Here is a 144,179-nt window from a genome sequence, read left to right as displayed (position 1 = left end):
TCTCTTAAGCTCAAGTAAGACGGAACTTACTGTCTCCTTATATTTCTTACTTTGGGTTCGATTTATTTAAGACCATTCATGACAGCCAGATGGTCCACACTAGTTTCAGACAATTTATCACAGAGCTCGGCTGTTGCATTAAATCTATTTCTTAAAGGGGAAAAGGCATTCATAATTTTAGCTAGAAAAGAAAGGGGATCCAGACCCACACCATTGTCTAGATGCCAGCTCACAGATCTCTAAGGCGGTACAGTCTTTGTAATGAGCATGAGTTACTCAAATACCACTTGGAATTCTGCATTACGGGCAAGATGAAGTAGGTTGGGTAGAGATGCACCCTCTTGATGCCACCTTGTGCTGAGATTGTCACCTTCCCAGGCATAAACCCTATGTTCTGCATCACATCAATCCAAAATTGAAGCTAAGCTCTCTCTCAGCTCCCATGAAAAAACTCATTCAGGTTGCTGATGACTAGAAGAAGATTCTACTGTGAGGGTAAATAGTCTCAAACCTAGTCTGGTAGCCTTGGTCTTGTGCTCTGTTCCACTCCTCATTGCTCACTTCACCTGTTATTCTTCAGCTTTGTCTTTGCACTACTGTGTCTCTCTTGCTGCTTCTTCTTCTTCTTCTTCTTCTTCTTCTTCTTCTTCTTCTCTCTCTCTCTCTCTCTCTCTCTCTCTCTCTCCTCTCAATTGCTGCCTTATTTTCAACTTAGATCAATATACATATGTCACCTGTTGCTCAGGTTGACATAGACCTAACAAGGGATTGATGAGATAGTTCCCTAAATAATGGGATTCTTTACTTTAAGTGTGGCTGTAACACTAACTATAAGACAATAAAATTTTAATCCTGCTGAAAAACTAAGTACTGGGAGAAGGGAACACAAAGGAAAGAGGTCAAGCTTGCTAACCTCAGGAACAGTCGTAGGCACCTTTTAGGGGGGTGACTTCTACCAGGCTCCTATCCGTGGTGGGTTCATATGTTCCAGGATAGGAGTGTGAAGGTTAGAATTATTAGGCTACAGGAACATAGGTATAGGAGAAATAACAGACAAAAACATAGGATAGTATGGAGAGGGAGTTCCAGGGAATACTGAAAATCACCCACATTTAATTTTCATTTGCTTAAATACCCTAGCCCCAAAAGATAGGACTAAAAAAAAAGAAAGATTACAGGCTACATTCTTAGTTAAACATTCTGTTGCCAGAACAAGACAAGTAACATTCACACCCTACACCAAAACATTCTATAGGCAAACCACTCCCTGTGTGGAATCCATAGTTATCTCCAGAAGGGAATAGGAACGTAGTTGGATTTTTACAGTTTTGTTTGAGGTATAAACAGATCTACTTCTTAAAACCTGAAATACCAGGTCTGGATATTAGCCAACCTGTTATTTGAACTGTTGACAATAATCTTGAAGGAACAGAAGTAAATTCCAACTCACTGACTGACCTTTAGTCAAGATGGAATGGACCCATACCTATGTGTCCTACCAAGAAACTTAGCCATTTAGTACAGAGATATGTCCACCTCTGGGGTACAGAACTCAGCTGTGATTATGGACTCCCTCACTCTTAGTCCAAAGCTCTTTCCGCAATGAGTCAGTTCTTTATCCTCTAACACAGTGGAGTGCCATAGTTAGGATCTTAAATGTCCCCCAAAGGCCAGTTTATATCCAAGCGTCTCCTGAAGTGATCATCAGCCTTCTAGGATTTGGTGGAGTCTTTAGGAGGCAAGGCTTAGTGAGAAGAACTGAGGTAATTATGGGTATACCCTTGAAGCGATATGATGGGCCTCCAGTCTTTTGTTCTCTCTGTTTTCTGACTGCCATGATGGGAACATACCTCCTTCCCCACATACTCTGTCATGGTTCACTATGCCCCCATAGGTCCAAAGTGCAGAGCCAAGCAGTCTTAGACCCAAACCTCAGAGGTCCAGAGTCCAAAGAATCCTTTCCTCCTTCCAAGTTGTTTGCCTTAATAACTGGCTCAGTGGCAGAAGACTGATTGTCACATTGAATAAGAACACAGCAGCCTACTGTCCACCACATCCACTTCCCTCTGCCATGTTCCCTTCATGCCCACTTTTCTTCTTGCCTGCTTCTATCTGCTCAATTTAAAATCTGACAAATACAGAGCAGTGGTGACTCACGCCTTTACTCACATTCCCCGGGAAGCACAGTCAGGCAGATCTCTGTGAGTGAGGACAACCTGGTCTCCCCACGGAGTTCCAGGATAGCCAGAGCTACACAGAGTAACTCTATTCCCCAAAAAAGAAAAACCTGATGGCTTCATCTATCCACCTAAAAATGGGATTCTGATGTCCTAGTGAATTAGGACTGTAACACCAGCTACTGGGCGGCTCCCATGTTAGTATACTTTTTCATGTTAAACACTCATTATATGTTTGAACACCTAGATATAAACTTCTAAAGAGCATTTTACTACATACAGGCATTGTTTATAAATTTTCACACTATATTTGTCACTATAATTCACACTTCCAGAGACAGGGGAAGAAAGCAAGCCTTCTCTTATAGTCATTGGTCATTTAAATTCACTGACAATAAAATGCCCTTGCTAACACTGAAGTGAAAAGTTGAGACCCTGAGAAAGAAAAAGCTAAGATAAAATAGCAATGGATATATTGTTTGGTAAACCTATTTAATTAGAATTAGACATTTCCTGAGCAGCATTTGTAGACATCCTGAGATCTCCAACATTACATGCAGTCATAAGATTGCATGTAATACGGACAATATCTCAATGTTCCTCTAAACTACACATTTTAATCTTAAAGCTGGTTATTTCAAATTGTGTTAATACTTATAGCAATACATCTATGTGTCTCCTTTAAAAGTTCATAAACACACACTCCAGATGTGCTGGCTTCATCTTCAGGCACCTGGTTCTGTCAGATAGCTGAATGTGTGGCCTCATGTAGGAGGAACATCTGGGCATCTGACTGCATTTTTTTCCTATTCATCCAAAAGTTTTGGCAGCTAGCTGCAGACAGCTTGAAAATCTTCTCTTGAAACAGGAAAGGGAAGTCTCTGTCAGATGAATAGTGACAGGAAACATGGTGGTTTTTTTTTTAAGTCGCAGCTAAGCTACCACCAGAACATCATTTTCCAGACGCTAAGTCCTCATCTTTTATAATTCAAGATAAAGTATATTCAGAATGAAACATCAAAAATGCATTTAGTAAAATTTTAAATCCTGGCAGAGGTTTTCAATTACAGATAAAGTTACAGAATGGCACACAGAGAAATAAACATGAGAATATTGACTATTTGATGTCTGAAATTATCCCTCATGACTGGTTTGCACTTCAGGCTTACAGAAAGAATTAGGGTCAACTATTACCTTTGAAATGTACAAGGACTCAATCTCACATGTGTCAACTTATTCTAAATAATAATTTAATAAGTGCAATACGATTGTATAATAAAATTGGAATTCCCCTGTAGTCTCAATAAAATAATATATAAACTAAATATTTTCATGGCCAGGGATGGTGGCAGGAGCCTATAAGCTTAGAACACAATAATGAAGGCAAGATAATTATTTTGGAGACAGCTTGAGCCATACAGCGAGTCCAAATGCAGTTTAAACTACATTACAAGAACAAGTCTCAAAGAAAAAAGGGTGGGAATACAGCTAAGTGACAAACGGCTTGACCAGCATGCATGAGATCCTGGGTTAAATTCTCATAGTCATGAAGAGTTCTACAATAAATAACAATAGCAACCCAAAGTAAGTTATCTAGGACATGCTTACATGAGACTTGAAAATTATGTTATTACCTTCCTTAATCACAACCACATTAATAAACAAAACAAAACAAACAAACAAAACTTGTTTATAGCACCAGAGATCAAATTTGTGGTGAGAGAGGTGGATCTGACAAAGGACACCAGGGAGAAAGTTCTAACAAACAAAAGGATAGCAAAGACACCAGCCTTGCCATAGGCCTAAGAAGTGAAATACGTCATTGTTTACTCCCTGTACCACACAGCCTCCAAATTTCTGCTTTCACTCATATTAGTACGGCAGTGCCAAGTCCACCTACCATGCACTGCAATCCCCGATCTTCTCCTGCCTTAAAAGTGGGTCCTTCAGTTTCTAGTCTTCTTTCATCTCCTCACTCCTTTCTGATTTCCTTCTAAAACATGGTCAAAGCCCACCACGTACTTCATATTTCATCAGTTAATGGAGCTGCAGTGTGCATGTAATGGAGGTGGGTCTTGTATTAATCTGTTGCTTTCAATGGTTAATTAATAAAGAAAACTGCTTGGTCCTGATAGGACAGAAAATTAGATAGGCGGAGTAAACAGAACAGAATGCTGGGAGAAAGAAGCCGAGTCAGGAGTCGCCATGATTCTCCCACTCCAGACAGACGCAGGTTAAGATCTTTCCTGGTAAGCCAGCTCATGGTGCTACACAAAATATTAGAAATGGGTTAGATCAATATGTAAGAGCTAGCCAATAAGAGGCTAAAACTAATGGGCTAGACAGTGTTCAAAAGAATACAGTTTCCGTGTAATTATTTTGGGGCATAAGCCATGCGGGCGGCCGGGTGCCGGGGATGCAGCCCCGCCGCTCATATTACTACATGCATGCATAGAGCTTATCTCAAATACCCTATAAATATAATTAAACAAAAAAAGATTGCACACTCAGTTGTAACAAACCTTTAAAACTCTAGATAAGAAAAATAGGGACAAAAATTCTAAAACAAATATAAAAAGATTAGTTATCAGTTATTCTTTAGCCCCAACATGTATCTTTTGATGGACATATGGCTGTCTTGTCCTTACATAACATGCATGCCTAGTGTTCACTGAAGTCAGAAGAGGGTACTACCGGATCCCTTAAAACTGAAGTTACAGACAGCTGTGAACTGCCATGCTGAGAACAGACTCTGGGGCCTCTGAAAGAGCAGCCAGTGTTCTTTATAGCCCAGCCACCTCTCCAGTCCCCCAATGTGTAGTCTCCTAAGTTAAACAGCTCAAGTTTATGCAAAAGCTTTCCTTGATTAAAACAATCTTCTATTTGCAAAAATCCAACTCATACTAATATTGCACACAGGGAAGCAACTCCACTGTTTATGTCACCAAATATCTGCTACCCAACATCATTTATATATCACATGCCATATTAATAAATGGCTGTGCAAAATACATGCCAGAGAAGTCAGGCATTTCTTTAAAAGTAATTGAAATATTTTATAAAATGTTTTTTCAGAGTGTAGGTTGAAAGGCTTTTAGTTTTTGCATTTTCCACCATATATATATGCTAAAAACAAAAATGTATGGCTCCCAAAAACAAATATACAAGGTGTTCTTTTGGAGAGTTCTTAGATCTTTAGGGCCTGATGGTGGCAGCAATCACACTAATAACGTTAATGACAGGAATAATGTTGAAGGCAGCATGTCCAAGCTGGCGAGATGGAAAACTCTCATTTTTGAAATGGCCCTTTTCAGATTGTCATTTCTTCTTCTTTTTTTCATTTTTTCCATTGGTTATAATAGGTGGAGAATCACAAATAATTTCCAACTGCATTATGCTCCTTGACATGAAAGACAGGGACTGAATTTCAAATCACCAGCTCTCCTCCAAGATGTCATGACACCCTCATTTTTTCCTTACAGCTGGGGAGTACTTCAAGATTGGACTTAGTGTGCAATGCAATTAGATACTAGTAGAAAAAGACCTAAAATGTGATTTTTTTTTATTTTTTTGTTTTTTCGAGACAGGGTTTTTCTGTGGTTTTGGAGCCTGTCCTGGAACTAGCTCTTGTAGACCAGGCTGGTCTCGAACTCACAGAGATCCGCCTGCCTCTGCCTCCCGAGTGCTGGGATTAAAGGCATGCGCCACCACCGCCCGGCCTAAAATGTGATTTTTAGAAAACAGTATTCCTGGACTGGAAAGATGGCTCAGTGGTTAAGAACATTGCCTGCTCTTCCAAAGGTCCTGAGTTCAGTTTCCAGCAACCACACGTTGGCTCACAACCATCTGGAATGAGGTCTGGTGCCCTCTTCTGGCCAGTAGGCATACACACAGACAGAATATTGTACACATAATGAATAAATAAATTAAAAAAAAATAAAAAAAACAGTATTCCTGAGGTTCTACAACAATCTGTAAAACTTTCATTCATTTGCTTGCAAATTATCATCTCCCAAGAGTGGAAAAAGTGAAGGTACAACTGGTATATTAAAAATTGTAAAGAATGTTTTTCTGTCTGTCCACACCATGGTCTCAAGATGACAAACTCTCATGTGTCCTTACTTCAAATGCTCTGCCATCTCAGAAACAAAGAACTTGCACCAAAGTCTGTCAGAACCTAAATGAGGCAACACACTTCTCAATGGCACAATGGACACAAAGTCTTTTGTCAAACTTGCATTTTAAAGATTTGTTTGCAAAATACAGTCACCATAGAATCCTGTTAAAACTGTGTGGTTTAAATTGTCATATACAAGAAACAAGATCAGAGAACCGTCATATAGACACTTATTGTATAAATCTGATATAAGTCAAGAGCATGAAAACTCAATTAAAAATTCTCCTTCATTATAGTAACATATTTAAGTGTACTTTCAACATTTTCTCTCCCCAAATTCTTTCTATTGTAACCATAGCTGGAGGGAACAAAAACTGCAAAGGGCATCCAAGCATTCAAGACTATAAAAGAATGAAAAGGCATTTGGTTGTACTAGTACCTGCAAAAGATTGGCAGTCACTTGCAGCACACATAATAGAGAATCGCCATTTTCAATTCACACAGGGAAGAGAATGGGCAAAAGTATAGGAAAAAAAAGGAATGTCAAATTCACACAAACGGCAAAAAATATAAAGTTAAAGTGAGGAAAATGTGATTGGAAAGAAAGGCGATAAAGAAGCTGTGGGTGTCAGACAAGACGGAAAGACCAGAGAGGCTGGCTTGGGTGTTTCACCTTAAAGGGGTCCAGGAAGTGAAAGCCACAGCCAAAGCTCAATTCTCGGGTGCAACCAGTTCAAGCACAAAGAGTCAAGCTGCGGTCGCTGTAAGGCATTGCCATGGATCCGTAATGAACTCACCTAGCAGAGAGAGTGTGGAATTCTTCCAGTACACAGAATCTCTTGTACACATCCCTGCAAGCCCTCCTTATTGACTGATGGGCTTGTCTGAATCACCTGTTTGCTTTACGATTCGGTAACAAACACAGTTATGCCTGAGCTAATTCAAGATTCCAACTTTTCGTTTTTAGTGTTGCTTAGTTAACACCTAAATCCTTTCGCGGAGCTCATGACAAAAAGGTTGCTCTTTCTTCTTTTGTTCCAGTGGATTTTTTTCAGGGTGCCCCCCCACAACCGGAAGTCATTTTCTCTAGAAATTTCTCCCACCTTCCATTAGCGGAACAGTCTAATTACTGCATATCAAAGAGAGAGGCACACACAGCTGTCTGGCTTCACCACTTCCACATAATGGTGCAAAAATGCAGCTCAACAGTCCAGTGAACTGTCAGCTACAAAAGTAATTGGAACTCAGGGGTCCGCCCCCAGTCCTGGTGGTGGGAGCCATTCTTGTGTTTTGTTAATGCGGAAATAGTCCTGGGGAGATGGGAGTTTAGAGTTTGGAAAGATTCTTTATAATTTTTTTTTTAAAGAGGCAGCCATACTCTTACTCCCTCCTAAGACATTTTTTTTCAATTACACATTAAATGGCTTGGCATTTGAGGTAATGTTATCTAGTGTTAATTCACCTGTTAGGAAATTGCCTCTCTCCAGAACCTGGGGTTAATAGAGTGCAGAAGACCATTGTTATCAAGGGGTGGGAGAAAGGCGATTAATTTACACTATAAATTAAAACATAGAAAATGGAAAGAAAATAGACTGAGTACTGGCCTTGCTCTGGAAAAGCTATTATGTTTTGTTGGATTTTTTTCTGTTTTTAATTTGTTATTTTTATCCACGTTAGCAGACCTCTAATCACTTTGGGCATAACACACAGCGTGGATGAAACTACACATGAAAGAATATGCTTCAGGAAGCAAAATTAATTGACATTGGAGGGAATGTAGTCATAGGGTCCATGAAGTTAGAGCTGTGTGATTTCCAGTCACATCATAAGAGAATCATTTTTTTCTGGTTAATATTTGCAAAGGCAAATTTGGAAAAGAAAACTATACAGTGTTAGGTGGCCATGTTGATAAGAACTAGTCCTCTTGGTCATACCTTACCTTTAATAAAAACTGTGAATCGAATCACAATAAATTTTTATTGATCAGAATCCCTTGCAAGGCAATGTAGGTCAGAGACAAGCTTACAGCATGCAGACATTAGGGTGCTGGTTTACGCGCTACTACTGGCTCTTTAATGTCACCAAGGAAATAAATGACAGTATGACTGAAGTGAGTAGCTAAAGATAGGTCTCAGGGTATTCATGCAGTGTGCATTTCCTGAGCCAGCCCTCTGGTGTCTACTCTGCCAATCTAGAATAACTAAAGCTAATAAATGTCTTGTTACAGGCAATTTTTTTTTTTTTTTTGGTTTTTCGAGACAGGGTTTCTCTGTGGCTTTGGAGCCTGTCCTGGAACCAGCTCTGTAGACCAGGCTGGTCTCAAACTCACAGAGATCCGCCTGTCTCTGCCTTCCAAGTGCTGGGACTAAAGGCGTGTGCCACCATTGCCCGGCGTTACAGGCAAATTTTTAGGCTTACTCTTTGCTCCCTCAACTCTTGATCTCCAACATCTATAATGTTGGGTTAGGCATCTTCCTAGAAGCCTAATGTTTCCCAGAGCATCAGATTCAGATGGTCAAGTCAGACCTCTTTTCCCTCATCTATCCTGGTGGCACCTCCTTTTTCCTCTTTTTTTTCTTTCTTTTAAGACTCTAACAAAGGTATCCCAGCACATTAATTTAGCCTAACTAGCAACTGCTTACTGTGTAATTGATCAAGTGCTCAGCACTCACAAATTTTGTAGCCTTGAGCCTATTGTCTAATTTCTTAAACTCCAGTTTCCTCATTTGTAAAACTGGGCCAGTTGCTGTCTCAGAGGCTGGATAAGATGTACCACTAACTCATTAAGTATTAGATGCCACATAATTACCCCAGGGCCAAGCAAAATACCTGCCACATGATGGGGGTTAAATGCATGATTGTTGAATAGGCTAGATAAAGAAAGACAAATTATCCCAGATTGCTATCACTACCTAAAGTGCCAGAACAAGCCACCAATCAAGTAGCAATTATTTTATGCATAAAATATCCCGTAAGCGACAACACCGTTTCTAGAACAGTATGGCAGTTTAGACTAGTTGAGATTCCTTCTCAACATGCAGAGACTTCACAAATGGAAACTCCGAATGCTTTCAGGAAGCCTTCAGATGTAGTCACTGACACAGACCCACTCTCCTGACTTAGTTGACCTAATTCACTCTTCAAGATACAATTTCAAATTATAGACTAAACAACTCATCACTGAGAATAATGAACAGCTATAAAACAAAACTCCAAGAGCATGGTTAAGAAACCCCAATTATGTTAAAGTACTTAAAAATGGAAAACTTGAAATATCCCCGATATAAATTTGAAAAGTTGCGGAGTCAGTGAGAGCAGCACAATAAGTGTGGAGAAAATAAGAAGAGAGAGAACTTAGACAAAGGTCTTGGGGAAAGTGATCTTAACAAATGAGCATTGAAAAATAACTACTTTTATTTTTCAGAAGAATGTAACCGTAGGAACATCAACCTCTTTCAATCTTGGTTTTCCTATCTTTAAATTGAAAGTTATCTGTCCAAGCCTGGTGATGCAAATCTATTGTATGAGAAGCTGAGGCAGGAGGACCTCAGGATTCAAGGCCTGCATGGGCTACAGAGCAAAATCCAAGTCTGCCTGGAAGTTTTGTCAGATCTTCTCTCAAAATATAAGGGAAAAGAAAAAAAAGAGTTGAGGGTCTAACTCCATGTAGGGGTTCTTCCTAGGATGCACAAGACCAGTCTGAGTTCATGCCTCACTATCACAAATTCATTAATTATAAAAAGGAACTTGGGGTTTGGTTGTCCTGTTAGCACTTGTTGTGCCAACATCAATAACTGAGTTCAGAATCCCAGTACTCGTGTACAAAGTCATGGCTATAAGACCCTGTAATCCCAGAATTGAGGAGGTAGAAACAGAAGAATGCCTGGAGCTATCGGGCTATCTAGTCTAGCTGAATTAGCGAGCCCTAAATTCAGTAAGGAAGCCTGTCTCACAAGATGGAGATCGGATTGAGGAACATATCCAATGATGATTCCACATGTATGCATGGACCTTGTAAACATACCAATGCTACATGAACATGTACAAACATGTATACCACACACAAAATAAATAACTGTTAAATATAATATTTACTGAACATCCTTCACCCAAAACTCTGAAGTCCAAACATCAAAAACTTTCTGAGCATCAACATGATGCCACACGTGATAGTTCTACCCTTGACTTCAGTGAACAGTCACAGTTAGAATGAAAACACACTACAAATACAAGGCATCACCTGAAGCCTATGTATAGAGGTGGGTTCTGTACTCAAGCGTAGATACCATGCCCAAGTATGTGCACAAATACTCCACAATTAAAGAGAAAACTGAAAGCTCAAACACCTCTACTCCCAAACTCCATGTCTCTGAAAGTTTCTCGTGAGAATTAGAATAACAGGTACAGAGTAACTGCTTGTTGCAGCCATAGTGAAGGTGGCCATGGGGGCAGCAGAAGCTACAGTGGCAACAGCAGAAAGAGATGGCCTTTAGAGAGTCATATTTAACCTCATGCTAAATAAGAGTTAGCAATTTTGTGCTGTAAGGAAAACCCCACACTACTCGGCAATGTATCGTTTTAAACATGTGGTAGCATGGAGGGAAACAAACGTTCACTTTTAAAAGTCTGGCTGGTGATCAGGCAATGGGAATTGAATAAAAAGGTTATGTTACGTAGCTACCGGAATGGTGGAAATGAAGAAGTCAACAAAAGCAATGTTAGCGTGGTTGTTAGAAACAAGGGTCCTGTGAAGATCTTTGGAGAGCAGTGTTCAATATCTAGTGAAAGAGGACGGTGCCACAGTTGCTTCCCAGATACATGTCGTCAGCAGAAACACTGCCACCTGTTAACATGAGGACACACATACAACATTGTTTATAAAAGGAAACATCTTAAATCCCTCTCTAAAGAATAAATGCATGAAAGAGTGTGTTCACATGGATTATAATAGAACAGCCAAATGATCCAGACAAAATTACATGAATCTAATTGAGTAAATCTTAAAACAATAATATTGAAATGAGAAAGTGTAGTGCTTTGTTGTAGTGGTTCTGAGAAAACTCAAAAACACAGAATAACACATATTAAAATTGAGATGATAGTTTTCTCAGGAGCAGAATCAGGCAGAAGTACACAGTTCCTAATATCTGATCCCCTTCGAACAAAGTTGAGGCAATTATGGCAGAGAGACACACAGGCAGGGTCTCTTAAGCCCACAGCTTCAGACACAGGAAACCCCAAGAAACACATCTAGTAGATAAGACTCTGGAGTTTAGAGTCACCATCTGCTAAAAGGTTTGCCTGAGGCGCCAAACCACCAAGCTCCCTTCAACACAGTGATTCTTAAACACTATTTGGCAAATCTATAATGCTGGCACGTGCCAAGTAACTAGTCTCCCTGATATAGGAAGAAATCATCGCAAGGAAGAAATATTACAAAGTGGCCAGCACCAAGACAGTGTGGTACATCAGTGTGGTACATCAGTGTGGTACTGGCATTAGAGTGACCACGCATGTCAAAGTAATAGGTCTGGGATTCTAAAAATCCATGTTGGTTCTTATGGTTACCTGATTTCCAACCAAGGTGCCAGCACATTCTGAGAAGAGTAATATTTTCAAAGAATGATACTGGGACACCTTGATATTATCAGGCAAAGGAACGATGTTGAATTGATATCTCACACAAAGGAAAGTGTAACTCAAAATAGACCGCAAACCAGAGTCGGAGCTAGAAACGAATCTCCTAGAGAATGAATTTATTCTGAGAGTAAAATTTTTGTGGCCTTGAACCAGGCAACATTTTCTTAGACACGCCACTAGTGTCAGAGAAAAGGGAGAAATAAAATAAATTTCATCAAAATTTAAAACCTGTATTCTAACAGACACCATCAAGAAAGGGAAATGGCAACACTTGGAATCAGAGAAAACATTTGCAAATCATGTCTTTTGATTCAAGAATACATCAATGGTGGTTAAACTCTGCATTTAAAAACTATTTTGAAAATCAGGGAAATGAGTAGACATTTCTTTATATAAAAATATAGTGTGGTTCATATACAAGTAACAAAAAACATATAAAAGAACTCTCAATTTTATTAGTCTCCATAGAAATGAAAAACTAATGGCACAGCTACTACTATATCTACAAAGAAAACACCAAACTGTTTCAGATGGGGCAGTCTGGAACCTCATATGGGGTCCAGAAACACGAAGCAGTACAGCTTTTTTTTTTTTTTGAAATATCAGTAAGTGGTTCTTAAAAAGTGAAGCGTCCTTCACCATGTGTTCTAGTCTCCTCCCTACTGCTGTGAGAAACACTCTGATGACAACAAAAAGTCACCTAAGAAAGGGAAGGTTAAGAAGTAGGGAGGGAGAGGCAGGTGAATGTCTGTGAGTTCAAGGCCAACCTGGTCTACAAGAGCTAGTTCCAGGACAGGCTCTAAAGCTACAGAAAAACCCTGTCTCAAAAAAACAAAAAAGAAAAAAAGAAAAAAAAGGGAATTAGCTGGACAATGATGGCACATCCCCCTAGTCCCAGTACTCAAGTGGATCTCTGTGAGTTCAAGCCCACAGAGTACCAAGACAGGCTCTAAAGTTACATAGTTAAACCCTGTCTCAAAAAAAGAGAAAGAAGAAAGAAAGAAAAAAAGAAAGAAAGAAAGAAAAAAAGAAAGAAAGAGGGAGGGAGGGAGGGAAGGAGGGAGGAGAGACAGAAAAGTAGAAGAAAGGAAAGAAAGAAAGAGAGAGAGAGAAAGAGAGAGAGAGAGAGAGGAAGGGAAGAGAGAGAGACAGAAAGTAGAAGAAAGAAAGAAAGACAGAAAGAAAGAAAGGAAAGAAAGAAAGAAAGAAAGAAAGAAAGAAAGAAAGAAAGAAAGAAAGAGAAAGATAAAAAGAAAGAGGGAGGGAAGGAGGGAGGAGAGAGACAGAAAAATAGAAGAAAGAAAAGAAAGAGAAAGAAAGAAAGAAAGAAAGAAAGAAAGAAAGAAAGAAAGAAAGAAAGAAGGCAGAGACAGACAGACAGAAAGAAAGGGGGAAGAGAGAGAGAGAGAGAGAGAGAGAGAGAGAGAGAGAGAGAGAGAGAGAGAGAGAGAGAGAGGTTATTTGGATTACAGTTCCAAGTTCCAGTCCATTACAGAGGGGAAAATCAAGGCATGAACTCAAGAAGCTAATCACATCACATCCACAGTCAGGAGCAAAGAGAAAAAAAATACAGGGATCCTTGCTTGTTTGTCAGCTCTCTTAGTGCTCAGTGAGCTTTCCTTACTCTAACACAATCAAAAACTCAAATAATAAAGTGGTGTCCTGCTCTCGGTTTTCCTGCATCAATCAACAATCAAGATAATAATCCCTTACAGACATATTTGCTAAACAATTCCTCCACTGAGATTCTCTTCTCAGATTGTGGCAAATTGCGAATTAAAAAACTAATTGTCACCTGAGGGCTGTGTAAAGGCCTGTAGTGCACGTTGGTATCTGAGGGCTGCACTGCCTAGGGGGCTGTGAGGATCTGAGTGACCCACACAATCACCTGGGTCCACAATGGCAGACAGGCAGATTGCTGCTGAGGATCATATATGAATCCGGTGTCTTAGCACCCCCAACATTCACCTCATTTATGAATTGTTGGAGCCCAAACAGGACAACAGGATATCAAGAGGAGCCCCAGCGAGAGCCCGTTATTGGTGACGTAACAGAGACAGAGGTCTCGAGCCAGACCAGTGGCTCATGGCAATGCACACTTGCAAGTTAAAGATGAATGGACTAAAGGGTAAACTGTGTGACTCGATGGGCCACACTGCAGCTTCTATGACAAATTCTCCTTGTTTTTATTTGTTTGGTTTATCTTGGTTTGATTTGGATTGGTTTTGGTTTTCCTTTTAAGTTTTGTTTCGGGAGATGGTCACAAAAGGACAGAGGGCAAATATGAGGGGATCAGGAGAGGAGTGGGATCAGAATGTATGATGTGTAATCCACAAAGAATCAACAAAAGTTAAAAAGAATTTTTAAAAAATCTAATCAGGTGATGAAAGAAGACAGAGACAGAGACCAACATTGGAGCACTGGACTGAAGTCTCACGATCCAAAGGAGGAGCAGAAGGAGAGTGAGCACGAGCAAGGAACTCAGGACTGCGAGGGGTGCACCCACACACTGAGGCAATGGGGATGTTCCATCGGGAACTCACCAAGGCCAGCTGGCCGGGGACTGAAAAAGCATGGGACAAAACCAGTCTCGCTGAACATAATGGACAATGAGGACTACTGAGAACTGAAGAACAATGGCAATGGGTTCTTGATCCTATTGCACGTAATGACTTTGTGGGAGCCCAGGTAGTTTGGATGCTCACCTTAATAGACCTGGATGGAGGTGGGTGGTCCTTGGACCTCCCACAGGGCAGAGAAACCTGCTTGCTCTTTGGGCTGAGGAGGAAGGAAGACTTGATTGGGGGAGGGGGAGGGAATGGGAGGTGGTGGTGGGGAAGAGGCAGAAATCTTTAATAATTAAATAAATTAATTAATAAAAAAAAGAAAAAAAAAGAAAAAAAAATCTAATCATCACATGGAATGTAAATGGTATAGTCATTTGGGAAAACAGGTACACAGTTCCCAAAAAGTTAAGTATACATTTACCATATTGCTCAGCCATTCCAGTCCTGGGAATATTCCCCAAAGAACTAGAACCACACATGCGCACTAAGTCTTGCATGCCATTGATCGTAGCAGCCTGCTTACAATAGCCAGAGATCAGGCAACTAAAATGTCAACTGTGTTGCGTGAGTAAACAAATGTAATAGGCTCAAGTCAGTATATCATTTCATCACCAAAAGCAGTTGAATACTGATACATATGGCTTTAATCAAACTGAAAATACTATATTTATCATAAGAAGTTTGACATGAAGAATTGTTTTGAATTCGAATTCCCTTCCCACCTGAGTTGGTTAGTTTTGTCAATCTAACACTAACTAAAACTGTCTAGGAGGAAGAAACCACACCTAATTAACTCCTCCATCAGACTGTGCTGTCCCCAAGTCTATAGGGGCATTTTCTTGATTGGTGATTGACGTGGGAGGGGCCACCCTAGGCTGGTGGTCCTGGGTGCTATAGAAACTAGGCTGAGCAAGACATGGGAAGCAAGTTAGTAAGTGGCACCCCTCCATAGCCTCTGCTCCTGGTTTCCTATCCTGAGTTCTCATGATGATAGACTGTAATCTGCAACCCAACCCTTTGCTCTCTAATTTCAGTCATAGTGTTGTTTATCACAGCAATAGGAAGCAAGTTAGAACACCATCCAACTTTATCACTTGAAATCCTACCCCACAGTGTGATAGGTTTCAGTGGCAAGGTCCCTGCAAGGTGACTGGTTGGTGCTCATGAGTGAGATTAGTGCCCTTCAAAAGAGAAGACCTCAAGACTTCTGTCCTTTTCACCCTGTAGAGCCATGGCATCAAACCTTGCCATTTGGTTACTTTTGTTGTTGTTGTTTTGCTTTGTTTTTTGATTTTTTGTTTTGTTTTGTTTTGTTTTTGAGACAGGGTTTCTCTGTAGGTTTGGAGTCTGTCCTGGAACTAGCTCACGTAGACCAAACTGGCCTTGAACTCACAGAGATCCACCTGCCTCTGTCTCCCAAGTGCTGGAATTAAAGGCATGCGACACTACCACCCAACAAACCTTGCCATTTGATACAGAGGAGGCTCAGGGACCAAATCATCTAGTGCCATTACCTTGATCTTGGACTTCTCAGCCTCTAGAGCAATGAGACAGTGACTTATTTATAAGGTACATACACTGTTTACATTCTGTAGCAGCCCATATGAACTAAGTTAGTCCATATCACCTGATTCAAAAAGTATTAAAAATCCACAATAGATAAATCTATTTTTAAGTAGATTTATGATTTTCAGAGAATGAGGGAACAGATGAGTAACTGATACTGGGTACAGGTTTCTTCTTGAAGTAATCGAAATGCAATAAAGTTAAATGCTATGACTCACAATAGCCATGGCCTTCATACCTCCATACTGACATTTAAAGATTTAAGGAAAAAAATTTGGGTGGCCATGTTTAAATTTTACAAAAAATAACTTAAATGCCATCATTGCTAGGACCAGTAGACTTTTCCTGGAAAACTTCAAGGAAAACACAGGCTGTTGTTTCGGGAAGTCTTTAGAGGAGGATATGTTGCAGGCAGCCTTGATGGCTTTCGACATTTTTCATCAGAAGGCTCACAATCCAGTGATGTAGTTTTATGACATTTCTCCCAGTTTTATTTAATAATGAACCCAAGAGTTTTATTACCAAATATTGATTTTTTTTCTTCCATTCCCCTCCTAGGTTTTATGTCTAAATACAAAATATATACTCTTTCTCATGTGATTTGAGGAAAATCCTTCATGTAAATCAAAATGTGGTGATGTTATGGCCTGTCATTATAATGGAAGGAGTGAGATGCTACGAACAACTGGGAACTATTTATAGCTAAGCCTAACCTGCCTTTTTCTCAGCCTTGCTTGTTAGAAACAACTTCAAAATGCACTCTTCCATGACTTTTGAGGCAAAAAAATAAATGTGTGTATAATCACCTTCCCTTCTGAACTGGAGTTATCGTGAGGAAGAGCCACTAGCTGCCTTGGGCTGCTAAGCCCTGTCCAAGACTGGCCTGGGTTTGCATGGCATCTGCTCACACAAGCTTGGCCGTCCTAGGTGATAGCCTTGCAGGTGTTCCACGAGAGCCTTTCCATTCTCTTTAGGCCTTCCTCGCGCATTAAAGCATTTTATGTCACTTTCCTCTAAAGGAGAAAAGAAAGGGTTTTTTGGAGAAATAAAACGAAAATAAAAAGCCAGTGCTCTGTATTGCCATAACTCCCTCCATACAAGGGAGATGAAAGGTTCTTGAGTTCAGTTCTTCTTCCTCTTCTAATGGCTCCCGGGTGAAGTATGGAAAACATTCCATTCATTTCTATCCAAAGGAGTGACAGAGGAGTAGAACTGAGTACTGGCGACCATGGGCATGTGACAAAGTTCCAGCATTTCAACACTGCAGACCACACTTCTCCAGCACCCTTTTATTTTCATTTTTAATGATTCTCAATATCGATGCCTTTCCCTTTGGGAAACTTTTTGTGGGATTTGGTAAAGGATAAAAATGTGTACAATGTTAGCCTCTCGAAACAAAATTATTCTTTGGGAAAAAATCCCCATGGCCCCTGGAACCAGGAATTCCGTTGTGCCTGCCTAATTATACCAAGGTCAGGAATTTAAGAGATTTACTAGACACACCTGATCCCCAGAGGAAATGACTACAATCCAGATCTAAAGCCTGAGGCCATGAAAGGCAATAGTTCAGTTAATAAATACAGAGAAATCAGAATGATACAGTACAATGGGAAGAGAGTAAGAGATATCAGGGCCTTCCCTTTCAGGGAGAATTACGAGGGGAACAGGCCCAGACTAAGAAACTGTAGTATTCCCAAGGTCAGGCATTTGGATAAGAGTCATTTCCCTAGGGCGCTTGAGGAAAGTTCCTGCTTGATAAAGCAACCATTCTTTTTATCTCTAGTAAAAGGAACTAGTGCCTATTGTCAAGGTCAGTGCTAGCTACCTCAACAACTGGTCTCAAGTCAAACCCCAGATCACAAGTCCCTCGTCTCCTGTTTAATCCTACTGTATTAAAGGTGTAATCTTTTCTCAATTAAAAGCACCTGGTAGCCATCCTGATTTACCCTTGGATAGTGTGGTTCCTTCCCCCTCCCCACTGACTCACGTATCCTCTTTGGGACCTCAACTCCCTGCTGCTGAAGCAGGTCCCCAGCAGGGTACCAAGATTTAATATAGAGGTGCAGTTCCTCATGACATAGGTATGTAGCTCTCACAACAGCCCTCTGACACGAGCCAAGCACCTTCTCCCATCCACTCCCATCTCTCCCATGTGTTTTTACTAAGGATGACAAGGGTAGCAAAGGAGATGTTAACAGGTGTTGAGGTGCCCAGGAGCTAGAAAGAGAGTCCTTATCTCACTCAGTCTCAGCAGTAGGAGATAAAAGAGTGGGTTACTAGTTTCTCAAGATTTCTTAGAAATACAATTTAAATAATTTGTTACCTTCTTCTGAATGTATCATTTGACAAACAGGATGATTCTTTTGTTCATGTCATACTTTCCGTCTTTGAACTGAGGGTGTTGGGAAGGGCTTGACTTCTATCTTCTCTTCTAAATAAAGGAAATATTAACCCACTGAGACAAACTTCCCCCAGTCTGGCTGTAATTCCTTGGTTTTCTTTGTTTATCTTCCCAACATTTCAATGTTGAAGCATATCAAATAGTATTTTAATATTGTCTGCATCAGCGATCCACAGCCAAGAACGAAGCCAAGTTCCAGGAATCCAATTGGACAGGGGGGAGGAAGGAATATATGAACAAGGGAGGCCAAGATCATGATGGAGAAATCTACAACAAACTTGTGGAAACTCATGAACTCTAGACCAACAGCTGTGGAGCCTCCATCAGACCGAATTAGGCCCTCTGTATGTGGAAGACAGTGGTAAAACTTGGACTACCTGAGTGGCCCCTGGCCAATAGGACCAGGATCTATCCTTGGCGCATGAGCTAGCTTATTGGAGCCCATTCCCTATGGTGGGATGCCATGCTTAACCTTAACAAAGTGGGGAGGGGCTTGGGCCTGCCCCAACTTAATGGACCAGACTTTTTTGCCTCCACATGGGAGCCCTTATCCATTGGGAGGAGTGGATGGGGGAACAGAGTTTGCAGGGAAAACTATGGATGGAATGTAAAATATTAAATAAATTTTAAAAAAGAAAAATAAGTACTCAAAAGCAAGTATTAACTGTTTACTTTTCATTTTAATTCAATAAAAAACAAACAAATCAAAAATGACTACACATCCAGACACAATACTAGTCTATAGAGTCATTCAGACACAAGATAGACAAAATGTGTGTATTGGTAGGGAGACCAATGATTATATTGAAATTAAAATGTATGAACCTTGAAACACATAAAATTGGTCAGCTAGTGGTTTGGTTTGTTTGGTTTTGGTTTTGGTTTTCCCAAGAACAAGAGAAAAGCAAAATAAAACAAATGAACAACAAATTATTCCACTAATGACAAAATGACCCTTCTGGAAGATAAAGAAGAAATCTGGGGCCATCCTCAAAGCACAAAGATAGGGGGGCTGGAGAGATGGCTCAGCAGTTAAGAGCATTGTGTGCTCTTCCAAAGGACCCTAGTTCGATTCCCAGCAACCACATGGTGGCTCACAACCATCTGTAATGGGGTCTGGTGCCCTCTTCTAGCCTGCAGGCATATATGCAAAAAGAATATTGTATCCATAATAAATAAATAAATATTTTTTAAAAAGCAAAAAAAAAATGCACAAAGATAGATCTGGTGACCCCCATAGAAAATATCTCTTCTGACTTCATAAACTATCATTTTATACAACTCATTGAGAAAGATTTTTATGCATCTAACAGTTTTTCCCTGATATATATAATTAAAAGAGAATTTTAAAATTTCAAAAAAAGTATTTTCTGCATCTACATGGCAAGAATTAATCAGATGATAGAGTGCTGTTTGGCTCATATTTGGGGATATTCAGAACTGCCATTGTTCCTTAGAGCTAGTCCCAGAGTGATTATGGGAATCCCTGAAGACCCCAGTGAAACAAGAAGTAGATTCCTTAAATGACTGATGTGTGTTGCTATGACACAGCCTGTTAATTTTGATTCATGTGAGCCCAAATTATGGCACTTTATGAAAAGGGTGTTCCATTTGAACAGTGTCAAGAGTGGCTATTGCTTAGGAGGAAAACAGGGGAAACATTCAAGCTAGAATATGAAAATTGAGCAAAAGGAGAAACGTATATCCTTATGAGTGAAATAAGAGAATAAAGAATGTGCTAAAGCAAAGAAGAATGTGTTTAGCCATGCAGCACAAAGGTTCAGACCACAGCCATTGGAACAGGATGCCTTGTGCAAGATTCATTAATGACAAGAATGAGGTAACTGCTTGTGCTAACTCAAGGCAACAAGGGGAGATGTTTAAAACAGAATGGAAGAAGTGGAGGTGCTTTAATACTCAAGATTGCTGAGGCTCAGAAAACACTGTGACCCAGAACTGGGGAAGTAAGTGGAGGTACAGCAACTTCTTTTGACACACGTGTTTCATTCCACAGAAAGGCATTCTCATTTATTTACTTTTTTTTTTCAGTTCCAGCCACAGATTGGTCAATTTAAATTCCAGCCCTTCATCCCAAAGAGATAGCTTCTGTTCTGGTCAGGCTTCTCCAACGCAATTAACCACAGTCCAGGAAGGTGGCTCACATGGTACACACACATCTAAAGGGAGAGCACTCGGGAAAGCACAGGTCTCTTAGAATGTAGATTGCCTGCTAGGGTTCCCAGCAGTTGTGCATTCGTAGATTGTAGATGAGGTCGACTATGATGCATTACACAAAAAGGAAAAGGTAAATACAATGACACACACCTCTGTAGTAAAATTTATCTTGACAATACTGAGCTCAACAGGTCAGGGTCAACATAAGACAGAGACAGATGACGTCAACAGATAGCCGGCAGTGAATGAGTATCCTAGTAAAAATGTCATGAAAAACTAAAGGAAACAGGAAGCAGGAAGGAAAATTCAGTTGCATCAATGGACAGTAATGTTTTCTTCCTTTTGTTGTTGCTGTTATTGCTACTATTTTCAGACTAAAAATCGTGTGGGGGTGCTTATATTTTAACCAATACTATCCTTGAGCTCAGATTTCTCCTGCTTCAGCTTCCCAAGCGCTAGGGCTACAACACACACAACCCTAATAGACTGCTCAGCTCTGTAAAATGGGCATTCAACCAACTTTCCATTTGGTTACAGTCAGGTGGAATGTTCAAATAGACTATTTTTATGGTGCTGATGAAATCAGTTTCTCACATGCTAAGAATAAATACAGGTCAGCTTCATAAAATTCATGAATAAATTATTGAGACATATTGGGTAATGAATGGAAAGTTTCCTTATCTTTAAAATTTTACAGAAGATTTTGCTGTTTCAACTTTCAAGTTATGAATAATGTATTCTCTCACTCTTTAAAGTCGAAATTTACATTTGTTTGGTTGGAAGCATCACCTCAGCCCCTAACATCCTTATACCCAAAGAGTCTGGAATGTTTGGGTTAAGGCTTCACCCCAGTTCCTGGCATCCATATACCCAAAGAGTCTGGAATGTTTGGATGGAAAGTTCCATCCCAGGCCCCTCCCCTGGGAGTTGCCTCAGTCCAGACTCCACCTTCAAGAAAGCCCAGCAAATGATGACCCCTCTCCAGAGATGCTCAAGACCACTCCCACAGGCTATTCAAACTGCCGCCCAAGAGAACAAACTCATGGTTTTCTGGTCTCCCTTCTCCATCTCCATCCCTGGGGAGCTGGAAGGCCACCCGGGAGCACTGGCATCCATTAAACCTGGACTTTTCAAAATTCGGTTTGATTTGATCTGATTTGGATTATTAAGTCAGCAGAGACATTTATTGGAATGTACAAACTGTTCACCATTCACCTTGAATTTCGTTCTGCAGAGACTGAGAGTTTAACGAGGTCTCTAGCCTGGGGAGTGAGAAGACTGTTCGACTCTCTCTAAGTTCTTCTGCGAAGAGCCAGGCCAACTAACTCACACTAATGCTGGCTTATAAAATTTATTTCATAAACAGGGTTTCAGGTAACACAGGAAAGCACACCTTAGTGTGCTCTGCAACCCAGAAGCTAGTCGCCCTTTTAGCTCTAGTCATAAGAGGAGGCATGCAGGAGGTAATGCTGCAGACCTACTTATGTGAGATAGGTTCGGATTTTTAATCTACATTACTTACACCTTTCGCCTACTTTAAGGAAATACCAGTCCCTATTTCTCTGAACAACTCTTTACTCTCTTCTCTTTAGGAAATTCTAAAGCTTTAGAAATTATCCCAGATCTCTGATACTCAAATCTTTTCAGTACATTTCTCTTTGGTCAAGTAAGGCATACTCTGTTGACCTGCCCTCAGATACAGATTCTTTTTGCTGCTTCTGAATCCATGTATTAAGCTTTCGTGCCTGTTATCATGTCTTTTATTTCTAATATTTTGTTCCATTGATTTCTTTTCAATGTTTCCTTCTTTGCTGGGGTTTTACATGTTTTTATTTATTTCAAGAGAACTTATAATTGAAACATTCAATGGCAGCTGCATTAAACTCTTTGTCAGGCTTTTAAACATACCATTCGTGGCAATGTTCTTATCTGTTTTCTTTCCTCATTTAGGTTGTAGTTTTCCTAGTTCTTGATGTGAAAAGTTATGCTTAATGTGTCTTTGGTTCTGAAGACAGAGGGTGCAACATCCTTGACCCTCAGTCTTTTCTAACAAGGATCCAGGTTTATGTGTAATGGAGAAACGGGGGGGTTGTGTATGTATGTCCCACCTGCTGGGCTCCTTCCCCTATCTCCCTACTTCTTTTTTTTCTTTTAAGCTTTTACTTTATTTGTTCTCTAGGAAATTGTCTGCATGATATGGCACATAAAGTCACCACAGATCTACTCCTTTGGCTTTTCGCCAACACCAATGTTGGCTAGCCTTTGAGGGCCCCCTGACCTTCTTCATTCTGTTCTTGTGTTCCTTTCACTGTTTTCAAGGAGTCTTTTTCTACTCATAAAGGCCACGTTTTGCCAGTCTATGTTTGAGCTCATTCTGCATAATCTAGAGACTCATAGGTCATGCCAAAGCCAGTTGTTTTGCCACCACCAACGTGGGTTCTGAATCCGAATACGAAGATAATATCTGCTGTGGTTTTGTATATTTTGGCTAGCTTTTCCCGAATATCTGTCTTTGGTGCTGTTGCCTTCCCAGGGTGACAGACATCAAGGACCATCTATTTCCTTTGAAGAAGACAATTAGTCATGAACTTTCTGGTCATGAACTACTGTGTCATTCTTGATGGCTACTGTGCAAAGGAGGAAAAGAGCCTATCTTCCTACTTCTTTTCTTAGGTTAGAGCTCTTGTCCTTTGTCTTTATTTCAAAAGATTGCTTCCAAACATATTCACACTAGTATTTTTGTCTGTTTGGTAAAGGTGGAAAAATAGGCAGCTTTCACATCCTGAACTTTTCAGCACACTGTGAAAACATGTAAGTACATGTGTTTTTACATTGAAAGTAGGGACTCCATGTTCCTAGCTATATTTGCACCCTTAATCTCACATTCTATGTCTCACGGCTCTGTAGAGACCATGCTTTAGCTTTAAGAGCATCCACAGTTACTCCACTTAGTGATGAATGTTTCTCGACTGATATGTCTGATTTTCCCATTGAAACGTAAATATGCAATTTTAATCTGAAATAGTAATGATACCTTAAAAACAGTGGTTCTCAACCTGTGGGTCATGACCCCTTTGGTGTCGCATATCAGATATTTACATTATGATTCATAAGGACAGCAATGAGATAATTTTATGATTGAGGGTCTCCACAACAGGAGGAACTATATCAAAGAGTCACAGCATTAGGAAGGTTGAGAACCACTGCTTTAAAATGTATTCTCGAATATGTAGTTGTTTGGGGATGGATGGTCTTGTTGGTAACACTGTATTTTTATAGTACCATGAGAAAATACATACCACATAGATTCTTTAATGTTCTATGGGAAAACATTGTTGGACACAGTTTGATAAGAACACTATTAGGGAACATGCAAATCAGTGAACCTTTTAAGTATATTTTGTGTGTTAGAACTGTATGATTTTTAAAAGACAAAATTGTTTACATTCTAAGACATATTAACTATGCACCAATAAAAAGGGGTGCATGAAACACCACAGGAATGAAATTCATTGTTTACACATAAATGATTCGAAAATTAGAAGAAACTTGATATACATAAGCCTTTATTTCCAAATTCCAGAGTAGAAAATATTTGAATAATAGAGTCTAAATATTAAATTGCCTTTTTTTCCTTTTAGAAAACAATATAACTATGACTGTAACAGCAACTCCCTTCTGTAACCGAAATGATCTGGGCAGAGCCTGGGGTGGTTTTGAGTTTGAGTTGAGAGGATTGTATTACCACATTCCAAGTTTCCTTTCTTAACTTATGACTCTGGGGCTGAAATAATGATCTATTTTTCTTCCCTTTAAAATAAATCTTTTCCCGCTTCTAACTACCAGGGGAATATTACGAAAACATTCAGAACTAACTTCACAGAACTAACACAGCCTAAAAAACAACACATCAGCATTGTGAAAAAGGCTGTATTCCCAAAGAGGTAAAAACTCCAAACTCTGTCAGCAACACAGAACTCTTTACTGTTGATTCCAAGAAGCATTAAGTTTGGAGTTCTTGCTGCTCATTTAGCAAGAATAAACTTACAAGAAAGAGGCAGGATGAACAGAAAAGGAATATAAACAGGAAAAACTCCCCTGTGCCCTGTGTTATTGTTTATCGAGCAGCCTGCCTGATTCTTTTTTTTTTTTTTTTTTGGTTTTTCGAGACAGGGTTTCTCTGTGGCTTTGGAGCCTGTCCTGGAACTAGCTCTGTAGACCAGGCTGGTCTCGAACTCACAGAGATCCGCCTGCCTCTGCCTCCCGAGTGCTGGGATTAAAGGCGTGCGCCACCACCGCCCGGCTGCCTGCCTGATTCTAAAAAGTTTGAGAGATGAAGATAAGATGGGACGGAGGAGGTGGGGAGCAGAATGGGGTCTAGAGTAGAAACTTTAACACTGCGTAATGCCCTTTGTCCTCCACAGTGCCTTGTTCTTCCAGAGACGACCATAAATGACAGACAGCTTTAGAAAACTGATGACCACCCTTTGATGGAGGCGGGTCATCTGTCTATCTGTTGTTTCATTGGTTAATTAATAAAGAAAACTGCTTGGCCTGATAGGTCAGAACATAGGTAGGTGGGGAAGACAAAACATAATGCTGGGAGGAAGAAGGCAATGAGGCAGATGCATAGAACCAGCTGCCAGGTCAGACATGCTAAATCTTCCCGGTAAGCTACCACATCGTGGTGCTACACACATTAATAGAAATGGGTTAAGCAAGATGTGAGAGTTAGCCAGTGAGAGGCTAGAGCTAATGGGCCAATCAGCTTTATAACTTTAGAGATCTCTGTGTGATTTTCTTTAGGGCTAAACAACTGTGGGAACTGGGCGGGACAGAAAAAAACCAAACAAATAAGCCAGCTCTCATGCTATAGCCCTTCACACACATGTCTGATCCACAAACACAAGGCAGAGAAAAAACTAACTAGGAATGGCATTGAGTTTTGAAAGCTCAAAGTTAGCCCTCCTCTCTCCCCCACCAAGTGAAACATTCTCCAGTGAGACCATACCTCTTCATCCTTTCTAAACAATTCCAACTAATGAGTACTAAGCATTAAATATATGAGTCTATCGGGGACATTCTCATTTAAATCAGCACAGGTAAGCCCCACTCTGGAGAATGCTGTCCCTGGAACAGTAGGCGTGAACTATCTAACAGTGACACCTGGGGAAGCAGACAGTGGAAGTTAGTAAGCAGCTGTTGGTAATAAGAGCAAGAGCGGCGGGGCTGCGTTCCCAGCGCCCAGCCGCCCGCATGGTTAGCTTTTACATATTGATCTAACCCATTTTTAATATTTTGTGTAGCACCATGATCTGGTGGCTTACCAGGGAGGATCTTAACCTGTGTCTGTGCTGGGAGCCAATTTGAGTGGCCGCCATTACAAGATGGCACTTGGCCCCGGCCTCGCTTGGTGAACAGCTCCATATTAGGCAATGCAGTGGAACCGTGCCTCTCGCATGTGCAGTGACGATGATGCGCTTAGGGCCAATCCCGTGGCCAGGAGCATCGGCAGGCGTGCATCGGCCAATCCAGGCATGACTTACCCTTACCCCCTATATAAGCAGCCGCCGCTTGGCGCTCGGGGCCCCTCGCTTCCGCTCTCCCTTCAACCAAGAGGCTCCAATAAAGCGTGATTTGGGAAGAATCCTCGTCTGGTGGTCGTCTTTTCCTGCTGGTCAGGGAGTTTGCTGCATGTCTGTGTCCGGTGGGAGAATCATGGCGACTCACTGACTAGGCTTCTTCCTCCCAGCATTTTGTTTTGTTTACTCCGCCTATCTAAATTTTACCCTATCAGAGGCCAAGCAGTTGTTTTTATTAATTAACCAATGAAAGCAACAGATAGAAAGATGACCCTGGCTAGAACTAATGAGCCAGACAATGTTTAAAAGAATACAGTTTCCGTGTAATTATTTCGGGTGTAAAGCTAGCCGGGTGGCCTGGAGCTGGGGTGGCAGGATGTGGCCTGCTGCTCCTCACTACAAGAAGCGTTCTCCCATGGCCTCTGCTTCAGTTCCTTTGTTGGCTTCATTTGATGATGGATGTTAATCTGTAAACTGAAATAAACCCATTACTTCCCAACTTAGCTTTGAATAAAGTGTTATCATGGCACCCAAAAATCAAACTACAACACAACCTAGTATCAGAAAGTGGGTATTGCTGGGATAAGTCAAAGCATATGGCCTTTGGACTATAATGTGTGAACAAACCAGTTCAGCATTCCTCTATGGTTTCCGCTTAAGGCTATGCCTTGAGTTCTTGCCTAGACTTTCCATGAAGACAGTCTGGAACCTGTAAGATGAAGTCAACCCTTGTGGTGGTTTTGGTTGTGGTGTTTACCACAGTAACTAAGACGTAAACTAGAACAATACCAAAATGAATATCACAGTGCCCAACATGTATATTGCCAGTGATGCCAAACAAGACAAGTCTCTGTCTTCTTGCTTCAGATATTATATGCTAAAAAAATGACTTCCCTATAGTCTTTTTTCCCCATCTGTGACTTTTGTTGGATTTTCCCTGTTTTAAATGCCTTCCAAGTGCAGCTCTTCAGTGTTGTATTAGTAAGTGCTTATAAGTATAAGAAAGTTGACATATGCCTACAGAGGAAATGCCTGTGTTAGATGGCCTCCTTTCCGGCAAGAATTATAGTGCTGTTTTCCAATAGTTCAGCACTTCTTAATTGAAAACATGTATCAAACAAGTTACCTTTAAACACAAACATGCAGATAGTGAAATCAGTGTGACCAGCGACTGGTGGAAATCTGACTCTATATAGCCCACCGTAGTAATGCTTCTGTGTTTGATAGCTTGTTATTTATAATATTTTGTAACTCATCACTTCAGCAAATAACCAGACCCATTTGTAAAAAGCTATAATAAGTGTAGGAAGCAATACACTGACTACAGAAGCTCTCCTTTACAGTGCTGACAGGCAGATGAGAAAGGGAAAGAAAGGGTGGATGGATCATAGCTACTAAGGAAGGGTAGACATGACCTAGGTACCTGGAAAACACAACTGCTCTGGGTGGGGGTTGTGTTCTGGACAGAGAAAACAATGTGAATTCCTTGAGAGAAGATGGAATGATGGAATCACAACATAAGGAGGGACAATTAGTCATCTGGGGTAGGTCTAAGAAATACTCCTCATGTAGTGCCTTGAGGTCCAAGATCAAGGCCAACAAGGTTAATTCCATCAGAGAACCAAGATAAAGAATCTATTTTGCATTGATTTGGTTTCTGGTCATTTGCCTACGACCTGTGTGTTTCTTGGCTTATGTGATATCACTTATATGTGATATTCTCTCTGTGGTTGACTGAGTTCAAATTCCCCCTCTTTTCTAAGGACAGCAGTCACGCTGGAATTGGCATTCTGCACTTCCGCATGCTTCTTAACAATGCAAGACTGCTAATACCTTTTGTTCAAATAAGGTTACATTGTGAGATGACTGGGAGCTGAGAGTTTAAAATCAAAATTTTGGAGAAAAACACAAGTCAAACCACACAAAGGAGGAAGGACAATTAATAGTGATTGAAGGATTTGGAGCCGGGGCCTGTGTAATAACTCTGATGAGTGCAGACTTGACTCTAAAGGCAGTGTAAGGGGAAATGTGCTTTAGTGAAGAACTATATTCTGCTTAGATTACATGATATTGGTTTCCTATTGATTTTGACCTATTTAAATGTTTTACAGCTACAATTTCCAATGCCAAATAATTCTTATAAATAGATGCAATTGACTTACCAAGATCATGCTTGAATTTGTATTTATACTGTGCATATAGTTAGGACAGTTGTTGGATTCCAGTACTTTCAATGCTTAACTAGAAGAAGATAACTGACACACATTCATTTCTATATGTAAATAAATGTTACTGTTTTTACCTTTTTCTGGAAAACCATCTTGCAGAGCAATGTGAAGCTTTCTGTGAGTAATAAACCAACAAAGGAAAATGGGTGCGAGTGAAATTATACACTAGATCCATTATTAAGAGAAAAGATGTTCCACACCACAGCACAGGCCGTACATATATGGGTGGCCTGTGATACTACCCAGGGCCAGGGCATCATCCAAGCCTAGGCTGCTGCCGAGGGTCATGTCTGGGTCTGTGACCCTGTTACAGCCAGGGTCCAGATTGACTCACGTGGCTCAGGTTACCCTCAAGGGCCATGAAGAAGCCTGGAGACAAACCAGCCACCTGAATTCAGGTTGGTATTGGAGAAGCAGGATGCGGCCATGTCTGAGTGGTCTGTGCTGCCATTCAGTGACATGACAATGTCTGGGCCAGAGCTACAGCTGAAGGCCATAACAGGGTCTGTGACCCCACTGCATCCAGGGTTTGTACTGATGTCATGCTTCTGTTGCCACCAAAGGCCATACAGACATTAATTATCAAGGACCAAGTTAGTGTCTCAGGGTCGTGCTGCCGATGGGAGCAGTGGTGATGTCTAGCCCCAGCTGCTACAATGGCCATGTTGAGGTCCATGGTTCTACCACAACTGGGGGAATGACATGAGGTCTGGGTCCTGCATTGCTAGTTATGGTCATGTAGAGGTCCAGGGTTGGAATGGCAACCTGAGGCCTTGGTGGTGTCTGGCAACCACACAGCTATCAGAACCATTTCTACTGAGTGGCCATTCTTTCCACTTAGAACCAGGGTGTCATGGGGCCTAAACAGCTTTCTATGTTTCAATCCCTAGTCCAGCTGCAGCTGGGGTCTGTGTTGGTATCTGTGGTCAATGTCATCTCAGGAGGCCAAAAGAATCATGTGAGATGAAATCAGAGGACTATAGTGAGCCAGTCATGCCCTTCAATGCCCTGGGAAAGTTCCAATTTAAAAATTCCCCAACCCTGCCGGGCACTGGTGGCATATGCCTTTAATCCCAGCACTCAGGAGGCAGAGGCAGGTGGATCTCTGCGAGTTCGAGACCAGTCTGGTCTACAGAGCAAGTTCCAGGACAGGCCTCAAAGCTACAGAGAAACCTTATTTCAAAAAACCAAAAAATAAAAAAAATAAAAAATTCCCTCACCCACAGCTGGTCTATTCTTCACTCTGGAACTCTAATATAAAGCAACCCTGCTACAACTCTAGTCTGGAGTGTTCTTGCTATTCAATAATTTGAATAAAATTAATTTCTTTAGTTATTAGGTTCCAAAGTAGATTTCAAGTGCCTTCAGAGAGCTCTGGAAAGATATTGGGTTTAGTCAGCAGATTCAGGGGGCATTCTTTCCTTTACGGCTGTGTTACACTGACTCCTCTATTCTCCCTCCCTTTTCTCGTGAGAGTAATGGATTTAAGAGAGTGTAATTGTCTGTCCCAGTATGGGCTTGACTAGCCTATGCACTGAGGATGAATTAAAACTCACAGAAATACCCCTGCCTCAGTCTCTAGGTGCTGGAATTAGAAGTGTGCACTCTCACATCGGGCAGTTCTCTTTAGATATATGTAGTTTTCTTTTATCTTGTGATTTTTTTTTACCTTGTGATTTTTACAACTGCTGAGTAATTTCTGTTGTGACCCTCTACAAGAGGGTATCTCCCTGCTCAATAGCTCTGTGATAATAACAAAAGCATCTTAGCATGTTTAATTATTTATAATTTAAGCTAAAAGTAGTTACAGCTATATAAATAAACGGAAAGAAAATGTATGGCGGTGACATTAAACCCAGGCTGTTTTGATCTTTGACAGCACTTGGTTGTATAGGTGCTTCATGTGACCTGATTATGTTTTGAATGCATCTCCATATTCATAAAAACAGTTAACTCCAGAATTTCTAGAAATTCTTTTCACTGCACAAATTAAAAGATTTTCCTGTGGAAGGAACCCCTTCTGAAGAATAATCCTTTTCACGTTGAATGAACAGTCAAATCATAACTTGAGAATTTTCCTATGGAGCTGGAAACATGGGAGGTAACTCTTCTCTTATTTGTAGATCTCAGGCTCTAACATACATGGCTATGTGGGCATTAATATAAAGGACAAAGAAACAAGAGAGGGTCTGAAGAGACTGGGTTTGGAAGAAGCAGTAAACATGACAGTGAATCAAAGTACAAAGTGCCAGGGGCCAAAGAGTACAGCAGGGAAACGGGTTCAAAGATGGCAGGAAGAGTCAACAAAAATTAAATGTGAAAATTCCATATGGAAACCTGCACTTTGGCTTTTAGAGATAAAACAAAGAAATACCAGCCTACAATTCAAAATCCCAGAGAACCTAGGCAACAAAGAGGACCCTAAGAGAGACATACATGATTAGAATCTAATCTATAATGGAAGTAGAGAAAGACAGGATCTCCTTAATAAATTGGGAGCATGGGGATCATGGGAGAGGGTAGAAGAGGGGGGGAGAAAAAGGGAGGGGAGTGGAGAAAAATATGTAGCTCAATAAAAACATTTTTAAAAAAGGAAACCCACACTTTGTAAAACAACTAAGAATAGTCTTGACAACTGCACCTGGAGGATTGGTGTTTTTCTCTAAAGACATTTAATAAAATATTGCAGAAAGACCAAAAGAGGTAAAAATAAAATGCTTTTATAAGTGAATTTTTTCTGTTGTTTATAGTTCTTTTTTTATCATCAGACATAATCTCAGCAGAACAAGAAAGAGACCTTCCCCTTTTCCATTTTACTTGAACCAGGGATTTGCATGTTCTACGGATGAGATGATTACAACCATGAAAAGCAAATGTGTATTTCAGGTGAGTATTGTACATAAGTCATAAGCTTTACCTATTCAGCGTCTGTGTGGAACACTTAGAATTCATGAGGTACACTGCTGTGTCTGTTGGTACTTCTTATTTTATTATTTGCTATTGTTACACAAGCATTTGCTTTTCCAGCACATGCCCTTCAGCATAAGATATGAGCCTTGCCTTCTAGTGTTCACTAAATATCCAAGAATAGTGGCAGACATTGACACGCAAAAGAAAAATGATTGATGCTAAATTGCTTATCTTTTGAGTAATGGCTTCTTGGTGGGTGACAGTGAGAATTTAGAAATCCCTGTGTTTATTAATTGTTAATATTTTAAATAGTGGGCTGAATAGTAAACCAAATAACCTCAGGGCATCCCATTGGAGAAAACGGAATTAAAGTCTTGTTTTTTCATAAGAAATACAATAAATTCAACATTTTAAAAACAATACTTTTAATTTCTATTCTTCCTTATATGCGAAGGCTGAAGTGGCCAAAAGACAGCAAGTTTGCAAGTTCAGTAGGTTAAGAGATTGAGCCTATAATTGGAGAAGGGTTTGCAAAGCAGTGAAAGAATGAACACCTACAGAATAATCCTCTGAAACACCAAATTTTATGCAGAAGGAGGCTGGCAGGGCCATTTATGTGATTTGAATCCCAGAGTGAATTCATGAAATCATCCTGTCTTTCTTCCCCTTTCCTCCCAACACCCCATCAATCAGAGGGTGTGTCTGCACAGAGATAGTCTTCAAAGTTGAGAAGTTGAGCTGCTTCTAAGGTGTAAATCTCTATTTCAAAAGAGAAAAACACCATTGAAATAATATAGAGGAAGACGTCATGGATCCAAGAAGAAATTTCATGGGGAAGAGTTGGAGGAGGAAGGAGGGGTGGAAATAATGTATATAGCATACAGCTTACTAGTGAATAAAATTCTCCAAAATAATTTATTAAAAATAATGAAATGGCACATCAAATAGTATGCGATAAACAATGTCTACAGGCTATGGTGTTAGAGGTGTTTGTGTGTGTAAGAGACAGAGAGAAAGAGAGAGCAAGAGACAGAGACAGGCAGGCAAGCAGGGAGGGAGGAAGATAGAGAGAGAGGCAGAGAGATAGAGAGACAGAGAGACCTTCCTGGGGCAAGGTCATTCTCTGACCTTAAGCAATCTTTCTTCCTATAGAGGAGTCTTAGGATGCAGTTCATCTGCCCTAGTATTACTTTTTTGTCCCAGGTTTTGGCACCTTGAAGGATGGCTTTCTCCTGTACTTGGATTGATAATAACTTCTTCATGTAGACTATACATCTTCAATGCCTGCAATCCCATAGAAGAACAAGAAGTATTGTATGCCAATCTTACCCCCAGCCCTTTTCTTATTGTTAATTCTGCATAAGCATGCATGCTTGTGTGTGTGTGTATGTATTTTTCAAAATGATCAACCAACTCCAGATATTACAGTGTAGATTACAAAGAAAACTGAGGCCTAAGTGAATGAGTCCCAAACAAATGGGTCCTGAACAAATAAGAGCAGGTTTCTAGTCCACAGGAGAATAAGTTAGGAAAGGATGTATTGACTCTGGCCATAGGCTTGGAAGGCCATGCATGACTCTGTGGACTGCAGCTTATCACCTACTTTCTTTATACGGAAACACTGAAGAGTGTAGTTGGTGAGTGTGTCATATAAAATAAAAGCCATTCCAGTTGGTTATGGTCACCTTTCTTTTGATTTTAAATTAAGATATTTTCCCAATCCCCACAAAAATGTAAGTGTAACACCATGTTCCTGCTGTAGCAGTGGAGAAGGTGGTGCCAACTTGAATGAGGATGTAGGAGAACAGTTTGAAGGAAGAGTGAAGACCAGAATTATATCTCATCTACCTCTTGGCTTTTCATTGAATTATCAAAAGAAAAGAAACACCAGGCAGTCTGTGAGAAGGTAGTTTCTATCCGGAGACAGACATGCTATGGAAAAGCAAAAATGAGGAGCCACTCAGAAGTGAGGCAGCGCCTCTCCTTCTGATCTCACAGCACAATTTCAGAAGGCTCCCCAAAGGGATGGGAGGGGAAGAGATTAGCAGAGTCAGATCGAGGCCAGTACCAGTACAACCAAGTCCACATGAGAATTCGGGTAATAATGGATATAAGCACTGAATGAAAGAATCTCTAGAATGAAAGAGAGAAAGCACTCCAAAGTCTTCAATTTTAATTATGCATCATCTTGAGAATTCTGAAAGCAAATACTCCTACCAAGAAGAAAGGCATGGAGATGAGATTTGTTCAGAGAAAAAAAGATTCAAATGAGAAATAAAACACCTGGACGTCCATGTTCTTAGAGACATCAACTCAAACCAGGGTACAGCTGTGTAAATTTGTTTCTTTTATCATAAAATGAAACCAAAGTGTTAGTCTTCGTTGGCTGTTCACAGAACCTTGTGAGACAGGGAGCCAGGTCTTACTTACTTTTGAAATTGTTACCATTTTTTTCGAGGTTTGAGGGTGCTATTTCAGAATAATATCCTTTCTCATATATTCGGATCACACCTTTATCTTTTCCCAATAGTGATATATTTGATTTCCCTTTTTGGTAGCTCTATAAAGACAAAGTGCAGAAAATGTGCACATCTGAACTGTTAGTGCCAGGTAGAATCAGGACTATGTTCCTGGAAACCTCTGGCACAATACTCATAATTTGATGAATTTGTTGTCTGCTTACTCATTGTTCTATTGCTGTGAAGAGACACCATGACTAAAGCAACACTTATAAAAGAAGGAATTTAATTGAGGCCTTACTTATTGCTTTAGAGAGCTACTCCATTATCATCATGGTGAGTAACTCAGCAGCACAAAGGCAAACATGGTACTGGAGAAGTAGCTGAGAGCTACATCCTTATCCTCAGGCAGCAGGCACTGAGAGAGAGAAGGAGAGAGAGAGAGAGAGAGAGAGAGAGAGAGAGAGAGAGAGAGAGAGAGAGAGAGAGAGAGAGAGAGAGAGAGGTGGGGGAATCCTGGACTGGGTGTGGGTGTGGTCTTTGGAAACCTCAAAGCCCACATCCAGTGACACACTTCCTCCAAACAAGGCCAAACCTACTCCACACAAAGTCATGTCCTTCTCAAATAGCGCCCTTCCTTGGTGAGAAAGGATTCAAATATATGAGTCAATGGGGGCCACTCTTTTTCAAACCACCACATGAACATTGTCTATGTTTCTGCATAAAACCCCTTAATTAATATGTCCTATTGACTAATGAACACTGAGCTTATGATCACCAGTGCTGTAGCTGCAGTCTAAAGAAAACCAACTCAGGAGTTGCTGTCTAAAGCACACCATAGCTTTGAGTTATTAAGAACCTCATAGGGAATCCATTTTAACTTTGAACCACTAACATAGAGCACAAAATTGCAAATACACAGTGTCAAATAGAAAACAAAAAAGACTCTTGTTTGCAAAATGAAAGCTGAAAAGAGAAGATTCACAGTTTAGCCTCTGCTGAGAATATACAATCCGGCCTTTCCCCCCACTCTACATTAGTGTTTATTGTAGGATTGCAAATACATTAAATTATGTAGACAAATTTGCAGTTGCAGCATCCTTAAATAATGGCAACCAAAAGTATTTTTCCTTTGAAGAGCATTGTTCTACAATAATCAGTGGTTCCTGTTCACGATATATTCCTTCACGTATCTTCTTAATATTCCACCCTTTCCCTAAAACATGTTCCCTTTTCTCATTGTCTTACTTCAAGAATTAAGTCATTCGTGTAGTCCTCCTTGATCTTCAGTAACAACTCTTTCAAACTTCCAGGTATCATTGAAATCCCTGTGCTTATTAATATGAATATATTTGCATTCTCATCTTATGTAAGTGGCTGGGAGCCAAAATTAATTTATCTTTGTATTTTCCACTGCAGAACAGCATGCATATTTATTATTGCACCTGACATCTATTAACAGTTTCAGCAGATATTTATTGGGCATCTGCCACAAGCCAGACATGCTGCTGGAAAGAAAATAAGCTCCGAAATAGAACCTTGCCTTGTCTGAGTGCAATCTCACAGGGAAGGAAACAAAATAACAGCAATAAAAGAGTTACAGTTGCACATCTGTAAGGTGAATATGTTCTTAGAAATCTGGTGCAAGATGGGTTTTGTCATTGTGAAAACATTATAAACCATAGTTACATAGATCTTCAGGGAATAATCTACCACTTGAAACACTTAAATCTGACCATGTATATAGTGTTCACATCCTTTAGAAAGATCTCTCTCTACCTATCTAGCTCTATCTAATCTCTCTACATATACCTGTCTATCTATGGCTATTTATATATCTTCATATATAGACAAAGAGAAATGTTTATGTACTGTTATATAGTGTATTCCATATGTTTTGTGTGTCTATAATATAATTATTGAGACCACAATGAACTCAACAAAGTGAAATTAAATTAAGTTCATAGAAATGATTCTCCATTGTTAGATCTAGAAAACACAAGTTCTATAAGACTGCTCCTGGTACAACATACCATACTTTTTACAATGAAATTTTTTATGAGCATTATTACACTGGAATAATAATAAAAATATAGCATAATAAATATCTAAGCCAATTACAGACTTCTTTTTTTCATTATCAAATACTACATGCCGTGTATGCTATACTCTCATAGGCCACCATGCTTAGCACAGCCATCAAACACATGCTGTGCTACAGTATTAATAAAAACCATAGTTTTGCTGGTGTTAAGACATTATCTACTCTCTTATACTCATCCAAGACCTATCTGTGATCTCTCATTGACTGACATACCTGTATTCAGTGTGACTGGAGCTAGTCTTCATTACTCATTCATTTCTTATTTTGGTAATCTGTCTACTTACTAAAGTATGTGTATAATACCAGTTATAGATATTTGGTTGCCAATTTGGTAAACCCAATAAAGACATCATACTTTTGAAAATCATACTTCTCTAGCTTCCTAAAATTTTAGGTATTCATCAAATAAATCATATATCCAGTATCACAATTACTATTGTTTTGTAAGAATAAAAAGACGAGAACACTAGCTGCTCTTCCAGAGGCCACACTTTTGTTCCCACCACCCACATAGGGTGGATCACAACCACTTGTAACTGGAAACTTCCAAGGATCTTTCATTCCCTTCTAACCATTGCAGCATCTTCCCCCATCCATACAAAGAAATAAAAATAAAATCTTTCTGAAAAGAATTAATTCACTAACTTATTGAAATTATTAATAAACATATAAATGCAGTTGTGTTTCAAGTGCTATCTCACCTCCTCCTTCTTTATCTTCTGATGTGCTCTGAACAAGGAGGCAATAGGGTGTTCTGGTGTCTTAGTTCCAAATTACTGCTAACTGCTGGCTTAACCATCACAGCTATGGATGCTGGAGACAGGATGTCACCTGTTGTAGTAGGAGCAGTGGGCTGCATTCCCACCCAGCTCCTCACGGCTAGCTTTACCAGAAATAATTACACGGAAACTGTATTCTTTTAAACACTGCCTGGCCCATTAGTTCCAGCCTCTTATTGGCTAGCTCTTACATATTGATATAACCCATTTCTAATATTCTGTGTAGCTCCACGAGCTGGCTTACCAGGAAAGATCTTAACCTGCGTCTGTGTCGGATGGGAGAATCATGGCAACTGCGTGACTCGGCTTCTTTCTCCCAGCATTCTGTTCTGTCTACTCCACCCACCTAATGGCTGGCCTATCAAATGGGCCAAGGCAGTTTCTTTATTTAACCAATGAAATCAACACAAAACAGAAGACTCCCACATCAGTCACCAGGGTCAGGGCTAGGGGTGAGTTGTTTTCCAGGTTGAAATCTATCAGTTCTCTTCCTAACAAGAGTACCAAGTTCTTTGGCCTCTTCTGGATTCTTATGTATAAGAATTCTCATCTCCTCCGTGAACATTTTCCTCGCGTGACCCAGTTTACCCACCTTTGCGTCGGTTCTTTCATTCAGCATCAGAATTTTGGAAGCACAGCATTACTTTCACGAAAACTAGCAAACAGAGTTGACACGAAGTCATTTTTAACAGAGTTTAAAGTTTAGGGTTGGGAGGGGTAGTTATCAACCAAATTTTTACAACATCGTGAAAGTTCCGTAGAAAACAAACATGTGGAGGGATTGCTTGTGTTTTGGGATAGGGCTTTGAACTGTGATCTCCTCCTGAGTGCTGGTTTTATAGGGTTGTGCCTCAGATTCAGACAAAGAGGGAGTGTTTGAGTGACACCACTTGCTAGTATTGAGCAACTGATGTAGCACTAAGAGGCTTTGGGTGACTCAGTCTACTCATTTAAAAATTCTCACAGAAGTTTCTTTGATAGGAGATGGGGAGAAGCATGGAAATCATCCCAAGGTTCAGAGTAGTTAAAAGGTCTGGTCTTAATGAAGTTTGGAGATTTTTGCTAAACTGAAACAAGCACCTAAAGATGACGGTCTGTGCCAGGATGTAAAGTATACTTTAATGTTCTATTATGAGTAGTAAGCTCTAATTTATAATAACATAAAAAGTTAAAGTGGCTTAACTTCCAGTATAATTATGATTTAGCTCATAAGAAATTTTGACACCAGAAAGTGTGGTACTATTTGGTGACTCCATTTTGTTGCCAAAGATGCAGGGACCTCATATTCTTCCCTTCTGCCAACTCTAATTTTTACCTTGTATTATCAAATCATATCTGAAAGTCTCCATATGGTCTCCAGACTTTATTTTATTGTGACATCCTTGTATGTGAGAAGGGAGGGTGAGCACGGTTGTTTACAAATTAAATTCAAGCTCTGCTAACAAAGGAAGGGGGTGCTTAAATCTCAGCACGGGGTGAAAACTTACGTTCACATCATGTTGAGAACTTTGGAGTTGGTTCTCATCAGACATAGGAAGTGACAGAACAAATGAAAATGGTCAGACCTTACACAAAAAGCACTGTGACCCACATTCTGCACCAGCCAGTCCAAGAAACAAAACCCCAGTAACTGCCTAATTGAAATGATCATGACTATCAGCTTATCTGGCTCCACCTGCTCCCCAGCTTCCAATTTTAAGACAATCAGAGAAAAACAAGTATGATACCAGCCAATCATAAACCGTGTCTTTTTCCAGCTGGCCCGCAGCTTCTCTTTGCCAGCAACTTTAATTCAGGTCATGCTGAAATATTTTAATTTTCTCAGCCTTAATCCTTTACATTCTCTGATTTCACTTGGTTTTCTACTGAGCAAAAAATGATGGTGGCTAAATTTTTGCTATGTCAAGTGAACAAATTGCCTTTGTAACCTCTAATAGAGGTTAGCCTACCCTTGCTGCCACATCCTAAAGATTTTAAGAGGTCTTAATCAAAGAGGTGATATAAAGAAACTAGAAAAGAGTAGACATGAGCCAAGTAGTTAGGGAGCTTATTAGCTAATGTAACTAAAGATTTTAATAATTTAATCCTGAACCTCACTGTTTAGCAATATGAAATGTATTTCTAATTTATATCACAGTCCATATAGGAGTCTGTTTCCCAAGCATTGATTTAGAGACTGAGAAATTTCCTACACTGTGGCTTGCCCCCTTTCAGAGCTTTACACAAATCTACATGACATCTGTGTCCAACTAGAATTTAAAACAGAGATGGAGAATGACAAATGACACTGAGGTTCGATGACCAAAACTTCAAGAGCTATACTTTTTCCTTTTTCCAGTTTTCACTTCTTAGATTGAGACTATTGGCTATAGTCTTTCCACAAATATGATTGAAAACTGTGGTTTTCCAGATGCCTCAAGGAAAATGATGAAATTCAGCACTTACATGATGTTGCCTTTGCCACAGAAAGCCACTGGGATAATTCAGGAAAGAAACAGTGTTTTCTGCATGAAAATAAAAAGAACTTGACAGGGTCCAATATCTTGAAGTCAAGGTATGATATGTATGGTGATAATGAGTCATATCATAGTATATGATATGATCCTAGACTTCTAGTTTATCATTATGCATTACTATGTGTAATGACAAGGATGAGAAAACATTTATTTAACTGGAAAGGTTTAAGCAAGCTAAAATATTGAAAAGTACCTAGGGATATAGAAAAGACAATGTATGATCACAAATAGGGGATGATAATTTAATAATTAGGAAGTTTAACTATGTGGTAAGCCTGGAAAGGAATAAAACAAGCCAAGGATCAGGACCATGCAAAGAGTCACAAAGCCCTTGAGAAAGTGCAGGAGTTTGTAGAGTGTAATCAGCAGAACTTGGGGATCTAAGAATCTATGCCTATAATTGTCAGCACACTGTGAGTTTTTTCCATGAATTCTGTGATGCTGGAAACCTGATATAGAGAGCTGTGGTCCTACTTCACTTCTCAGAGCTTGGGTTTTATCAGTTCATTCTGTTCAAAGAGGAGAGGTACTATTTTTTTTTATTAATTAATTTATTTAATTATTAAAGATTTCTGCCTCTTCCCCGCCACCACCTCCCATTCCCTCCCCCTCCCCCAATCAAGTCTTCCTTCCTCCTCAGCCCAAAGAGCAAGCAGGTTTCTCTGCCCTGTGGGAGGTCCAAGGACCACCCACCTCCATCCAGGTCTATTAAGGTGAGCATCCAAACTACCTGGGCTCCCACAAAGAGGAGAGGTACTATTAATCATTACTTACAAATATGCAGTGTCCAGGAATGTATATAAAACTGGTTCTGCCTTTCTAAGTTTGGATGTTAGAGCTGTAGTAAGTTAAAAGGTGTGCCAGGCTGGAGCCAGAAATATAAGGCAAACTGTAATCACAGTGAAGCCACGAATCAATGTAGCAGCAAAAGGGTTGTTGGTGATAATATGTTTATAAGAAATGCTTGGTTTAGTGATCAGTGAAAAAAATGCTCCTTATTTGTCAATTAACTAATTCAGTCAAGAGAAAAGTGAAAATTTAATAACTCTACAATATAGAATTGGGCCTGAGAAGATGTCTTAGTGTGTAAAGTGTTTGCTGTGCAAGCATCAGGATCTAAGTACAAGTACCTGGGATTCATGCAAAATTGGGTACATGTCTCTAATCCTAGTTCTGGGAGGGTGGAGGGTGTTGAATCCCAGGGACTCTTCAGCTACTTGAAACAATGAGCTCCAGGTTCTGTGAAAAATCCTGTTTTGCAAAAAAAAAAAAAAAAAAAAAAAGGATTTAAGTATGAGTCAATATTTTCAGAATAACCCATTTTTATCCTTTCTCTTTTATAGCTAATGCAAATTATACTCTTGAGTGGATTCCCCTGGGCCTTGGGGGCTCCTGAAATGTCTGGTGAATATTTATTAAGCCCCTGCTTTTCCACATTGTCACTTGAAAAAAATTGTCAACATCTTGAATTAGGGTAAGACTTCTAGCATTTCTTAGCACAATTGTATGTTCTACTAAGTTATTGAATTTTAAAATACTTAAGGGTATTAGGAAACTTATGAAAGAAATTTTAATTAGAGAAAAAGGATTTGTGAGGCACTCTTAATCTTACAGTATCATAATTTGTTCATGATGGAAGCCCAATAATAGACAGTTGCTTTTAAAGCTCTAATTGCATTTTTCTTAAATTACAAGCTAGAGAGAATAAATTGGATCTTAGAAATGGGAAAAAGCTAAACTGATTATCACTGTGAGTCACGAGCAATTGGAAGAAGAGATCAAAATGAACACATTTCTAAACCATTATTAAAAACTGCTATTAGAATAATTAAACATGAAATTGAAATGAAATGGAAAACAAAAACAAAATAAAAACTGCACCTCCAAAAGGAAAATTAAATGCCAGATCACATAGTCAATGGAATAGGCTATTAAACAAAGAAAGCATCCACAGCTGTAAGCTATCTTTCTACAGACAGGCAATTGTGGCTGCTTTCAGTACAAATTGTGTTGCATTATTATTAGTGTGTGTTATATTCATGAGTGAAAAGGAAAAAAATCATTCTTTTCAGAGTGAAGATGCCTGAGGCTCCCATATTCCCTATGGATGCTTCTTGCCAATTAGATGCTAATACTAAAATCCACCAATAATCTGATTTATGTGTCGTCTAGGAAAGACACTATCAGCTTGAGTTTATGGGACTCTTATCATGCATACACGGATTACCAAGACAATCCCTAATGGTGCCTTTGCTTTTCTTGAATTATTAATACATTTATATTGTGCTTCATGATTTCTTGAGGTTCAATTACTATTATTTTAATTGTTATAAGCTAGTGGCAGGATAGAGTTAGAGTAAAATATAAAGATATTTTGGAGCCAAGTTAAAGTCAAATAATGTCATGATAGTTGAACTACCAAATATGGCATGTTGTTCTAGATAGAAAAGAGAGGATAGAAAAGTGAATTTGCCCTGTTAATACAGTATAGATTTGCTAAATTTCAAAAAGCTAGTTCAGGAAGAAGTTAGTTTTGGATACTGTACAGTTCCAACAAAAAAATTCTAATTTATTAAATTCCTATTCAAAGTGTATATATTTAATTCATACAGTTATTTGGTAATATATATGTTTTATATATATATATAATATGCTTAAATTTATAAGTTAAATTGAATTATTCCCAAATCAATTTACACTCTAGAACCAGACAATTTAATTACTTTCACATGTCAGGATTTCACAGAGAGGTGGTCCAATGGTTAAAAGCATTTGTTGCTCTTTCTAGAGGACCTGAGTTCAGTTCCCAGATGCTCATGGGGTCCTTCATAACATTGTGTAACTCCAGCTACAGGGTCCAGCCTCTATAGGCACCGTATATACATGACAGAACCTCACACAGACACGTGCACACAGTTTCCAAAAAATTACTAATGTTTCGAAAACTTGATTTACATCCAGTTTCACAGTGTCTGCCCAAAGTATGTAAAAAACGGAGTACTTGCCATAATTTGTTTACTGTTGCAGAGCTCTGATGTTTATAAATTCCTTATTTTATTGTTGAAAACATAATTTCTCTATGCTCTATTTGGTGATAGTTATATGTAGACACAACTCAAATTTGTGTTTGTTTGTTTGTTTAAATATTCAATTATATAGAAGGATAGCCATCATGATCTTTGATAATATACATGTGGTCTTTATTTCACCAAAGACTAACTTTTAGAATTTACATTGGGAACAATACCATGCATTTACCATTTTTCCCTCTTCTAATCTGAACAGCCTCATTCCCCTCAAAATTTATTTGGTCTTTTATTATTTGACCACTCAAAATTCTAAATAACTTGTATTTGTGATTACTTTGGTGTTATTGTCTCAAAATGTGGTACCTAGAAATAAATATACATGGCCAGCAAGAAGACTCAGTAGGTAAAGGCACTTACTTTCTTTTTTTTGTCTTTTTTTATTTTATTTTTTTTAATTAAAATTTCTGCCTCCTCCCCGTTTCCCATTTCCCTCCCCCTCCTCCCACACATCGCCCCCCTCCTCCCACTCCTTTCCCCCTCCCCCTCCTCCCACTCCTCTCCCCCTCCCCCCACTCCTCTCCCCCTCCCCCCACTCTATTCCTCCTCCCTCTAGGTACTGAAAAGCAGTCCAAATTCCCTGCCCTGCGGGAAGTCCAAGGTCCTCCCACTTCTATCTAGGTCCAGGAAGGTGAGCATCCAAACAGGCTAAGCTCCCACAAAGCCAGTTCATGTATTAGGATCGAAACCTAGTGCCATTGTCCTTGGCTTCTCATCAGCCTTCATTGTCCGCCATGTTCAGAGAGTCCAGTTTCAACCCATGCTTATTCAGTCCCAGTCCAGCTGGCCTTGGTGGGCTCCCAATAAATCAGTTCCACTGTCACAGTGGGTGGGTACACGCCTCGTGGTCCTGATTTCCTTGCTCATGTTCTCCCTCCTTCTGCTCCTCATTTGGACCTTAAGAGCTCAGTCCGTTGCTCCAAATTGGGTCTCTGTCTCTATCTCGATCCACCGCCAGAAGAAGGTTCTAAGGTGATATGCAAGATATTCATCAGTATGGCTATAGGATGGGGCCATTTCAGGTTCCCTCTCCTCAGTTGCCCAAGGTACTAGCTGGCGACATCTCCCTGGACACCTGCGAGCCCCTCTAGAGTCAAGTCTCTTGCCAAACCTAAGATGGCTCCTTTAATTAGGATATATATTTCTCTGCTTCCGTATCCACCCTTCCTATATCCCAACCATCCTATTCCCCCACGCTCCCCCTATCCTCCCCTTCTCACGTTTCTCACCCCATTTCCTCTTAGCCCCATGCCACTTCACCCACAAGTTCCCAGCTTTTGCCCGGCAATCTTGTCTATTTCCCCTATCCAGGCGGATGGCTATACGTTTTTCTAGGTAAAGGCATTTTCTACTAGGACTGACAACTTGAGCTCTGATCCCCAGAACTCACAAGCAGAAGGAGAAAACCAGCTTCCCAGAGAGTGATCTTCTTGCCTCCACTCCACTTGGTGTGCTTGTACCAGCACTGTTTCTGACACAACAACACATGTGAGTGCCGTGCATGTATTCATGGTGTGTGTGTGTGTGTGTGTGTAAAATTTGAGAGACATCCAGAACAGTAGACTTTTCGATGAACCCTGTAGAAATAAATAGGAATTATTAAAATCAGTAGTATATTATGTTATGCCCAGAACTGCAAAGTTCCCCCAAAACCAAGAAGGAGATCCAGTCTCTTAGGTCAAAGCAAAGAACCTTATTCTACAAAAGTTCGCAAATTTAAACTCTCCATGTGTCCAACATATTGGAATGATCTGAGAGCCCCAAGCTCAGTTAGAGTTGGGTTTTTATAGTAGTAAAGGTGGAGGTCAGGAATTTCTAAGTTTCAGGACCCCAGATTGACTGGCAGGTGAACCTATCTACAAGAGTTGGAATGTTAGGAATTACCTTTGAATGGTCTGTTCCTGGGTGGTGCCTGGGTAATCTCAGTTTGTGGTCTTTCCTGCAACCAGGTATTGCCTAAGGGTAAACTACTGAGACTCAGGCCTCTATTTTAAGCTTATACATATTACACCCAGAGGGTACAGAAAACAGAAGTATCTAGCAAACTATTTCAAAGACTTTTTTTTTGTTGTTGTTTTGTTTTTGTTTTTCAAGACAGGGTTTCTCTGTAGTTTTTTGGAGCCTATCCTGGAATTAGCTCTTGTAGACTAGGCTGGCCTTGAACTCACAGAGATCCTCCTTGCCTCTGCCTCCCAAGTGCTGGAATTAAAGGCATGTGCCACCACCTCTGGGCCCTCAATGAATTTTTAAATATAATTGTTAACGAAGACCAAAGTGTTAGAGTGTATTAAATACTACTAGAATAAGTTACAGGAATGCAGAAGGTTCAGAAACTCGGTTCCAATTATTATTGGCGGTTTCTAGGCTATAGTTGTAGAATTTGGTCCTGAACTGCTAATTAGATCAGAATATATCCAATACAAAGCAATGAAGCACAAATATTGAGACTGTCAAAATGAAACCCAGATGTTTTCAGCCTTTGTCTAGTACTTTTGGTTGTCTTCACCACACACACACACACACACACACACACACACCAAAACAAAAACAACAACAACAAGAAAACTCAACTAAGCAAACAAAACAACCTATGGCTGGAAACAGCCCAATTAATAATTAAATCTTTTTTGTAATAGAAACTGGAATATAAATTAATCAAAATAGTTTTGTGCATCTTCTCTATTTGGTTTGAACCAGGTGAATGTTACTACATTATTTTTGAGCCGAATATCTCTTCTGACTCAAGTAAGAAAAAAAAGTTTCGTCAAAACAGGAAGACTGGTATGTAACCACATAAGCCACGCTTCCTGGCCTCCCACTTGCCCTTAAGCAAGATGACAGGCTCCTCTTGCACATGCGTACTGCAGCCCGCCGCGGGGTTCTTCCGTCGCTTGTATTGCGTTGGGGACAGGGATTGCTAGGTTATTTGCGGAGGGGCGGGACAGGAAGTCTCCGTGTTTTGAGGCACCGGCGGCTTCTTTCTGGAGTCTTTCGCGTCCCTGGCTGTCTCTGTGGCTTCTGCTCTCCGTGCTGGCCATGGGGGAGGCAGAGAAGTTCCACTACATCTACAGCTGTGACCTGGACATCAACGTGCAGCTGAAGATGTGAGAGTCCCGGGGGCGTGAGGGCGGTGAGGGGCGGGCAACAGCCCGGGAGAGGGACTGGTCCTAGGAGGAAACCGGCAGTAACCGGCGCATCCCTAGAGGGGCACGGAGCAGTTTGCTTTTTCAGCTTTTGCCGGAGTACTGCAGTCTAATTTTACGCAGGAAGAAATCAAACCGTAGGAAACAACTCTCCCCATCTAAGAAAGAGGGAGGGAGCAGATGTTTCCTTTAGAGCAGGGCTGAAAGATGGAATGGGGCATTCGGAAATCTTGAAGATGGGATAAATGAGAATATGGGTGCAGTTTTAACTACATGCGAGATGATAGAGACATAGATTGAACCTTTGGACAGTTTGCATTTTTAAAGGTAGAGACGCTGAGAGGGAGTCGAGTCTTTAAATAAAATCTTGGGGCAGCAGTTTTAAAACACAGGTCAAGAGCATGACATCTTGAAATGAGAACCCTGTTGGGAAAGAAGAGTCCCTAGAGAAGGTAACTTCAGCACAGTAGAAACATTTGGATAAGTAGGGAAACTCACCTCTCCGGGAATGAACAGTTTTACTGTGTCGTTTATATATTGTCAGAACTTTGCCCTGTGCCATTTCTTGAGGATAGGTAGAGAAATGTGAGGTCTGTGCCTGGTGAGGGCCTTCTTGAGGGTGAAGACTTCAGATTCCTGCGTGGAGGGAACAAATTGTACATGCTGTTGTTTACCTCTTTTGTTCCTATCTCTTACATGTCAGTTGTTAGGCTTATTGCAGACATCTGTCTAAAAGACAGAGCGGCCATGTCAGTTTCTCTTATGATGGGAAGACGGTTGGCTTTGGACTCTTTGCTCTGGCTCTTATCTCAGCTATTAACTTTGCCATCTTGGGTAATGAGTATGATTTCTGAATTTCTACTTCATTTATAAAATGAGAATGGGTGTGCTTTTAAAAGCACACATCAGTTTCCTAGTGAGATGACAAATGTAATATTGATATCCAAGACATGCGCTTCTGCTTCCTTAATAGTGTCCATGCGTAGCGTATCCAGTATGGCTTACAACACTGAGGGTTTTTTTTTTTTTTTTTTTTTTTTTTTGTTTTTCGAGACAGGGTTTCTCTGTGGTTTTGGAGCCTGTCCTGGAACTAGCTCTTGTAGACCAGGCTGGTCTCGAACTCACAGAGATCTGCCTGCCTCTGCCTCCTGAGTGCTGGGATTAAAGGTGTGCGCCACCACCGCCCGGCTAACACTGAGGTTTTTTTGTATTTTGAAGTGGTGAGATAGTATGAGTACATAGTATGGAAAAGAGAATAAAAATAATGCCCAGGTAAAAGTAAGTTTGAAGACAGATTCTCGCTATGTGTCTCTGACTGACCTAGACCACACTATGTAGATCTGCCTACTTCTGCCTCCTGAGTGCTGGAATTAAAAGTACACGCTAGCATATGTGGGCTTAACAGTTTCTTGCAGTAGTGCATTGTGTATATTTTCTTATGTTTCTAGTATCTCTGCCTATAAATTAAATGTTTGCTTAAAGGTGGGGTAAATAAGTTGTCAATTTGAAATCAGTAAAGTTTTGTTTTGCTTTGCTTGTTTGGTTTTGAGACAGGGTTTCTCTGTGCAGTCCTGGCTGTCCAGGAACTTCCTTTGTAGACCAGGTTGGCTTTGAACTCAGAGATGTCCCTATCTCTGCTTCCAGGTGCTAGAATCAGTGAAATTAATCCTAAAGCCTGGATTAAGATTAGGTGACAACGCCGGGCGGTGGTGGTGCACGCCCTTAATCTCAGCACTCGGGAGGCAGAGGCAGGCGGATCTCTGTGAGTTCGAGGCCAGCCTGGTCTACAAGAGCTAGTTCCAGGACAGGAACCAAAAAAAAAGCTATGGAGAAACCCTGTCTCGAAAATCAAAAATAAATAAATAAATAAATAAATAAATAAATAAAATAAATAAATAAATAAATAATAATAAAAAGATTAGGTGACAAGGTTTAAAATGAAGCCCCAAGAAGAGAAATCTTTTCAGGAAGTTAGAATAAGCCTCGCAATGTTAGGATTTTCAGAGTTCCTTACCATTTATAAAAGTGATGTTACTTTAGAAATAGGAAGTTGTCATTAGATAGTTTATAGTTACTTTAGCAGACATAAACTTCTTATCTTTTTATATACCCCTGTGTACTTTAAACTGCCCATGTGAAACAATCTGTTTCTGCTTCCAGAGGAAGTTTGGAAGGGAAGAGAGAGCAGAAGAGCTACAAAGCTGTCCTCGAAGATCCGATGCTAAAGTTCTCTGGGCTCTACCAAGAGACATGCTCTGACCTGTATGTGACTTGTCAAGTTTTTGCTGAAGGGAAACCTCTGGCCTTACCAGTCAGAACATCCTACAAGGCATTTAGTACAAGATGGAAGTAAGTTGTTCTATTTGCTGCTGCTCTGTTTTTATTTGCCATGTGAAAGATTGTATACTGTTTCCATAGCCTTCATAATGTTCTAAGTGGAGACAGTGTAGCAGGGATTACTAAGGAGTTGCTTACCTGTGTACCTGTGAAACTATAAATATCAGTTAGACTATTGAGAGCATGGAAAGATGGTTGTGTTGGTATGTAATTGCTTGATGTTTGTATTTAGTATGTTGACATTTTGGAAAGTAAGCATTTTACTCTTTTAGACTATTGAGAGCATGGAAAGATGGTTGTGTTGGTATGTAATTGCTTGATGTTTGTATTTAGTATGTTGACATTTTGGAAAGTAAGCATTTTACTCTTTTACAACATGAATCAGAGTACAACCATGTCTGGACTCTCTGCTGTTCCGTGGCCTTTAATACAAATGCTTTAGATAGTTGGAAATGGCCATCTTGTTGTTTAGATCTTTAGAAGTAGATCTTATATCATAGGTTCAGGTAAGATTTATAGTCTTTGTTTTCCAAATGAAACTTTAGTTTTAAGTTTGTAGTTTATTTATGTATTTGCATGTTATACTAGCAGTTCATTGTTGGCACGGAGGGCCAGCATAAGATAACAGAAAACTCTTGTTTTTCTGAATAGTATTGTGGATCTTTAATCTCCTGATGCTTATTATCTCATAGACTTCAAGGGGGCATTTCTAGTGTTCAGTCAGATTTATTCTGCAGTCACGTGGAATGACAGATGCATAGGTACTTGGTACTTTTTTTTAGTGTGTGTGTAAAGGGTTTTGCCTGTATATATGTATTTATACCATGAAAAGAGTGTTCAGTCCCCTGGAACTGTAGTTAAGATAGCTGTGAGCTACCACATGGGTACTGGGAACTGAACCCAGATCATCTGTAAGCACAATGATTATTCTTGACCACAGAGTTGTCTCTCCAGCCCCAAGTGTGTGCCCATAAAAGTTATCTATGCTCAGAGTGCCGTGGACGACATGGCATGGCCACGTGCACAGCCACATGACTCTGTTGCTGTACCGGAACCTGGGAAAGGCTTTCAGAGCGAGGAAGCTTGAACATTGCTGGTCAGACTACATCCTAATCAACTATTTCAGTAGTATAAATTCTCTAGTGTTCATTTTGGTGTCAAATATGTATAAATATTTTTATCCACACAACACACACATACTTAATACATTTTATTCTGGAAGATTTCAACTATATAAATATATAGAAAATAATATGCCCAGGCAAGATGATGCATATCTTTAATCCCAGCACTCAGGGGGCTTTAGCAGATGGATCTCTGTGAATTTGAGGCCAGTCTGACTCAAAAAAAAAACAAAACAAAACACAAGAACAGAAACATTGTTATAGTACCATCATTACATCTAAAACAATGGACCAGAATTCTGCAATTTAAAATATATTTGAATGTAGAATGTCATTTTCTTTGGTTAATACTACTTTTTCCTTTTTGTTATGGAAAAATTTTATTCTCTATTCCTCGCACTGCCCAAAATAACTTAGAGCAAAACCAACTTTGCCTCCTCTCATTTGCTAGCTCTTTCATTCATTGTTTTGCTATTATATGTTTGCAAGGTTGTAAAATTTAAAAAAAAAAAACAAAAAAACATAGATCAGTAAAAGATCTAAAACAACTGTAGAAAATGGACTGAGAAAATATTTTGGGTATGTAATAAGAGAGTTGACATTTAAAAAAAAATAGACTGAAATTGGGGAAAAACAGATTTTATGAAGTCTGCTATTAGTATTTGAATTTTTTGCCCAACCCACCAAAACGGAAATGTGAATAAATATAATGCACGGTTGATTAAAATTCAGCAAGAGGATTTGGATTTAACCTGAAGACAGGATAAGCAAAGCAGCCAGCAGACAAGCAAAGCAGCTCTTATATTGACTTTAATCTGAAATGGTGATCCTGCCTTTAGGAATTTTAGAAACAGACTGTGTCTGAGAGCTGTCTCCTCCTGTTTTAAAATCCCTGTAGGACTGGGATTAAAGGCGTGTACCACTGGGATTAAAGGTGTGTACCACTGCCACCCGGCTTTCTGTTAGATTTTTTTGGGGGGGGGGTTATCATTTTAAAGTGTGGGCTGGACTCAGACAAACTCGTGAATCTCTCTAGATTGGCCTTGAACTAACAGTCCTGCCTCACGCTAAATTCTGAGACAGTAGGCGTATGTCACACTATTCAGCTTGAGTGTCCTGATTAAATGTCTTGATATACAGTGCTCAGTTTGAGTGTTCTGATTAAATGTCTTGATATACTTATTTCAGGAGCTATATTCAAAATTCCTGTGTTTATATTTGAACAAGCAAAATTGAGGTGATTTTAATTATTCACATTATTTTTTTTAGCATATAAACCTAATCTTTTTGGAGCTTTCTTTTCTGAGTGAACCATTTTTTTAATGGGCTAATTTGAAAGAAAGATACATGTTTATTCTGTTGACTTTGTGTCCATAGTTGGAATGAATGGCTAAAACTCCCTGTGAAATACCCTGACCTGCCCAGGAATGCCCAAGTGGCCTTGACTATATGGGACGTGTATGGACCAGGAAAAGCTGTGCCAGTGGGAGGAACAACTGTGTCGCTCTTTGGAAAATATGGGTAAGCGTTCTGCCCACTAGTCCACAAAGGGCCGTTTTTCTTTCCTAGAGAACTTTGATTGTTTACGCAGTCTGGTTTTCTCTGTGAAAACCAGTTAGGTACATAGGCCTTCCAGCCTTCCGAGAGAAGGTCTGAAATGAATGCATTTCCTACGGGATGCGCTGTATTCGTTACTCTTCTCACTGCTTTATCAGGGACACAGTTGCCGACAGAAGCAACCCGAGGGTTCCCAAGTTCGAGGGTCAGTGCATCATGGGTGGAGAAGGCGTGGCTGCAGGAGTGTGAGGCAGCTGGTCCCATTGCATCTGCTGTCAGAAACAGAGATGAAAGCCGAGGATCAGTTTACTTTCCCTCTGTTCATGTAGTCTGGAATACCTGAATTAACCCCATCTAGACACAGCCTCACAAGTATGCCCCCAAATTTGTCTCTTAGGAGGTTCTACACCCTACATATTTGTCAATCAGAAGTAACTATCCCAGCAGCTAAATGAACCAAGACACAATTTGTACTGCTCTACTGTTGTTGAGTGAATGCGAGGACCATTTCTATTAGACTAAAGTCATTGGGAGTGAGAGCTTCGGGTCCAGATCTGAACACTGAAGATGTCGTGCCTTTCAGTGGAAAATGCTAGGGACTTTAAATGTCTGGCTCTTGCCATATGCCTTAGTTTTGGTCCTTAAAGTTTAAAAACATTAATTTAGACATCAATAAATAAGAATTATCTTAAAAGGTTTTGACAATTTTCTGTAAATTAATTTAATGCTATCTTTTGTCCATTTTTAAAATACAGTTGTTCACACAGCAAGACTTCCTTTTTTTGGTCGCGTTGTTGAGACAGGTGCCTCCCATCCAGAGGAAGTGGAACATGTGCCTGAAAGGCAAATTAAATCGTAAAATTCTCTATAAAGTTAGTGGTAATAACTAGGAGTTCAGTTTGTTCACTTACCATGAGTTAAGATTAAGTCTTAAGAAACCTGTTCATGCTGTTTGTCCATGCCCTGTGCCACAGTTGTGCGATTTTAGAGCATCACTGCTTTGGGCCATAGTTTTCTCAGATGTTTCTTTGGCAATAAAATGTCTCCAGTGGCCTCTTTCTCCAAAGGACCCTAGTATGTACTTAGTAAAGTGGCCCTTGAAGCTTCCAATGGAAGGTGGCCCTGTGACTGCCAGCTGGTGCTCTGCCAGCATCTGTTTTGTCTGTGCGAGTCAGTAAAGGGAAATTCTTAGTGAGTGCTAATAAATAATTAAAGACTGATCTTGTGCAGTAGTTCCGCCAAAGCCAACTGCCTCTAACTTGAGCATCTAACTTTAGAGACTTCTGAGTAGCTTCAGAGCAGATTGGTTATTACTTGGATTGGTAGAAGCGCAGGCAAAGTGTAGGCGATGTGCAGGTGTGTGTGAATTCTGCGGTCCCGGCAGTGGCTGCTACAGTGGCCTGGCCCTGCCAGCTCTAGCCGCATTGACAGCTGGTACTGGGCCTCCGATGGAGCCGAAGAAGGGCCTGCTGTGCTGGTCCCCTGTCTTGTTCGTTTGGTTTGATTTCCCAAATGGATGTAAGGCTGTGCGCATCCTCTGCCTCACCACTGGGAGGTTGGGGGGTGGGAACAGTGTAGTTTTAGACAAGTTTCCATTAGTGTCCAAAGAAAGTGGTGTGATCGCTTTGTTACCAACATTTAGCATTCCCCTCAAAAACTCCCCATTTTAAACTCTTTTCTAGATCTGTCCCAAGGTGCCTAAATCATTTAGTAAACCAACTTTCTTCCTGCAAAGTGTGGCTTTTTGTTTCTAGTTAAATTCAGCCAGAGTATTTGCTGAGGAGCGGAGCAGTAGAGAGCAGGAAGGGCTGCCACGTGCTCTTTCTGAAGGTGTACGTGAGGGTCCTCCCTTTAGTAGTGCTTTAGATACGTCACTGCAGCCAGTTCCTCAGGGCCTGCTTCAAGGTTGTGCTGCGTTTTGTTTCATTTCAGACAAGTTCTCATTCTGTCTGTGTTACTCTAGAATCTGTGATCCCCCTGCCTCAACTATCTGATCTGTTTGAGATGAAAAGAGAAATTTAACTGTATAAGAGGCTGTGTTTATGTGTTTTTGTAATAACAAGAAAATCTGTAATATAATATTTTTATTAATGAGAAGATGTATACTAAGGAATGAACATTATTTATTCATGGTCACAGCCATGCATGTCATAGATGGCACAGTTACCAAACCCAGGCAGGCTTACAGAAAAATTATGTCACTTAGTTTCATTTCCATCCTGTAAATGTGATGTTGTTCTATTGGCTGGAAAGTTGGTGTCTGCTCTTTTAAGATGTCTGCTGAAGTGCTTGTTGAGTCCTGGCCTCCATGCATAGCTGACACCATTTTCCTTATAACAACTACGAATCCTTCCAGAGAGGGATCACCGTTGATTGACCATGTTGACTTGCCACTCTTCGTAGGAGGAGGGTGTAGGGAGAGTCACGGGACCCTCACCTGGGGTTCACATTGTCTCCTCACGCATCTTCCAGCCGTTTATTTGTATGCATTTCTGTCCTGACTTATGTGGCCTCATTGTATAAGGGGGTCTAATGTAGACTGTGGAAGGCTAACTGAAGCGGGCTGCATTCGTGTGACCATGCGGAAGTCTGTTCTGGGATGAGACAGACCCATGTCTGGCTGCCTTATGGTCACTTAAGTTCTTGTAAGTAACCGCTCACGTATGCTCTGGATTTTACCTTGGTTTGCCACTGGAGCCATATAAGAAAGGTGCACATTTGCTTAAGTCTGCTCAGGAAGGAGTTCCCTCCACACTGGTAACATATGCATTGGATTTAGACCATTTCTATATACGTCTCCCATTTCTGATTATCTAAGGGAGAAAGAGTAGTTTGAGTAGAGATTTACGGTTTTTAGTAGCTTAGCTCAGTGCTGCACGAACCATGGGGGCCTTGGAGCTGCACAAGCTTGACCATTTCTTTATGACGAGCTGCCTCGGTTTACTTGTTCTCTGAACTCCTTTCCCTACAGCATGTTTCGCCAAGGAATGCATGATTTAAAGGTGTGGCCTAACGTGGAGGCAGATGGCTCTGAACCCACAAGAACTCCCGGCAGAACAAGCAGCACGCTCTCCGAAGATCAGATGAGCCGCCTCGCTAAGGTACCCGGGCTTCTGAGACGAGGCGACTCTGACTGGTGTGGATTCGTGTGCCTTTTTATTGTGGATCCTGTCAGTTGTCGTCTTGGTTTAAAGTAAATGTTAGTAACAGTTTTGAGATATGATTCATGAGCCTTCGCTCTTGAAAGGCATATGCTCCATATCCTTGTGTGATCCTCCTCGCTGTGTGACTTGAGGACATTTTCACCCCTAAAAGCTCCATGTACTCAGCAGTCACCCCCTAGTCCATCCTCCCTTACTTCCTGATGGCTGCTGATTCACTTTCTGTCTGTGGACTTCTGCATGCGTGAAATCACGTACTGTATGGTGGTTTTTCTAGACGTGCATGAGATTTGGAAGTGCAGGTCTCCCGTATTTCCATTATTATGTCTCCTTCCTACATTGCTGTTTGAGGTGAAAAGGCTATCAGAGCTCCCTACTGAGTGCGCCTCCTGGAATAGTCTTCAGCTCCTTTCTTTCTCCAGATGAGTAAAAACGCATTTCAGCTGCTCCTTTCCAGGTCCTCCCGTGTTCTTCCTGGGGGTGTAAGACAGTTCACAAGCCTCTCTATGGTCTGCCGTCTCTAAGAGTTTATCAGCAGCGAACTTGGATTTGGTTACTCTCCATGATTTACACATAGATATTTTATTAGAATCATCATGTATGTACTCTGTGGGCTACTAAAATTTGAAAGATTCGGTTTTTAAGGGTCACAAGAACACAGTTTCAGTCTGGCTACCAAAGGATACTGGGGACTGTGAAATGAAGACCAGCCATTAAGTAGCCCATGAAAAAATGGTATTTACTAAGCAAGCATTGGCAACTCCGACCTGGAATAATGCTTTTATTCTGACTTTTGCTTAACTATGGAGTGAAATTCTAACTATAATATGATTAACTATCTAAGTCTGTTTTATTTTAAACAGTCCTTTTTTTGTAATTTTAATGGAATAAATCTCTATAATGATTTAGACTGTTTTATAAATCTTTCTAGTTTTCCTTTGAGGAAAAATGTATATGAGAAAAAGAAGTAGTCTTGTATAGTGCTCAGGTTAGGTATCATTTGTTTGGTTTTTCAAGACAGGGTTTCTCTGTAGTTTTGGAGCCTGTCCTGGCACTAGCTCTGTAGACCAGGCTGGCCTCCAACTGAGAGAGATCCGCCTGCCTCTGCGTCCCAAGTGCTGGGTTTAAAGGCATGCCCCACCACTGCCTGGCTTCATTTTTTTTTCTTTTTAATAATTTGGATATCCTAGAGTTTTAATAGGGAATAGGAAAAAAATATGTATTAAAATATGCAGCACCCTACATCCTGCTCATTTTCCTCTTTTCCATCTTTAAACTTTTATAGTTAATGCTTGCTTCTGTTTCAGCTGATTTGTGAACATAGTAAGAGATCAGACTTCAAGGCTGTCTGTTGACTTTCACGGTCTGGACCAGCTTCTTGGTAATGATGGGCCAGTGTGTCCACTGTTCCCTTCATCTCTATTTTTCAGCTTGTCATACTCTAAGAATTTTGATAGGAGGCATGTCCTCCAGGGGCTTTAGATGTGACCCCTGGTCTCCCATGTCTGATTTATGTTGAGCCTGTGTCTTTGGACGTGAAAGGTTAGTGCAGAAGCTCGCTTCCCCCTCCCTCATTTAGCAGCACCACGTGATGCCTTTGCGATGTGCTTTCCTCTCTGACAGTTTGATTTAGAGGAGGCAAAGAAAGTACAAGCAGATGAAAACGTTTCATGGTCTGTGCGGGGATATTGGGGGGATGGGGAACTGTTCACGCCAGCAGTGAAGAGGGGAACCATGGACTTCACAGAGCCACATCTGGGTCAGGGTCTGGATCTCAGGCTTACTGCAGCAGGAGCCAGGGGACAACAGAAACAGGACAAACAAGCTACCCTTCTGTATGCTGCCTAGATGGGGTTGCAGATTATGGGGGGGAGTACTCTTTTTCTTAAGTGATGTCTGCAATTAACTGTAGGACTGCACTGCACATCCTGTTCACATCATTTATATGGTAGTTTGTAAAAACTGAATGGAAGGCATTCTGCCTTCGATCAAGCTGCTCAATTATAATCTAAATCATTAAGAGAAAATACAATAGAAGAATGATAGCTCTAAGTGTGAACTGTCTAACAAGTGAAAAGACTTAATGAAGTACAGCTATTTTTTTGAAAGAATACACACATTCTTAAGGAGAGCATAGACACCGAGAAGAACCCATTGTACTTTTAGGGAGTTGGTCCTAACGGGAAAACAGTTGGGACTTGACAGCACGCAGTATTGAGTGCACTGCAGATACTCTCTGCCTTGAAGCAGTGACGCCCCTGTTCACATATTTTGACTGTGGTAGTGGATTTTAATCCCAACGAGCAAGCACAGCTTCTGCTTTTTAAATGTTTATCTTACAGAGAAGGAATTATTGACTAATTAGAGTTCATAGAGAAACTCATTACTCTACAAATGGGAAAAGCACACTCCTGGCCATTACATTTGGGTTGGTGAAAGTGTCTCATCTTGTTTCATTTATCCCTTTAGATGTTTTTAAAGTGACAATAATTTAAAAAATAGAATTATGATAATTAATGTTGTGATTTGAGTAAGAATGGCCCCCATAATCATGTGTTTGAATACTTGGTCCCCAGTTGGTGGAACAGTTTGAGAATGGGTAGGAAGTGTGTGGCCTTGTTGGAGGAAGTGTGTCTGTCATTGGGGCAGGTTTAGAGATTCCAGAAGCCCACACCATTCCTAGTTAGCTCTCTTTAACTCCTTGCAGATCAAAATATAAGCTCTCAGCTATTCTGTAGCCGTGGCTTATGCTCCACCATCATGAGCTCCAGTCCTCTGAAACTGTAAGCCCTCTGTTAAGTGCTTTCTTGTCTAAGTTGCCGTATTCGTTGTGTTTGAGGACAGTGTGGAAAAGTAACTAAGGCAATTGCTGAGATTATTCAAGGCTGTCAGGCTTGTTCAGTGGTGCCAGTAACGTTACAGAAAATATTTTGTATGAAGTTCATAAAGAATGATTTTTGTTGAGCCGGGCAGTGGTGGCGCACGCCTTTAATCCCAGCACTTGGGAGGCAGAGGCAGGTGAATCTCTGTGAGTTCGAGACCAGCCTGGTCTACAAGAGCTAGTTCCAGGACAGGCTCCAAAGCCACAGAGAAACCCTGTCTCGAAAAACCAAAAAAAAAAAAAAAAAAAAAGAATGATTTTTGTTCTAAATAACATACCTTTTATGAACAGCTTGTTTGATTTGATTACTTATCGCCACTGTTTAGTGTTACAGCCAGGGTTTGGGGGATTTTGTCACTTTTTTCCTCATTTTGCTGAGTGGAATCTTTTCCATAATTCATTGGTTTGCTCACAGTTCTCCAATATTGTTAAAGCCTTTGGACTTGTCTTAAAACTAGTGGCCCTGAGTAGACTCTGTTGATGCCAGTGTGATATTGAGCCCTAAAACGTTATTGATTGATGTTCTGAGAAATCAATTCTCTGTCTTTACAGCTATAGTTTCTGCCCGAGAGGAAAATAGTAACGTGCTTTTAAAACTAGATTAATCTGTGAGAAGTTTAACTAAATGGAACTTTTATATGTCAAATACTAGTCTTCCTGATTAATGAGACTTATGGGGAATGTTTAAAAGTAAAATTGAAGAATTGTGGATGAGAGTTCATTATTCAAGAATATAGAAAAACTTAGATGGAACTTCTTTGATAGCTAAGAATTAAATATATATGCCTAGGTGGACTCTGACATGCACGTGTGTTCTCTCATAGTTCCTTCAAGTGTTAGTTGTTCAGACGAAGTTTATATATGGTTGTGGTATGTCTTACTTACAAATTATTTCATAGTTTAAGTTGGATTTTTATATGAGACTCATTTTTGTTTATTTCAGAGATACATCTTTAGATAGCAGAAATCTGTGAAACAGCCTTAGTTTGTCTGATTGTCTGCCTTGTCTGCCACTGACACTTTTCATACGTTAGGGCAAGGAATAAAATTTTTTGTCAGTATTTATTCATATCCATTTATTCCAGGCTTGAGAAAAGTATTAGACCAGGAACAGCAGAACATGACTTTAATACCAGCACTTGGGAGACAGGGAGACAGATCTGTGAGTTCAAGGCCAGCCTGGTCTATATAGTAAGTTCTGGGTTAACCAGAGCTACATGGTGAGACCCTGTTTCAATCAAAGAAATGGACAAAACAAAAAGGAAAAGAAGAAAAAAGAAAGGCACTAGAGCTGAAAGAGTAAAGTAATGACGTCTTAACTTGAGTGTAGAGCACAGTAGCGGAAAATCGCGATCCACCTGGCATGGTCACGCTGAAAAGTCCTATGGTGAACAACAGTGGGGCCTGGCCAGCATGGCTGCGTGGACATAGCTTCTGGGATTTAAAGGGTTCACTGTCTGCTGAAAAAAATTAGCTTTATTCATTACTTAAGGGTCAGAGAAAAGAAGCAAAACAAAACAAATGCCTACTTTTAATTACCTGTGGGGCTATGTGAACAGTTTTTTTTAATTATTTTTTATTGATTTTTATTGCGCTCTACATTTTTCTCTGCTCCTGTCCCTTTCAATCCTCTCCCATGGTCCCAATGCTCCCAATTTACTCAGGAGATCTTGTCTCTTTTTACTTCCCATGTAGATTAGATCTATGCATGTCTCTTAGTGTCCTCATTGATGTCTAGGTTCTCTGGGATTATGATTTGTAGGCTGGTTTCTTTGATTTATGTTTAAAAAGCACTTATGAATGAGTACATACATGGGTCTGTGTTACCTCTCTCAAAATGACGTTTTCTAGCTCCATCCATTTGCCTACAAATTTCAAGATTTTTTTTTTTTTATATATAGTACCCCATTGTGTAAATGTACCATATTTTCCTTATCCGTTCTTCGGTCGAGGGTCATTTAGGTTGTTTCCAGATTTTGGCTATGACAAACAATGCTGCTATGGACGTAGTTGAGCACATGTCCTTGTGGCATGATTGAGCTTCCGTTGGATATATTCCCAAAAGTGGTATTACTGGGTCTTGGGGAAGATTGTTTCTGGGAAATCACCACACTGACATCCAAAGGGGTTGTACCAGCTTGCATTGCCACCAGCAATGCAGAAGTGTTCCCTTTACCCCACAACCTCTCCAGCATAAGTTATCATCAGTGTTTTTTATATTGGTCATTCTTAACAGGTGTAAGATGGAATCTCAGGGTAGTTTTAATTTGCATTTCTCTGACGACTAAGGATGTTGAACATTTTCTTAAGTGTCTTCCAACCATTTTAGATTCCCTGTTGAGCATTCTCTGTTTAGGTCTGTACTCCATTTTTTTTTATTGGATTGTTTGTTCTTTTGATGACCAATTTCTTGAGTTCTTTGCATATTTGGAAATCAGTCCTCTGTCTGATGTGGGGTTAGTAAAGATGGTTTCCTATTCTGTAGACTGTCATTTTGTCTTGTTGACTGTGTCCTTTGCTTTACAGAAGCTTTTCAGTTTCAGGAGGTCCCATTTATTAATTGATTCTCTCAGTGTCTGTGCTACTGAGGTTATATTTAGGAAGTGGTCTCATGTGCCAATGTGTTCAAGTGTACTTTCCACTTTTTCTTCCATGCGTTTCAGTGTGGCTGGGTTTATGTTGAGGTCTTTCATCTATTTGGACTTGAGTTTTGTACGTAGTGATAGATATGAATCTATTTTCGTTCTTCTGCATGTTGATATCCAGTTATGCCCACACCATTTGTTAAATAAACATACATTCTTTTTTCCATTTGATATTTTTGCTTTTTTTTGTCAAAAATTAGGTGTTCTAAAGTGTGTGGATTAATATCTGGGTCTTCGATTCAGTTCCATTGGTTCTCATGTCTGTTCTTATGCCAATACCAGGCTGTTTTCAGTACTGTAGGTGGAGAGGAGCGGCGGGCCGCTTCCCACCGCCCAGCTAGCTTTACCTGAAATAATTACACAGAATCTGTATTCTTTTGAACACTGCCTGGCCCATTAGTTCCAGCCTCTTATTGGGTAGCTCTTACATATCGATCTAACCCATTTCTAATATTCTGTGTAGCACCACAAGCTAGTGGCTTACTTACCAGGGAGGATCTTAACCTGCGTCTGTGTCTGGCGGGAGAATCATGGCGACTCACTGACTCGGCTTCTTTCTCCCAGCATTCTGTTCTGTTTACTCCACCCACCTAAGGGTTGGCCTATCAAATGGGCCTAGGCAGTTTTTTTGTTAATTAACCAATGAAAGCAACAGATTAGAAAGAAATCACTCCCACATCACAGTACTGTAGCTCTGTAGTAGAGTTTGAAGTCAGGGATTGTGATGCCTCCAGAAATTTTTTTATTGTACAGGATTGTTTTGGCTATCCTGGGTTTTTTGTTTTTCCATATGAAGTTGAGTACTGTTCTTTCGAGGTCCATGGGAATTTTACTGGGATTTTGATGGGCATTGCATTGAATTTGGTTGCTTTTGGTAAGATTGCCATTTTTACTATGTTAATTCTGCCTACCCAAGAGCATGGGAGATCTTTCTGGTGTCTTCAAAGATTTAAAGTTCTTGTCATACAAGTTTTTCACTTGTTTGATTAGAGTTACTCTGAGATATCTTATGCTATTTGTGGCTATTGTGAGGGGTGATGTTTCTTTGATTTCTTTTTCAGCCCATTTATCCTCTGTACAGGAAGCTACTGATTTTTTTTTTTGAGTTAATCTTGTATCCTTCTACATTACTGAAAGTGTTTATGAGTTATAGAAGTTGGGGGTCGCTTATATAAACTCTCATTTCATTGCAAATAGTGAGAGTTTGACTTCTTTTCCGATTTGTATCCCCTTGATCTCCTTTTGTTGTCTCATTGCTCTAGTTAGGACCTCAAGAACTATATTGAATAGATATGGAGAGAGTGGATAACCTTGTCTTGTTCTTGATTTCATTGGGATCGCTGTTAGTTTCCATTTAGTTTGATGTTGGCTGTTGTCTTGCTGTATATTGCCTTTATTATGCTTAGATATGTTCCTTGTCTCCCTGCTCTCTCCAAGACCTTTATGATCAAGGAATGTTGTATTCTGTTGAAAGCTTTTTCAGCATCTAATGAGATGATTTTGTGGTTTTTATTTTTCAGTTTTTTATATGGTGGGTTATGTTGACTGATTTTCGTATGTTGAACCATTCCTGATTCTCTTGGATGAAGCCAATTTGATCATGGTGGATGACGGTTCTGATGTGGTTCTTGGATTTTATTTAGTATTTTTGCATCAATGTTCATGAGTGAGATTGGTCTCTAATTCTCTTTTTTAGTAATGTCTGTATGTAGTTTGGGTATCAGGGTAATTATAGCCTCATAAAAAGAGTTTGGCCATGTTCCTTCTGTTTCTATTGTGTGGAACTGATTGAGGAGTATTGGTATTAGTTTTTCTTTGAAAATCTTACAGAATTCTGAACTGAAACCATCTGGTCCTGGGCATTTTTTGGTTGGGAGGCTTTTGATGACTCTTTTTATTTCTTCAGCAGTTATAGGTCTGTTTAATTTGCTTATCTGGTCTTGATTTAATTTTGGAAAGTGATATTTATCCAGAAAGTTGACCATTTCCTTAAAGTTTTCCAACTTTTTGGAGTATAGGGTTTCAAAATATGACCTGATGATTCTCTGTATTTCCTCCATGTCTTTTGTTGTGTCCCCCTTTTCATTTCTGATTTTGTTAATTTGGATATTCTCTCTCTACCTTTTGGTTAGTTTGAATAAAGATTTGTCTATTTTGTTGATTTTTCTCGAAGAACCAACTCTTTGTCTCATTGATTCTTTTTGTTATTTTCTTTGTTTCTATTTTGTTGATTTCAGCTCTCAATTTATTTCATGCATCTAATTCTCTTGGGTGAGTTTGTTTCTTTTCGTTCTAAAGTTTTCAAATGTTCTATTAATTCACTAGTATGGTATTTTTTCCAGCTTCTTTATGTAGTCATTTTGTGCTATGAACTTTCCTCTTAACATTGCTTTCATTGTGCCCCATAAATTTGGATATGTTGTATGGTCATTTTCATTGAATTTTAGGAAGTGTTTAATTTCTCCCTTTCATGGTATCCCATATTTCCTGTATATTTTGGGTTAAGGTTTTGTTAGATTTAATGTTTTCTTTGACTGATGATGAGTCTATTTCTTCTATTGTATCTTCAATGCTTGAGATTTTCCCTTCCATCTCTTGTAGTCTACTGTTTATGCTTGCGTTTGTTGTTCCTGATCATTATTTTTCATGATTTTTGTTTCTACAATTCCCACTGCTTGTGTTTTCTTTATTGTCTCTATTTCAGTTTTTAAGTCTTGAATAGTTTCTTTCATATGTTTGATTGCCTTTTCCTGGTTTTCTTTAAAGGATTTGCAGATGGCTTCCAATTTTTTGTTTCTTTTCCTCCATTTCTTTGAGGGACTTTCTCATTTCCTCTTTCAGAGTTTCAAACATTCTCCTGAAGTTATTTTTTAGGTCATTTTATTCTGATTCATCTGAATTTGATTGTTCAAGTCTTGCTGTTGTAGGATCTTTAGGTTTTACTGGTGTCGTGTTGCTCTTTGTGGTGTTGTGTGTGTTCTTACTTTGTCTACTCATCTTTTCCTCTAATAGATAGGTGTGGTTGGGGCTGTCTGTGACTCTGGTGATCAGTCTTCTAGGTGCCAGTGGATCCAAGGCTCAGGTGGTTGTTCTTCATGGTACAGTCAGTGCCACTGTTCTAGTTACCCCTTTTTTCACTCTGTGTTCCAGGCGGTTGCTCAGCGCTCCGGGGGTTTGCTTTGCTCCCATGGAGTTTGCTGTCTCAGGCCTGCTCTGATCTAGGTTGCCAGCTCAGACCTGTTTTCTGTAAATGTCCCTGGTGTGGATCTGCTCCTGCAGAAGTCCTTGTCTTGGAGTTGGTCCTGTAAAGGTCTGGCTCTGATTTATTCCCTCAGAGGTCCCATATTCCCTTGCGACCAGACCCACAGAGGACCTAGCTCAGGCCTACTCCCTCAAAAGTTCCAGATTTATGCCCTGACCCACAGCAGTCTCTGTCTCTGGCCCACTCACTCAGCAGTTGCTCCCCTGTACCTGCTTCTGTGGAGTTTGCTGTCTCAGGTCTGCTCCAGCCCAGGTCGCTGGCTCAGTCCTGAATCCACATGTGTCCCTGGTCTGGATCTGTGCCTGCTTCCGTGGAGTTCACCCTCCACCGTCCCAGGTCTGCTCTGGCCCAGGTCTCTGGCTCAGTCCTGCTTCCGCAAATGTCCCTGGTCTGGATCTGCGCCTGCTTCTGTGGAGTTCACCGTCCCAGGCCCGCTCTGGCCCAGGTTGCTGGCTCATGTGAACAGTTTTGGATAGGGGATTTGGCAAGCTAGTGAAAAAATTAGCACTTTAGACCAGAATGGAAAGAAAACAGGTTTATATAAGAGAGCAAAGTATAGCAATTATGGTGGTGTCTGAAGTACCATCTAACTGTGGCAGTGGGTTTTGTGGCTTCCATAGTTTCAGGCATGTTATTGTCACTCTGCAAATGAGGGCAGTTCCGGTTGGTACATGTTCTCTGGTGGTTGGTGTGGGCCACGATGCATGAATTTCATTGTCAGGCACTTTCTGTTACATGTTTGAGGGCAGCAGTGTGAACTGGCTAAGGCCAGTTTTGTTTGATCATGCCATTTTGCTGTTCTGTTTGGTTTGTTTTTGTCCTCTAGCTTCCAGTTGAATGTTTCTATTACTTATTTCTATGAATTTTTTTATTATTCCCTTCTTCTACTTCTAAGCTAGAACAGGTCCTGGGCAGGGTCAAAAGTTGACAGATTTTTATTCTCCATCCTGGTTATCATCCTCCTACATAGCTCTTCTCACTCAATGTAAGTGAGCGATAAGTGCTGACTCTGCCGGAGTCATGGCTTTAGCACTTGAGGTGCTCACAGCAGGTCGGGCCAATCAGGGAGCTCATCTATCTCCAAGGGCTGCTGTTTGTTGGGCCCCTACCTGCTGCTCCTGCTCTGGATGCTGTGTGGCAAGCTGGGCTGCTGTATGTAGTCCCTGTCCTTTGTACTTTTATCCACACCCACTAATCTGTGAGATTGTCCTTCATCATGACATCGTCCACAATATCTGATAATATCTGATTAGGAATCCAAGAACTTTCCTGGCCATGTTGCTGTTGGTTCTAGTTGATTCTTTTGCTTAAATGGCCTTGGCAACTCCTGTTTAACTCTGGATGATGTTAGGGCATAATAATTATCCCATTATTTAGAGGACACTGACCTTCTCCAACTCTGTATGGCTCTTGTGAATTCTGTAGAATCCTCTGTACCTGACAAAGAGTGCCACTTGCTGACTCTTCCTAGAATGGATACCTAGCAAGGATGATTTCTTCACAAGCATTTTTAATAGATCGGATTTCTCACCCTGCTGCTTAGCAGGGAACAGATCTTGTTGGAAAGATGTAGGTCACTGACATTTCAGACTCAGAATGAAATGGAAGCTTATCCCAGCAACACATACAAGTTGTCTACACTCACCTATGTTGACAGAAGTCGCCTTTGATCCTCAGCATCAGTAGAAGGGGAGGGAACTGGAAACTGCTGTAGACTGGAGGACTACTCCTGTTTGCTATGTTGTTATCGGCAACAAGAGATGAAATAACGGCTCTGGGGAGCTGCTTTCATTGTGCATAATGATTATAGTTGTGTAAATTCCATACATGTAAATACAAATTAATATTTAATTATTTATAATTATTATTTCATGTGCCTTGAGCTAAAAATAAAAGCCGTGATTGCCTGAAGATGTAAAAGGACCTCGGCAGCTGAAGTGTGTTATTTGTTGTATTGAATTTGGGTGAATTATCTAGAAGAGTTTTCTACCCCGTCCACCATTCCTACCATGGTGCGCAGCCTTCAGAGAATCGTTCTGGATGCCCCAGCTCCAGCGCCTTGTTTCTAAGGAGGATAGCTTCTTCAGGAATGCTGGGAAATAATGAAGTAAATGCTGTGGGCCTCTAGCTGGGTGTGTGGTTTTTTTTTTTTTTTTTTGGGTTTTTCGAGACAGGGTTTCTCTGTGGTTTTGGAGCCTGTCCTGGAACTAGCTCTTGTAGACCAGGCTGGCCTCGAACTCACAGAGATCCGCCTGCTTCGCCTCCCAAGTGCTGGGATTAAAGGCGTGCGCCACCACCGCCCGTGTGTTTTATACTGGTAGGTCAATAGGGCAGATTCCTGGGAGATGTTTTCAGTGGCAGCTGTTCAGTTCTGCAGAACTTCTGTAGCTAATTTAAGTTGAGAAATATCTAGAAGTTCTTTAAATGTCAAGGTGCAATGTAGGAGCTCTTGAACAGCCATCATAACATATGTAAATGATTCCTGATTTTCCATTCATGGTTGAATTCCTCATTATTTTTCTCTGTCGAGGCATACAGACATTACTCACTGTTTCTGATTGCAGCTCTTAGAGTCTGTGTTCCCATCGCTTCCTGAACAGCTCCTACAGTTGAAATCTGTAACATAATTCATGCTTGACCTTTGTGGTAGCTTTGAAAGCAAGGCCTCGCCTGTGTAGGGAGTGACATGTGTTACCAGCGAGATAGACTCAGCCGGTACAGACAGCGACAGAAAGTTCCCGATGTGTCTGGATGTGCTTCATGGAGAAGACGGAAACCTCACTTCATTTTCCCCATCAGGAAACTGCTCACGATTGCCAGTGCTTTCCTCATAGCAAGTCATTGTGGGGAGCAACTGTTAGATCACAAACACAGAACTAATGTCGAGTAAATAACAGAAGCTGGAGGAGCTGAAGTTACATAATTACCATGTACCAACAGAACAAATAGCAAAGACAGGCAGGTGGGGGTGCCTGAGAGTCTCACTTCGTTCCAAACTGGCTTTTACAGTGGAAAATACAGAAGTTATATAAACATTTTTTTTCATATGAACAAAGTAGTAGTAAAAATCTGTAAGAATTTATATGCTATGTAATGGAAAGAAAAAATTACTCCTATCTGCCTTTAGTAGCTATATGGGATGATACTGCTTGCCATGTTTTGCATCTACCTGCGTGTTAACACATAGATGGAAAATAATATTTATTGGCATCAGCTCAAAAGTGACAGATTTTGAAGAGTTTGTCAGTGTAGAACCGACCGCCTCGACGGTTTACTCTGTCTAGGGTTTGTAACCCGCCTGGCTGGTCAGTTATTCCAGGGTCACGGAGAGGCACCACCTGAAAGACATAGACTGATAAGGAGGAAGGAGGCTAGGCAGATTTGTCGAAGCCTCCGTTTATTAGAGTCATTGTTACAGCTTATATAGCCCCTGGATGAGGAGCTTGGGGGGCTGGGGCACGGGATCTTGCCACGTGGTCCATGCCGGTCACGTAGTCCAAGAGGTTACGATCGGTCAGGTCACGATTCCTTGGTCAGGAGTTCACAAGGTGACACACCTAGTTCTCTAGATAGTTTGAAATGTGAGGCAGGTTCCGCTAACAGATAGCTCCCTATTAACAGTTAATTTGGGTGTGGGATAGGCTTTGTCAATAAGACTATTCTACAAAACTCCTCACGGCGGTGCTTCCTGTAAATTTTGGGGGGACATGGCTCCTGACATAGAACCAAGGCTCCGGCTGCAGTGTGACACTCTCTTTGGTCTCTAAGCCACACTGCTTGGTCTCTGGTCCTCGTGATGTTTCTTATTCTCATTAATGTGGATCACACATATGTCTGATGTTCTACCAGAGCCAACAGTGTATCTAGCCCTTGCTGTGTGTAATTATACTATTCACCCGCTGGTGTTCTCCCTTTATTAACTGTTTAAGTTAGCATCAAAATCATGTTACAGTCTGTCATTATGTCATACTTTGTTCTTACTCTTCCCTCTCTTCCACTTCCCACCTCTGATTTACTAATCCCCTTCCTTCTCCCAAATATCCTGTTTGCTTTCATGTCCCACGTAGTCCATTATCCTCCCTTTGTTCTCTTGTCCTTTCCCCCTTTGAAGATCTCCTCCTAGTTTAATCCACTTTTACTTCCACGTTTTACATGCACACATTCTCTCTCTCTCTCTCTCTCTCTCTCTCTCTCTCTCTCTCTCACACACACACACACAAAATTCACATCTAGATTTAATTTATGAGAAAAACGCAGTGTTTATCTGAGTCTGTCATATTTCTTGTAAGATAATGATCTTTGTCCAGTTCCATTGTTTTCTCTTAGGTGTGGTTTCATTCTTTATGGCTAAATAAAATTTCTGTGCATATATGTGTGCCATATTTTTTTTATCCATCTTTGATGGACTTCTAGGCTGGTTCCATTTCTTTATAAACATGTCTATGTCTATTTTCATTTAGAGGTTACTATGGGGGGAAAGGTACTATTTGCTATTTATAAAAAGTTATTATTTCCTAAGTAGTCCTTTCCTATTACAATGGACCTCAAATTTTTAAAACAAAAAGGTTTTGCTATAAATGTGTGACTGTTTTGCATATTTATACATAAGTGCATCACTTGTGGGCCTCCTGCTCACAGAGACCAGGAGAGGCCACCGAAGTCCTTGGAACTGTAGTGACAAGTGCTAGTCAGTATGTGGGTGCTGCGAGCTGAACCCTGGTCTTCAGCAATAGCTGCAAATGTTCTTCACCTCTGAATTATCTCTCTAGCCCCTGTGCTTCAGACCTTTTACATAAGGTTGTCACTTTTTTTTTTTCCTGAAATACTGTGAATTCAGTGATGGTGTCAGGGAAGATGAAGAATACTAGTGGTTCTGGCTTTCAGTTCAGAGTGAGGTAACAGTTAATGGTACGGTTTGATGCTTTATGGAATTACTGCCATGTCTTTGACAGTGAAGAGGAAATTGATGAGCTAAGAGAAGTGGTGATATAAGGTTTTGATGCCCAGCGTTCCTTCATTCTATGAATTTGTTGTTTAAGAGTTTTGATATATAAGTAAAGCTGATGTTTAAAATTTACAGAGTCAATGTCAAAGCCAGTTCTAATCTGAGGACCTTGTTTGTAGCTTCTCTTGACTTCTCTATGAACCTGAAGCCACTGTGATGTAATTTATGAAACTTGGGCAAGACAGTGTGTAAGACCTCAGGACCCTCAAGCGTCAGCTGTGTTAGAATTTTAAATCCTTTGTTGTTGTCTCCTAAAGTAAAGGCACACATGTGTGTATGCATGTAAATCTTACAGTAATGATTTATTGGGCCCCGAGAATTGCCTTTCCGTGTGTATAACTCAGGTTTTCAGAATGTTTGTTACATTACAAATGAGAAGAATAGGGAAAAGGTGTTTTATTCTCCTTTAGAGGATCTTTTATTGTTATTTTATGTATGATAATGAAATATAAGCGCTATAGAACATCTAGATAACATGCAGGAAGGGCTGTGTTCTTCTCTTGCTTACTAACTGTGGTAAGATTGCAGGCTTGGTTTTATTTATTTGTTTGTTTGTTTGTTTGTTTGAGCAGGCTTGATTTTTAAAACTTCTTTTTAATTATTTTTTCCATTTTTAGAAATATGTTTGTCTCTTGCCTAGTTTTTTACATATCTGATATTTTATGTGGCTTTAATACATATATTTGAGTATTATGTATATTTGTTTTAAGAATACCATGTTTGATGTAAGAATTTGTGTCTAGAGAATGGAAGTGCTTTGTATGTGGGAATCTGAGGAGTAGATGTGGAATCTGATGTTCTAATGTGTAGATTTACACACATAGACTCCAATGTGTAGGAGTGTTCATGCATGTATTCTGATGTATGGAACACTTTGTATGTGGAATTGAATATGTAGAAGGGCTTAGGGCAGGCTCAGGATTAGATATTTAGAGCCCAATGTGTTTTGAATTTTGGATCATTTAAAAATTTGAAGTATTTGTACAACTTGATAAGATTATCTTCAGTGTTGATCCCAAATAGAAGGACAGAATTCACTTACTGTAATCTATATTATATTGTCTTAATAGTATAATAATCATTTTTAATACAGTGAACAATCCTATGAGGCTGATATGGAGTTTTCCACTGTGGCCTCCTAAAATGCTTTGGGTTTCATAGTGTTATAGATTCTTGATTTTCAAGTCAGGGTTGAGTGATCAGTTGCTACCCTTCATTTCCTTTTTGTTTGTCTCTGTTGAGATTAACCCCATTTTACTTTCTGCAGCTGACCAAGGCTCATCGGCAAGGACACATGGTCAAGGTGGATTGGTTGGACAGATTAACATTTAGAGAGATAGAAATGATTAATGAGGTGAGTTGTCTTCTTTCCTATGTCAGAAAATATTCTGTAGATTACTAAGTTAATTTTTTTTTTTTTAAGAATTCGTATTTGCTAGATAGCTGGCTAATAAGTCAGCCCTTACTTCCTAGCTGTGAGTTTTTCTTAAAGTAACTTGGCCCATTAGCAGGGACTAGCTGTCATATGTGAAGGCTCAGTGCCTCGTGTGTGTTCTCGTGTTGTTCAATCCTGCCATTGCTTGTGAGTACTGCAGCAGTACTGACTCCTCCCCCAAGTTACCACGTGGCATCCAGCACACACCTGATTCATTAACCACTTACTGGATGTTGGCCCCTCAGTAAGATTCCATTTACATAGTTTATGCTTTCTTGACCTTGTATGTCAGGCCATTGTAAATATCTAATTAAAAGATCACTTCAGTGAGTCTTTTAAAAAGTTATATTCAAAAGAATTCATCCTGGCTGTGGTTGTGCACGCCTTTAATCTCAGCATTCATGAGGCAGAGGTAGGCAGATCTCCGTGAATTTGAGGCTAGCCTGGTCTATAAGAACTAGTTCCTAGTTCCCAGACAGCTAGGACTGTTACACAAAGAACCTCTGTCTCAAAAAATAGAAAAGATAATAAAAAAGTTATATTTGAGTATTATGTGTATTTGTTTTAAGAATACCATGTTTGAGGTAAGAATTTGTATCTAGAAAATGGAAACAACTTTATGAATCACATTCCAAGAGGAGAATATCTGATCATGATAATGACAACTGTGACATGCACATTACATGACTGACCGTGAAGGATTCTCAGCAGTGGAGAAGGAAAGAGAGAAAGATGGATAGAGATCAAGTGTGAAGAACTACTGTTCTTGGTTTTTTTTGTTGTTGTTGTTTTGTTTTTTGCTTTTGTTTTTTGAGACAGGGTTTCACTGTAGCTTTGAAGCCTGTCCTAGAACTAGCTCATGTAGACCAGGCTGGCCTCGAACTCACAGAGATCTGTCTGCCTCTGCCTCCTGAGTGCTGGGATTAAAGGTGTATGCCACCATTGTATGGCACCCACTGTTCTTGTTTTAAATGAATCTTGGAGTTCTTTACATTTATATTGATTGTAACATTGAGATCTTTTAAAATGAATTCGTATGTTCTCAACAGAAACTACTAGAAATTTTTGAACTTTTAATAATAGTTCCATTAAAATAAATAGTTCATTCAAAACATGTATGTTTTCTTCCATGTCGGTTCTTTGTGGAAATGTAGCATTGGGCTGTGTCCCCCTTCTTCCTTTCTGCTTTCTACCAGACAGTAGACTATATTTTATGGAGATGAACAATTTCAGTGACGTTAGCATTGTGCCTGCTTATATCAACGCACCCTGCATGTGTGTAGTAGAGACCAACGGAGAGCATCATCAGCCCATTTACAGGTGCTGGGAATCGAACACTGGTTCTTTGGCAGAGCAGTTGGTTCTCTTAACCCTTGAACCATCATCTCTCCTTTAAATAACCTGTTTATACATTGTCATTTTATCCGCTGGCTCTAGAGACATCAGTGAAAGTATTTTGGAAAGATTAGTCAAATCATTTTAGTTTATGGTTTTGAAAATGCATATATACATATATATGTACATGCACACACATATATACAGAGAGAACGAATCTACTTTTGTTTATGTTAAGAGAAGTAAATATCCCCCAGTACACATACAGTGTTGATAAAAAGTCATTAATGACAAGTTATCTTATGAACATTCAGAAATTGTGAAAATTTTATGAAAATCATTTAAGTTCTCTTTGGTTAAAAAAAAGAAAAGAAAACGAGGTTATTTTTCTGTGTGCTTAATAATTGCTGAAGTAGGTTAGTTGTGTAGTTTGAGGTGAAATTGCTGAAAGTTGTTACAAGCAAAAATTGTCATCTTTATTTTTGAAATAAAATCATTCTCAAAATGCCCTCAGGTTTTGAAATCATGAAATCCACAATGCCAATTGAACCCAGAGTTTTATGGAGTTTGGGTGTCGCCTGCCGAGTGCATACTCTCCTGAAGAAAACAGTGATTCTCATGGGCTGCTGCATGTGGATTGCGGCAAAAGTTGTATTTTAAGTAGCAGCTGATTGATTTTGTATGTTGCTCAATTGTGGTGAAAACTCGTATTAAGAAAGGTTGAAAATGGTCATTTCTGTCTGTGTTTTCTTTTTTAGAGTGAGAAGCGCAGCTCTAATTTCATGTACTTGATGGTTGAGTTTCGCTGTGTCAAGTGTGATGATAAGGAGTATGGCATTGTTTACTATGAGAAGGTATTTCCCTCGGAATTTTTGAGCTTCCTAGCTTCAAGAGCTGGGTACAGATGACAGCTCTCCTGCTGAGACGCAGTGTTTGGTTGCAGGAGAGCAATCAACGGCTTTCAGCCGCATCTGCTTCTGCACAGTCATATCACATCACATAGTTGCAGCCCGTATGGCTCATGCTGTCCTGGGCCACAAAACTCAATAAGTATGCAAGTGAGTCAAGCGTTCTGATTAATTGTTCTGCAAGTTGGTGAGTAAGGACACATTAGTTACAGCGGTCCATTTGCACAATAAAGTAGGAAATCTTAGTTTCCTTGGCAAGACATTGAAAGTTTCGATGTCAGTTATTTAACCTGTATCTAATGTGTTAGAACTATATATGCTTATGAAAGTCTTCATTGACATGCATTTATATTAGTTTATTCACAGTTAGGAGACAGTGTTTCTACTAGAGTGAGTTAAGAGTTGTGTGTTGTTCGTGTTTACTCATTAGGGAAGAATTAGCCTCGTGTTCAGGATGTGGCTATTTCGGATTATTCGCTTTAAATTCATGTTGAAATGCTTACACATGTAAACGAATATTTATAGACATACATTTAGTTATATAGGTAAGTTTATACTCATATTTATAAATATTTATTTATTTATTATGTATACAATATTCTGTCTGTGTGCATGTCTGCAGGCCAGAAGAGGGAAGCAGACCTCTTTACAGATGGTTGTGAGCCACCATGTGGTTGCTGGGAATTGAACTCAGGACCTTTGGAAGAGCAGGCAGTGCTCTTGACCGCTGAGCCATCTCTCCAGCCCACTCATATATTTATATATATACAAATGTGTACTTATATCTTTATGTATAATTAAATGAAGTCTCTTTCATTATTATGGAAATAGTGTTTAAATCAAGTAAATGAGAACAAAATTTTTATATTTGACAGATGAACGCTTGTAACACACAGTAGGGTTTATTCATGCATCTTTGTTCATTAGAAGTAGTAAATTACATTTGCATGTTAATATCACTTACTGGTGCTGTCTCCAGTGACTTATACACTTTGAAGATGGTTGGTTGAAAGGTTTTCATAAGAAAGGATCCGTGTTTGCATTGCTAATGTATCATTACTTTGCGATCCTTCTCCAGTTAATGTCTTACTTATTTGTTCTTTTCACTGTGGTAAAACACTGGGATTAGTTTAACCGATTCCAGCCTTATATACATGAGGAAGACTGGGAAGGGTGGAAATGAAGGATTTTTAATATTATATATTAGTTTATTACAAAACATCAGTTAAAAAGAAAGGAAAAGGTTATTGAGCAAAATTTTTGCCAATGTGTTTTAAATTTACTTTCTATTTTGTGCTATAAATGTTTCTTAAAGCCATACTGCTGCTTGGATGGGGCTTCTGTGTGGAGAACCTGCTAATTGGGTGATACTTTCAAAGCCTGAGCCATCTTTTGAAAGGCAGCTTAGACAATAGATGGAATAATAACAGGCTAGAAATAGGTAGTTGCTCCTGAATTAATGTCTGTCTGCCCATCCTGTCATATTCCCACTCAGTGTAAGGATTGCGGGGCCAGTGCATCACAGTCTACTGGAAACAGATGTTCTTGTCACCTGTCTCCAGAGACAGATAGCCTTAGTGAAGATTACCTGTCACCGTTGGGCTGATAAATGTGTTTTCTGGTGTTGTGACCGCAAACAAGCCTGTTAAACAACAGCTTTGGGAATTTGTTGTTTCCTATAAGACTCAGTTACTGAAGTGAAGTTGTAGAAGTAAACTTCTTTAGTCCTTCCCGATTCCCTTGCATATATGTAAAACTGAGATTGCACTAACCTCTGGAAACAGCAAAACATACTGCTATTACAGTCCCAAGGGAACACATTTTTACAATAATTAGCCAAACATATTGCAGTATGTTTACTAGAGACATGTATTATGCTGAGTTCAATTTAAAACGAAAGCTTTAATTCTTGATGTATGTCAAGAATTAGAGCTGTGCTTTTGTCCCTGTGATGGCTTGTATTGTCCCCTAAGATGCTGTCTCTGCTTGTCCAGAAATGTGATCCATGCTTGAGTTCTTGAATAAGAACTGGAGGTGACACCTGAACCCATTTAAGTTAAAAAAAACCGGGGTGTTTTCTTGACCATAGCTATAACAAACCAAGTTCTGAAATTGTAGCCACAAACAATAAAAAACAATTTGTTTCCAGATTTCAAATCTTTCTAACTGTAATAATTTTTTCTTTTTATTTGCCAAAATGTTTTAGTAGTGATAGAGATTAAAAATGGAATTTAAAGAAAATAAGAGTTATAAATGGAACAGCGATGTTTTAAAAATAGACTTTAAATATAAGCATTTTATAATATCATGTCCACTTATCACCTGGGTAAAATCTCTCCTTTTTATCTTTTAACCCTGCACTATATTCTAGGATGGTGACGAGTCGTCTCCAATTTTAACAAGTTTTGAGTTAGTAAAAGTTCCTGATCCTCAGATGTCTATGGTAAGCTATTGTGCAAAGCTTTTAAGAATGTATTTTTCTCTAGAATAAACACAACTTAGACCCATGTATTGTATTTTAAAATAGTAATACACATAATTCAACTATCCAGACATGATCTGTAGTAAGTACACTTCAGCTGTTTGAATTGAAATCCATGGAGTACTTTTAAGAAACAATTGCATCCTAAAAATAAGGTCTGATTGATGCAGGACAGGGCAACTACTGTACTTCCACTGCGAAGAGCTAGTGGATGGGGCTGTTGAGTAGGGTTGCATGGTCCCTGTTTGCTTTTTCTGTGACAAACACAGGAACAGTAGCAACTTGAGGAAGAAAGAATTTATTTGGCTATAGCTGGACTTCATAATATGACTTTAAGAAAGGACTCTGCTATTTCTGACTTCTGACACTTGTCTTTTGTAAGGTTTACATTCTCTGTGTGTCTAAATAATTTACAGGAGAATTTAGTGGAGAGCAAACACCACAAGCTTGCTCGAAGTTTAAGAAGTGGACCATCTGACCACGATCTCAAACCCAATGCTGCCACAAGAGATCAGCTAAATGTAAGAAATTTTACAGACTGTATAAAAGCAGCTAAATGGGCATTTTATTATAGCCCCGATTACACATGATTTTAAGAGTTGGATGAATTATGTAACCTCATGACTTCAACAGTTTCATGTTGTCTGCCGAATGTTGTTTTTGTTTGTTGTTGTTGCTTGACAGGTTTTTTTTTTCTTTCTTTAAGCTATTCAGGGTTTCAGTAATTCTGTCACCATAGAGACTAACTAGAAAACTGTAATTGTTCTCAGATGTCAGTGTTCTTTGAAATGATCCCTGGGGTGTTCCTTAAGAAGACTGGTATCTAAGCTCACAGGATTATGTATTAATTGGACAAGAGGAGGGTTCATTTCGTTTCTACCGATTTTATGGCACAAGGCATTGCCCCTTTGCCCTCCTTACTATCTTGTTGGGTTAAATAAGCTCTGGAATCAGATGTTCATGTGGAGCACGGTTGTCTCGTCTTTGCTTCTGTGTCCTAGTGACTGCTGTCTGGATGGATGCCTCAGCACATTCTTGCCTTAGTCGACTCTGCGGGCCTTCTCCCGGCTTGCATAATAATTATGTTACAGAAATATTAAGCAAATGAAAAATTAAATGAAATGGAAATACATATTAAGTGCAGTAAATGTTGTTCTTTATCTTTTGTTTTAGATTATTGTGAGTTATCCACCAACCAAGCAGCTCACATATGAAGAACAAGATCTTGTTTGGAAATTTAGATATTATCTTACTAATCAAGAAAAAGTAAGTATGTTGAATAGATTATGTATTAAATTTACCTCTAGACGTTTTTACTAATGATCAAGGGAAAGTAAAACCACTCTAAAAATGCAGCTGTGGTCAAGCAAACATGCTAGCCGACAGTATACTTGCTACACGGTGTTTAAAAACGTAGTAAAAGGCAAATACCCCAAGACCCATATTCCCGTGTATCAACTCCTAAAAGGGGAATACACCAAGACCCATATTCCCGTGTATCAACTCCTAGAAAGGGGAATACACCAAGGCCCATATTCCCGTGTATCAACTCCTAGAAAGGGGAATACACTAAGGCCCATATTTCCGTGTATCAATTCCTAGAAAGGGGAATACACCAAGACCCATATTCCCGTGTATCAACTCCTAGAAAGGGGAATACACCAAGGCCCATATTCCCGTGTATCAACTCCTAGAAAGGGGAATACACCAAGACCCATATTCCCGTGTATCAACTCCTAGAAAGGGGAATACACTAAGGCCCATATTCCCGTGTATCAACTCCTAGAAAGGGGAATACACCAAGGCCCATATTCCCGTGTATCAACTCCTAGAAAGGGGAATACACCAAGGCCCATATTCCCGTGTATCAACTCCTAGAAAGGGGAATACACTAAGGCCCATATTTCCGTGTATCAATTCCTAGAAAGGGGAATACACCAAGACCCATATTCCCGTGTATCAACTCCTAGAAAGGGGAATACACCAAGGCCCATATTCCCGTGTATCAACTCCTAGAAAGGGGAATACACCAAGACCCATATTCCCGTGTATCAACTCCTAGAAAGGGGAATACACTAAGGCCCATATTCCCGTGTATCAACTCCTAGAAAGGGGAATACACCAAGACCCATATTCCCGTGTATCAACTCCTAGAAAGGGGAATACACCAAGGCCCATATTCCCGTGTATCAACTCCTAGAAAGGGGAATACACCAAGGCCCATATTCCCGTGTATCAACTCCTAGAAAGGGGAATACACCAAGGCCCATATTCCCGTGTATCAACTCCTAGAAAGGGGAATACACCAAGGCCCATATTCCCGTGTATCAACTCCTAGAAAGGGGAATACACCAAGGCCCATATTCCCGTGTATCAACTCCTAGAAAGGGGAATACACTAAGGCCCATATTTCCGTGTATCAATTCCTAGAAAGGGGAATACACCAAGACCCATATTCCCGTGTATCAACTCCTAGAAAGGGGAATACACCAAGGCCCATATTCCCGTGTATCAATTCCTAGAAAATGTCTGAATGAACTTTGGAGGTGGAGTTGGGAGTCTGTGTCTGCCTCTGCAGTTTGTATACATGACGCAGATAGGGTGTCGTACTTTATTTCCTGTTGTTCTAATGGAGACAGTTTTTCATCATAGATGAAGTCCCTCTTCCACAGCATGGGAAGAGTGAATCCTGACTCCTTTCTCTCTTATCCTCTTTGTCTCTGCACTCCTTGGTGACCAGGAATGTAGTTACACTGATAACGAGAGCAGGTAAATTCTGGAGATGATGGGAATAGAGGAAGAACGGAGGAGTGGAGCTTGTGTGAAAACTGAGTTAGTGTCAGATGGCTGGTTTGCAGGAAGGAGGCCGTGAGAACTGGACTTCTGGTAAGGAACTGGAGAGAGAATAGTGGTGAACTTCCAGCACTAGGCCCCAGTCTGAAGGCTAGTTGTTGTGTCTGCACTGTTAGTGCTGAGCAGCTTTGTAACTGTAGGATTGAAGCTTTAGTTTACTGTGTGTCATACAAGGTGATTCCATGATAATGAATTTTGTATCTCTTGGAGCTCTTGAAGTATTTTATCTTAGGTTGAGGGTCAGAGATTAATTCTTTAAAAAAGCAGATTCACTTATTTTATTTTATGTGTATGGATGTTTGACCTGCACAGATGTATGTGTCCACATGTGTTCTTAACCAGCTGGTGAATGCTAGGGACCTTTCAGTCCTGCGGCAGACCCATAGTGTGCATTGTACATCACTCACACAGATAAGAGTCTAGTGCAGAGCCACAGAGGTCTACATGCTGCCTCTGGAGATGCTCATGTTTGTGATTTAGAAGGGAAGGGTTTAGTGGAGATGCGGAGAATCGAGCAGCAGATCTGCAGCAGGGTTTCTGAGTGCACTGGGCAGAGCAGGGATGCTTAGGGAAGCTGTGCATCAGGCAGCCGTCATCTCATGGCAGAGAGCGGACCAGTGTGATGCAGTCTCATGAAATGGTCTTCTTGATTCCCTCTGTTTTTCTAAGGCAAAGGTAAAAATGAAGTTAGCCATGATCTTAAGTTAGCCATGATCTTAAGATCCTTAGCTTTTCTTCTGTTTCATTATTGATGACTTGGGAAACCCTTTGTGGATGAGTCTTATCCTTTCTCTCTATGAAAAGAGGCAGAGGATTTTATGTTGCTCCAGCTCTGAGGACCTGTTCTTCCTCCTCAGTAGCGAGTGGCATGTGATTCTGAATTCTGTAGAGCTTGAGTTAGTTCAACATGCTGTGCTAAGTGAAGAGTCAGTCATGTGGTCACAGAAACATGGCTTCAGTGCTGCAGTCAGCTTCTCAGAGCAGAACTTCCCTTGACAGAAAGGCTTGTAATATAAACCCTTCCTTTTGTCTTAGAAGTCACTGCCCACTGAATTCAGTCACTTGAAGATGCACACAAAAGAACTCCGTGCCGGTGCGATATAAGATGTGTGGCACATGTCATCTTATTTCCAGAGCTGCAGATGGAGCTTCAGTTCTCAGACTTGAAGGATCTAAGATCACTGCATAGAATAAACAGTATTTTTAATGTTCAGGATATAAGTGACGGGAGTAGTCACCACACAGCAGCCTGTGGATCCTATGATAATAGCCGGGTAGAGTGCGCATGCCCCTTTGCCACAGCCCTAACTAGCACACGGACATTCTTTCAGTCTGCTCCTCGTTGCCGTGGGGTTGGTGAGCACCTGGGCTTCAAGAGAGTCAATCCTGACCTCAGGAGGGCTCTAGCAACATTTGGTGTGGAAATTAGTTACTAGGAAATGACACTTTTGTTTTTTTCTAAATGACCTGTCTAAGGAGTGTTGGATAAAAATCTTGAAGACCTTACCTTATTTGCTACTAAAAAGTTTACAGTAATAAGCATTTGATAAGACCACTAATGTTTATGAAATATACTTATTTTGGTTTACATCGGACAAGAAATGACTCTTATAGGTTCCTAAGTGTAGATTTTAGAATTTTCCAAGCTAGCTTTTATGATGAACTTTCTTCAAAAAATGTTAATTAGTAATAAATGCTGTGACTGTTGAAATTGCCAGCGGGTACAGGTACTTGACCTGAGTTTAATCCCCAGGGTCCACATGGTGGAAGGAGAGAACCACCTCCTGAAAGTTATCCTCTGATCTAAACAGACAGACAGATGCACACACACACACACACAAACGTAATTTAAAGAAGTTATTAATTCCTTGTCTTTTGATTCTGTCTGGGGAAAAGTAATAGGGAGGCCCCGTCTCAGTGAGATAGCAAAGATGTACTTGGTTTTCAGAAGGCGGCATCTGACACTGTAACATCAGGTTAGAAGTCATCTCTGTGTTGCCAATTAGTTGGTATTGAACCAGAGCAGAAGTGGATTTAGCTTAGATATATTTATTATCTGCCTTTGGCCTAACTGTCTCTTAACATATCATGGCTCTGCTTACATACGTTAAAATTGTCTTAGACAAAAGATGTTGACATCTAGTTGAAGTGGAATAGTGATATACTGCTTAAGGAAGCATAGGTAATTGCGGTAATAAAGATGAGGGGCAGTGCCTGCTTGCTGTGGACTGAGGAAGATACCAAGTTTGAGTGTATTTGGTTGGCACTGGTTATCTGGTTTCATTGTAAGCACGTGTTCAGGTTCAGGCAGGAAGAGTGGCGTGAGAACAGCCTGGCTTCCCACCTGGTAATTGAATTTCACTGCCACCTGGACTCCCTGAGTCAGGAAGTGTGGTTTAGCGTGTGGGGCTTTAGGGAAGATGAGCTCAGGTACATTGGAGCAGAGCTGACGATGAAAAGGAAACATGATTAGGATATCTAGGAAATTCAAATAGTGATAAAACAGTGTTAGGCTAGAGAGAGGTGGGAGGAGAATGCACAAAATAAACTGATTTTCAGGCCTCCCTCTCTCTCTCTCACACACACTCACCCATGTGTGTGCGTGTGCACGTGTGTTTTAAAGTGACTGTATTGGAACAGCAGCAAAGTAGACTTTTATAGTGGTTGTGTAGAAGTTCAAGCGTGAAGCATATGTGGCAGATGCTCTAGGCGGGTGGGCTAGGAAAACAGTGTTGGGGATTTGGGAGGATTTCACTCAGTACAGAATGACAATGTGTGCTTGGTAAGGCTTCTCAGTTTGGAAGCTAGAGTCTGATTAACTAATTTAGTTTTTAAATTTTTTGAGGTTATTTGTGATTTAAGGAGCGAGTTAATAATGGTCTATCTTTATACTGCTATTGCCGTGGGGGGGAGGTGGGGGAGCTAGGGAGTTGAGTGTGCATGTATCCTCTTTCTCCAGCTTATTTTTTGACACAGGGTCTCTGTGAACCTGGAGTTTACCCAGTTGTCTAGAATGACTGGCCCTTGAGCCCCAGGGACCTTTCTGTTGTCACCGCCCATGCTAAGTCCCTCATGCTTATGGAGCTGGCACTTCTGGGAAAATTGTAGAGTTTTGTTGGAACAGGATTTTAAAATATTAGAGCTTTCTTTCTTTAATCTGTAGGTGATAAATTGGTAGCAGAATTAACAGAGCTGTGCGTTCTGCCAGCAGTGCTTCCAGGAAACCTGGCCATCAGGTTTTCCTTGAGGACAGCGGGAGCATGCCCTTTTGAAGTGAGCATGGGTTGATGGTACAATCAGGAATGACACCTGCAGGGCAGCCACATGCACATTTGGGGACATGGCATAGCCAAAGAGATAAGCTTCTAGGAACATGCAGCCGCCTGCCACACAGACTGCTTGTGGCTGGTCCTGTACCTAGCTGTCTTGGTGTTTGGGTTTTAGCGTTTGTTTTAATTGCATGTCTCTTTAAAGAGTTGCTTCTCAGAGAGACATCCTGGTTTCTGTTTCATCTTCATCTGAAATTATGCAGCAAAACCAAGGAACCCCCTTGATCAGATACTGAGTGAGGCCAGTTGGGGAACTGTCACCCTGACTTACGGAGTTTCTTGTGAGATGCTGTTGATGTTTTAAAGCTAAGATTGTTGCCAGTCTTGTTAAAGTTGATTCAGTTTGCCTCAACTATTCTTTGCCTTGAGGCCTCCAATATTTTTAAACATCAAAAGCAAATTTAAAAACTTAAAGTGCCCTATAGTGTTTTTATCCTGGAAACTATAAAGTTACAGGGAAGGTGTCTTTCTGTCCTGTGTCCTGCAGTGCTGCTTCTGTTGTACAGATTCCTCTGGCAGAGACACGTAGATCTCTGCCTTCATCTTTCGCCTGGGAGTAGGATATGGTTCCTAAATGTCCAATCTTTCTGATTCTAGGCTTTGACAAAGTTTTTGAAGTGTGTTAATTGGGACCTACCCCAGGAGGCCAAGCAGGCACTGGAGCTTCTGGGAAAGTGGAAGCCTATGGACGTAGAGGATTCCTTGGAGCTGCTCTCCTCGCATTACACCAACCCGACAGTGAGGCGGTACGCTGTGGCCCGCTTGCGGCAGGCTGATGATGAGGTGCGTGACGTCACGTTCACTGTACCCTTGCTTTACTGTCTGACGTGTGTGTTTGAGAGGATTTCTAAGGGAAAATATATACAGATATAATAGTTAGGTTTCCATAAGTATTTAAAGTATTTCTGCAAGGGCCGACGTGAGAGGAAAACCGAGTTCCATGTCTGTTACGTGATGGGCCCCTCTCCCCCAGCGCTTTCCACTAACACCAGAGCTTGCTAATGAAAGGGCATTAATGGAGCCCTTGGGAGGTGGCCTGAGCAAGGAGTCTCCATCCCCATGGAGCTTTAGGTGTAGCTTTGTCCTCTGTGTAGACACGTTTTCATGCTCTGGGCTCTTCCTCACATTGGCACAATCAGTGTATCCATTGGCCATCAGTAACTGAAACTGCCCTTTTGGACAGGCAGGTCTAACTTTTGGATATTTTTTTTTAATAATCTTTATAATAACTGTTGTTTTATGAAACCTTCATAAGAATCTTAATCTTTTTTATATGCATTTTTTATTGATATTTATTGAGCTTTACATTTTTCTCTGCTCCCCTCCCTGCCTCTCCCCTCCCCCTTCAACCCTCCCCCAAGGTCCCCATGCTCCCAATTTACTCAGGATATCTTGTCTTTTTCTACTTCCTATGTAAAGTAGATCTCTGTAAGTCTCTCTTAGTGTCCTCATTGTTGTCTAAGTTCTCTGGGATTGTGGTTTGTAGGCTGGTTTTCTTTGTTTTATGATTAAAAACCACCTATGAGTGAGTACATGTGATAATTGTCTTTCTGTGTCTGGGTTACCTCAAAATGATGTTTTCTAGCTCTATCCATTTTCCTGCAAAATTTAAGATGTCGTTATTTTTTCTGCTGTGTAGTACTCCATTGTGTAAATGTACCATATTTTCCTTATCCATTCTTTGGTCAAGGGGCATTTAGGTTGTTTCCAGGTTCTGGCTATGACAAAGCAGCTATGAACATAGTTGAGCACATGTCCTTGTGGCACGATTGAGCATCCTTTGGATATATACCCAAAAGTGTTATTACTGGGTCTTGAGGAAGGTTGCTTCCTAAATTTCTGAGAAATCACCACACTGACACCCAAAGGGGCTGTACTTAACCTTAACTTGAAGTAAGAGACCATTGACAGCTTTATGAAGTTCAGCCCTTTCTACGGCAGTGTGAATTTTTACTCACGGCTCTTACAAAATCCTTTGTAGTTTTTAAATTAAGTGTGTCGTCTGACAGTTATGTTGTTACTGCTACAAAATGTTCACTTATTTCTCATTATTTGTTAGGTAAAATAAAAAGCTGTCATTGTATGGAGCTTGTTTTTTGTCACCTCACTGCCCCTCTTCTGGTTCCTGTGCATGATTTGGACCTCTCAAATGCTGCATATACTTTTCAAGTCTCTTTGCTCTCCTCTCATTGCAGCTAGACACAAATAATGTACATCTTTGCCTTGCTTTTATTATGAATGCGTTTAGTATCTTGTCTTCTGAAGTGTTTTTCGTGGTAGTTTTATTCAATCTTAGTTTGTTCAGACTGGTTCTTGTTTGTGTATACTTGTGCTTGAGTGGGTGTACTTATATCAGGAAAGTGTGTATGTTTATGTCAGGAAAGATTCTTGAAACCATCCTCTTTGGGTCTTGCTCTTATGTCAAATTGCATTGCCATATGTTTTCCTAGAGCTTTACCACTCATAATCATAAAGTATATCTCTTAATATGCTTAAGAATTTAATTTTTTAATAATTCTATTTAGGAATTTTTAGAGTATTGATTCTCACCCTTCCGTGGTTCAGACAGGGAAGTTCTGTTTGAGAACTGATTAAGAATGGTGGTGGAGACACACTGGAGGAGCCGTTTGTATTCCACACAGAGAGCTCAGCACCAGTAAAGGCAGGGGCAGCAGAAGAGCGTGGGAAGTCCGCATGTGCTTGCATGGACAATGGCTCCTGTCTGCAGGCGCGGGGAAGAGCTCTCACTGCAGCCTTGCTCTCTGCAGCATGGACTGGTCCGTTCTGGGGAAAGGCAGTGATAGCTATACATATTTCTTGTGCTTCCTGGGAAGTTGTTTTATTCACTTGGGTAGAAATCTGTTTTTCCCCTGCTTCTTCTTCATTTTACTTAAAAGCTTCCATCTTCCATGTGTAGAGGAATTTTATATTTTCCAGCGTGTTACTATATAAAGGAAGAGCAAGTGGTTTACTTGGTATTCCTGTTAATTTATTTCTCTACAAGTGGAAAAAAATAAGTGTTTGAATGTGAGCACCACTTCGAGGCTTCCCATTAGAGAACATTCCGATGAGGAGTGGCTCAGGGCCTGTTTAGTTCCAGACTCCTCCTGACTGCAGTAAGCATCAGGGGACTCAGACCGGGACACAGATGCTTCAAGCCTTTAGTACTTTCCTGCTTTCTTGTTTTGTTGTTTAGACAAAAGAAGAGAAATCATCCGCTGGCCATTTACTATGTGCTGCACACTCTCCAGTCTTACTGTGTGCTGCACACTCTCCAGCCTCTCTTGCTTATTTAATGGTTGTGACTGTTTCTGCAGTCTTTGCTGCCCTGGTCTTTTCTAAGTAAAGACGCAAGGATGCACCCAGCAATTCCGTAGCTTAGAAACTAACATCCCAGTGGCAACAAACGGAAGAGGTAGAGATGCAAGTCAAGTGTTTTTCCCAGCTGCTAGAAATAAGTGAGTCTATAGAGTGTCTATAGTGTGTCTATAGTGAGTCTATAGTGTGAGTCTATAAGCGAGTCTATAAGTGTGCTTTCACCTTCTAATGCCAATCTCTTCTCTATTCGTTTGTCTCTAGGATTTGCTGATGTACCTACTGCAGCTGGTCCAAGCTCTGAAATACGAAAACTTTGATGACATAAAGAATGGTTTGGAGCCTACGAAGAAAGATAGTCAGGGTTCGGGGTCAGAAAGTCTGTCAAATTCTGGAATCAGTTCTGCAGATGTAGATAGGTATGGCTCTTCAAGGAAGATTATTTTTACATGTGACACTTTGTCCCTTTTCACTTATTCTCGCTCTTTTATTTATATTGTTGTCTCCTTTCCTGTCTCCCCTCATGTACCAAACAGACTCTTGCTTTTCTAACTAAAACTCACCAAGTGAACTCAAGAATATATACGCACAGATTCCTAGAGACCATTCTTGCCTTCTATTCAAAAGAACTGAGTTAAAGTCACAAGTCAGCCTCCTCGCTGTGCAGCCTTACAGTTCCACACTCGTTTATGTGATTGCTTTCTCCTCTGGAAAGTTCCAAAACAGTAGCAGCCCCTTGCTTGGAGATAAAATGATTACGCAGGGTTTTGCATCTCGCTTATCTCTTATCCACTTTCAGCTCCCAAATTCTAAGCAACCCTCTTCCTCCGGTGTCCTCCCCTCCTCCGGCATCGAAATCCAAAGAAGGTTCAGATGGAGAAAATCTAGAGGTGAGTAAAAAGCTTTGCAAAATTATGGTGCAGGAGGTTCTGTCTATTGACGTTCTGTGTTGTTCTTTAAGACTTTGTTTTGATTAGTAAACTAACCATTGTAACTTTGTTCAGTAACTGACTTTATGGTACGTGTAGTGACCTTCCCCCTCATGTAATATGCTGGATATTACTTGTTTCATTTTATTGGTGTTCTGAGCATATACATAGGTTTATATGTAAAATGAAAATAAACTAATTCAAATATTTTATCAGGAAGACTCAGGATGTTCGTTTTCATATATTAATGAATGTTAATGCAATAGTCAGTATTTGTAGTTGTACCATAGAAGTGTATGATTCTGTAGAATTATACACTAAGCAGATGTTTTTAATTTATACAGGCAGGTGAACTCAGTGTTGAAGGGAAACAGAGAAGCAGCTCTCCTAGACTAGTAGTTATCTGAGAACCTGCACCAGCCCTTGTGTGTATGTTGAGAAACAGTGGGGGCCGGTCCAGAGTGAGGACATGGGCGTGGAAAAGAGGCGGTCTCAGGGAGAAGCAGGTGTCATTCGTGTCGGGCCTGCAGGTCAGCACAGGGATTTTCTTTAGAAGCTGTTGAAATAATTGAGGTGAACATCTTGGGAACCTTATGCAGGGAATGCTGTGACGTGATGAGGTTGTAAATGTTGTGTTCAGAATGTCACCCTGCTTACTACCTAGCAAGCATATTGTAGCTTAAACAGTTTTATCTATTTCTGACATTTTTTTCCTGTGACTGATAAACCAAATTTTGGGGGGCTGACTGCTACTCGTAGTGTTCATGTAATCCAATCCATCACAGAGCAGTAGGATCCTTTTGAGTGGTGGCCACCCCTCTTCCTCAGCCTCAGAAAATTAACAGTATATAAGCCACCAGCACCTTCATGTTGGTCACACCTCTTTTTCCTGACTGAGATACCCAGTCTCTCCTTCTGCACACCTGAGCCGTGTCTTCTGGCCTTTCTCCTTGTTTCTTTCTACTCCAAGAAAGACATCAGTTTATACGATCAGCTAAATGTAAAAAATGATAAAACCCTAGGTTTCTGAGATCTTGGCTAGAGGATGGCAGGTCCAGCTTTGAAGGGGTGGTGGAGTCAGTGACAGGAACTGGAAGCAGCCAGGCCACAGTCATGTGCAGGGAGCAGTGAATTAATACAATTAATACAGACATCTTTGTGCTTACCTGCCTCCTTCCTCTGTCAGTTCAGGATCTCCTGCCCAGGAAATGATGCCACCCACAGTGGATGGGAGTTCCTTCCTCATTTAATATAACCCGAGATAATCCCCCGCAGACATGCCCTCAGCCTGAACTAGAAAAATCCTCATTTAGACTCTTTCCACATGATTTTATGTCACGTTGACAGTTATGTCCGTCACAGAGTGAAAGTTCCCTGTGAGAAGGGGGAATTGTGAGGGTTCCCCTTGTTTGTTTTATGCCTGCTTGTAGGTATTTCCTTGAAATATTTTAATCTCTTTGTTAATTAAATGCATCTAACAAAGGAACCCCTTTACTGAATCCAGAAATTTGGAAATTACTGTCAATTCTATCTTTCTCATTTCCTCTTCATCGCAAACCTCTTAGTTATGTTTCAGACATTTCTTACCTTGCTTTACTTGCCATCTTCACTTTCTAATCTATTCTTAAAATGTTTTAACTGACCTCAGGTCTGTACTTTTCAGACACTCGAACTAACTAAATGTCAATCAGCCTGTCATATGCTCCTGTTAAAAATCTTTTCTTGGGTATGGATATTCTCTGCTTTTCATACTCGGTTCACACTCTATATTGTACCCAACAGCTGTTGAATATTTTGACCATTGTTTATCTCTTAAATTTGTTATTTTACTGATCACTGTAATTGAGCTTCATGCCAAGCATAGGGCCTTTTTATGCACGGTCATCTTGTGTTGACCTAGATGTGATGGTTTTACCATTGTCTTTTCAGATCCATTGAAACCATTTCCATGATTGCTTTTTCATTGTCTTTATTGACAATGATTACCAAATATATTAATCAGGAGAACAAGGAACTCCTTGACCTCTTATGTATTGTCTTGGTTTGTTGTCTGTTTGGAGTGGGTAGATTGTAGGATGGATGGGAAAGATAGATGGCTGGATGAAAATCTGTACCATAACTTCAGGTATGAAAATCTGTACCATAATTTAGGACCTCTCATTTTCCTTCTGTCAGTAACAGATGGTGATATGTGTTTCTTTTAATTTTTTCAGCAAGATCTATGTACCTTCTTGATATCAAGAGCCTGTAAGAACTCAACACTGGCTAATTATTTATACTGGTATGTGAAAATAATTTTACTTGCTTTGTATCACTCCTTTGAACTACTTTGCTCATGCTGTAAACCCAGAAAACTTACAATAAAGGTCCTCACCAACTGTGCTGTGCTTGTGCTGCTCATCGGCATCAGCTGTGTTCATGGAAGTCGGTGCCATCATATTCTTCGTCCGGCTAACCTTCAGAACTATGCTGTGAATGCCTCTGGTGACTCCTCCCCAGTTTGGTCTGTTCTTTTGTTGTCATTGTGGTTATTTCAGTAGTATGTAATATTTTATTACTTTTTAGGAGTGTATTTTTACATTATTTACCAAACAATTAGAATCCTACAAAAATGGCAATTGAAATTAAAAATTACATTCTCTCATTTTAAAGATGAAGAGGCTGACGCAGAAGGATGCTCTAACTGAGCTTGGCAGGTACTGATTAGGATAGATTGTTTGCCATTTGCAGAGGGTCTCGGGAACTGTTTTCCATTCTTCCCTGGGTAGTTAAAGGATAGCTATCATGGTTTGCATGAAAACAATGTAAAACAAAGGTCCAGAGAGGTCACTTCCTGTACCAAAGTTAGTGTGAAGTATGGCTCCCTCTCCTTCTAGAATCTTGAGGCAGAGGCCATATTGATAAATACATTGAAACAGTGGGGAAATATCACGGGTTTAAATGAGGACAAATGAGTCCTGTTCACTTTTGCAGAGGATCTTAGGGCGAGCTGGACAGGAAGTTGGATTTTTAACCATAGAAATGATTTCCGATTCAATTCTCTACTTAATTTATGGCCTTAATTTAAATAACACAAGTTAATACATGTTCATTCTGAAAACTTGTCATTTTTAGTAATCATAAGACAGTTTCCTTTTCTTGAAGAAATTTAAATGCCATCTTACTTTAGACTGGGTTTGAAAACCCTGTTGTATGGGTTGAATCAAGATTCAGCTAATTTTTCCTTTCTCAGATAGGAAGAGAAGCAGAGTGCTTGTAAAAAGCGCAGATGCCTGGCCTGCATAAGCAATATTGTCTAAGCCTTTATGGTTTTCTCTGCCACAAAGAAAGACTAATACCAGTGATTTTTATGACATGAGTAATTTTCTCCAATGGGACCTGTGAGTTTTCCCTTTGCCCAATGACTGAACTACTGGAAAGCCAAGTATCTCCAGGTGTCTACTTCAGCAGTTGAATGTATTATTCATAAAAATATATTCCCTTCACACTAAGTATTAGGATGCCCTTGAAAATACATTGCAGAACATTTTGTCTAGTTTTAATTGCCTGTTTTCCATTTAAGAGTTTACTTAGAAATTCTCATATTGCTAAATCACTATTTTGATTTAATAGAAACCTACAGTTAATGTTCCTTGCATTCCTATCTGAATGCTTTAGTGTACTTCTGTTCACACTATTACAAAAAGCATTTCCTTGTGAAAAGCTAAGTAAATATTTAAAAAAGAAATGACAAAAGAATTTACAGGGAGCGTAAAACATGGGCAGCCCCTCTTCGCGCTCTTGGGAGCATTACTTCCAACTCAGACCCCATGTGGGTTTCTCTCTTCTGTCTCTAATTCATTGAACGATTCATTTTCGGAGAGGTAACAGCTCTCCATGTAACACTCTATACATATGCCTGCAGGCCAGAGGAGGGCACCAGATCTCATTACAGATGGTTGTGAGCCACCAATGTGCTTGCTGGGAACTGAACTCAGGACCTCTGGAGAAACAATCAGTGCTCATAACCTCTGAGCCATCTCTCCAGCCCCAACTCTACACATTATGAATTTAGAAATATTCATTGGTGAGAAAAACGACTGATAGTGACGCCTGACTTTGGCAGACACTGCTATTTTGTGAGTGTAGGATACTTATATGAGAAACAATTTCTAGGTTTTCTATAGTGATGAAGGTTCTGAATGTGAACCAAGTGTGAGGATTTAGAACCTCACCGAGCTTCTTCTAACCTAACAGATGAATGAAAATTTCCAGTTTGCTGATGTCCTCTTTTCTTCTGAACACTCTGGGTTTCTTTGCTGTTTTTCTTTGTTTTCCAGTGGTTTCAATAGGATTCCTGCTCTAGCTAAAGCCTTGACGGGCTAGTAACTGTGCGGACGGCCCCTTTAAAACGAGTAGTGTCACATTTTAATCCACAGAGGGCAGTTCTGTCTGTAGTCTGTAAAATGTTGGCATCAGAATCTATAAATCCTTACAGGTTTTTATTTTTATAGTCACTGCAGTGTGGAAAGGAAGGTAAACTTTCGACGCTGTGACATGTTTTCTCCAGCTTCTGAGGCCTTTGAAAGTAATAAAAGTTAGTTACTCCACAAAATGAAATTTCCAGGGAAGAGTGACCGCTGGTGCCATCTTACGTTGAGTGCCTGGCCAGATTGTCATTTTCCCCCTTTAGATGACAGCGAACTGTGAAATGATTGGACGCCGGGTGTTTTGTCCTCGTCTGTCTGTGGAGATGATGCTCATTTGCATGTTAGATGACTCATTTCTTCTTTAGCAGAGCGTTGACTTGAAGCCCTAGAAAGGTGTTTAATATGGAGATCATGCACCTTCAATTTCTGGAAACGCTGTAGCCATTTCCACTGCAGTTAGCAGGTAGTGAGCAGTGGTGAGGCCTGCAGACATGGGCATGCTTGTTTGTGGATGAGTTTGCTACTTAGGTGCATAGGAAAAGAAACAAAATTATAACAGTGGTGGGGCCATGAGTTTAGGCAGGCAGGCTTAAATTTGGTGAGATCACAGTGATGATTTTGGAGTCTGAAAATACTCTTCTTCTCTTCTGACATTCTTATCTGCAGTCCTCGGGTGACCACACATTCTAAAATACCATAATAAAATATATGAGCTTATATCGTGTGGGTCCTGGCTGAATCCTCTACAACAGAGCCATCCTCTAAACCGTCTTTCTTGATAGACGATCCTCAGAGCTGTTCATCTGCCCTCTGAGCACCTGAGATGTGGGCAGTATGAAGTACTGAAGTTTGAATCCAATCTGGTTTATTGTTGTTGTTTTCATTGTTTCTTGAAACAAGATCTTGTTTCATAGTCTGTGCTGGTCTAGAAGTCAAGTTGCGCCTGTCTCAGCCCCCAAGTGATGGGACCGTAAGCATGCATTACACTACTGGGCAAGATGGAATTAATTATAATCTAAAGAGTCTTGTGTCTGATGAGGTTGTAGATGTTCTATAAAGCACTGCTAGTTCTTGCTGCTTTTTATTAATTTGTAGTTTACAACTCTTGTAGAGGATGATGTAGTATGATTTCGGGTCATGCTTCAACTCCTTGCAGCACTGTTCTAGAAATGCCAGACCTCAAGAACGTCTGCTGTTGTGGTATAGCTTAGCTCTGAGAAGAGGAGAGAGGACAGCTCTTACCTTCTTTAAAACAGTTGTCTGTCTGTGAGATCATATCAGCCGTCTCTGAAAGCGTTTGAGGTATGGCATTTCCACCAGTGCCTTCACAACCTAGGAAGGTGCTGAGAGTTAAACACGTGGGGCAGTGACAAACAAGGAGCTGTTGCCAGGACAAGTTGTCTAAAAGAGTTCACTTACAAAGTAAGTCCAGAAGCACGGTGCGTAGACTTCGTGAGAGAGACAGGATATCGCGGTGACAGAACGGAGGCTGGGAACATGGGGACACAGGGAAGGAAGGTGTCTTTGGCAGATGCTGCCATATGTGTTAAATCACAGAGTTGGTGCTTAGCAGCCCCAGAGGGGACTAACCTGTCTGGAGTTCGAGTGCACATCTGGGTGATGGGGCTGACACCGCAAACTCAGGGAAGCACAGTCTGTTTTAAAGGGGGATGCTGATGCTTCTGCTGTTGGAGGTGGGGCATCGGGACGGTGTTTTAAAGAAAATTTGAAGGTGGTTAAGTTGAGGAATAAGAATTTTTTTGTTTGAGTTGAAGAAGTGTGCTGTTAATTTGAACTTCCTGGTGGGGCCGGGCGGGCTGGCTGGTGCAGAGGCATCATAAGTATTTAGTTGGAAGCATTTAGTGGAAGCAGCAGACTACATTGAGTACCTGAGCACAGGCATGTTAGGGGTAGGTGGAGGACCACAAGCTAAAGATGCCTTTCTGGACATTGAACCATCACTGCCCACAGGCAGCATAGGCATTAGCCTGGCCTTGCATTCCCTTGATTTGGCTGTGTCATGCCTTACCCATTTTTATTCATGTCACTGAGACATGTCTCCTGCTTGGTTTTTGAGAAAACAATTTTTGTTAATTTTATTTACTACATGAAAAAAATTCACCTTAAATCATAGGGGATTTATTGATAGGGTGTTCAGTAGTTAAAGAAAAAAGATTCCAGTTTGGTAAGTTTATTTTATATATTTTGTTTAAAAATGCTGCAGTATCTTTGTTTAAAGTTGTGGTGTTTGAAAAAACCCTGGATGAATATGAAACCAAATCATATTATAAGGTGGAAATTATACCTTACATGAGCATGCAGGGGTGTGGTGGAGAACAAGACACATGAGCTCTCTACTCTTAGGTGGTTCATCCTCTCAGTGGCTAAATGCATTCTTCTAGTATCAGTGTAATGGATAACAGTATGTGTCCAGGACTTGACATTTGACCTATGTTACCAGTTCAAGAATTTGTAAGTTCCTTGTGGTTTTGAAGTTGGAGTAGAATTGGGTAAACTTAGCAGAATAGAAAGAGTTCTGCCCGGGCTGTAGAGAGTGTGTGTGCTGTTCAGGCATAAGTTTGGATCCCAAATACACATAGGAAGCCAGGTGAGTGGAGGACACTTGGCCTCCCCTAGGGATGACAGAGACCAATGCCCAGAGTTCAGCAGCCTGTTGGCCTCACAGATCAGTGAGCTCCAGGTTCAGTGAGAAATCCTCACTTGAGGAAAACAGTCTGCCTCTGACCCCCACATATACGCACATGTGTGTCTACTAATACACATGCTCCTGAACATACGTATAACACAGGCATACACATACACAGGATGGGGTGCAGGGCGGAGGAGGAAGAATGAATATAAATATATGGACTCTTTGGAAGCTATATCCTAAATCAACCAGATGTACCATCCTGATACACACACACACACACACACACACACACACACACGCACGCACACACTCCCAGTTTTGAGTCTTGATCTCATGTAACCCATGCCAGTACTAATAACTCTGCTTCCCAAATGATAGAATCAGACTTGCTCCACCCTCCCCTGCTCTCCACAGGTCACTGTGGACAAAGCTCACAGGTTGATCTGAATGGTTGTTTATCATGGCCTACTGAAAGTGATTTAAAGCTGATTTACAACTTAACATTATTATTTAAACAATATAGATATAAGAACTATTAAGTGTCATAGGGTTCTACGTTTTAACTTCCTGCCCCTATGTTATATATATGGTTTGTTCCCCTCAGAACATTCATTAAATTAACATTCATTAAATTACCTTTCACTTAGCTTATTTATGTATGTGTGACCTTTGTTATCATTCAAGGAATTTAGATTTAGGAAAGCAAATTTTGTTAACCATCTAAAGCAACTTTTATAATAGAAACGTTCTAGATTTTATAGAGTTTTTGAGGAATAGTGAAACTGGAGAGAGAAAAATCAATTTGAACTTTTAGTCATTTTGCAAAATTATGTCAGAGAAAAAGATAACTCCAGGGGGTTTTCAGAGTAAGAATACCTTTTGCTGTGCCAAGTATGAGATGGGGAAGTAATGTGTTTATTGTACTGTTACTGGTGGATGTGCAAGCTTCACCGAGTGAGGAACACATTAGTAGTTTTCCAGGTATTTTATAGCATAGTGGAGCGTGTTTCCATGGCATCACATAGGAAACATGAGGCATAGTCCAGAGTGATGCTAGCCCTGTTGATTGATGGCTGCTTATATTGTTGCTTAGTGTTCACTTCTAAAGGGATGGAGACAAAACACTTCTTTTCCACACTTAACTCCTATAACCATGTTTTAATCTATTTAATGAAATATACAAGTATTTACTCGATGAATCTTTCATTTCTCATCCTATGAGCATGTTATATGTGTTTTGAAGGTACGTGATAGTGGAGTGTGAAGATCAGGACACGCAGCAGAGAGATCCAAAGACCCATGAGATGTACCTGAACGTCATGAGGAGATTCAGCCAAGCCTTGTTGAAGGTACTCAGGAGCTGCACCGGGGCTGGCTAGATCTGGTTCACAGTGATCTTGTGAGCTGAGAAAAACATAAAAGAGGTTGCTATGGAGATGGCTCAGTGGTTAAGAACACTGGCTGTTCTTCCAGAGGACCTCTCAGCATCACAGAGCGGCTCAAAACCACCCACAACCCAGTTCTAGGGGGTCTGACACCCTACCTTCTTCTGCCCTCTGCCTGCTGTGTACAGATTTATACACAAGCAAAACACCTAGACAAATAAAATGAAAGTAAATAAACCTATTTTTTAAATAAAGGAGATTAATATTTGTGGCATATGAAAATTATTTGAAATCCCAAGTTCAATGATTATAAATAAATTGCTGAAGCATAGCTATTCATTTTCTAGTGTGTGGGGGCTGCTCTGGTTTGAAATGCATAGGTGAATCATTAGATAGGAAACTGGACAGAACTAATATTTACTCTGACCCTTACAGGGTTTTTTTGACTTTTATTAAATAATCTTTACATGAACAAAAAACAATGAGTAAATCCCTGCTCTTTTAATTTTACATTTCTGTCCTCTTTTCTCATCTAAACTCAGTAGATAGTTTACCTGATCTTACAGGGCCATTTTTTTTCTGCTTTTGCTTCTTTAAAGCAGTGTCCAAGTCAGACCAGCAGAGGGCGCAAGGGGAAAGAAAAGCAGCTGACATGGTACTCTCCAGCTCTGCTGCTGAGATGCTTCCTGGCATCTTTTTGCTGTATCTTGTGTCTCCTGTCTCACATTCTTGAAAAGCTAAACTACAGCTTATAGACTAAGCTTGGGTACAGCTCTCAGAGTCACATCAGACTCACTGAGAGGTGAGCCTCCATCTCACCCCATCATAGCCTTGCTCTCTCCCTGAGCATCCGTGTGTTTAAATGATGATATTTTCACTTTTCAGGTAGCTGGGAAAATGCATTATATATTATTTTATGGACTGGAATTACTATGTGGTGACGTCTTTTTTTTTTTTTTTTAGACATTTTGCTCAACAAATGTTTGCTGCATTTCGGTATTTTCCCTTTTCAAAGAGATTTTTTTCTTAAAACATTTTTTGGAATCAGACTGTTTATTAACTCCATAAGTAGAAGCATTTTGGGGTGAATAAATCCTGTCCTCTCACACGGTCATTTATATTATGGTTTGACTAATGATTGTTGAGGACCCAGGTAGTTTTCTGCCCTAGCCAGTTGGTGCCGCTTGCACTAGACAGCAGGTTTCTCATTATTTCCCAGTCAGAATAACTAGTCTGTTTCAGTCTTTATCGCTTTAGAAGAGAAAGGGAATGGTCCCCCTGTGGAGGTAGAGCTGATTTTCCTCGTTTTGCCCACTCAGGGTGACAAGTCGGTCCGAGTCATGCGCTCCCTGCTGGCCGCACAGCAGACCTTCGTGGACCGGCTGGTGCACCTGATGAAGGCCGTGCAGCGGGAGAGTGGAAATCGCAAGAAAAAGGTAAGCCACGGGGTCGCTTCCTATTGATGGCTAAGAGTGGCTTCACATCCTGAAATCCTGAGTTTTGATTCTGGTCTTGTTGGCATGGCACATTGTACAAACTTACACTGACTGTTTGCTTCCTGTTAGAAACAGTGTCGAACTTGCTGTGTAACCTAGACAAGCCTTGAATTCATCCTGCTGCCTTAGCCTCCTCAGTGCTAGTTTAAAGACATTAGCCACTATGCCTGGCTTTATAGTAACTTCTTATGGGTAATTATAGTCCCAGAAGCCCGAAGCACTGATGATATTGGGGTCCTGTTTTGTAGGTTATCATATGTTAATATGGCGTGGTGGTTATCATAGGTTAATATGACCTAGCTATAAGGAACGACAGGCATATAGGATTTAGGGATCAGTTGGTCCAGTGTCACACAATTAGTAAGTTTCGGAACTCTTTATCTTAAAGCATAATTTCATCTGTACTGCATTGCTGTCTCTCATCTTAGAACCTTAGCTGTTCAGAGACTAAGATCATTTGTGTGAACATTTTGAGAAAACAAAGGAACGGAGAAGTTTGCAGAGCCAGTGCCGCCTTTCTTTCTGTCTGCTCTGGCCAGCAGAAGTCTTTGCTGTTCAGAAGATCATAGGCCATGATCAAATAAAGAAATCCCCAGTGCCATTTGCCCACCACCATAGGCCATGCCTGTCCCCACAGTGAGAAGCAATCCCTAGCATATCCCTAGCAGTGGCCATGCCCACAGCTTGGACCTTTGGTCTTGGCAGCAGCATTGCTTAGTCTGATGCAACAGTGAGGGGCAAAACCCGGGGAAGCAGTAAAGGGATGGCAAGCGTTGGATTCTGTGTGAGCAATCTGCCATCCATTTTGTGAAGGAGTGTTATTCATGACCTTTACCGAGATACCTAAATAGATCTCTGCCAGTTAAGAATTGGTTTTAACTTTAGAGGCGTTGGAGTATTACTGAAGGGAAGTAATTTTGTGCTTGGTCGTCCTTAAATACTGTTCTTTGACCAGCTAGTTCTTGCTGATTCTAGAACTTCCCCCTCTTATACATGAATCATACTTGAGGTACTTTCTAGCTCTGGAGATGTAAGTCAGGTTTTCTCTCTTTAAAGCATGACTTGCCTATTTAAAGACTACAAGATTCTATTGACTTCAGAGAAAATGGATTGCTCTAAAGCTGGGTAGGTGAGCTTTAGTGTCTGTCAAAGACGACTCGGATTGCTCAGATTCTGAGGTCTGTGCTCTGTCCAGTGTGTCTGTGAGCTCATGAAACTGAGAATCGGGAGTAGGTAGCAGTTTCCTCCAAAGTAATTAAATATTCTTCTTAAAGTTAAAAAGATGCGCTGGGGTAGCATAATGTAATACTTGACTAATATTTGGTCATGCTAAATTAAGCTTTAAATGAAACTGCACTTCTCTGTAGCTTTGTAAATCCTTTGGACAAGGAAATGTCCATTCCTGGTTCTCCCTCAGCTGCAGTAAGAAAGTGCATTCCCTGTCACTGTTGAAGAAGTCCGGCTTTTCATCAGGAGGTGCTTCCTGCAGGCATGCTGCTGCTGCTGCTGCCGCCAAGTGGGTTGTGTATAAGAGACGGTTGTCTGCGTGTATACCCTGTGCTTCATGCTCGAGTGAAATACATACATACATATTCATGTGTTTCCATATACTTCAATGTTGCTAAGTGAAATAAAGTTATATCACTTCCTACTTGCCTTTCCTCCCTTAAGTCCCTCCCAGTTACCCTCTCTTGAATCCTCTCATGCATCCCCGCGAGTTGATAGCTGCCTTTCCTTTGATTGTTACATATACACATACCTGCGTATGGATATATATGTACACACATATACTACACACACACACATATGTGATGATGGTAACACGGCTCCTAATTATTGCATCTGGGTAGGACTGTTTGATTGCTTCTCTCCCTTGGCAGCTTACATAGCTTTTCCTGGAACATTAAAGCCAGACCCGAGGAAAGAGTCTCTCAGGTCAGAATCATCTCAAGGCGAGTATGTGTCCTGAGTGTGTGATGTCTCCAGCAATAGGGCAAAGAACACTAAGGCTGACTAAAGCCTCTTTTATACTTACCTAAAGTTATATACAATATATAATACTGAATGTATAAGATGTACATGCCCATTTTATATAAACATACTCATACACATGTGTGTATGTCTTGAAATTAAGTAACTTGGACTGACAGTGCTCTCTGCAAGAACCATAGATTTAAAAAAAAACAACTCCAGTACCAGGAATGAGAAACTGCCTTGTGAAAAGGAGGGTTGTCTAAGTGACTCCCACACAATATGTGGGTTGTCAGTGTAGGTGCTGGTTGCTTCTTGCCTTGAGGGCAGGCCTTTGTTGCTGCTAATTTTCAGATACTTTTATGTGCTTTGCAAATAATACTAGAACCGGTTTTAGGCCTGTATTATGTGCTTGTGGACTAATTTTTCATTACTCCTTTCTAATTTGTTCTAGAATGAGAGACTTCAAGCGCTGCTTGGAGATAATGAAAAAATGAATTTGTCGGATGTGGAGTTGATCCCATTGCCGTTAGAGCCTCAGGTGAAAATAAGAGGAATCATCCCAGAGACAGCCACCCTGTTCAAGGTGAGTCTGACAGGTCATCCCTGTGTACAGCTGGAGCCCATGATTGAGAATGCAGCAGAACTGCCACCTTAGAAAGTGAAAACATTTCAGGGAGAAACCGCATTTCTCTTTGTAAATGTTAGATTAACAGTTGCTGTTTCGTTATTGTTTATCCGTATGTTTTACTATTCACATTATTGTGGTGTTTTTATTTTTGGATGCATTTTATTTATGTGAGTGTTATGCCTGCATGTATGTCTGTATGTACTGCCTGTGTATCCGGTGCCCTCAGGTCAGAAGAGTTTTAGATCCTCTGGAAGTTGAGCTACACATGGCTGTGAGCCACCATGTGTATCCTAGGGATAGAACCTGGGTCTTCTGCAAATGCTGTAAGTGTTCTTAACTACTGAGCTCTCTTTCTGGCCCGTTACTGTATTTTAAGATCTTTTTTGTTTCAATTAGACATTTCTATGAAAATATATCATTTTTTTTCTCTGGAATTTTATTTTTTAATATTTACTTTGAAAAGTAGTCAGAACCACAGTTACTATATTTCATATAGGGTATTTTTTAAAGGCAAATTTCAAGGCTTACATTATATATTCAAAGTTCGTAAGTTCAAGTGGCTAGATATCAGACCCATTTACCTTTTTTTAAAAATAGCACAATACTCATTCCTGTATATTCATATTTCTTTGGTTACATTTTTAAGTAGCAATCGCCTTTATTCTAAGCACTATGCCAAATGTTCTTTTCACTGCTACTGACTGTACAGGTAGAAGACTAATCAGGCATCCAGGATAATCTGGGGACCCTTAGGTAAAGGTTTGTGATTCTAGGAGCACACAGCCTTAAGCTTCACCAATGTTCTTTGATATCAGGTGAGGAAGAGCTTCTCGAACCTGGGAGAAGAGACCATGTAAGGCACAACAGGAGCCTTTAGTGCTGTGTCAGCACCCTGTCCCTAGCTCACACAGCTGCTGAGAGCTTCAGCACACAACATAGCCATACTGGCAGCATCTGTTGTTTTAAAGTACTCTTAAAAGTTTTTGTTTTGTTTCTTTCTTTTCTATAATGAGATCTGATGCTCTCTTCTGGCCTGCAGGCAGAACACTGTATACATTTAAAAAGAAAAAAAAGTAGCATTCTTGTCTTTGATGCACGATTTTGAGTGGCATTCTTTTACATCATTGCTCCAGTAGGTCTCTGACAGCACAACAACGAGGTGAACATCTGTCCAAAGCCAGCTCTGTATCTGGCCCTAGAAGTGTCAGGCTTAGGCCCCGAGGTTTCCTGCTGTCTTAGTAGATGGGTAACCGTGGTTTACAGAGGAGGAACAGTTTGAAGAGTCTGTGTGGGTCACTCTGCCGCTATCTGGTTACACTCCTGTCTGTTCTGGTCTAATTAAAAAACTGATCTTTCCATGACATAGTCTCCTGTCTGTTACCTTGCATGTAGTTCCCTGCCTGGCACCCTGAGTTTCTTTCTGACTTTCAATTCATTTCTTAAGGCCTCGTGCCCCTGTATGCGTGGCAGAGCGTCAGCATTTCCTTCTGTATGGAGTCGATCTTTGTTCACTAATCTCCACCCAGTGTTCAGGTGGTGTCTTTCTGTTGCAGAGCGCTCTGATGCCTGCGCAGCTGTTCTTTAAGACAGAAGACGGAGGCAAATACCCAGTTATCTTCAAGCACGGTGACGACTTGCGTCAAGACCAGCTGATCCTGCAGATCATCTCCCTGATGGACAAGGTGAGCGTGAGTCCCCTGTTGGGAACAGTGCCTCATTTGTCATGTGCACAGACATACAAGCATTTGTGTTCTTTCTTTACGGTGCTACACAGCTCGGCAGTCTCCACTTTACCTCGAACAAGCTTCTCTTCGTCACTTTAGAGTGGCTCTCATGGCTAGTGGGAAGGCACGTGCAGTGGTTTTTCCCAAGTTCTCACAGTTTCAGACTTAGCCGTCTAACGAACTAGATCCTTGCCAAGTACCGTCCCAGTCTCTGACCTTTAGAGAAACATGGACCCCCTTTTTCTTTGCTTCTGCCTTCTGTGTCACTTTGTGCCCTGGAAGGTCAGCATGAAACATTAGGAAGAACAGTGATGTTTATTGACAGCGTATAACATATTCAGATTAGGTGAAAATGTGTCTCATTACCCAAACAAATTAGTTCATTTTGACATTGAGAGTTCAGGTACCACCCGTAAGTTTTCTGCTTGTCTTCATTGTATGACTGTGCTGTGCTGTGTCCATGAACCTGCTTCCAGTCTTTACATTCACTTACTGTGTTTTATCTTTCAATCAAAAGCTGCTACGGAAGGAGAATCTGGATCTGAAGTTGACACCTTATAAGGTCTTAGCCACTAGTACCAAACATGGTGAGTTCATTCTACATCTCGATCACTTTCTTCAGTTTCCGGTCAGTATGCTTTTCCTTTTTAAACCGAAAATCCTTAAGAAGGTTAGAGAGTGACTTAGCTTATTCAGAGCTCTGAAGCCATGTCGGAATGCCTTCCCATCTCCCTCTCTTCTCCCCTCTGCCCTCCCCTCCTTCTCCTCCTTTCTTCCTCTTCTCCCCTTTTCTGTGTTCCTCTCCTCTGTGTTTTTATGCTCGCACCCACCTCTTTGGTTTCCTCCTTCACAGTTCACAGATTTTCCTCTATCTGACTGCATGGTCCTTTTGGGAGTTCCTGTGGCCCAGAAAGGCCTTGAAGCACACTTGGCTTGCAGATGTCACTCAGCAAGTGCCTGCTGCATGTTGCAGTGTGTCCATGAGTGTGCAGACGTGCACCTTTGTGTATACATAGTCTCTGCGAAGCTGGACAGTTTGAGCCTGGCTGTTGCTCATTGTAGAGTCTATAGATCAGCACTCCTACTCTTTCAGCTCTCCATTTCCGCTCCCACATCTGGTCAGCAATGTCACCCTCTTTTCTTTTTCTCTTTAGAGCAATCTTCCAGAAAGTACCGTTGTGCTTTTTCTTGCCTCTTTAGCTTTTCTGCACAAGTTTATTTTTAGCTTTATGTGCTCTTGGGATAAAGACAGAGAAGGCTACCTGACTGAGCTGTGCCTTGATGGCAGGCCCTGTGTCTGGCTGTCTCTTTGTCAACTGCCCCCGTCTCATAATCTTTGTGGTGGACCTCTCCGGTGTCTCTGCTCCTTCTGTCTCAGGGTTTTAAGGTGTCATGATCAGTATGTGACGATTCATTTCCTATAAAGCGTCACCTGTTAAAGCTCTGCTTCCTGAAAACATGGCACCGGCGCCTTTTTTGTTTTTATTTTTCTTCCTTATTTTTGAGAATTTCATACATATACATAAAGAAATATAACCCTATAAATACCCACATTTCACCTTCCTACTCCTTCCAAACCCCCTAACACACCAACCGGTTAAGACATCTGTTTTTGGTTTGGTTTGGTTTAGTTTTTGTTTCAATAACTCACTAAGTCTAGTGGGTGGATGGGTGTGGACCATCCAGGGGAGCATGGGAAACGTACCTGCGGCCACATCTTCAAAAATAAAAGATTTTCCCTTCTCAGCAACTATCCACTGCTAATAGCTCCTCAGGAGAGGAACAGGGCTTGGAGGTCATCCTCATCTCTGCCTGCATTTCAGCTGATCCTGTGCAGGTAACTGCAGCTGCTATGAGTTCTTGATTGCGCTAGCTGTATGGTGTCCAGAAGACAGGATGTCACAGCACTTCTCTCCACCTCCCGGCTCTTACATTCTTTCTACCTCCTCTTGAAAGATGTCCACTGAGCCTTGGTAGGGACTTTAGTTATAGATGTGCTAGTTATGGTTGAGCCCTCCGTCCCTTATTCTCAGCACTTTGACTTACTCCGCATCTCTCCACTGCAGCCTACCCCAACCATGGTTGAGAGCAGCCAGGCCTCGGGATATAGACACAAATATTTAGAAGGCAAGTTTGACAGTGTGACCACTTAGACAGTAACGATAACAGGTTCCACTTTGGACCTCCCCAGCTATCGGCTTTTGACAGAATTACAGTACCAGGCATGAAATTCCTTCCTGCTGTGCCTGGTGGCTTTTCATTCTTGTGTAACATCCATCGCCCTCCTTGGCTTTCATGGAGCCCTTTCATTTATGATATTTATTCCAGTAAAATTTGAGCTTTAAAATATATATATAGTTAAGGATAAGCATCTTTTTTCTCCTCACATATGACATAGTTTATACTACATGATAGAAAATCAATAAATGCTTGTTGAAGTGAATGGATGTAGGCTTTTTTCTTTTTTTCTTTTCCATATTTGTACTCTGCAGGGATTACCCTTTGTCCACAGTTGTTAGACTGTAGGGCCACCAAATCCAGATCAGAAATGCTGTTGCCTCGTGCGCTTAGGTTTTTCACGTCTGTTGTTTAATGATCTTGTGTTAGGTTGACTGGCTCTTTCTACTCTCACCACTTGGCAAAATCTAAGGAGTGTGTGCGTCCTTTCTGTCTGGGGTGAGAGGACAGAACTACACATTTCTCAGACTGAATTTCACATTTGTATTGCTGTTTTAAAGTTATGGAAAGATGCTAAGTTCAAGTTAATATACTCTATTACTTTGTGTTCTAAATGTTAACTGACAGAAACTCTCCTAGGAAAATGTACAGATGAATCAAACTAATTAAATGAAGTTGCCCAGTAGTTCTGTGACCAGCATAAAGTTAGCATGATGTCCACCATCCTTGCTCTGGGAACAGAATAGAATATCCACTAAGTGGGAAGGTGTTTCCAACAGAGCCTTAGCTTTCTCTGGTTACCCAACCCATACGGAATGAACAAGGTGTGTCAGACCTTCCTGATTGACGAGAGCCTGAGGTACCCAGTGTGGTGCTTACTGCAGTGTACCAGGTCTTCCTGATGGACCGGGAGTGTGTTTACTGCTATGTGTCTCTTTCCATGTAGGCTTCATGCAGTTCATCCAGTCAGTTCCTGTTGCTGAAGTACTTGACACAGAGGGAAGCATTCAGGTAATGACATCAGTCTGAAATACAGCTGATGATGAAGGACTCTGTTAGTCTCCTTTTCTACTCTTTTATTCTGCATCTTTGTTCTCTACAGAAGTAAGAACTCTTGGTAGGTGAAAGCTACATTGTTAGTCATTTCAGTGCTCAAGCCTTTAAACTGTATGCAGCACCTAACTGGGGCTCAGTATCTATAAATAGATAAAATAAAGCTCACCATCCCCACACTATACACCATACAAACTAAAGCTTAGAGCTGGCCGGGCGGTGGTGGCGCACGCCTTTAATCCCAGCACTCAGGAGGCAGAGACAGGCGGATCTCTGGGAGTTCGAGGCCAACCTGGTCTACAAGAGCTAGTTCCAGGACAGGCTCCAAAAGCTACAGAGAAACCCTGCCTCAAAAAAATAAAAATAAATAAATAAATAAATAAATAAATAAATAAATAAATAAATTAAAGCTTAGAGCTGCATTCTGCTCCAAAACATGGAAATACTGTAATTTATTTAGCCATTAATTGATGAATGTTTTTAGTTATTTCCAGTTTTTGTTCTTAAAACAGGTCTATACCAAAATTTTATCTTAAACATCATTTGTATGGTAGTGCCCATATCATGGCAAAATTTTAATTTGGGGGAGTTTTTTTCTTCTTTCTTTTTTCTCTCCCTCCACCCCAACCACCTTGGTCTTGCAAGAAGTTACACTTATTTTATCCCCTTAGAAGAGGTAGCTTCCACATCATTTTGCACCGTTTTTGCATCTGATCCTGTTGGGAGCCCTTTCACTATAGCAAACACTAGTCATGGCACAGGAGTGTGCCTAGTCTGGCTGTGGTTCCCTCAGCCATCAGATTGTCCAGGGGTGTTCATGTCACCTTTCATAAAGGTGCAGATTATGTATGCTGCCTTTGACAGGCTTCTCACGTGCAGATTTCCTCCGATGATTCGATCCATCGCTACTGTGTGAAGACAGCCTAACAGCGATGCGCCTTTCCTAATTTCAGATTCAATTCCACAGCAGTTTCACCTTTTCTAGCTCTACTCCCACTTGCACAGTAGCACCCATTAGGAAGGTCTGGCACGCTCCCACGATGAGATTTTAGCTTTGGGAATCTCAGTGTAGCTTTCCTTTGCGTATTCTGGCTTGAATACAAGGTTGAACATTTGAAAGTAAACCTGGTAGCCCTACTGTGAAGTACTCCTTAATCCTTCCGTGGAGTGCTCCCTAGTCCTCTTCTGATGTGCTCCCTAGACCTCCTGTGGAGTGCTCTGTAGTCCTCCTCTGACGTGCTCCTTAGTCCTCCTGTGGAGGGCTCCTTACTCCCTTGAAGTGCTCCTTCCCATCGCCATTCTCTTGTTTGTGTTTTGTATGAGATGATCAGTGTGTAGGATTCCCTCATATACTCCAGATCCAGATCCTTCGTCAGGTTCATGAGGTGTGGAAAAGCTGAAAAGAGAAGCCTGTGGCTTTGGTGTGCTGTTGAATTTCCACTTTGTGCTGTGGCTCCCACTGTGAAGGGCGGGCCCACCTGTTCATGTGCAGGAAATAACCCTAAGGTCTCTAGGCTCTTGCATCAGCTTGGATTACCGGATGCTGCCATTGCTGTTTCCACAGCCTCAGACTGCCCTCTGACTCCATGTTACATGAGACGCCTGGCCATGGTTTTGTAACGCCTAAGCTGTTGAAAGTGCTCAGTTTGTAAACTTGCGTTCACTTCCTTTTCAGAACTTTTTTAGGAAGTATGCCCCGAGCGAGACTGGCCCGAATGGCATCAGTGCCGAGGTCATGGACACTTACGTCAAAAGCTGTGGTAGGTGTTTCATAGATGCACGAGTGAAGAAAAGCCGGCCATGCTGATGGTGCTGTATTGGTTCATAATTACAGCATGCTGTGATCGAAATGTCTTGTCAGAAAACAAGTAAAAGGTATAAGGTGGTAAAAGAAATCCTTGGAATCTTGAAGTGCTGGAAGTGACAAAGTGTGGGTGCAGTTGATCTCCATATGTTAAGACTTCCCCTCTCTCATTCTGCTGCTTGGCCATTGTGGAGCTTTGTAATTCCTGCTGAAGTCTCCGTGTTTCGGGTCATTATCATTAAGTAAAGTCTGGGGAACACCTCAGTGAGAAATAATTATTTTTATTAATGTGAAGCAGAACTAACAGTTGTGTTTGGAGAGCGACTCTCATGGCCTCTGAAGTTGTCTGCTCCTGGAAGGAAGCAAGGCCATGTTGTCATTTCCTGTCATGTGTGCCAGTCACCATTCAGCTTATAGTCATACGAACTCATTTCATTTCAAGGAGGGATTAAAAAGATGATACTGGTGCTGGAGTGTTGGCTGTTTAATAGACTAGTTAAAGATTATGAGATTATATGTATAATGACTGACAGTTTACCTCATATGTATTTACTTAGTCACCTTTAGCATATCTGTTTCAAATGAGACGTGCTAAATGGATACTTCAGTTCACAAAGCTTAATTTAGCTTCTGAGAGAAAAAAAAACTCGATAATTTGACAAAAATCTTTAAGGTTTGCTATTGCAAATACTAATTTCTTTAATGTTCAGGATAATAACTAACAAAGCCAGGGCCAGAGAGCCACAGCTTTATTAGTCAGTGGGGAAATTGGAGACACTGAAACCACATGTAAACTAAAGAAGCGCAGATTGCTCTTAGGGTCAGGGGAGTGTGTGACCTGCGTGCTGAGTATGTCTTTCCCAACTTTTGTTGTCTTCTAGCTGGCTACTGTGTGATTACATACATTCTTGGAGTTGGAGATCGGCACCTGGATAACCTTCTGTTAACAAAAACAGGTAACAAATCAGTACCATTAGAAGACACATTTTAGGTCGGGCACACCTTTAATTCCAGCTCAGGAGGCAGAAGCAGATGGATTTCTCTAAGTTCGAGGCCAGCTTAGTCTACATAGAATTCCAGGACAGCCAGAAACCCTGTCTCAAAAAACGAAAGGGAGAGAGAGAGAAAAGAAGATGCATTTTTGTATGTGGTGATTTTTCATTTATCCTAGAATCAACTTATTAACAAAATAAGTTGCGTAGGAAGGGGGGAATGGGAGGACGGGAGGGAGGAGGAACTGTGGTTGGTATGTAAAATCAAAAAAAAAAAATTAATGCATTTCTTTATTTCTACATGTGTATGTGGTTGCACGTGCGCCCTGGTGTATGTATGGATGTCAGAGCACAGCTGTCAGAAACCAGTTCTCTTTGCTCACCATGTTGGTCCAGGAGATCTAACTGAAGTCATTGGGCCCATGTGGAAAGTGCCTTTAGCTGTTGAGCCATCTCAGTGGCCTTAGTTTCTTCTTAAGTCCCTTAAGATGGAGCACTGGAAGGACACGTTAGCCGGGAGTCTGTGAGTGAAGCCCCTAGCCCCATCCTGCATGCAGTGCCTTTGTAGAGAGCGATGTGTGCAGGTGCCACCTGAGCATGCCTAGGTACGGTGTTCCTTCTCCTCACCTGTAGCTTTCCCCGGTTTAGCAGCTGTCTCCTGGTTTCCTTTCTCTGTGGAGCCCATGTGTTTCCTGGCCTCATCTCATCCTCACCCTTCACCCTTGTTTGTAAGTCTCTTCTCAGCTCCGGGACCCATCAGTAACATGCCAGTTCTGCATTTTCAGTGTCCCTCCTTGAAGCCACCAACATAAAGTCTCCCAAGCTCGTCTTCTGTCGGCATGTCACGTCACTCCTGCCACAAGACAAGTACCCTTGTTTCCCCTTTCTGGAAAGTTCTTTTGCTTGGATCTTTGCAGGGCAGACTTTGGCTATTGTCTGAGCTGAATTAGGATGCTCTTAGCAAACCTGTAATTGTTAGGTGGGCATCAGCGTGGCACTCTGTACTCATTGCTTCATTCTGTCTTCTTCATGTTGGCTGCCAGTGTTTATTTACTCCAACAGGGATTTTTTCAGAACCTGCTCGAGTCGGGGCTCTTACTGACTGCTCATCAATCATCGCCCAATCAGGGTGCAGGGCCTGTGCGAGCAGGAGCCTTGCCTGTCATTTAACACGGTGCCTTGTGCCTCTAGATAGAGCTGCGGGCAGCACTTTCCTAAGTGAACAGGAAGGCGGGGTTGGAGTAATGGGGAGCTAATCAGCTCTGCTCTTCTGTGTAGTCCTTCCTCTGAACAAATAATTCAAGTGTCTGTAGCTTTTTGGAGAAACTAGGTTTTCAAATTACTGGTTAAAGCCATCTTTCTCATATGCAGATGGTTTTCTGTGTTTTTGCATTTCTCTCATGGTAGCCAGAATTTAATGGAATAGTTGAATGCAATCTGACCACTTGATAATATTCTAACCCTGTTAACTCACTTACTGTAATAGAATTTCTATATTCATTTTGAATTATCATATGTGAAATTTATTTTATTGAATTTGTGTCTGAGATGCCATGTTCCTGTTTTGACCACACTGAAGTAGCTAAGACCAAAGGACTATTTGGTAAACACAGAGGTTTGGGGCTACTTTAACACTTTAGCAAAAGATATTTATAAATTCTCATGACGTTTTTTAGAGCATTCTCATTTTGAAGATGTTCTCCTGTGTCTCTTCTTTAGCTTCTTCCAGAACTACAGTTATTCCCGCCACTCCTGGCTTGAGCTGGTCTGCAGCCATCCACACTGCAAAGTAGCTGCCTTACCAGCACCTCAGCTCATGCTGCTTGGCTCTCTGGGGTTTATGTCTTCTTTGGTTTGGTACGTTTTGTCTTACTGGTTGTCTGTCTTTCTTTCTTTCTTTCTTTCTTTCTTTCTTTCTTTCTTTCTTTCTTTCTTTCTCTCTTCTTTCTTTTCTTTCTTCATATCTCAATTTTTATTTTTTGTTGTTGTTTTTTTTTTCTTTTTGCAGAGGTGAGAGAAACAGGAAGTTGGGTAGGTAGGAAACTAAAGAAGGCAGAGAAAAGAATACGATCAAAGTGTACTGTATGAAAACAATTTTTAAAAAGACATGAAACTCCTAGATGAAAAACCAAAGAAAAATTTAAAAAAAAATTGAAATGAAATAGAATAGCATTTTTTTTTCACCTAGGTCTTAGTGTTGTAGAAATCAGACTGTGAATTTTTAGTTGTGAGCCTGCATTAGTTTCCACCAGAGGGCGCCTCAAATTTCCTCTTTAGATAACAAACTTCCATGAAATGTTCATGAAGAAAATTCTTTTTCTTTCTGAAAAGCAAGGTATTTTGTTTGTTGTTTTTTTTTTTTTCTTTTTTTTTTTGGCGGGGGGGGGTGCGGGAGCTGTTGCTTTTGAGACCAGGTTTGGCTTTGGAGCCCTCCCTGGAACTAGCTCTTGTAGACCAGACTGACCTCGAACTCACAGAGATCTGCCTGCCTCTGTGTGCACCACCACAAGCCAGCTAGGGTTCATCCAGTTATATCCTGCAGTAAGCATATAAATCTTCTTTACCAGGGAACTTAATTAATTAAACAATACCTATAGGGAAGCGTAAATCTAGCCCGGTGTGGCAACTCCCAGCCCTGGGGAGACTGAGGCAGGCAGTCCAGCACTATAAGGCAAGGCTAGCCTGTCTGATGAGAGTAAGTTCCAGGCCAGCCTGCTCACAGTGAGAGCCTGTCTAAAAATATCAAAGAATTGAAATAATATAAAAAAATAAACAAAAAATACCTGAGAAATTCTTTCAAAATTTTCAGCTAAGGGAATATATGGCAATGTTTCAAGGCAGTTTCAACTGATGTTCTATATAAATAGTGTGATAGCTGAGCCTTAACAAAGTGAGTTCTGACTGTTGGTTCACTGCAGGAAGTACATTTCCATTCTTTTATTTTTAAAATGCCTCATCTTAATCATTCTTTGTGCAGTTTTGATCCATTATGCCATAAACATAAATCTTAGACTATATTAGAAGTTGAGAACTTTGGATTCTCTTATGTAGCTGCCGTGTCTCTACAGCTGATATGGAAAGTCTGTCTGCTCTGCTCTCATTGCCAGGATAGCAAACAAAGTTCAGCATGAGGGTCTGCTTTGATGGTGGTGGCTAGGAGAGTAGTCAGAGGTGTCCTGTTATCTCTGTGAAGGTCCCTGATGTGAGGTGTAAGGCTTCATATTTAGCTCACTGGTGTCCCAGGGAATATAGATGGGCTGGGAAAGGACCAGCGAGGGACTCGAGGCATGTGTGAAATAAGGTGATTCTGTAAATATGGATAATTCAAAGTGTGTTTAAAGATAATGTAAGCATGACTTTCAATTACAGATTTCTCTAGTTTTTCATTTCTTGGTTTTAGCTTGTTGGGTATTTCCTTAGTCGAACAGCAGAGGGCACTGTATATCCACCATAAAATTGAAGGCTTTTATCAGTTAATGAGGTTTTCCTTTTTTAAGGGATTTGATGTTTTACTTGTTACTGACTTGTTATGCCAACCTGAAGAAAGCAGGAAACTACTGACTTAAACTGGCATGAGATTGAAAAGGGGATTTTTGTTTTCAGGGTTGATTTCTGTGAATGAAACCATAGCTTAGTCGGCGATGGGTCATAGAGAACTTGTTTTAGTTACTGGTCTATTGCCGTGGTAAAACACCATGACAAAAGTCACTTTTATTCTTTTTTTTTTTTTTTTTTTTTTAAAATTTGGGGCTTGCTATAGTTTCAGAGGATTAGTCTATGACCATTTGGCAGGGGTGTAGTGGCAGATAGGCAAACAGACTGGCATTGGAGCTAAGAGCTTATATCCTGATCTGCAGGCAGCACATATAGAGACTGGGCCTGGCATGGGCTTTTGAACTTCAAAACACTCCTCTTTCAGCAAGGCCACACCTCCTAGTCCTTCCCAAACAGTTCCAGTAACTGGGGACCAGACATTCAAACATGAGCCTATGGGGGTTCTCATTACACCACCACAGGACTCAAATGAAATGAAGCTTGAATTTATCATAACTCTTTTGATAAAGAATTATTTTTTATTTTTATTTCTGGAGATTTGAGGGGAGGTATGTGTTCGTTGCTTGTGATACTAACCTAAAAATGAACCCTGGATGCTAACATTCTTGGTTAAATGAAAACTGACTTGTAGGTCCTAAAACAGCCCACCCTCTCCTGAGAATCCAGTGGTGTCTTTGTCTGTCTGTCTTAGATCTTCAGAGTGACCTGCTTCGGGGCTTCTGACAAAGCTCAGTTTAACACTGGTCACTGCCGACCTAAAGAGTCAGTTTTTCAGAATATCTCCTGTCCTTAACTTCCTTATTATGCTTTATAGTTTTATGTGTAATTAGGTTTGCTAGAAATTCTGAGAAAAAAACGGACTTAACAGTAAAGGCATCTATCTGCAAAGTAAAAGATAAAGTAAAAGATGCCTCTGGGCTACCCACACCTCTGTCTCCTTTCCTGGACACATTAAGGCTAGAACCCTTGTCCTGCTTATTGTGTGAGGCTCACAGATATGACATGGTCCAGGGATGATGGCTCTGTCAACACTGGGGGCTTCCCTCGAGGATGAACTGCCATCTAACTGAGATAAGGATGTCTCTTTTGGCTCATACAGTTAGTTGGACTCCTAGTTTTAGAGATAAGAATACGTCTAATATATTTAACAGTTCCTTTTATCTGCTGCTTTTTGAATGATGCTTTAACAAGAGCTTGATGGCTCTCAAGTGGAATGAAGGCTCCATGGTTGTGGTGGTTTGAATAGGCATGGCCCTGTAGATTCAAGTGTTTGAATGCCTGGCCCATAGGGAGTGGCACTATTAGGAGGTGTGACCTTGTTGGAGAAAGTGTGTCACTGTTGGGCCAGGCTTTGAGGTTCTATATGTTGTTAGTTTTTGTTTACTTACCCTTTGGCTTTTTTGCCTCTTTAGGGGGCCCACTACACAGCTCCAAAATAAATCACACATGGGGTCTTATTCTTTCTTATAAATGCCTAGCCTTAGCTTGGCCTTTTTCTAGCCAGCATTTCCTATTTTAAATGATTCCATCTACCTTTTGCCTCTGGGCTTTTCCCTTTTCCTCTGTACCTTCCTTTCACTCTTCCTCTGTGACTGACTAGGTGGCTGGCCCTTTCTTTTCTCACTCCTCGATCTCTCCTGCTCTCTGATTTCTCCTTCTGTTTTTTTCTCTGCCTACCAACCCTGCCTGTTCTTTCTCCTGCCTCGCTATTGGCCATTCAGCTCTTTAATCAACCATCAGGTGTTTTAAACAGGCAGAGTAACACAACTTCACAGAGTTAAACAAATGCAACATAAAGAAATACAACACATCTTTGTATCATTAAAACAAGTGCTCCAATGTGTAAACAAATGTTAACACATCTTAAAATAATATTCTATAACACCTATCTACTTAAGCTACGTGTAGTGTCGTACAACATCTCCTGCTGCCTGTGGGTCAAGATGTCAACTCTTAGCTCCTTCTTCAGCACCGTATCTGCTTGCATGCTGCCATGGTTCTTGCCATGATAATAATGAACTAAACGTCTGAAATTGTCAGCCAGCCTCAATTAAATGTTTTCCTTTATAAGAGTTGCTGTGGTCATCATGTCTCTTCACAACAATAGAAACTTTAAGGCAATGGTGTACAACACAAACCTGATAATGACTTCTTATATGAAAAGTTTTTCATAACTATAAAATGAAAACAGATTTATTGATTTAATAAATAATATAAACTAGTAAAATTTAATCTGATGACATTTATGTGTCAATGGATATAGCATTAAAACTACATACCGTTCACAGTGTGAGATTTGGGTGTGAATTTGGACTATCCTGCCCCTGTGAAGATGCATAGGCATATGCCACTGTCTGTTCTAGATGCCACTGAACGATTTCAAAGTGCAGGTTGTCTCTGACTGTATGCGAGTGATGCACAGTCATTAAAATCTTCATTTTGAATGTTTATTTGTGTGATTCCCTCATGGGCAGAAATGAGGGGCCACAGCTCCCGGCCATCTGTGTGACCCTGGGAATAAACAGCTAGCCCTCTATAGCATTCTGTGGTTGCTATGGTGTGGAGTTTAGAAGTTTGGGTTCAGTGCATTAATTTATTTTATGCCTCATATTTTCATTTCATGGTGTGTTTGCAGAGATGTAATCAGCATCACAATTGAAGAAGCATCTGGATAGCCAGCCATTCTGTCATTATCATTAGCTGGAAACATTTAGAATGGCTGTGCTGTCCGGGAAAAAAAAAATGAACTCAGAAATGAAAGGATGCCAATACAGTAGTAAGCTCTACCATGGCATTCAGATGCCCTCGGTTGTATGTTTAAAACAAGATCAAGAAAGGGAAGAAGGAAGTTAAAAACTCCTACTTGCTCCCCAGCCTCTAGAAGAACGTTCCCTGTTTCAGCAGTGTTAAACATTGTCTGGGCTGTAGCTAGAATGAAGGTCCTTGGCTTAATAGATGCAAAGCAGACACATGGAGAGTTCCTGGTGCTAGGAACTGCCTGGATTCGGGATAGTAACAATAGAGTATGACTTCTAATGACTCCTACTGGCTCATCATAGGTTGAGTAAGGGAGAAAGGTGAGTGGGCATGTTTTAGTGTGGTAGTAACTGCTTAGGGAACGTGTGCTCTTCTGTAGGCTACAGGGGCCCCGAGAGCTGATGCAGACAGAGTGTGTCCCCTTCTCTGATGATGATCGGATGGCTCAGTCTGTAGCTCCTTGTCTTTGTTTCATTTGCACCATCTACACCAGAAATGTTTCTACATGATTTAACCACGTCTTTATTTAGAAAAGATTAGGGTGGTGACCGAATAGGAGAGAAGCTGACTTTTACGTGCAGCTGTTTCACTGTGAGTCTTTAGGCAGTTAGGATAAACATCCATTCGCCCGTGGCCTGCTGCCTGTGCTGGCAGATACATTTCCTAGACTTGGTGTTTGCAGCTAAGCTATTGAGCACACTTTCCCTCCCCTGAAAATGTCCAACTTAACCACTTAGTTCCTTCTTCTGATAAAGATGTCTAAAAGTTGCAGAAAAGTAGGTGGCTTCTCTGTTGAATTGTACCAATTCCTGTCATCAGTGAGTCTCAGGTACAGTGAATTCTGGATGCTCAGCATCTTCAAAGCGGTCGGTCGTTATTAGCATTTTACTGTCATTTGTTGGCTTGTGTATTTATTTAGTTAGTTATTTGGGTGGGCTGCATGTGGAGGTCAGAGAAGAGATTGCTGCAGCCTGCTCTCCCCTTCCTCGGGGTGGGCCCTGGGAGGAAACTCGCAGCAGGCGCCTTTCCTGCTGATCGTCTTGCCAGCCTCGACATTTATTTTTGAGAAGCATTCAGAGTTTTAATTTTTACATGTTATTTAATTATTTAAAATAAATACTTATTATTGGACCTGATTATTGGATGGTAAACAGCTTAATTTAATTTTGAATAAATATTATTTTTAAATGTTTTCCCCTTTAGAACCAGTTAAGACGTTAATCATCCCCCCTTAACGGCTTTTGTTTGGTTGTTTTTTTGACCTTGTGTCGTGTGTGTGTGTGTGTGTGTTTGTGAGAGAGAGAGAGAGAGAGAGAGAGAGAGAGAGAGAGAGAGAGGCAGCTGGCTTTTAGAGCATTTACTGCATTCCAGGTACCGTGTTACAATATTCTCTTTTGATTGCACATCTCAGGAATCATTATTATAATTTACACAGTGACACTAGGATGGGTCTCTGCAACATTGCGTGGAGATGGGAATTTCTTTAGTGTTTTGGTTAATTATGCTCCCTATTAGGCCCCGCCTCTTCTTCCTGCAGGGTTTAGGAGCATAGTCTCTGTACCAGTCACTGATGCCTGTCTCCCGGGGACACAGTGACTGCTAGCACTCAGGATAGCAGAGAACAGGAAAGCATAGCCAACATCTTAACCAGGAGTCAGTGTGGAAAATTGATTGGCACAGCGTTGCTTGTGCTCATGAATGGTAAATTCAGTCCTCAAGGCTGCTACCCTTGGTGGGAAAAATAAGGTGGATGATAAATTTCCATGTGAAACAGGACAGTTAGGTTGCCCTAGAGAGGAATTTATTTAGCTTTTATTCCACCTCACAACCAAGACAGGGTTTCTCTAGCTTTGGAGGTATCCTGGAACTAACTACCTGGCCTTGAACTCAAAGAGATCCCCCATCTCTGCCTCTGGAGTGCTGGGATTGAAGGCAGGCACCATCACTACCTGGCTTTAGTTAGCTTTTAAGCCAGTTAATTCCTTCCCTCGATGGTTGGTGTGTCCTGTGTGCCAAAAGCTGAGATAGGAGTTAACAGCACTAAGTGCCAAGTCTCTGCTCTAGAATTCAGTCCAGAGCATCCTTGTTTCATGGCAGCTTGTCAATCACTAGGTGCTTCCTGGATTCCATGGTGAAGTACCAGTAAGCAGACCGATCCCATTCCTATGTGTCTGCTCTGAGATTATGATGTAAGACTTCTCGGAGGAATTACAGCTGTGTTCAGTCTTGTTAGACATAAATGCAGTGTTCAGATTTCCTGTCTACAACTTGGGAATATGTATATATATATATATATATATATATATATATATATATTAAAATTTGAAGGATTTTTTTGGAAAGTCATAATTTCATTAACAGTCGGGATTTCATTTTAGGAGTACTAAGATCAAAGAAGTGGCTCTCTGCCTCATAAAGAGCGGTTCATTTGGCTTAAGGAACAAGAGATTCTCTGCTGATACTGAAACTGATTCCTCTCTGAGTTGGCCAGATGTTTGCTCCTTGATTCTGCAATTCTATATACAAGATAAAAATTTTAATATTAATTGGGATGGTTTTAGGCTTGCTTTTTTTTCATTTCCAAGAGTTGAACTACACTGTATTCTGAAGGGCATGTTTGAAGGTATAGAATAATTTAATGAATTAATCTTTTTTAGAGGCACTTTCGCAAATTGAATAAAGTATTTCCTTCCTCATTTGTAAAGACACTTGTGGAAATGACCAAGTTTCTTGTTCACATCCAGGCAAACTCTTCCACATAGATTTTGGGTATATCTTGGGCCGAGATCCAAAGCCTCTTCCTCCTCCAATGAAGCTGAATAAAGAGATGGTGGAAGGAATGGGCGGCACGCAGAGTGAGCAGTACCAAGAGTTCCGAAAGCAGTGTTACACGGCCTTTCTCCACCTGCGAAGGTGAGGACTGCAGGTGTGGCCCAGAACACTAGAGTTGTGGACGTGTGTTTACTGCCCGACCTTTCTCTGAAAGACATAATGGCATTTCTCAATATTTGCTACGTATAGTGATAAACCCAGCATCAAAGGATACCTTGCTTTCCTACTAATTATCCCATCCGTAACCTACCAGTTGAGAAGCTGGCATTCTCTGAGACGAGGCTACCCAGGAGGAGTTTTACCCATCCCTTCTCCCTGGAGGTGGTGGCGAGCAGCGTAGTAGCCACTGCCCTGCCTTAGGTACACTCTTAGCCATTTTCTTCTAATGCTTTCTCCACCTCAGGTTTGGATGCTGTTCAGGATAATTCATAGGTTTCATTTTTTGTCTCTTCAGTGACTCATTCTACTTTGAACAAGGATTATTTTACTTTGTCCTTTCTTCTTCAGTGTTATTCTGTGCTTCTTTCGTCATGGTTTGATTAAAAATACTGGATGACTTAAGTTACCAGGAAAAAGATAAAGTCATGTACTTGAATATGAAAAAAGTTCTGACAATCAGAACTGACAGGATCACTGGCTTCTTAAGTATTTTCCACCTAACTATGCAAAAGGAATTTTCCTAGTCCAGCAGAAATCTTAGCCTGCGGTCCACCCCAGGGTGGGTCAAGGTGGCTTGGCCAACCTACAGGGTTTGTGCCTCTAACCTCACCAGGTTATTATGCCATGTACAAAGAGCAGCAGTTGTGTTTTTGATTTGTAAGTATTTATTTCTCCTTATTCTGTTTACTAGAGTAGCTAATACTAATCTAATACAATAAGAGCAGTAAGAACAGACTTCCCTGCCTTGGACCCTGCTGTAGCCTTTAGTGCTTTGTAATTCAGAACAATGTTAGCTGTAAGATTTTAGTAGGTGTTTCAGTTGTGTCCACCTTACACAGTGCCATCTGTGGTTTTGTCCACAGATTGGCACTGGCACTCCTGGGAGGTTCTGTCGACTTTGAGGAGGAGAGGTCCTTAGGTGATTAGTGCTGTGCCAGTGTGCGCTGGGGGAAGGGACCAGACAAGAGGTTGCAGATTGACAGCTGGAGTCATGCCCAAGGATGTCTGTCTCACTGAAAGCAGAAGGGAAACAGCGTGTTTTATGAACTGCTAGTGGAACATTGGTAGAATGTTGTAAGGAGGCCGCTTGTTGGTTCCCGGCTGCTTAGCCCCAAAATAATCACACAGAAACTGTATTAATTAAATCACTGCTTGGCCCATTACCTCTAGCTTCTTATTGGCTAACTCTTACATATTAATTTAACCCATTTCTATTAATCTGTATATTGCCACGTTGCTGTGGCTTGCCACCTAACGTTTCCAGCGTCTGTGTCCAGTGGCTCATGGTTTCTCTCTCCTTCTACAGTAGAAGGTAGAGTGAGAAAATAGAAGCAAATTATTAATGTCGAGCTGAGGTTCCCATTCCTTACTGCAAACAGCATCACAGAGTGACTAAATAGCCAATATGAGTGAATATTGATGTGGGGTGTCCTTCTGTATAAGTGTTGCTTTATTGGTTGATGAATAAAGCTGTTTTGGCCAGTGGCTTCACAGAGTAAAGCCAAGCAGAAAATCTGAACAGAGATATATAGAGAGTGCAGGTGGAGTTGGGCAGATGCCATGCAGCTGCCGAAGGAGAGATCACGAGAACCTTACCTATAGGCCACAGCCTCGTGGTTATACATAGATTAATAGAAGTAGGTTAAATTAAGATATAAGAGCTAGCTAGGAATATGCCTATGCTATTGGCCAAGCACTGTTGTAATTAATAAAGTTTCTATGTGATTAGTTGGGTCTGGGCTGCTGGGAAATGAACGAGCAGTCTCCATTTAAATACACACGATGTCTGAGGGAAAAGCTGGGGTCTTCATATTACAATTTCTGGGTCTCATACCATGGAATATTAACTTTTAGAATTTCCATCTAATAATGACATTACCCTCTTTTTCAGAAAATATTTTTATAAATAAGAGCAAAGAGGAATACACTGTCATTTCAACTAGAGTTCTGTAACATTGAAGATCTGTCTTTTTAGATGACAAGTATATGTTTTCTTATGACTACCTAGGTTGTCATTTAGCTGTGGCTAAATGAGTGGAAGGGAAGTAACATCCCATGAGTCACGCAGGAGCGACTTCATGGAGTCCAGCCGAGGCTCCAGGAAGTACAGTAACAGTTGTGTGTGTATTCATACTGTCTCTTCCTTAAGAGTCGAGCTGTAGCTTCAGGAAGTACAGTGACAGTTGTGTGTATACTCATACTATCTCTTCCTTGGGATTAGTAGGAATCACACGATTGCAGTTGCCAACACTTTTGGAAGTGTTCTTGATAAGGCAAAGAAACCTAAAATTCTCACTCACTGGTTTCATTATCTTTCTTGTTCTTGTAGGTATTCAAATCTGATTTTGAACTTGTTCTCCTTGATGGTTGATGCAAACATCCCAGATATTGCTCTTGAACCAGATAAAACTGTAAAAAAGGTAATTTTATGTTTTTTTTGTCTACAATGCAATCTGCATTTCATAGTAAAAATGGGTAAAGACTTTAACAATGCATGCTCTCTCTTTATTCCAGCCCTTAGATTATTAGCAGAATCTAAGGAAGAGTCCTGTGTGTTCTTTCATTCATGTTTCAGACACAGCAGTCTCAAGTCTTCTCTGCCACAACTGTTCAGTTCCATCTGTCCTCATCTCTGTACCTGTAGCATGTGTCTAGAGAGACAGCTAGCTCTCTGAGAACTGCTCTTCTTCATCCTCAGATGGGTAACTCTCCCAGCATTGCCAACAAGATGCCTGACTTGGTCGCAGGTGGACCATGCTATGGATCACATATCATTTAGATGTCTCCTCTGTTGTCTTCCTTTCTGTCCCCTCTGTTTTGGATATTGCTCTGTCACTGTAGAGTCCCGCCATTTGTTTTCTTTGTAAGCAGCCTATAGAGATAACTAGTGGAAGCCGCTACTTGCAAGCAGTCAGTCAGCTGTCCTAACTAGAATTTGAGCAGGAATGGGAGAAAAGGCAGTGGGTTTGGATACTTCCCTTTAATCTACTTCTCGGACTGCTTCTGATGAGATTTATATATCCAAAGGTAAAAGATGATGATGGAGATCGGTATTCATCCTCAGAGAAGGTTGTGAAGCGCTTTTAACTCGTAGAAGTATAAAATCTCTGAAAGACAGTAGCATTTTCCAAGATAGAGCTGCCCCGGCTTTAAAACTGGTGAAGGCAGCTTATACCAGCATATCTATGTCTAGCTCAGTGGACTTTGGAAAATTAACTTCAGCAATAATTATACAGGAAAGAGACCAATTCTTTCCTCAGCTTTAGAGGGCTAGGAGAAGTATCTGAGTGGAGGTATTTTCTTTAGTCTTTAAGAAAACAAACTCTTAGCTGGGTGGTAGTGGTGCACACCTTTAATCTCAGCCTTCGGGAGGCAGAGGCAGGTGGATCCCTGTGAGTTCAAGGCCAGCCTGGTCTACAAGCAAGAGCTGGTTCCAGGACAGGCTCCAAAGCTACAGAGAAACCTTGTCTTGAAAAACAAACAAACAAAAAAACTCTTAAAGGGTGCTTGTTTTATTCTGGCAGATGGTACATTGGCCTTTCCATTTCTTGTTTTATCCAGTCAGCAATAGTCAATGACTTTTTTTGTTGTTGTTTGTGTGTCCTGTTTTTGTCTTATTTTTCCTTTACTGGCTGAAGCTCATCCATCAGGAAGTATAATTGACTGGTGGAAAACTCTTGAGCTGTGAAGGATGCCTGCACCAGCTTCACATGTTCCCGTGTTCTGCTTGCATCCACTCTATTAAGGATCTCTTCTGTAGTTTCTTTTAAACTCATTTGTCATAGCTCCATCATGCTCAGTCTTCCCTGAGTGTGGCTGTTCAGAAACCATTTGGGAAATTTCTGGCAGTGTTGATCAGACTTGCGACAGACAGCGGTTTCTTTGACCAATTAAGCCATGCCATGGTCAGCGTTTTCTTTAGCCATTTATGCTGGGCGTGGACAGTATTTTCTTTGCCTGCTAAGCTGTGTCACAGACAGTGGTACCTACCTAGTAAGCCATGCCATAGGCACTGGTTTCTTTGGCCAGTTCTTGTCTTTGTGCATCCTCTGTTGCACCACCACCTATTTCAGGAAGTCACATGACTCTCTTACCAGCTGTCCTTAAAGCACTGTTTCAAAGTGCAAAGCAATTCCTTTGTGAAAAATGAGCCAGAAAACAAATTTGTTAGATACCTTTTTTAGACTAGTAATTCCTACCATTTTATTTCTGTTAAATAGAACTTTAAGGGGCATTTTGCCATATTTTTTGAAACTGTATTTCATAACAGATGTCTTTACTTTCTGATCCTTTATCAAAATGTGAAGTATTCAGTTAAATATAGACTCAACACTGTCATAACAGTGCTTGAAATGTGTGTTGTAGTTGATTGAAATTTGTCTCATATTAGTTGATTTATTTACTTCTTTCCAAAAAAGTAAACTTTATACTTGGGTGAGGTAATGGTTGCCACCATTACTTCATCGTGTTGCCGACTGGACAACACGCCAGCTAGGCGAACACCCAAATGTGTATGAGGCTGTTTGTTCATAGGGATGCAGGTCAGATTGCCTGATAGGCCCTAGCATTTCCTGGGTTTGGCTTTTTAGAGTAACAAGCTTTATAATTCTTTGGGAAATGATTTCTTTCACGTAACAATTTTGTTATTCAAATTCATCTGCTTGAGCACAAAATTGTCCTAAAATTTGAAATGCTGTTAGCAGGCTCAACCCCTAAATATGGGCCTTGGCCTTAAATCCCACAGCAGCAATAGGAAGGTCTCTGGTACAGGCCTTCAAGAATTCGCTGATTAAGGTAAATCCCAAGACCCTAAGTTCAGAAAGCCTGCCAAAAACTGGCAGACAAGAATGCTGCCTACAACAGGGAACATAAAATAGGTTTAGTTTTGTTTCCTTAGGCTCTTCCACGCTTTCATCAGACCCCATGAAATAAACATAGTTCCCCCTCTTCCATTGGGTCTTCCCTTTCTGAAGGAGAACTCTAATGTTACCGAGATATTCATGTTACAGATAAAGGTGTGCACCTTTCTGTTATATAAACATTATATGTGACAGATAATTGTGTGTGACATGGGATATGCACGGAGGCCACCACCTTGAAGCCTGTGCTGGGGAGCTTTCCTTCCCTGCAGGCCAGGAGCTAGTGTGCCATTGCCAGCTGTACACATCAGAGGTTGCGTCATAGAGTAAGTGGTTCAAGCAGAGCTCGGTTATATAATAAGTTCACTCAAAACTGTCATAATTCTCTTAAACCCGAACGAAGATGTTAGATAGTTTAATCAATAAAACTTCATTTTGATAAAATTAATTTTTGTTGTTAATATGACCAGAGCTGTAGTGTGGAGCTGCGGGCCTCTTCCCACAGCCCGGCTCATGGTTGCCTGGCTAGCTTATGCCCCAAAATAACGACACACAAACTCTATTCTTTTAAACACTGCTTGGCCCATTTCTGTTCATGTATGTAGCACCCCAAGGTGCGCTTACTGGGAAGATTCTAGCCTACGTCCATCCTGGGTCAGAGCTTCATCGTGTCTGCTCTGGAGAGGAGAGCATGGCGTCTGTCTCTCAGAGGAGCTGCCCTGCATCTGAGCTCACTTCCTCTTCCTCCCAGCATTCTATTCTGTTTACTCCACCCACCTATGTTTTAACCTATGAGGGCCAAGCAGTTTCTTTATTACTTAACCAATGAAATCAACAGATTGATATGACACTCCCACATCACTATAGTTTAGAATGCTATAGTTTTTTTTATCTTTCCTTTATTTCTCTAAACGATGAATAGGCATTTCTATAGCAGGGTGGTGTTTATGGTGGAGCTTGTGCCATGTGTCAATGTAAAATATTCAACTGTAGCTGCACAGAGCTTTGTGGCTAGGGATGGCGAGTTGAAAAGGCGATCTTATCTTCTAGAAATTTCCAATCTTCCTGGCTTGTTAAAATGTATAGCCATATTCAGAGGGTTGGTGGGGGAGGGCATAGAGTAAAGATGTTTAATGGGTCCACATACAAACATGACCGCTTAACAGCCAGGGCCTTGTCGTTCCTGTTCCCTTTATTTCAGTAATTAAAAGGAAACCTCTAAACTTTGATGCCAAGTTTATTCAGTAACTTAAGGCACTCCTTTCTATTGGAGAGTTTAATGGAGACATTCTTTCTTTAAATTGATTTCCTACTAAACTTTAAAACAAAGAAATTATATGTATTATAAATAGTTGACTGTATTTCAGGTAACCTGTAAAATTAAATTGCCCATGATTCCTGCTGGATTCCCCACGGTGCCTGTTGGATCAGCCTGTAGACGGCATGGTTTCCCATGCACCATGGGAGACATGAGACTCTGTTTGCTTCAGCAGCAGCTGCATGCCTTGCTTACAGTGTCCAGTGATGGGTCCCCTATAGCCATGGGTGGGTGGGGACTTGGTTTTCCTCTGTTTTTTAAAGTTACTCATTTAAATCCTCTTCTATTTTACACTAAGGAATTTTGGTTTTGTATTTTAATACAGCCCAAATAAATGATCTCCAAAAGAAAATAAATCAGAACTTCTCCTTTCGTCTGGATGAATCAGATTTGTTCCTTTGTTGTGGTTATTTTTATGATGATATTATTAAGAAGTTGCTACAGGGAAAACAGTCTCTCTGCTTTGTTTGTTGTTTAATTTTGAGATAGGATTCTCTGTAGTTGAGGCTAGCCTTCAAGTTGTAGTTCTTCTGCCTTCATCTCCCAGAGTCACACCCCACTTCATCCAGCTTTCTCAAGAGGAAGAATTTAATGGGGAAAGTCTACATTTTATTTAATTGAAAGCTGCTTCTGAATGAGAGATCCTGAGCACTAAATTATTCTTATTCGAAGGTCTTTCTCTATTAACTTGTGTAAAATTGAACTCTCAAAAATGCTTAACTTGAAAAAATACCCAACTTAAACAAAACCACTATGCTTCATAGTAAAAAATGTGTTTCAGGGCTTTATTGGAGGAATTATCCTGCGAACTTAAGAATTGTTAAGACGTATATACATGTGATTGAATATAGTCAGTTAATGCCGTGTAGTCCCCGTGTGGTGCAGGAGCTTTAGGCCAGTCTATGGACTTTATTTTATTAAATTCACATTTAATAAATTTTCTCTGTAAATAGAAAACTAAATTGGATTGTTAATGGGAGCAGGGAAAATTATTATACCATTGTTCAGAGATGGGAGTTTGTATAGCTTGGTACAGATTGGGAGATGTAGAAGGGTGTTAAGGTTGCTGGGTGCATCATTTGGAAAGGGGTGTGTGCGTATTACATGCAGATGAAGGCACTAGGCTGCCAAGTGCATTACAATGAGGGTGTGAGTGCATAACTCAGAAACAAGCAGAGACTTCAGAAACTGTTTTCCCTGCCTGAGACTGCTGTGTCTGAAGGCTAGGACTTTCCAGTGTTACAGTCACTAGGGACACCTTTGGATATGTGGCCCATTGGTGACTGGGATGTCCATGCAGCATATAACTGAACCTGTTTTGGCTCATTTATGCTTTTAGATCACTTGAGCATCTGGTAGTAGAAACGTAGACACCTCAAAATATGATTACCCACTGTGCGAATGTTGTTGATGGCTAAGTGACCCTTAAAGAGACGCTGTTTGTTTCTTGACAATATAGCAGTTGAAACAGGGCTACTGTGGCACAAGATTGCAAGTGGATCTCCAAGATCGGGCAATTTGGGCATTTCCCAAATGGGGAACTACTACGACTGTTTGGATGTCTTTAGATGTTCTGATGCCTGTACTGAGTGTTAGAGTACCCTGTTTGACAACAGTGACCAAGAGTGCAGGTGGCCATTGTAAGGCAGGGTATGGATTAGTGGTACTGCGTTTCCAGCAGCAAACATAAACAGCGTGCCTGTGTAGCTCTGAGAGGCGAATAGCAGGGGATAAAACTTTGAGCTTATGGCTTTTGCTTCAGGCAATTCTAGATTGTAATTATAAGTAAGTAAAACTGAGCTAAGTGTTCAACAGTGCTTAGTGTTCGCTGGAACCTCCGTCGATTTAACTGCCTACCTGCTAGGATAAATCTTTACATCAGCACAACAGAACCTACAGTCTCTGTTCCTTATCGTCCAGAGTGCGTGTGTTGGTATCTCTGTTAAGAGATAGATAAATGTGGTACGAAGCCAGTGAACACAAAGGCAGTGAGGGGAAGCATATTGAGATGATACAGGCTCCATGGATCCCCAGGAAAGCTGAGCTGGAAGCATGGCCCCTCAGGCAAAGTGCTAACTTACACAGCCATAACAGCAAGTTGAGTGTCATGCCAGCATATGGAAGTTATGTAGGCTGAAGAGAAGAGACTTCAGCGTGATGAATTAGCAGACTCTGAGGAAGGTAGAGGGCAATGACAGGTGGCCTCGCACACGTCAGGAAATAGTAATAATTGACCACTTGCGTGTAAGCCTTACTAAAGAAAATGCTTCATATCTGATACAGAACGTTCTGTGCCAATTGCCTATCTTCTTTCGGCAATGTAGGCACTTAAATTAACTACCCAGTCTGTGGTAAATTAGGCTAGAGTTTTATTTTGAGCCTTACACTTTCTGAGGGGTTTTTTTTTTTTTTATGATGTCAAATTAACACCAGTAGTTCTGAGACATCATGCCACAGAGAATTCTAAAGGAGAGTTGTTGTTATTCTGTGGGGTCCAGAGAGAACTGGATCACTGACAAGCCCTGTGAAATGCCAGCCTGCCCCTGAGTTGGCATCTGCTTTTCTTTTGCCACTCTGTCCTGGGCTGTGGAATCAAGTCACATGGTGTACCTTCACTTCACATTGCGGCTTGCTGTGACTGTGGTTGCCTTACCTCCCCTTCCTGCTTCTCAGACCTAGTGTTTTTGTGTTAGTTAAATGCTATAAATAACTCCCTGCTCATGTTTTTACTAGTAAACCTAATAAACGCAGCAAGGCACCAAAACTCAAACCAAAGAAACAGAAAACAGTAGGTGCGGAGGTAGGGAACTAGCTAGGGAAAATGGTGGTTTACAAGAGTGAGAAACAGCCAAGCAGATAACGGAGGACAAATTTGATGACTGCAGTGTTGTCAAAAATCGATGGGAATATAAAATTAAGTAGTTTGTTTACTTGGAAATCCTACTTTCTTCTATTCTTTGTTGAAGTAGTATATGTGGGTCATTTACAATAGAGGATAAAGTAAGGGATTTTGTGCAGGTAACATCGGCTATCTGGGAACGCCTCTTTACCACTTAAGGGTTCCTATGGCAGCAAGCCATCACAGAGACTTTGTGTACTGCTTACAGCTCTTATCCAAAATAGTTCTTCAGTCACATTTGGCTTTTACATTTGAGGAGAAACACAGAAACATGTATATACATTCATGCATACACTAATTTTTCTAGTACTTGATGCTATTGAAAATGAACTATGCCTTAAAATAGGAACCAAAAAAATACAATCCTGTCTTTGAACATTATGGACCCCTTGAATGATTTCTCCCTTACCAAGATCAGGGTGCTGCTGATATCTCCTAAATATCTCTTTGTTTTGCCAGTGATTGATAGGCTTCTTGTGAACTATGACCATCAGGGTATGGGTGGGTCAGGAGTTGTTAATATGATCTCATCTTGTTTTGTCTGTTTCTGTCACTCAGTAACTCTTGAGCTGAAATGCTCAAGTATAAAGTACATTTGTAGCTAGAGTAATGGCATCTCTGTCCTTAGAAGGAAGCCATGTCTGTAATCGGAAGTGATACAGATACATTCAGAACTCTTTATTGGGATAACTTTTGGCATCTTGATAATGTCTGTCAGTTTGATCCTGTCACTGCAGAGCATATTTCCTGACTTGTTCCATTAAAAGGTTGATTGATGTTGTCTGTGGTTCCCTCTAGGTTCAGGATAAGTTCCGTTTGGACCTTTCAGATGAGGAGGCTGTGCATTACATGCAGAGTCTGATTGACGAGAGCGTCCATGCGCTGTTTGCTGCAGTGGTGGAGCAGATCCATAAGTTTGCCCAGGTAAGTTCCCAAGGGCTGTGTGCTGGTCTCACCCTTGCCAGGTACTAAGGAATCATCAGAGATGCTCCTTGCTGGCGGACATTGCCCTTCCAGGTTTTGTTTCTCCATCAAGCCTTGATGGCATCTTAGCAGTGGGTGAAGGGAACATCTTGAGATGATATTATTCCTACATAGAGGAGCACTGTAGACCCCGTCATAGGAGTCTTTGTCCCATGTAGTCTGTTACAGTTCCCCTTTGAGACTTCAAGGCTTGTCACATGAATTTAGACACTTTGGGGTTTTGGTAAACGCTGCAGTATAAGGAAAGGAGGCTAGAATCCAGGGAAAGCAGTCTACACCCATCAGTGAAACAGATCAGTATTCATGTTAGTAGTATCTCTCATGTGCAAGGAAATTTTTGCATGGCAGCCCTGGATGATGGCCTTCAGATTTGATCTGTTCATTGTATGAATTTCATAATGAAGATGATTATGAAAATGGCTGTCAGCAAAGGCAGGCAGGCGCCTTCTCTTGTGAAGTTTTTCCTTACTCTGCATCTTCACTGCATCTCTGTTCTTGGCTCTCAAGTTCAAGGTCATTGTGCAGATCCATCCTGCTGTATCTAGTATGCCATCAAGCCATTTCTGTTCTTAGTTCTGAGTTACTTCTTCACTAGTCCTGTCCTGAAGAGTGTTTTAATGTAGGTTTTCCTGGTTTGATAATACCTTGAATAGTAACAACTTTTGGGTTTTTTTTTTTTTGTTGTTGTTGTTGTTTTGAGACAGGGTTTCTCTGTGTAACAGCCCTGGCTGTCCTGGAACTCGAACTCACAGAGATTCTCCTGCCTCTGCCTCCCAAATGCTGGGGTTAAAGGTGTGCACCACCACCACCCAGCTAACAGTTTTTTTTTTTTTTAACTTTCCTCTGTATTTAAGTCTGTTTCTATTCATTCTTACATTTATTCTAAATTTTGACCAGATATGCCCTGGCATATGTCAAAATTGTGTATGTTCTCTTCTGTGTTAGATTTATGCACATGTTCAGGATACCCGGTGTAGGGAAAAATCCGGCAGTGACCTGCTAATAACTGTCCAGTTGTTTGAAAGTTGCTGTATTTGGTTTTAAGCATCATCAGCAGTATCAAATGTAATAATATAAATGCTTGATTATTTCCTGAACTTGAGTCCATCAGACAATGAACTTGATGATCTTTACATGTTGGTCTTAACAAAATTCTCTGATGAAGCCAGCTTAGGTAGAAGGGCCAGTGTCAACTCTTGTCCATCCAGAAGAGAAAATCACTGTGCAAGATTGTTTGTGCTGTATCTTTAAAACTTTAAGTCTTAAACCTAGACATGTGTTACCATGTTGAGGTCTTTGAACAAATAAGTAGAAAATAAAATATACACTAATTTTTGAGCACATAAGTAAATACCCTAAGTAATAAACATATCCACAAAAGCCCTTTATGAATTTATTATTTGCTTCTACGACTGTTCAGTGTCCTTTGTTCTTCAGCTGCGTATATAAGTGGGAATAGAGGAAACTGGACAGTGGAGGCTTGTGGTTCCTCTTGTGATAAGTAGCAGAGATTTTTCTGTTGCGTTTTGTTTTTACTGTGTGACTTGGCATAGTAGTCCCTCCAGAGTCCATACTCTTTCCTCATGTTCTGTGACTTTGAAGTTTCCTTGTCTAAATATTGGCCAGTAAAACCCAGTTCTGCTGACTGTATTATTCACGTTTCCCATAAAGTGTGAAGTCATGTAGTTGTGACTGTTCTTAACTAGCCACATCCTAAGCCACAACACTGGCGTCCTTCCCAGTGCACAGACTCCTTAGATGTGGTTCCCACTGTCTCACCTCTGAGGAGAATGTGCCTCTTTGTGCATTATAGCCCATTTGTTTGGAACACGAGGTATCAGCTTACCTTCTTTTCTTTTCTAGATACAAAATATCTTTAAAAGAAAAGAAGTAGATGCTGTTCAGAGAACCATTTGTAGTCCTTACTTCACCATTAGGCTTGAACAATAGCAGTGTACAATTTCTCATGGAACAAAACAAAAACTGGGTTCTGTTATCAATGAAATTCTTCACTAAAATCCCATTTTTTTTATTTAGAATTTTTTGAAGAGCCAGATGATTCCCTAAGCAGTGTTTAAATAACATACCAAAAGGTCTAATGCATTTGGCTTATATGAGGAATAAACAGACAGCGGTCACGACTGCTGAGAAACAGAAATAAGAGAGGCAGCACCACCTATTAGACACCTGTCTGTGCCAGCACTGATGCCAGCTCGCTGCATTACCTCACGTGGTTGTCTTGGCTGTGACATACCTTCACCGTCTGGAAAATTAAGGCCAATTGGTACCGTGGTCCAGATCCATACCTTTCACTAAAGGTTTTTTGTGGCTGTGTACTCAAGATTCACTTTGTCGGCCTTTATTATGAGTAGTTTGTTATGAATAGGGTTATCTTTATTATTATTGCTTACTTACTTGTAAATAAAATAAATATTTTCATATTTTCCCCCTAATTTTCTGGCCATCAAAAGTAAAAATAATCTATTGGATATGAATTTGCATACCTTTAATCTGGGCACTTGGGAGGCAGAAACAAATAGGTCTTTGTGAAGGCAAAGCCACTTAGTCTGCATATCTAACTAGACCAGGATGGCCAGCACTACATAGAGGCCCTGTCTCAAGAATAAAATAAAATAAAAATAATAAATTAAAAAATTTTAAACTGCTCAAAAGCCACCAAAACATGTAACACATAAAGGAGCTTCCCGGAATAGTTAATCAGAAACAAATTCTGCGAATGTGGAACAGCACTGATTGGCCTGTGGGGCAAAGCCATCCTGAGCGTCTCTGGCCCGTGCTGTTCTGCTGAGTGTAGTCAGCCCTGCCGCTCAGCTGCCAGTCTCTTGCTAAATGGATGTGGCATTGAGGTCTTTCATCTGCTTCATTTATCGTGATGGCAGCCCCCTGCCTGCCTGATGGGTGCCAGCTAAAATTCCCTGAATATTAATTTTCTGTCATACAGATTCCTTTTACCTGTATTCAAAAGTTTTTTAAACACTTCCCATGTGATCCCAGGGGAAAGTCTGTCTGTCCCTGTTTTCCTCCTCAACTAAAACCAGTTTCTACTCACTGTTTTCTTCCCCAGACTTGTACCACCTTAAACTCTTTTAATTTTATTTTTGAGATTATAATATTATTACATTTTCCTCTTCCCTTTCTTCCCACTAAACCGTCCCATATTTCCCCCACACACTCTCCTTGGAATTCATGGGCTCTTTTTTCATTAGCTATTTTTGTATATATTATATATACATACAATTCTAAACACAACCTGTTGAGTCTATATAGTGTTAGTTGTATGTATTTTTCAGAGCTGACCATTTGGCAGTGGACAGCCAGTTGGCAGGCCCTTCCCTGTGATTTTTCCAGCGTCTCTCCACTGAATATGTTTCTTTGTGTAGGCTGAGGCCTGGTAGGCTTTTCCTGTCGAGGTTGTCATGTTCATTGGTGCCATTTTGTTCGGCTCATGTTTGGGCAGTCACGTCGGTGAAACTTTATGAGCATGGCTTCTGGTATTTCTAGGAAACACAATCTCAAAGCAACTCCCTGATTCTCTGGCTCTTAGAACCTTCCCATCTCCTCTTCTGCATGTTTCCTGAGTTTAGGGGTGGGCTTGCTTAAGTCCTTCTTAAAATGGTTCTTCAGGGGCATAGGGAGAGAAATGTTTGGAACCAGCTCTCATATTTAGTATTCCTAATCTTTTTTTTCTTTTCTTTTTTCTTTTTTCTTTTTTTTTAGTCGACAAACACGTCTGAAGTGTTTTAAAAAATCATTTGAGACCATCTGTTCAGTCACAGGATTTTTCTCACACATAAAAACATACGTAAACACGCATGGGAATTTGATTTCGGAAGTGCTTTCAGGATCTTGGACTGTTAGCATGTCAGTATGGGTTGTTTACAGCTTGCCTTTTACCAGCCTTTTCAATATTTATCATGGGAAAGCTTTGATAAAGAACCTTGTAGGTTTCACAATGGTCCTTCTCCTGACCTCAGCCTTCGCTGTGCTGGGACCGTCCTTCCTGTTGGTTAGAGTTGGAGTTAGTTCCACTGTTTGGTCGTAACCGTCTGCTTAATTACCCGTAGAGCCCACCCTGGTTCTTGCCACCTATCCAGATAATGTATGTTGTTCTGTGTGTATCGGGACCATACTTCAGAGTTCATTTCTCTGATAGAGCCTTTAATGAAAATACTTAAATTGCTTCTGAAAATGTAAGTTATTTCTTTCATTACCATAAAATAAACACTCCACCATGTTCTTACTCAGACTTGTCCTTTAAGTTGTATCACGGAATCTAGGCAGAATGCCGGTCGTGTCGTAGTCCACAAGTGTCTGCACACTGCAGCACCTGGCAGGAAGATTTCTCTGTCACTTCCTGGGAGATGCAGTTCATAGGCACTAAAGGCATGAGGGGTATGGATGATACTGGATGCGTCCATTTTGGACCCAGATGTGTGCTGGCTTTGTTCTTTCAGGACTGCATTAGGTTTGGTTTTCAGACCAAGGCAGAATTCAGCACTTGCATTCTGAGAAAAAATGGCAGGAATTCAGTTGTCTCAAGAGCGTGGCACTGAGAGCTAAGCATGCTGTTGGGAGTGTGATTCAGGATGGGTTTGCCTTCCAATGCTGGTTGGATTTTTTTTCTCTCCCATATAATAATTTGTCTTCTTAATCTTGTGCTCAGAGTGAATCAACAACCCCCACCCCCCACCCCAGACATTCTCTCACATAAACTATTTCTCTTCAAGCCTCTAGAATCCCATACATGGACAGTTCCATCCTGACCCTCATTCGGGACATTTAGCAAAGTGATTAAGTCACTTTTATTAATTATTGTTTAATCTTTTCTCATAAACAGTGAACTAAATTGCTTTTGTTTGTTTTCAATTTTAACAGTACTGGAGAAAATGAAAGTGGATTTGGTCCTTCATGATACTCTGCTCAGTAAGAAAATGTGAGAAGCTGCTGTTGTGTATGCTAAAGACATCGGAGAAGCGAACAAGGAAGAGACAGTCTCCAGAAGTTAACTTGTGGCAAGTGTTGTCTCCTTGGATGCCACTGCTTAAATCTTGGCATAGAGAGTTTGTTTAAAGCGACCATGTATAGGGCAGGCCATCGCAGCTCACATCTGTAATTCCAGAACTCCGGAGGGTGAGGCAGGAAGATTTGCTGCAAATTTGAAGCCATCCTCAGCTACATAATGACTCTGGATCTGCCAAAAATTCACTGTGTATATTTGTCTTATAATGTATAAAGATAAGAAGAGAATTATGTATATGTTTTAGAATTATGGAATAGTAAAGCATTTAGCCCCTGAATCTGAAGTGCCCTGTTTTCCTTCTCATGCATGTGGATCTGGTTTTCAGTTATGAAGATGGTTTTTCACTTCTCCTCTTTTCCTTGCTCTCTTCCTCCCCGCCACCATTTTTGTTCCTTAGTTTCTGTGTAATTTACATAATACTTTGCTTTTACATTTTCTCCAAGTTTTATACATTACGATACATTCTTTTTACAGTTGAATAATTGGGGTTTTTTTTTGTTTTAGAAAGCTCTTTGTGGACAGAGGGTAGTAAGAAAGCAGGACTCAACAGTACACAGCACAGGCCCAGCCCTGTGGCCTGGGCTCTGTGCCCTGTATCCCGTCTGCTGCTTCCACAGGCAGCACTGAGCATCTCTGCAGGAGGTGGTAGAGTTGGGTATGAGAACTCAATGGGAGCAGTTGCCAATCAGTGGTTTCTGCCTGTAGACAAATGGAGAGGGGTACAAGGTCTGGGGAGAGCGGTGAGGGAAAACAGCGCCTCAAGAAAGGGTGATTTCTCTTGAACTATAAATATGGAGGTTTTTCTGTTTTATGAACTACAGTTCCCAGCTCTCCTGAGGCGTGCATACATATAGTGGAAGGTGAAAGTGAGCCACGCTCAAAGATACTATCACTCAACATGAGAGTCCATCACTTCCACGTCATACAATAAGTTATAAGAGGTTTTTCCACGTATTTGTGTCCATGCTTAGATGGCACCATGCCATGAAGTTAGAGGACAGCTTTGAAGAGGTGCGTCTCTTCTGCTACTTTATGATGGCCAGGCTTGGTGGCAGGCCCCTTTCTTTACTCCGTGAGCCTCTTTCTTACCCAGGAAATTATTTTTTATGCAAATTGAGATTTGAAATATATATATTTCATGTAATGCATCCTGCCAAAGCAGAGTGTTTGCCTTTCTAGAATTCCCACCAATGTGTTCAGCTTTTCTGAAGCATTTCTGAAGAAAAGGAGCATCCATAGTGATATAGGGTCCCCCAGTTGTACCTGCACATTCGTGTATTACAGTCATGTGACCGTGTAAGGAAAATGAGTATTTCTTATTTAAGACCCAATAAATATTAAGTATCAAATAACAAGATGTATAACCATTGAATTACTGCAGTTTCTGAGAAGTCCATCACTTGTTATTTCTCACAGCTGTAGAACAAGCATACCGTTAGGGACCTCCCTTAATTACATGATTGCTAAGACAGCGTCCCTGAGAGTCCTTGCTGTATATTTCCCTCGCCGTCACAGTTTCTTCCATTTTTTTCTTTTACTTCCGCAAATGCAGTTTCTCTTTCCTCCTCTCCTACCAGTCCCTATTCCAACACCTCCCCCATCCATTTCTCCTCAGCTTCTCTTCCCACAATTGGTATAAAACACTATGCAGGTTAGAAAAATGATAAAGAGGAAACAATCTTTTCAGTCCTTAGAATTTGTACCTAAAGTAATTGGCCAGCTCCCTTCTCCCCTCTCCTTCATATGCCAGTGCCATTTCATCATCAAAAGTCTTAACTCTTCTGTGTCCGCTTCTGAGCCCTCTCTGCTGGCTCCTCCAGTCTCTGACTGTTGATAATGAAGGCTCCACTCCTGGACAGGGTTTCCATAGCTTTATAATTAGCATGTCATTATTTTTGTGTTTCCTGTCTCGGGGTTGTCAGGTATCTGTATAGGACCAGCTTTCGTGGTAAATAGCTTCAGCTTGGAGAAGTTCATGGACTCCTTGTGTGTGCTGTTACACAGGAGACTGCAAACATGTAAATAAGCGGGCGTGATCTGATAGTGAGCTCTGCTTGTAATCTGAGCATTTTGGAGTTGACTCTCAGATAAAATTGTTTCAGCTCCCTGATCTTTGCAAACTCAACGTTGTATAGATAGAACCGTGTAGCAAACAGGACTCAGGAAATGATTTCTGCACTAGTATGAAATTCTCTGCAGGCAAACGCTGCTGAGTGAGACTTGGCTTAGGCTCAGCTAGAGAACTGCTTCCCCACTCTCTAGTGTTTTGTGCAGTAAGCCAGACCTGGATAGTCACGTTTCTCTCTGATGTAGGCTTACCACCACCTACTACCTGCAGCCACCGTCTGTCTTCAAAACTGCACCTTCATATTTAGTACCCGGCCTTCCTCCTAGATCCCAAACTACCTTTCAAACATAATTTTAAAAACTGTGTTGGGTAATTTTAAAACTTAAACTTGTGATACAGTACTGCAGTTCAGCTCCTTGTTATTTACTCACGGGTGTTTATTCTTTTCTACTTCCTTTCCTTCAGTTGTTTATATTTTAGATTTTTGAGACACAGCCTTACGATTAGCTGGAGCTGGCCTGTAACCTCCTTTGTAGCATGGGCCACTCTCAGGCTTTCTCTCTGTCTTCATGGCTTTTCTGTTGCTGTGATCAAATAGCAAAAGGTAGGAAAGGTGTGTTTTAGTTCACACTGCAGGGCACAGGCCGTCGTGGTGGGGAGTCAGCACAGCTAGAGCTCCAGCAGGAGCTGGAGAGAGCTGGCGCTGCATCTGCAGTCAGCAGCAAGCAGCAAATACATCTGCTGGTGCTCAGCTGGCCTGCTCCACTTCATTCAGTCCTTAGTCGAAATCACATCTCTGCCTTGAGATTTAGAGCTTCGTAGAATATTGATTAGATTGGAACAGCTGAAGGGCACCGCCGCACTAAGCCATTCAGAGGATAAAGGCTATAGAGGAAAAATCACAGTTGAGTAAAGAGGTGCCAGTGATCCCAGTGATCTGTTCAGTTATTCAGTCTTGAATGTCCTAAGCAGAGAAATGGGGGTAAAAGGAAAAGCTGCCCTTGTAGAGGGCTTCAAAAAAAATCAACACAGGCCACATGGGGCGATGTCACCACCAGGTTCAGATCAGACTTGGCCTGTCAGATATTTCTGGATTTTCTGTAGAAAATTCAATAGTGAATGTGGGGGAGACACTTGATAAGGAAAATGAGGCGGGGAAGGGGATGTATGCTATGGTCTTTTCAGAAAAAGTCAAATTTCTGGCTAACCTACACACTAATTTTTAACAGTTGAAATTCCAGACAAATTAAGAGATCAGCTATTAGAAGATCACATATTTTCTTGGTGAGATAGTTTGATAACATGGCAAGAAAGCTTGATACTGATTAACTTGAAATTTCTGGGTTTGTTTGTATGTAAACATTAGAGTCCAAAAAGCATATTGGTTTGTTCCCATGTCCTTAGACTGAAGTAATTTTGATAGGAACCTCCAATTATATATGCAAACAGTATTTGAACTATTACCTAAGATCCATGCTAACAAGGTATTTGGGGGTTAGAGGAAAGTCTTTGCTGCTAGAACTAGAATAATATTCCTCAAGCAACCGAGTGACTTATTATTAGCCTGTAAGGCAGCTGGGTTTTTCAATTTGCAAAATCAGTTACTAGTCTTTAAGAATTTCTATCAAGCTGACAGTTACTATTAATTTTGCTTTTTATAGTTCTTTAATGTGACAGCAATTTATAATTAAACTGTTACATGAGATATTTATAGCTGTAATATTAATATAATGCCCTTAAAAATTTGTGTAAGGTACATAGCACATTTCCCTTAGGGTATACCCCTCTTATATTTCATTGAAATGTTTGTTTGTATTGTTTTTCCCTATTTTTATCCTTGAGAATTTCACACATGTATACAATATGTTTTGATTATATCCACTCTCCCCTCCAACTCCTCTGGATGCCCCCCTTTATTTTTTATGTATTCCTGAGTCTTATATATGCATGGCTGTTTGGCTATCCACTGGAGAAAGGGCAACCTACAGTGGCCATAACCCAAAAGAAAATGACTCTCCCATCTGAAACACTCACAAGTTTTCAATAGCTCCTCAGCTTGTGAACCCCCACCACAGTCTTTGATGGAATTTTGGCCGGCAGGTCCTGTATTGACAGTTGCAGCTACTGAGAACAGGCCTGTCATGCCAGGAAGATAGCCCTCTGTCTCATACTCCAAAATGTGTTCTGAGCCTTTGGAGACAGTGATACAGATGTCCCATTTAGGAACAAGGACCCAGTCACTTGTTCTCATCACTTCGGCCCATTGAATGTGCACTGGCTGTCAGGTAAATTTCCCTGATTGAGGTGAGCCTGAAAGTCCATACCTAAGGGTATAAACTACCGTTTCACAGAATCGCAATAGTCCCCACCTCCACCACCAGGATCTCCAGAGCCTTGGGCTTTTTACCAGGTAGATGACAGGAAACCGATCATTTATTTAGACCGATTATTATAGAGTCCTAGATAGTTGTGATGATACAGCCAGTAATGCGAGGTGTAGGCCAAGTGCAGGAGGGAAATCCTGTGCATGAGAAAGTGCCATGCCAAAAGGAGAGTAGTTCTCCCATTGTAAGGAGGGGCTTCTGGGCAAGTCTTTCTTTGGGGTTGTGTAAGTGAAGATGAGATATAAGGGGTATGTGGAAGAAGGAAAACTCCTGGAGTGACCAAAAATGTTTCCTTGTGGCACCTTGTTCAATACTGTGTCAGCCCCCACCAAGTTCAGATGGTTTATGAATTTTGCCTTCTGTTCAATTTCACCCGATGATAGATAGGATAGCAGCTATGCTCATGGGCCCAGCATATCCAGTTTGCTATCACATACACAGTTCCTTTATCAATGACACATTCTTTCTTTCCCCTTTCTAATGAGACACACACTCACGCAGACACCCACAGGTAGGCGCAGACATACACACACACACAGCTCATGGTGGCTAAAGGGAGAGGAGCCTAAGTGTGTAACACACATTGCCCTTGTTCATATGTCTCCATGTGACGATGTGATCCTGGACTTCATGGGCATTTTAATGGTAGAGTTCACAGCCTCCAGTACCTTTCCCTTCCCATGGTACTTTTCCTACAGTGCACACAGATCGTCCATTTCCATATTCTAATTAATTGAGAATACTTATGATTGCTAAAAATAACTAGTTACTGAATTCATCACGAGTAAAGCTTTCCCACAGACAATTTAGGACTTAACCTTTGCTATATCACTGAGATTTTAAGTTTTAAAAACTCAAGCACCTGGGAGAGGAAAAGAGGCCATTTGAACCCCTAACTTATAAATGATCTGGAGGGTTGTCCTTGTCTTCCCAATTACACCGGACAAAAGCACACTTGAGGCTTAAGCTAATTGGTTCTCCATCACTTCTATCTGAAAGGCTAATGTAATTGTCTATACCCAGCAGGGAACGGGAGCCAGATCAGGAAGGAAGGCCTCTAAATAAAACCAAAGGATCCCGGTGAACAGCCCCCTGAGTATTCGGTGCGACCTTAGCTGTTGTCACTTAATCACACCAGAGGCCCTTTCCACTGTAATCACACAGTCTTAGGCAGTTAAAGTAAGGAGGTGAAGAACACGAAGCAACGCTATAGAAGGCGATGCTGATGCCTGAATGACATCAGCTTAACACAATGGTTCTCAACCTATGGGGCGCGACCCCCATAGGGGTCCAGTCTCGGATACTTACATTAAAATTCATAGCAGTAGAAAGATTATGGTTGTGGAATAGCAGCCAAAGTGCTCTTTTGGTTGGGGTCACCACAGCATGAGGAACTATATTAAAGGGTTGCAGCATTAGGAGGGTGAGGAAAACAGACTTAGACTCAGTGGGAGAACGTAGAGAAGTTCTGAGGAATCTGGGATGGAAATAATTTGGTCAAGTAGAAAGATTCAGTGGGCAGAATGTGTCTCTTTAGAAGGACTTCCTATTGTAGGTAATTGATGCCCCAGTGGCCAGATTTCTAATTTAAGAGGCTTTAAGCATTTTTCTTTCTGCTCCAAATTTGTTTATAATCTTTTGTTCCCCTTTTTTAATAAAAATTTCTTTAATGGCATTTGTTCTGGGTAAAATGTAGTTTTAATCTGCTTGTCCAACAACCAATGCGTTTATAAAACTAAGCATATGATAAACAATGTGTGAAGATTGCTTAATCCCTATTTTTAATTTTGTTATTTTGGGATTGTAATTTATTTTCAACACTTTTCCGTTCCGTTTTCTCCCTGTAAACTTTCCCATAGACAGCGCCCTCCTCTCCTTCAAATTCATGACCTCTTTTTTCCTTGTTATTGAATACATATATGTATATTATAATACATATGTATTCCTAGGTCAAACCTGCTCAGTTTATATAATGTTACTCATATGTGAGTTTTCAGGGCTGATTTTGGCACTGGAGAGCCAGCCCCTCAGCGTGCTTCTCCTCAGGGAGGACCACCTCTGCTGCTCTCAGCTTTCCTGATTTTCCTGCGGTTCTTTGCATAGGGTTGAGGTCTAGTGGACAGTGCCCCCAAAACAGTATATGTCCAAAGAGAAGGAGCTAAGCAAATATACAGCAATGTGGATTCACAGGTGTGAGCATCCTGGAAGATCTTCATTTTAATTTTCTTGTTTATATTTTCTTACACTTTGTCCACCCTCTCTCAACTATATCTAATTTTTGTAACAAGAAACTAGTAGCTAGAAAATCTTGAGTATGGAAAAAAATCAGTATTAGAAAACTGAATAGGAGCACAAGGGCTAGATTAGCAGAGACACCAAGACATCTTCCAGGAAGCCATAGTGGACCCAGCGGAATGCTGGGATTAGAGTGGTTGGGAGATGGAGCACCTGTCAGCAGGGCTTTGTGGTAGGACTGTTTTCAGATCATTAGTCTTTTAAACGGCATGATGAATATTTTGAAAGGAAATTTTAGTGAGGAAGTACCAGTAAAAAGCTATGCCTTGGGCGAAGAACATGACTGCAAACTTAGATTCATGTATTTATTTTTACATCCATATCTGCATATATTTTTTCAGATACAGTCAGTCGATTTTTAAATATCAGTGACTGTTGAGCTCTCCGGGTGCAGATGAAGGGTTGCCTGCTCAGGCAGCGGAAGAGAGACTGATTTACACTAAGAGCAAGTCATAAACTGAAGGAAGTGTTACTACTAATGGTGTCACCTTCTTGACTTTGAGCAAAATTTGAAACACCAGTTTCCAAGTCATTGGGAGACTACGAAAAGCAGAAGTGGCGAACAATGGAAGAGCAAGCAGGGATTCATTAGGAATTGAGATACCAACTGTGTGTCGCGAGGAGCTTGAAAAATTAGCTGGGCTGCTGGAGAAGAACATCTGTCGGAGTGTGATGGATGGAAGGGATCAAAGCACCAGAGTTAGCAGAGGTTTTTGAATCTAAATAAGCTGCTTAATATTGCTGAGCAGAAAAATAAATCTAGGTAAGTATTTTAAGCTTGCTCCTTAGGAGGTTCAAACAAAAGAAAAAAGATGAAAAGCAGTGACATTCTGTGGCCTGAATCTGGGCAAGGTTAACAGCCGTTGGAAGAGCTGGAGAGTGTCCACAGTTTTACACATTTATCTGTATATGTGTGTGTATGCATGTGTGTGTGTACGGATCATTATATTCTCTTATTCTTCTTTCCTTACCAAACCTGTTTTTCCCTACAAGCCGCCACTCCCTCCCACTTCCATTTCTTTCCCTTTTATTTCCACTGTTTACCAGTAAGGATGCTTCATGGACATAGATTACAGTTATTTACTTGAACCAGCAACATTACCAGTGACTCCATCACAGGAATGCGATCTCTTCATTAAGGAGGCACTAACTGCCTGTAGCACTCCAGGAAGAAGTGGGAGCTTTACGCTGGTTAGTCTGTGTCAACTCGACACACAAACTACAGCTATCTGGAGGAGAGAACCTCAATTGAGCAAAGGCCTCCCTAAGATCAAGTTGCAGGCAAGCCTGATTGATGGGGGACCCAGCCCATTGTGGGTGCTGCTATCCCTGGGCTGGTGATCCTGGGTTCTATAAGAAAGCAGGCTGAACGAGGCATGGGGAACAAGCCGTAAGCAGCACTCCTTCATGGCCTCTGCATTAGGTCCTGCCTCTAGATTTTGTTCTGTTTGAGTTCCTGTCCTGATTTCCTTCAACAATGAACAGTGATGTGGAAGTATTAAGTCAAACAAACCCTTTCCTCCCCAACTCGCTCTTTGGCCATCATGTTTCATTGTGGCAATAGAGAAACCCTAAGATCAGCCTCATGAGCTGTTCATCACTGGACTGCTGAGTAGCGCAGACCCGCACTTCTTACCTTCTCTCAGTACCCTCTTTTGTCTTACTCCCTGAGCCTTGGAGGGGATGTTTTAAATGTCCCTATTAGCATCCAGCATTGGCAGCTACTGAATCTCATCACTTTGACCCTTATGAGTCTCTGCATTCAGTGTCACTCAGCGCAGAGAGACTTTTTTGACCCAGACGGAGAGTAATACTAACCTCTGTGTATAAACATAAATATGTGGAGGACAGTTTGACACATCGGTTATTTAGCAACACATCAACAGTAACTTCCCACCTAGGACCTAGGACCTCCCTGGTCATGGAATTTGGACCAGGTTTACAGTACAAAGCATGAATTCCGTCTTGTGCCGCCCGCCTAAAACCCAGTGAGAAAGCAGTTACCCTTTCATTGATCGATTATTCCACTATTTCAGCTGTGAGAGCCTTTTGCCCGGCAGCTGATATTTTAGCACAGTTTCCACAGCTGGGTAAAGACTATTGCTAACATTGGAACATCCACGCGGCTATCGGTATTTGAACATGAAATGTCTCTCATATGCATGTGTGTTTAAACATTTGGCCCCTAATTGGCAGTACTGCTTCAGGTAGCTGTGGAAAGAGGTTGGGTTTTGCTGTAGGAAATAAGTCACTAATGGATATGCTTTGAGATTTATAGTCTAGCTGTGTTTTCTGTCTCTTTTCTGCTTTCTGTGACATGAGCAAGCATACAGCCTTTGCCAGCACGACAGAAGCTCCTTTCCACTGCCTCCCCTGCCATCATGGACTTTTTTCCTCAACCCATGAGCAGAAATGGACCTCTCCCCCACAGGTTATTTCTTGCTTGCTATTTGAGTACAGGGAAGAAAATGTAGCTAATATGACTTTGAATCAAACCATTTAGAGAGACTGAGTAATTCAGTCAGAAAAAAAATGTGTTGAAGAGAGCCAGGTGTGGTGGAACACACCCGTAATCCCCAGCCATCAGAGGTGGAGAAAAGAAGATCAGATGATCAAGGTAATTTTCTGTCACATAGTAAATTCAGGGCAGCCTGGGATGTATGAAAGCCTCTGTCAAAAAGAGAAAGAAAGAAAAAAAAAAAACTTTTGGGACCAAGCCTAACTGCTGTAAATAGCCGAGAACTGATTGTTCATAGACAGAATAGTTTCCTGCAGTGCTCTTGTTTCACCCGCACTGTTTCATGGGCTGCTACCCTGCTTTTTAAAAATGCTTGCTTCCCACACTGGTTCTCAGTTTCGGGTAGGTCTTACCTTTGCCTCTGTTTTTATTTTAGTTTATTTTTTTATTGAGCTGGTTAATGGATGTACAGTACATTTATGGTTCACATTCCACCAAGTCTTTTCCCTCACTCATTCCAGAGGTCATGGGTCACCCTCAGCAGATAAGTAGTAATAAGGTCTTCCTCTCACACACAGGCTTTTGCATTGGAGGAAAGGTAGGCACAACATGAACCAAATTCCTCATAGAACCCTGCCGTTACATTCTGCACCACAACAATTAGTCAGGATCTCTGTCCTTGACCATCTGATACCTTTGGTCATACAAACCCTTCAGAAAAACCAGAAAAATATTTCATGTGTAATTTTTTTCCAAAGACCACTTACACACCCTCTCATAACTTTATTTTCTGTGACTCCTTGAAGATGTGTAACAACTTCCTAGCAATTCTCTAAGCGACAAACTAATGACTACCTATTTAGTACCTACTTCCTCCCACAAAAGAATTTCTGGTAACACAGAAAAGAGAGACAGAGATAGAGAAGGAATGATCCGGGCGGGGTATGCATAATGTGCTGTACTAGAAAGCGAGGATACTAAAGTCTAATAAAATGATGAAAGCTAAGCGCAGGGTGCTCTGGATCCATCAGTCCTGAGAGGACTGAGTATTTGCCTGAAGTAAAGCCAAACTGGAAAAGTTTCATATTAATCCAAGCCTGGATCTTAGAGGAGCTGAACACGCCATTTTGAGCATCGGTTAGTGAGATTACACTGGCAGACCTAGCAAGAACTTTCTGAGCATCCATGGTTGTCTAGGGGTCTCCGTTCTTCCAGTTCCACACACATAGACACCAGTTCAGTGGGAGTGTGGGAAGGAAGATGACAGTCCCCTGAGTGGCCTGTGGAGTCATTCTGCTTCCTCACTCTGTGATGCTGGGCTCTCGTTCTAAGGCAGTTTCTTCCAAATTTAAACATTTCCTCAAGGAAGCAGGGATTGGGTGAGTGGGCAGTTTATGAGCCTCAGGAAGTAAACAAACTTCACACGTCTAGATTTAGTTCTGAAAACAGGATAAGCATGCATACTAATTTAAACAGCCATAGAAACTCTGTTAGCATAAGTTCTAGAAATCATAGCTTTAGTGAATACAAAATTGATTTAATCCCTTCTCTAAGCAATGATTGCACTCTAATAACCATTTTTAGTATTTTTGTGCACAACAAAATCCATTTTTCATGTTTACTCTAATTCTACATTTAACTGAATATTTTATAGAAACTTCAGGTGCCTAGGATCCTGCCCCTCCTGCACTCTGTGTAAATAGGGAAAGGGAGAAGGAACAGGATAGGCAAGAGTTTAATTCCAGCTTTGCAGGTCTCTGCTGTGTGATTTGGGACCTGTCACCTTGTTCTCTAAACTACAGTGCTGAGCAGACAAAACTTCGGGGCATGACCAAAAGGGTGGCTTTGTGTGTGTCCCCATTGTTCCCTCTATTCTTGGCTTCTGGTTAATTTCTCTGCCATCCTTCAATGACAACTTGATTTATCTTCCTGGTTTTCATGTTTAAGTAATAACACCACATTCTAAGCACCAGCTCCCTTCCAGTTAAGACCTACTTGCAGGCGCACCAGGAGACCGAGTTCCATCCCCACCTGGAGTCACAGCCGCTGTCTGTCCACAGAGCTGCCTGCCTGGCAGAGACTGCACAGTCAGTCAAGGGAAAGGTAGGCGCGAGCATTGCATCTGACTTCTCTCTATGAAATCTAAAAGTTGCTAAGCTGGAGAAAGGGTGAGAGATTTGCTGACAGTGAATGATCCTGCTGTGAGTTCGCCTGCAGAGGTTTTTGGAAGTTAGTTCTTTCTCTTATAGGTGTTCCAGTGGGCTTTGCCCCTACCAGTGAATCCTTTTACTCTGCACCTTTGCCCCAGGCCTCTGCTTGACCACACACATAATAGATTCTCTTTGTTGGAGCCCATCACCCTTCCCTGAATGAGATTTGACCTGTCTCTGGACTAGTTCTCTTGTGCTTGCATTCTCTCTATGTCTCTGTGTCTCTGTCTCTCTCTGTCTCTGTGTGTGTGTCTCTCTCTTTGTCTCTCTCTCCCTGTCTTTCTTTCTTGCTCCCCATTTTCTATCTCCATCTCTCTCAGCCTTTTTTCTCTCTCTGCCTCTGTCCCTCTGTCTCTGTCTCTCTCTGTCCTTCTGTCTCTGTCTCTCTCTGTCTTTCCCTATTGCTCCCTTTCCCCATCTATATCTCTATCTTAGTCTGTGTTTCTCTCTCTCATCCAGGAGAAGATGCTTTGCCCCAACAGAAGTGACTGTCTTGTACTGTCTCTAAAGTCTCACACAATATTCATGGCCCCCAGATTTCCCAGTCAGGAGTCTGTCGACCACTGCCTTGCTCTGTGTGATCTAGAGTTTCCTCTGTGGCCCTTTCTGTGGGACAGGGTAGACCCCAGGAGATGCTGTACCTGAGGAAATTCTGAGTAAGAAACACAAGATGGCCAAGAATCTCTGCTTGCCTTCAATTCTGAGCAAATTATTCCCCATTTCCTCCGAATAGCTATAGTTGTTTTTTTTTTATTAAAAATACATGTATGCATGCTTTGTGTGTATGCCTGGTTCTATTTGCATGCCTGAAAGACAGTGTGTGATCTCTTGGAACTGGAATTATAGATCGTTGTGAGCCACCATGTGGATGCTGGGAGTTTATCTCAGGTCCTTATGTGAGATGTCTGTACTCTTAACTATCTCTCCAGTCCCTAGCTGTAGTTTTCCAAACAGAGGACCACAGAGCCCGCTCAAGATCTATACAAGGAGATGCTGGGCAGTGGAGAGACAGAAGACGTCGGATGCTGAGTGCAGCCTTCGGCTTCTCAGCTTCACTACCTGATGGAATGCGGCTGAAGGAAGGCAGCAGAGCTGCGGTCTTTGCATTGGATTGCAGCAAGAGGGAACACTGAAAGGTTGGACGGGGCCATCCTAAAACCATACGTTTGTTTGGTCAAACAGAAAGAAATAGTTGATGGACCACACTACCCTGTTGAATAGTGGCAGCAATTACTACTTTGGTCAGTACAGCTGGAGAGCTTCTAAAATCCATGTGTAAACGGTTTGGCTGAGATTGCAAATGGAATTTGAAGATCAATAGGAATGAAAACACTCAATCATTTGCCCACAGACTATATCTGCTTGTCAGCACGTAGGCTGTTGTCCGTTTCAGACATGTGTCTGTGTTTCTAGTGTGTGCCAGCTCTGACAGTGCCTGCTGGTAAAGGCTCCATGAAACTGGACAGATCCTGACATTCATAGTCACATACTGGGGCTCATTCTCCTTATTCAACAAAAGCTCTGCCATATTTTAGGGACTCATATTTCTCTAGGTTTTATAAAGCTTTCTCAGCCAGAGGCAGCTTCGTTTAAGATAAACCCACCAGCACAATTGCCCATATCTGCCTACCTTGCCCGTTCTTCCCACTCATGTGCAGGACTGGCTCATCACAGCTCTGCTGGGCTCCCTATGGTCTGCTTCAGAGTCTTGCTGTCCCGTTCGGCTATGTCTTCTCTTCTTTATCGCTGTATGTAAACCCCATAACACTGACCCTGCTGGAATTGATCCACCCTGAGCCATTGATGTCTTGTCATATACTCTGGAATTACACCCTTTAATTTAGCATCACTGATGTCACAAATCCTGGAGCCCAAGGCCTCATCAGATGGACCAGACACATCATACACAGCCCTCTGAGCCTTTGACGCTGATCAGCTTTTCTCTTTATTTTTGTTCTCTCTTGGTATTGTACAGCAGTGTGGAGAATAGCCTCAGGAGGGACAGAGGGGAAATGAGGAGGAAAGAGGAAGTCAGTGCTTGCAGAAACAAGAACAAAGAACTATAAACCTGGACATACTCCATAGTTAGCCTACCTTTGGAAATTCAGGCCTGAGCTATGTGTCAACTCCCAGCGGAGGCATCTGGCACAGCCTAGACCACATAAGAGCTGCCTAGCCAGCCCTTTGTGTCAAACTCACTCTAAACAGCCATGCTACTGACTGCCTCTGTCTTCTGTTTTCTTTTCTTTTCTTTTTTTTATTCTTTTTTAATTAAAATTTCCACCTGCTCCCCGTTTCTCATTTCCCTCCCCTCCTCCCAAATATTGCCCCTCCCCCCACTTCCCTCCCCCTATCCCCACTCCTCTTCTCCTCCCCCCACTCCATTCCCCCTCCCTCTCAATACTGAAGAGCAGTCCAAATTCCCTGCCCTGCGGGAAGACCAAGGTCCTTCTATCTACGTCCAGAAAGGTGAGCGTCCAAACAGGCTAAGCTCCCACAAAGCCAGTTCATGTATTAGGATCGAAACCTAGTGCCATTGTCCTTGGCTTCTCATCAGCCTTCATTGACCGCCATGCTCAGAGAGTCCGGAATCAACCCATGCTTATTCAGTCCCAGACCAGCTGGCCTTGGTGGGCTCCCAATAAATCAGTTCCACTGTCACAGTGGGTGGGTGCATCCCTCGTGGTCCTGATTTTTTGCTCATGTTCTCCCTCCTTCTGCTCCTCATTTGGACCTTAAGAGCTCAGACTGTTGCTCCAAATTGAGACACTGTCTCTACCTCGATCCATCGCCAGATGAAGGTTCTAAGGTGATATGCAAGATATTCATCAGTATAGGATAGGGTCATTTCAGGTTCCCTCTCCTTAGTTGCCCAAGGTACCAGCTGGGGACATATTCCTGGACACCTGCGAACCCCTCAAGAGTCAAGTCTCTTGCCAACCCTAAGATGGCTCCCTTAGATAGGATATATACTTCGCTGCTCCCGTATCCATCCTTCCTATATCCCAACCATCCCAATCCCCCGAGCTCCTCCCATCTTCCCCTTCTCATGTTTCTCATCCCATTTCCCCTTTGCCCCATGCTACCTCACCCGACTTCTCGAATTTTGCGTGCAAATGGATGGAAATAGAAAACACTATCCTGAGTGAGGTATCCCAGACCCAAAAAGAGGAACATGGGATGTACTCACTCATAATTGGTTTCTAGCCATAAATAAAAGACATTAAGCATATAATGTGTGATCCTATAGAAGTTAAATAAGAAAGTGAACCCAAAGAAAATCATATAGTCATCCGCATGGAGAGGGGGAAGTAGACAAGATTGCAGGGCAAAAACTGTCTTCTGTTTTCACTGGCCCCCTTGTGTTTCCTGAAGTTGGAGATTAGAATTATAATTTGCTAATAGCGGGTCAAATTGGCTTTCAGAAAGCATTGCTCTAAACTTTACCTCCTCGTTTAAAACTGCCACAATGCATTGGACTATTTCCTTTAATAATCGCAGACGATTATTATATATATACATATTATATAATGCCTTCTGAATCTTACAACCCAACTACCTATCTGGGCAACAAAAGGAATAGCTGATAATATCTGGGGTTGGGTAGTAGACAGTAGCAGTGGGCAACTGGTGAAAGGTGAGTTGTGGCTGGTCAAATCTTGATTAGGATTTTGTTGTTTTAAATTTTAGTTGTATTTTGCCAAGTGGTGGTAGTACACGTCTTTAATTCCAGTACTTGGGAGGCAGAGGCAGGCAGAGCTCTGTGAGTCTCAGGCCAGCCTGGTCTACAGAGCTGATGGAGGAAGGTCATTGGTTAATAAAGAAACTGCCTTGCCCATTTGATAGGCCAGCCCTTAGGTAGGTGGAGTAGACAGAATAGAATGCTGGGTAGAAGGAAGTAAGGTCAGATGCGATGAAGCTCCAGCCCAAGATGGACGCAGGTCAGACATGCTGAATCTTTCCCGGTAAGACACTACCTTGTGGTGCTACACAGATTATTAGAAATGGGTTAAGCAAGATATGAGAGTTAGCCAGAAGAGGCTAGATATAATGGAC

At 40.9% G+C, this 144,179-nt stretch overlaps 1 protein-coding gene and 1 pseudogene across 1 annotated transcript; one reads left to right on the top strand and one right to left on the bottom strand.

Moving 5' to 3' along the window:
• Nucleotides 1-22,863: 22,863 nt before the first annotated feature.
• On the bottom strand, nucleotides 22,864-23,234 carry LOC130886925 (40S ribosomal protein S24-like; annotated as a pseudogene).
• Nucleotides 23,235-45,266: 22,032 nt separating this feature from the next.
• Pik3c3 (phosphatidylinositol 3-kinase catalytic subunit type 3) lies at nucleotides 45,267-129,821 on the top strand. The gene is made up of 25 exons (XM_057788901.1): nucleotides 45,267-45,411; nucleotides 47,611-47,799; nucleotides 50,289-50,432; nucleotides 53,440-53,569; nucleotides 68,690-68,776; nucleotides 70,951-71,046; nucleotides 73,472-73,543; nucleotides 73,999-74,103; nucleotides 74,756-74,848; nucleotides 80,362-80,547; nucleotides 83,344-83,498; nucleotides 83,879-83,969; nucleotides 86,222-86,289; nucleotides 92,314-92,419; nucleotides 93,775-93,891; nucleotides 96,377-96,508; nucleotides 98,107-98,235; nucleotides 98,795-98,864; nucleotides 101,402-101,466; nucleotides 103,184-103,268; nucleotides 104,194-104,268; nucleotides 113,361-113,529; nucleotides 115,937-116,027; nucleotides 123,482-123,607; nucleotides 128,564-129,821. Exons 1-25 carry the CDS (start codon nucleotides 45,344-45,346, stop codon nucleotides 128,576-128,578), a joined length of 2,664 nt encoding a protein of 887 aa, XP_057644884.1. The 5' UTR covers nucleotides 45,267-45,343; the 3' UTR covers nucleotides 128,579-129,821.
• The last annotated feature ends 14,358 nt before the right edge of the window (nucleotides 129,822-144,179 follow it).

Source organism: Chionomys nivalis, chromosome 14, assembly GCF_950005125.1.
Source record: "Chionomys nivalis chromosome 14, mChiNiv1.1, whole genome shotgun sequence".
Taxonomy (NCBI): domain Eukaryota; kingdom Metazoa; phylum Chordata; class Mammalia; order Rodentia; family Cricetidae; genus Chionomys; species Chionomys nivalis.
The sequence above is the reverse complement of the archived record's forward strand: the minus strand, read 5'-3'. Positions and strand labels throughout refer to the sequence as shown.

Bases quoted from the DNA above. Each gene is read 5' to 3' on its own strand.
- Pik3c3 (XM_057788901.1), top strand. From the start codon at position 45,344: ATGGGGGAGGCAGAGAAGTTCCACTACATCTACAGCTGTGACCTGGAC. The intron at 45,412-47,610 runs GTGAGAGTCCCG...TTCTGCTTCCAG, and splicing joins ATCAACGTGCAGCTGAAGAT to AGGAAGTTTGGAAGGGAAGA. The intron at 101,467-103,183 runs GTAATGACATCA...CTTCCTTTTCAG, and splicing joins ACACAGAGGGAAGCATTCAG to AACTTTTTTAGGAAGTATGC.